Genomic DNA, 144,179 nt, shown 5'->3' on the forward strand with positions numbered 1-144,179 from the left:
TTTTAACGTTTGAAATTTAAAAGGGTTATAAGGAAATCTTATTAAATGATTGTTAGCCAGAAAACTTCAATTTCATTTCTTCCCAATAGTATATTCAGGCATTGCTATCTTCATGGGCTCTTTATGTGGGAAAAGAAGACTAGTTTTAGGACCTAGTCAGTGTTAGAGTAAGCTGATCTATTTATCTCCCCACCCTGAGGAAATTCCTACAGGGCTATCTTGCTCTGGGCTGCCTTAGTGTCTCATTCGTACCTAAAAACAAGAAGTGTCATTTCTTCCCTATTCAAGATGTCACAAAACCAATTTTCTTTTGCTAAGGATCACAGTTATTAGTCTCTGAAGGTGCTAGCACTTGAGGCCAAGTCCGAGGTGATTAAAATGCCTCAGTACTTTGAGGATTGGTGCCCTTCCATCACTTCTCATCTCCAGCTGCTTCCCTGTCTGACTCTCCTTCTGTCTCTAATTATGATCCATCATTATCCATTTTAAGGTCTGTGTAAGTCATGTGAATCAAGAAAAATTAAGAACCTTAGGAAAATGCATTTCTATAGCCATGCATTACTGATAAAGAGATGGAAACACTGATTCAACCCCATTTATGCCTCCATTTTTATAAATACACTTACTTTGCCTTTAAAATTCTTTCTGTTCTCACTAATGTTCTTACTCTTTCCCTCTCCCTCTTCTCTTTTCGCTCTCTTTTTCTCCCTCTCTCTCTCTCTTTCTGACACACACACGTATGCACACACACACATGCACATATGCATAAACATACTCACAAGTGCATGCACAAGCACACACATATGCACACATCTATTGGCCTAGATGAACTATAAAAGTATCATGCCAACTAAGGTTTTGACTTTAATGTCATTACAACCATAGCACTGCAGAGATAATTTGGCACCTGGTCATTAGCTAGATTTGTATAATATATAGCTTCCTGGATAACCCCAGCATATGCCATCTTTGTTGCACTCAATTGTACCAAAGAGGTTTACTTTATAGTTTCACTCAGTAAGATAATGGTCTCATGCATTCCAGCACTTCTAAAAAGTCTCGAATCAGAAATGTGTGGAAATGGGACACATGGAGTTATAATCCAAGCAATGTATCTGGATTTTCAGTATTTGCTTCATCCAGAATGCGGTGGAGACTGAGATAGAGAAGAGAGGAAAAAAGAATTATGACTGTGATATGCTTTTGACATTTTCACCCTGTTCTGGTGGATTTCATGATTTAAAATCATCTTTTGGAGATAGTCTACACCCACAGGTAGGTGATTCAGCCATCAGCTTTAAGGAAACGAGTACATGAATTCATTGGACTCAATTCTGCAACATGAAATGAAAGAGCAGCAGTGGTCTACATGCCAGAGACTGAAGAGCCTGGTATATTTAAGAAAAAACACCCCCAAAAGAAATAATTGGAAAGGTACAGTCATATAAAGCTACAGATAGACAAGCCATGTGCCCAAAATATGACAGCTGCTCAATTAGGATGTGTCAGGGAATAGAGTCCAGCGAAGCCTGTGCTTCTGATTACCACCAACACAACCTACATAAGAGGACTTTGGGGCCAATTGTTGAGAGGAAGTACCTTCTAGAAGCTTCTCTTCCTCTTTCTTTATTTGCTTCTTTTGTCATAGATGGACTTATTTTCATATACTCTTGGAGCCACATTAGAGGACTGAAATCTACCTTAACAGAAAGCAAATAGAATGTCCTACGTGAGATGCTCTTTTTAAGTGGCTTAAAGGGAAATAGTCATAATGTAAAACCAATAGTTACAGGAACAGAAGTAATACCCAATTTGGGTAGGTTAGCAAAAAGAAGTGACCAAGGAGACTAAATGTTAAGAAAAAAGTGTTATGAAAAGATATTAGTAATCAAGGCTTGGAAAAGGCAGATGAGCAAATATTTTAACTGAGTCCATCTGATGAGACACTAAATAAATGAATATATAAAAATTAAAAAATTATTACATCTATTCTGCATGGACTTTCTCCCTCATTGTTTTACTTAAGAGAAAGCAAATTACACTTTAAAATGGTTGCTGGCATGAACCACACTTGGTTAGCTATATGATAGGAATACTTAGCAGTATGGACTTCAGGGTAGAAGCTTCAGATAAGAAATCCTTCCCACTCCTACTTCCCAGGGTTTGCTAGGTTATGAACAGAAAAGAAAAGAAAGGAAGAAAAAAAATCTGCAATGGTTCTTGGTTTACAAACCATTAATCCATTGTTTATACTGCACCTATCCACATGATTTTTATAATTGGCAACCAAGTTAACAGAAACAGAAATGGGCAGGGAATTAGGTGGGCATGGTTACGTTTTGCAAACAGAGATAATGACTGGAAATGTCTGAGGTGATACTTCTGTTTCTGCTACCTGGGAGGTAGAAGCCTGGAAGAGACACAGTGGAAGTTAACACCCTGCTTTTATGCCAATAATCCCTGTACTTTTTGGAATTGACTCTACTTCATAAGCAGAGCATAAAATAACATCTGCTGCAGTTTTCTTTTACTTATCACTTGCAGTGATTCAGAAATCAAATATTAAAATATGAAAATCACATGGTTTTCTAATGCATTTACCTCATGTAGAGGACTGAAATAATCAGAAATAATCAGTGCTAATCCATTTCTTCAATCTAGCATTCTGACTCAGCGGTCCCATTTATTTTTTTCCCCTTCCAAACCAAAATCACACACACACATACAAATCCATTTTTACCTTGAATAACATAAACAGTAATCATCACCCACCATTATTACAGAAGATTAGCAGTACCATTAAGGGACATAATCTGCACTGTACTTTTATTCATCAAGCAGTATTTATGTGAAGAAAATTTAGATGGATAATTCCACAGTCTGGAAATTAGAAAGAATGAGCTTACTGAAACAAAGCTGCAAAACAGGTAGCAGTCTGTTTTTGTGATTACCTTCAAATACATAATCCTGAGTGGGGAGGCTTTGGGGTTGACCCCTGAAAAGAATTGCCCTTTGGGAGTTCTGCTTCTTCATGCACCACTATTGTTATGCATGGTCTGATATCCATCTGCCTCCCCTCTTGAAGCCACACATGGGGACTGGTCCCTGCCTTGCCTGAAGAGATGTAGGATCTCCTAGGTGAGTTAAAGGGATGCCTATGGTTTAAGGTCCTCCTCATTGCTGTAGGTGGTATTTGGGTTCCTTGTTTTGCTGCACTCAGTCCTTTCACTTACATAGTACTGATTCTAATCTATTTGTCTTTTGAATCACACAGGTGATGGCTAACACTATGGGAATTACTAAATTAAAGCTATGATACTACTAAGGGAGAAATTATGAAAAGACAAAAGATAATGACTGAGTAAATAACCTAGAGAATGCTTGTATTTGGAGTGTGATGAGGAAAAGAAAGACGGCAAAATGACAGAAGGAATGTTCAAAGGTGGAGACATCAAATTGTACAGTCATTAATTGATGAATCAATCACTTAACAAAAAATTTTGAGCGCATTCAATGTGCCAAGCACTGGTGTGAATGCTAGGTATACAAAAGTGAAATAAATTAGACATGCCACTATTCTCATAGAACTTAACAGGTTTTTTTTTTAAGATTGTAGTTATTTATTTGTTTGTTTGTTTGTTTGTTTGTTTGTTTATGAGAGGTAAGCGGAGGAGCTGAGGCCAGGAGACAAGCAGACTCCACATTGAGCATGGAACATGATATGGGGCTCAATCTCACGACCCTGAGATCATGGGTCATGAGTCAAACAAAGACTCAGAGGCTTAGGCAGCTGAACCACCCAGATGCCCTGGAACTTATAGTTTAGTATAGGAGACAGGCATTAATCAATAATCTGACAAATATACGTGAAGTTAGAGCTGCAGTAGTTTCTCTGAAAGAAGGGAAGGGCATTCTATAAGAGTATTTAATGGAGGCAACTGACCTAGTCAGGGAGCCCAGGGAAGACTTTTTTGGGAAACTGTAAGAAGGTAAATAGGAAAATATAGGAAGATAAACAGGAATTAACAAGGCTATGAGGAAGGGGAAAAATGTGCAGAGGGATTCCACTTACCCTGGGGCATTGGGGAAAATAGAATTATAAATGAACCTCAAGAAAGCTGTGTGTTTGGAACTCAGAAAGCAAAAGGGTGTCTGTTGGATATGAAGCTGGAGCAATGAGGGAAGGGTCAGATTGTATTTGACTGGGCCAGCCATATTAGGGATGTTGTTCTTTATTCTAAGAGCAAAGGGAAGGCATTGGTGGGTCTCATGCCTGAGTGATATAATCACATTTGTATTTTGAAACAAGGACCCTAGCCTAAGTGTAATATAAGGATGAGATTGGGAAAAGAGTGGATATGAGATTATTAATTAGGAGTCATTTCTGTAATCTCAGTATGAGATTATAAAAACTAGGATTAGATGCACAGCAGTGTATGTGAGTAGAGGAAAGTAGAATACAGAGATTTTTTAGGAGGTAAGATAAACAGATTGAGTCACGAAGTATATATAGGTTAAATGAACAGATTGGAAATGAAAGATATATAGATATAGATATGTATATTCACTTGGATACCATTCTATTGGTAAGAAACAAGAAGAGTTTTAGGAAATAGGGCATTGGCACCACTGTCCAATATTAAATAAATTAAGGAGAGAGAACTATTGAATTTTCCAGTTAAGATGTTACTAATGACTTTGAAAATAACAATTTTAGTGGATTGGTGATAGTGAAAGCCAGATTACAAGAGTTTAAAGAAAATAAAAGCAGTAAGTATAGATTCCTTTTATTTATTTATTTTTTTTTATAAATTAATTTTTATTGGTGTTCAATTTACCAACAAACACCCAGTGCTCATCCCGTCACCCATTCACCCCCACCCCCCACCCTCCTCCCCCTCCACCACCCCTAGTTCATTTCCCAGAGTTAGAAGTCTTTATGTTCTGTCTCCCTTTCTGATATTTCTCACACATTTCTTCTCCCTTCCCTTATATTCCCTTTCGCTATTATTCATATTCCCCAAATGAATGAGAACATACACTGTTTGTCCTTCTCCGGTTACTGTGGCCAAGTTCAAAAAGGGTGTTGCCTGTGTTCTCCTCTAGGATTTTGATGGAGTCTTGTCTCACATTTAAATCTTTCATCCATTTTGAGTTTATCTTTGTGTATGGTGCAAGAGAGTGGTCTAGTTTCATTCTTCTGCATGTGGATGACCAATTTTCCCAGCACCATTTATTGAAGAGACTGTCTTTCTTCCAGTGGATCGTCTTTCCTCCTTTGTCGAATATTAGTTGACCATAAAGTTCAGGGTCCATTTCTGGGTTCTCTATTCTGTTCCATTGATCTATGTGTCTGTTTGTGTGCCAGTACCACACTGTCTTGATGACCACAGCTTTGTAGCACAACCTGAAATCTGGCATTGTGATGACCCCAGATATGGTTTTCCTTTTTAAAATTCCCCTGGCTATTCGGGGTCGTTTCTGATTCCACACAAATCTTAAAATAATTTGTTCTAACTCTCTGAAGAAAGTCCATGGTATTTTGATAGGGATTGCATTAAACGTGTAAATTGCCCTGGGTAACATTGACATTTTCACAATATTAATTCTGCCAATCCATGAGCATGAAACATTTTTCCATCTCGTTGTGTCTTCGTCAAGTTCTTTCAGAAGTGTTCTATAGTTTTTAGGGTATAGATGCTTTACCTCTTTGGTTAGGTTTATTCCTAGGTATCTTATGCTTTTGGGTGCAGTTGTAAATGGGATTGACTCCTTAATTTCTCTTTCGTCAGTCTCATTGTTAGTGTATAGAAATGCCATTGATTTCTGGGCATTGATTTTGTATCCTGCCACACTACCAAATTGCTGTATGAGTTCTAGCAATCTTGGGGTGGAGGCTTTTGGGTTTTCTAAGTAGAGTATCATGTCATCGGCGAAGAGGGTGAGTTTGACTTCTTCTTTGCCAATTTGAATGCCTTTAATGTTTTTTTGTTGTCTGATTGCTGAGGCTAGGACTTCCAGTACTATGTTGAATAGCAGTGGTGAGAGTGGACATCCCTGTCTGGTTCCTGATCTTAGGGGAAAGGCTCCCAGTGCTTCCCCATTGAGAATGATATTTGCTGTGGGCTTTTCGTAGATGGCTTTTAAGATGTCGAGGAAAGTTCCCTCTATCCCTACACTCTGAAGAGTTTTGATCAGGAATGGATGCTGTATTTTGTCAAATGCTTTCTCTGCATCTAAGGAGAGGATCATATGGTTCTTGGTTTTTCTCTTGCTGATATGATGAATCACATTGATTGTTTTACGAGTGTTGAACCAGCCTTGTGTCCCGGGGATAAATCCTACTTGGTCATGGTGAATAATTTTCTTAATGTGTTGTTGGATCCTATTGGCTAGTATCTTGCTGAGAATTTTTGCATCCATGTTCATCAGGGATATTGGTCTGTAATTCTCCTTTTTGGTGGGGTCTTTGGTTTTGGAATTAAGGTGATGCTGGCCTCATAGAATGAATTTGGAAGTACTCCATCTTTTTCTAACTTTCCAAACAGCTTTAGTAGAATAGGTATGATTTCTTCTTTAAACGTTTGATAGAATTCCCCTGGGAAGCCATCTGGCCCTGGACTCTTGTGTCTTGGGAGGTTTTTGATGACTGCTTCAAGTTCCTCCCTGGTTATTGGCCTATTCAGGTTTTCTATTTCTTCCTGTTCCAGTTTTGGTAGTTTGTGGCTTTCCAGGAATGTGTCCATTTCTTCTAGATTGCCTAATTTATTGGCGTAGAGCTGTTCATAATATGTTTTTAAAATCGTTTGTATTTCCTTGGTGTTGGTAGGGATCTCTCCTTTCTCATTCATGATTTATTAATTTGAGTCTTCTCTCTCTTCTTTTTAATAAGGTTGGCTACTGGTTTATCTATCTTATTAATTCTTTCAAAGAACCAACTCCTGGTTCTATTGATCTGTTCCACAGTTCTTCTGGTCTCAATTTCGTTGAGTTCTGCTCGAATTTTAATTAACTCTCTTCTTCTGCTCGGTGTCGGGTCCATTTGCTGTTTTTTCTCTAGCTCCTCTAGGTGTAAGGTTAGCTTTTGTATTTGAGTTCTTTCCAGTTTTTGAATGGATGCTTGTATTGCGATGTATTTCTCCCTCAGCCGTGCGCGCTGCAGCCCTTAGGGAGCTCGGCGCACTCTCCCGGGGCGCAGGTGTCTGTTAGTGTCCCAGGGAGCCCGAGGGCATCCCTGCCCTCCTGGGTCCTGCTCCAACTCCCTGCGGGCCCCTTTCCGCCCGGGAAGGTTGGTGCAGCTCCTGCTTCTCCGGGACGAGGCTCTCCTGTCCTGGGGACACTCGCCCCGGTCTCAGCCCGGCTCCCGCGGGGCCCCTCCCCCTCGGAGGCCTTTTGTTTCTTTATTTCTTTTCCCCGTCTTCCTGCCTTGATAGAAGCGTGAACTCTTCTCACTGTAGCATTCCAGCTGGTCTCTCTTTACATCTCAGGCCGAATTCGTAAATTTTCAGGATGATTTGAAGGTTATCTAGGTAATTTGGTGGGGACAGGTGATTTGGGGACCCTACTCTTCCGCCATCTTGCCCCTCCTCCTAATTAATGGCTTTATATAGTATTTTTTTATGTAAAGGTTTAAAACTTTTGTAGAAAGATATATATATTCATAGCCTGTATAGTTTCTGGATTTCGTATCTTTATGATGAAGGTCTTCCCACTCTCCTTTATTATGTATACAGTCTTTTATAGTTTCTACTAAGTTATTTTCTCTTTTAAAGTCCTCTATCCATCTGAATCTTTTTTACTTATGGTGTGAGATAGGAGTCCAACTTCCTTTTCTTTCAGATGTATAGCCAATGTGTGACCATACTGAAATAAAATACCACCCTTGTCACATATTAAATTTTCATATGATCTGTGGTTTGTGTCTAGATTTTCAACTAGATCCTACTGATTTCTATTTTTACATCAAATTCCATTTTACATTAGACAATATTTATAATGTTTTTAATATTTATTAATGTAAATTCCTTTTCACAATTCTTTGCTTTTATTGACTATTTTCAGAAATTATCCTTATTAATTAAAGTACTTTTGTCAATTCCAAAGATAATTTAAAACACTAATCTGTATAAATATTTTAATTGGACTTGAAGTGCATCCATTTATCAATATTGAGAAAACTGATGCTCTTATTCTAATAATTCTTACCATCTGAGAAATAATATGCTATTTCAATTTTGTTTCTGATTTTTTATCCTTTCTGTACCTGTTTGTTATATTTATTCCTAAGTATTGTACACTTTTTGTTATAGTTTTAAGGAAATATTTTCACCATTTTCATTTCTTGATGCTTATTGCAAACTTAGAGAAAAAAACAATATTTTAAACAGTCCTGTGACACAACAAACATGAATTTTAAATAGAAACCTGATGATAGGAGCACCTGGATTATGTAGTTGGTTAAGTGTCTGACTCTTGGTTTTGGCTCAGGTCATTATCTCAGGGTCATGAGATTGAACCCCATTCAGACTCCAGGCTCTGCACAGAATCTTAAGACTCTCCTTCTACACCTTCCCAACCCCTCTCTCAAATAAATAAATAAATAAATAAATAAATAAATAAATAAATCTTAGAAAAAAGAAACCTGGTGATAATATGGAGAACAGATTTTTCAAGGAACAAAAATGAGGATAGAGAAGCCATTGAGAAGGCCACTGTTGGAGTTCAAGTGGGAGGAAATATAATGCTTGAATTAAGGTGTGGTTGTCAAGGTGATATGGATAGGGAATAAATGAATAAGACTGAGATAAAATTGGTAGAACTGGGATGTTGACTTAATAAGAACACATGGGCATGGGAGATGTTTGGATTTACTTTCATATCTCTGGCTATATACTGAGATGGCAGATAAAAGCGAATGAACAGGAGATACCTGCACTCCTATGTTCATTGTGGCAGTATTCACAACAGTCAAGATATGGAAACAACCCAAGTCTCCATGAACAGATAAATGGAATACATATATATTTATAGTATATACATACAACAGAATATTATTCAGCCTTAAAAATGAAGGAAATCCTGCCATTTGTGACAACATGGATAGGCCTAGAGGACATGATCCAGTCTCAGCAGTACAATTATTTTATGATTCCACTTATGTGAGGTATTTAGAATACTTGAATTCAGAGAAGCAGAGAATACAATAGTGGCTGCCAGGTGTTGTGGGGTGTGTGGGTGAGGAAATTGTGAGTATAAAGTTTCAGTTAAACTAGTCTCACAGACACCTCTGGGATCGCTGGGTGGCGCAGCGGTTTAGTGCCTGCCTTTGGCCCAGGGCAGGATCCTGGAGACCCAGGATCAAATCCCACGTCGGGCTCCCGGTGCATGGAGCCTGCTTCTCCCTCTGCCTGTGACTCTGCCTCTCTCTCTCTCTCTGTGTGACTATCATAAATTTAAAAAAATCAGAGTTTTTCGGGGGTTTTTGTTGTTGTTGTTGTTTGTTTGTTTTTTTTAAAGATCTACTGACTTCAAACTACCAAGAGCATTATCTTAACTTAGAAATACACTACTGTCTGCATTACAATTCTTTTATAGGAAATCTCCAGGTATGACATTTCCTGAGATATATTTGATGAAGTATGTCTCTTTGCCTTTACTTGGTAGTATGAAGCCAAGGGACCCTTTCTTGTTAAAGAGGATCGAACACAGAAACATCATCAATGCACGTTTGACCTGGCAACCTATCAGGTCAGCCTGTCACAGTCTACCTGGAGTAGCTTGGCTTGGAGCTAAATGTTCTTTCCTGCAGTATTTGACTCTTGTGGTTCACACACAATTTTGGAGAGGGGTAAGGTTTGGGGCATAGCTGAAGGATGAATAAAGTTTACGTGCATGCCCTGCTCCCATCAGACAGGAGGAAGTTATTGCATGTATAAACTAGTTTTATTTGAATTTTTCTGATTTCTATAGCTTTATCTCCTTTCCTCCCATTTAACAGTGACAGATCTATATATAACAATTTGAAAAGCAATGAGTTGGTAGACCTTAGTATCTTTTACCGGTTCCTCAGAGATTTGGACTTCATGGATGCAATTCTCTGAACAATACTAATGATCATCAAGGAAATATGTGGTCACTAAGGGGAAAGTGTTTGGCATTGAATTTCATGGCTCAGGCATTTGGAGTTAGGGTGTGTTTATGTGATCTAAACTAGGATTTAGAAAACTTAATCTAGCCTCTAAACACATTTGAATCTAGGCCATCTTCAGGCTTTCAGCTGTTCTTTCAGGATCCAAGAATTAAAGGCATATTTCTATGTTAATTAATTAAGTAGAGCTATTCCCATGAATAATTTACTCACATAATAGTTTAGATTTGCAAACAAATACCTCAAAGGTTATATGTTTATCCGGACCCTGTCCCATCCACTTAATCTGTTGGAGATAATGGTGCAAGCTAAGTTATGGCTTAAACTCTCTAGTGAAATTAACTTCAAAAATGCAGATTAATAATTTTCCTCCACATTAATAACTTTCTTCATTTAAATTAAATATCTATAGTCAAATATCTAGACATAAAGATGTTTAATAATTTTATTAATATTCTGTTATGTATCATGTAAATATATAATTAATTATTATACAATAATAACTTAAATAATTGTTATTAATATTCATCTCTACAACTTAGAAATTTATAAGGATTTTAGAAAAGCAAAAATACATGAAGCTTTTAAAATTAAATTTATATCATAAGAAATTTATGTCATTTCATAAATTTCCCTTTTTTTCCCATTATATTAAGTCCTCTAATATTTCAAGTTTAAAAGATAAAAAAATTCAAGTTGAAATCACTTTTTTATCACTCTCTTTAGTGGAATGCCTTTAGGCATTTTTTCATAATTCCAGGGAATATTTCAGGTTGACATTCTAGCATCACAAATCAGCTCTCTGAATGATCAGATTTCTGGTTGCTCTCTCTTCCATAATCAGAATTAATTAAATTAAAATTTAAAGTGTCATAGATTTATTATCCCTGTTCTTCCATGCCTACTGTGACTGCCTTTTTTAAATAATCAGACATCTTTTTCCTACCTCACTGTCTCTCATTATTTAATTGTTCAACTTTGATGAATTTTCTCCTTTGCTTTAAATGATCACTGATTAAACATCTCTAAGTGAGGACTAAATACTTAGGCTATCTACTAAATTGTTTTCCTTCTGTTTTAAAATTTTTAGTCAATGCAACAGAAATATTGACCCAAATTCTGAAAAAACAAAGCAAAATGAAACATTTATAGGCGTACAGCCCCAATTACAGCTTCTGTCACCTAGATCCTAAATCTTCATGAATTGTGCCCTTAACTGTGATGATGATGATGACTGATAATAACAAATGTGTATCTAGGACTTACTATGTGCCAGATACTGTTCTAAGTTCTTTATATATATTAACTCATTTAATCCTCACAGCCATCCTGTGAAAGCAGATACACTGCTATCCCCATTTTATAGATGAGGAAGCTAAAGCCCAAGAGGTTTAGAAAGTTAGCTAAAGCCATGACAATATTAAAGCCTGGGATAATTTCAGACTTCTTGTCTTAATTATGCCTCATTAATACAGCTGTGGAGTCTTTCTGAAGTTTTCCTGAAGGATTTGTCCACAAAAATTATTAAGATAACAATGCAGACCTTTCTGACAGTTTTGACAGGGGGACAAAGAAGGGCTTAGACTATGCACCGAGAGCAAACAATGTGAAAATACAGAGTGGCTATTTACGTTCTCTGAAATCCATCCCCTCTAGGGCATCCCTCTGTGTTGGTCTCACCCCCGTCCAGCTCGCATTTCTGTCATAATCTGCAGTTTCTGAGCTTCCCTGCAAATGTTTGTTTCTCAACTATACTGAACATTCAGGTCTCCTCAGTCTTTATCCTCCCACTAGCCTACAAAAAACATCCACGTGCTCAGCTACAGCCTGCCTTCTCCAGAATAAATTCCACATCCTCAGAAAATAATGGTATATAGTGAGGAAAATTATGTTTCTATTAGAATTTGTTTCTATGTAGTTACATAGCTTTGTAATTATCATTTTAATGGCTCATTAACTTATCTCCTGCTATGTTCTACAATTAATAAACCATTCTACTGTTGAATATTTTGGTAGTTTTTAGTGGATTTTGTTGTTGTTTGTTTCTGTTTTGTTTTATATAATACCGCAATAAACATTTTTATTCGTTTGGACTTTGCCTCTATTGAGCTATTTCTTTAGGATAAATTCCCAGAGGCAAGATTACTGGGTCAAAGGGTATGAGTATTTTTATGTTGCATTATTTTCCAAGTAGGTTTTCTATCAGGTAACATGAATGAGAACTCATATGTAAAAGTCATACTAAAACATGGTCACTATTACTACTATAACATTCCTACTATGTTGAAGGATGAAAATATTTTCCTCACATACTTGTTTCTAGTCTAAGTGCTTTGTCTACACACTTGGATCATTGCTTATATGGTGAATATTTTTATTTGTTATTTGTTTTTTTGGATTTGAACACAAGTTGGACACAAAGACCAACAATTTTTTTGTCTGCTGTACTTGATACAAGCATTTTAACTTGTTTTACTGTTTTTCACATTAGTGAAGTTTTGCATTCTAAGTACACACTTCAAATAGACTGAATTGGCCAGTCTTTTCCTATATGATTTGTTCTTTATGCTTCAAAGCTAAGAAATCCATCTCTTCGAGAGATCAGATAACAATTTTATATTCTCTTTTAAGATAATAGTTCTACGTCCATCTTTTTCATTGACTTGAATATATTTTGGAATCTGAGGTTGATATTTGGTGTTGAAATAGGTTTTGGGGGGGGAGCAAAAAAAAAAAAGAAATAGGTTTTGGTTTTTCCAAATTCTCAAAATCACTTTTTGGTCAAGGGCAAATTTTATTTTCATGACAGGAGAAACTTGAAGGGTTTGGTGATGGGAGCTGTGTGAAAACTCTGGTTTCTGGGAGGGATGGAGCAAACAGTGGTAAAAAGAAGAGGAAAGGGGGTCTGTTGGAAATAGGGAAGGCAAAGTATCTATTTTACAGTCTGAGCTTTGGTAGTGCCTGTGCTGGAATTTTCAATTAGGAATGAGCCCAAGTTACTTACTGTGGTAAGGGAAGTAGATCAAAGGGTAAAACTGCTTCAGATAGTTTAGAAAAGTAGCCTAAGGATATTTTACTCTAGTATGAAGATTTTAAACCAAAATTTGTAAGGAAAGGAAATTATTTAAGCCAGATAATTGAGCATAATCATAGGTTTAAAGAAAGGAAAATCTGAGTTTTTTCTTTTATCAACTGCAGACATAAAAAAATAGAAAAACTTTGTTAAAATTAAAATAAAATAAATCTTTGTGAAAAAAAAGAAAGAAAAAAGATCTTCAGAGTGAGTTTTCTGCTACCTTTCCCTAATGACATCTTTGAAAAAGTGTGGTCAAGTCTCATTTCTCAGCATCTGGTAGGTCACAGAGTACTAGGTCTCATGAGGGCTGTGGTTCCCTCTTAGTCCCAAGAGGAAGCCAGCTCCTGTATTCTCTGCGCAGAACCAGGAGTTAAAGGGTAACAACATTATTTTTTATATTCCCTGTATGAATGAAACCATATAATGTTTGTCCTTCTCCAATTCATACAGGGAATATAAAAAATAGTGAAAGGGATTACAGGGGAAAGGAGAGAAAATGAGTGGGAAATATCAGGGAGACAGAACATGAGAGACTCCTAACTCTGGGAAACGAACAAGGGGTAGTAGAAGGGGAGGTGGATGGGGGATTGGGGTGACTGGGTGATGGGCACTGAGGGGGACATTTGATGGGATGAGCACTGGGTGTTACACTATATGTTGGCAAATGGAACTCCAATAAAAAATATTAAAAAAATAAAAATAAAAAAAATAAAGGGTCACAACAACCAGAAGATGGTAATGATCACAGGGCAAGTAGCTCTGGATTATCCTCTTTTCTTGCACCCTCCCCTCTTTTTCTTACATTAGCATCATAAGAGTATCATGCTTGGTTTTACCTAAAGCCAGAATTTCTCTGTAAGGTAAAAATACAGGAAAGTAACTGAAGAAAAATAAGCTCTCTCTGAGAATTCAGATATTTTAAACAGCTGTTAATCCTTTAACTTCCTTTATATCCACAAATTCACAGCATATAAATGCTGAGTTAAAGCACAAATATATTCCTTTATTAGCCTGACTTCTCAGTAAAGAAGGATCCTTCTCCTATGAAGAATTCTTCTTTCAAAGAATTAGTCAGGTCTGCAGCCAGAAAGTCAAATTGACAAGTAGAGTTTTCTAGTACATAGACTACTCTCTCTGGTTGGGGCATGGGAAGGGAAACAAGGGGGATGGATAGGATAGGCATCAGAAATCTACTTCCTGGGGCACCTAGGTGGCTCAGTCAATTTAGTCTCTGACTCTTAGTTTTGGCTCAGGTCATGATCCCGATCTTGGGATCAAGCCCTTGGGATCAGCTCCATGCTGAGCAGGAGTCTGCTTCAGATTCTCTATCCCTCTGCCCCTTCCCTGCTCATGCTCCCTCCTCTCTCCTCTCTCTAAAATAAATAAATAAAACCTCTAAAAAAAAAATTCTGCTTCCCCTGTCCTCTGTACCATCACTGATGTTGAAAGAAAAGTTGTCCTTCCCCCTCCATCAAAATTAATCCCTTAATCCTGTGTCACATCTGCTCCTGAGTTTTCTCTATTGACCAGTCTGATTTTCTTATATCATCTCATACTTCTCTTTGCATTAAACACATGTTATGGGGTGGGGGAAGCAAAAAGTGATGATGATAAATAAAGAGAGAGAACTAAGATTTATTGAGTACATATTTTGGACTAAGCAGTTTGTGTACATTTCCTTCTTTCACTATCCTTCAAAACTAAAAACCTTCACATCAGTGTAATGAGATACCATTTTTAATTCATTCTGCAGATCAAAAACCTGAGACCCCAGAAGTTTACGTAACTTGGACAAGGTTACGCTGCTAATCTACTGCACTGTTGGTATTCAAAGTCAGATCTATTTCACTCCAGAGGCTGTGCTCTGTACCACTTAGTCTTGCCAAGCTGCAAATCTCCTCTGTCATAAAAAACAAAACCAAAGATTTTTGACCTGCTATCCCTTCCAGCTTCTGTCTGCTTAATGCAAATGTCTTCTGACAAGTCCCAATTACTCTACTAGCCAGCATAGGTCCCTGCCTCTTTGCCACACCTCTAGCTCTCTGTCTAAATTCTGTTAGGACCATCATCATGCAAGCCTGTCTCCATTTCTGAGTTCCACTGAAACAAAGTTTTTGAGATGGTGAGTTCAGATGCTAGACTCTTTGAATTCACATTCAGTCTTGGGCTGACTAGCCGAAGGAGCCTGGGGACGTTACTTATTCCTCTTTTGCATTTCATCCACCATAAAAAGATGAAAAGTAAAAATATGTATCTCATAAACTGAAATAATCTTAACTGTAACATAGTAAGAGTTCAATAAACATTGATTACTGTTTTTGGCTGATAAACTATAGAGCAGCGATTGTGTGATATTTGTGCTCTACTACACCTAACATGGTGTCTGATTCCTAAGAATTTAATAATAGTTTGTTATATTCATTTAATAAGATTTTGAATATATTAGTACTACTCTTTAAAAGGAATCTAGAGAATCGAGGATTGGGGGGAGGGGCAAGATGGCGGAAGAGCAGGGTCCCCAAATCACCTGTCCCCACCAAATTACCTAGATAACCTTCAAACCATCCTGAAAATCTACGAATTCGGCCTGAGATGTAAAGAGAGACCAGCTGGAACACTACAGTGAGAAGAGTTCGCGCTTCTATCAAGGTAGGAAGACGGGGAAAAAGAAATAAAGGAACAAAAGGCCTCCGAGGGGGAGGGGCCCCGCGAGGAGCCGGGCTGAGGCCGGGGCGAGTGTCCCCAGGACAGGAGACCCCGTCCCGGAGGAGCAGGAGCTGCACCAACCTTCCCGGGCGGGCGGAAAGGGGCTCGCAGGGAGTTGGAGCAGGACCCAGGAGAGCGGGGATGCCCTCGGGCTCCCGGGGACACTAACAGACACCTGCGCCCCGGGAGAGTGCTCCGAGCTCCCTAAGGGCTGCAGCGCGCAAGGCGGGACCGACCGGAGCAGCTCGGAGGGGCTCGGGCGCGGCTCCAGGGAGGGAGCTGCAGGGCGGGAGCGCGAATCCCACAGCGCAGGCCCCGGAGCACAGGGCGCCGGGACACAGCCCAGGATCCGGCCTCCCCCGGGACAGGCAGAGGCCGGGAGGGCCCAGGACAGCAAGGACGCTCCTGCCCCGAGCTGAGCACATCAGCGGCCCCGCCCCGGAGCCTCCAGGCCCTGTGGACGCCACAGAGAGCCCCGTAGTTCCTGCGGGGGCTGAATCCAGGCTTCCAGAACTGCCGTAACCACTGTGGCTGTTCCTCCTGGGGCCTCAGGGGGTAAACAACCCCCACTGAGCCCTGCAGCAGGCAGGGGCAGAGCAGCTCCCCCAAGTGCTAACACCTGAAAATCAGCACAGCAGGCCCCTCCCCCAGAAGACCAGCTAGAGGGACCAGTTCCAGGGGAAGTCAAGGGACTGTAAGTCTACAGAATCAGAAGATACTCCCCCGTTTTTTTTGTTTTTTTTCTTTCTTCTTTTCTTTTTGATTTCTGATTGCTTCCCAAACCCCCCCTTTTTTTTTCACCATTCTTTTTCTTTCTCTTTTTCTTCTCTTTTTTTTCCTTTTTTTTTGTTCTTTTTCTTTTTTCTTTTTCTCTTTTCTTTCCTTCTCTCTCTTTCTCTCCTTTTCCCAATACAACTTGTTTTTGGCCACTCTGCACTGAGCAAAATGACTAGAAGGAAAACCTCACCTCAAAAGAAAGAATCAGAAACAGCCCTCTCTCCCACAGAGTTACAAAATCTGGATTACACTTCAATGTCAGAAAGCCAATTCAGAAGCACTATTATACAGCTACTGGTGGCTCTAGTAAAAAGCATTAAGGACTCACGAGACTTCATGACTGCAGAATTTAGATCCAATCAGGCAGAAATTAAAAATCAATTGAATGGGAGGGAGGGGCAAGATGGCGGAAGAGCAGGGTCCCCAAATCGCCTGTCCCCACCAAATTACCTAGATAACCTTCAAACCATCCTGAAAATCTACGAATTCGGCCTGAGATTTAAAGAGAGACCAGCTGGAATGCTACAGTGAGAAGAGTTCGCGCTTCTATCAAGGTAGGAAGACGGGGAAAAAGAAATAAAGGAACAAAAGGCCTCCGAGGGGGAGGGGCCCCGCGAGGAGCCGGGCTGAGGCCGGGGCGAGTGTCCCCAGGACAGGAGAGCCCCGTCCCGGAGGACCAGGAGCTGCACCAACCTTCCCGGGGGAAAGGGGCCCGCAGGGAGTTGGAGCAGGACCCAGGAGAGCGGGGATGCCCTCGGGCTCCCGGGGACACTAACAGACACCTGCGCGCGCAGGAGAGTACTCCGAGCTCCCTAAGGGCTGCAGTGCGCACGGCGGGACCCGGAGCAGCTCGGAGGGGCTCAGGCGCGGCTCTGCGTGGAGGGGGCTGTGCGGCCGGGAGCAGCTCAGGGGGGCTGAAGCCGCTCCGCAGAGAGGCGGCTGCGCGACTGGGAGCGCGGATCCAACAGCGCAGGCCCCGGAGCACAGGGCGCCGGGACACAGCCCAGGATCCGGCCTCCCCCGGGACAGGCAGAGGTCGGGAGGGCCCAGGACAGCAAGGATGCTCCTGCCCTGAGCTGAGCACATCAGCGGCCCCGCCCCGGAGCCTCCAGGCCCTGCGGACGGAGAGCCGAGAGCCCCGAGGCCCGTAGTTCCTGCGGAGGCTGAATCCAGGCTTCCAGAGTTGCCATAGCAACTGCAGCTGTTCCTCCTGAGGCCTCACGGGGTAAACAACCCCCGCTGAGCCCTGCAGCAGGCAGGGGGCAGAGCAGCTCCCCCAAGTGCTAACACCTGAAAATCAGCGCAACAGGCCCCTCCCCCAGAAGACCAGCTGGACGGACCAGTTCCAGGGGAAGTCAAGGGACCTAAAGTCTACAGATTCAGAAAATACTCCCCCGTGTTTTTTTTTTTTCTTTTTTCTTTTCTTTTTGATTTCTGATTGCTTCCCCACTCCCCTTTATTTTCACCTTTCTTTCTTATTCTTTCCCTTTTTCTTCTCTTTTTTCCTTTTTCTTTTCTTTTCTTTTTTCTTTGTCTCTTTTCTTTCCTTCTCCCTCTTTCTCTCCTTTTCCCAACACAACTTGTTTTTGGCCACTCTGCACTGAGCAAAATGACTAGAAGGAAAACCTCACCTCAAAAGAAAGAATCAGAAACAGCCCTCTCTCCCACAGAGTTACAAAATCTGGATTACAATTCAATGTCAGAAAGCCAATTCAGAAGCACTATCATACAGCTACTGGTGGCTCTAGAAAAAAGCATTAGGGACTCACGAAACTTCATGACTGCAGAATTTAGATCCAATCAGGCAGAAATTAAAAATCAATTGAATGAGATGCAACCCAAACTAGAAGTCCTAACGACGAGGGTTAACGAGGTGGAAGAACGAGTGAGTGACATAGAAGACAAGTTGATGGCAAAGAGGGAAACTGAGGAAAAAAGAGACAAACAATTAAAGGACCATGAAGACAGATTAAGGGAATTAAATGACAGCCTAAGGAAGAAAAACCTACGTTTAATTGGGGTTCCCGAGGGCGCCGAAAGGGCCAGAGGGCCAGAATATGTATTTGAACAAATCCTAGCTGAAAACTTTCCCAATCTGGGAAGGGAAACAGGCATTCAGATCCAGGAAATAGAGAGGTCCCCCCCTAAAATCAATAAAAACCGTTCAACACCTCGACATCTAATAGTGAAGCTTGCAAATTCCAAAGATAAAGAGAAGATCCTTAGAGCACCAAGAGACAAGAAGTCCCTGAATTTCATGGGGAGGAATATTAGGGTAACAGCAGACCTCTCCACAGAGACGTGGCAGGCCAGAAAGGGCTGGCAGGATATATTCAGGGTCCTAAAGGAGAAGAACATGCAACCAAGAGTACTTTATCCAGCAAGGCTCTCATTCAAAATGGAAGGAGAGATAAAGAGCTTCCAAGACAGGCAGGAACTGAAAGAATATGTGACCTCCAAACCAGCTCTGCAAGAAATTTTAAGGGGGACTCTTAAAATTCCCCTTTAAGAGGAAGTTCAGTGGAACAATCCACAAAAACAAACACTGAATAGATATCATGATGACACTAAACTCATATCTGTCAATAGTAACTCTGAACGTGAACGGGCTTAATGACCCCATCAAAAGGCGCAGGGTTTCAGACTGGCTAAAAAAGCAGGACCCATCTATTTGCTGTCTACAAGAGACTCATTTTAGACAGAAGGACACCTACAACCTGAAAATAAAAGGTTGGAGAACCATTTACCATTCAAATGGTTCTCAAAAGAAGGCAGGGGTAGCCATCCTTATATCAGATAAACTAAAATTTACCCCGAAGATTGTAGTGAGAGATGAAGAGGGACACTATCTCATACTTAAAGGATCTATCCAGCAAGAGGACTTAACAATCCTCAATATACATGCCCCGAATGTGGGAGCTGCCAAATACTTAAACCAATTATTAACCAAAGTGAAGAAATACTTAGATAATAATACACTAATACTTGGTGACTTCAATCTAGCTCTTTCTACCCTCAATAGGTCTTCTAAGCACAACATCTCCAAAGAAACGAGAGCTTTAAATGATCACTGGACCAGACAGATTTCACAGATATCTACAGAACCTTACATCCAAACTCAATACACATTCCTCTCAAGTGCACATGGAACTTTCTCCAGAATAGACCACATACTGGGTCACAAATCGGGTCTGAACCGATACCAAAAGATTGGGATCGTCCCCTGCATATTCTCAGACCACAACGCCTTGAAATTAGAACTCAATCACAAGAAGAAGTATGGAAGGACATCAAACACGTGGAAGTTAAGGACCATCCTGCTAAAAGGTAAAAGGGTCAACCAGGAAATTAAGGAAGAATTAAAAAGATTCATGGAGGAGGAGGGGCAAGATGGCGGAAGAGTAGGGTCCCCAAATCACCTGTCCCCAACAAATTACCTAGATAACCTTCAAATCATCCTGAAAATCTACGAATTCGGACTGAGATTTAAAGAGAGACCAGCTGGAATGCTACAGTGAGAAGAGTTTGCGCTTCTATCAAGGTAGGAAGACGGGGAAAAAGAAATAAAGGAACAAAAGGCCTCCGAGGGGGAGGGGCCCCGCGAGGAGCCGGGCTGAGGCTGGGGCAAGTGTCCCCAGGACAGGAGAGCCCCGTCCCGGAGGACCAGGAGCTGCACCAACCTTCCCGGGCGGCAAGGGGCTCGCAGGGAGTTGGAGCAGGACCCAGGAGGGCGGGGATGTCCTCGGGCTCCCGGGGACACTAACAGACACCTGCGAGCGCAGGAGAGTACTCCGAGCTCCCTAAGGGCTGCAGCGCGCACGGCGGGACCCGGAGCAGCTCGGAGGGGCTCAGGCGCGGCTCTGCGCGGAGGGGGCTGTGCGGCCGGGAGCAGCTCAGAGGGGCTGAAGCCGCTCCGCAGAGAGGCGGCTGCGCGACTGGGAGCGCGGATCCAACAGCGCAGGCCCCGGAGCACAGGGCGCCAGGACACAGCCCAGGATCCGGCCTCCCCCGGGACAGGCAGAGGCCAGGAGGGCCCAGGACAGCAAGGACGCTCCTGCCCTGAGCTGAGCACATCAGCGGCCCCGCCCCGGAGCCTCCAGGCCCTGCAGAGGGAGAACCGAGAGCCCCGAGCCCGTAGTTCCTGCGGAGGCTGAATCCAGGCTTCCAGAGTTGCCACAGCAACTGCGGCTGTTCCTCCCTGGGTCCCACGGGGTAAACAACCCCCGCTGAGCCCTGCAGCAGGCAGGGGCAGAGCAGCTCCCCCAAGAGCTGACACCTGAAAATCAGCACAGCAGGCCCCTCCCCCAGAAGACCAGCTGGACGGACCAGTGATACTCCCCCGTGTTCCAATACAACTTGTTTTGGCCACTCTGCACTGAGCAAAATGACTAGAAGGAAAACCTCACTTCAAAAGAAAGAATCAGAAACAGCCCTCTTTCCCACAGAGTTACAAAATCTGGATTACACTTCAATGTCAGAAAGCCAATTCAGAAGCACCATTATACAGCTACTGGTGGCTCTAGAAAAAAGCATTAAGGCCTCACGAGACTTCATGACTGCAGAATTTAGATCCAATCAGGCAGAAATTAAAAATCAATTGAATGAGATGCAATCCAAACTAGAAGTCCTAACGACGAGGGTTAACGAGGTGGAAGAACGAGTGAGTGACATAGAAGACAAGTTAATGGCAAAGAGGGAAACTGAGGAAAAAAGAGATAAACAATTAAAGAACCATGAAGACAGATTAAGGGAAATGAACGACACTCTAAGGAAGAAAAACCTACGTTTAATTGGGGTTCCCGAGGGCGCCGAAAGGGACAGAGGGCCAGAATATGTATTTGAACAAATCCTAGCTGAAAACTTTCCCAATCTGGGAAGGGAAACAGGCATTCAGATCCAGGAAATAGAGAGATTCCCCCCTAAAATCAATAAAAACCGTTCAACACCTCGACATCTAATAGTGAAGCTTGCAAATTCCAAAGATAAAGAGAAGATCCTTAAAGCAGCAAGAGACAAAAAGTCCCTGACTTTCATGGGGAGGAATATTAGGGTAACAGCAGACCTCTCCACAGAGACCTGGCAGGCCAGAAAGGGCTGGCAGGATATATTCAGGGTCCTAAATGAGAAGAACATGCAACCAAGAATACTTTATCCAGAAAGGCTCTCATTCAAAATGGAAGGAGAGATAAAGAGCTTCCAAGACAGGCAGGAACTGAAAGAATATGTGACCTCCAAACCAGCTCTGCAAGAAATTTTAAGGGGGACTCTTAAAACTCCCCTTTAAGAAGAAGTTCAAGTAACTCTGAACGTGAATGGGCTTAATGACCCCATCAAAAGGCGCAGAGTTTCAGACTGGATAAAAAAACAGGACCCATCTATTTGCTGTCTACAAGAGACTCATTTTAGACAGAAGGACACCTACAACCTGAAAATAAAAGGTTGGAGAACCATTTACCATTCAAATGGTTCTCAAAATATACCCTAAAAACTACAGAACACTTCTGAAAGAAATTGAGGAAGACACAAAGAGATGGAAAAATATTCCATGCTCATGGATTGGCAGAATTAATATTGTGAAAATGTCAATGTTACCCAGGGCAATTTACACGTATAATGCAATCCCTATCAAAATACCATGGACTTTCTTCAGAGACTTAGAACAAATTATTTTAAGATTTGTGTGGAATCAGAAAAGACCCCAAACAGCCAGGGGAATTTTAAAAAAAGAAAACCATATCTGGGGGCATCACAATGCCAGATTTCAGGTTGTACTACAAAGCTGTGTTCATCAAGACAGTGTGGTACTGGCACAAAAACAGACATATAGATCAATGGAACAGAACAGAGAACCCAGAATGGACCCTGAACTTTATGCTCAACTAATATACGATAAAGGAGGAAAGACGATCCACTAGAAGAAAGACAGTCTCTTCAATAAATGGTGCTGGGAAAATTGGACATCCACATGCAGAAGAATGAAACTGGACCACTCTCATGCACCATACACAAAGATAAACTCAAAATGGATGAAAGATCTAAATGTGAGACAAGATTCCATCAAAATCCCAGAGAAGAACTCAGGCAACACCCTTTTTGAACTTGGCCACAGTAACCGGAGAAGGACAAACAGTGTATGTTCTCATTCATTTGGGGAATATGAATAATAGCGAAAGGGAATATAAGGGAAGGGAGAAGAAATGTGTGAGAAATATCAGAAAGGGAGACAGAACATAAAGACTTCTAACTCTGGGAAATGAACTAGGGGTGGTGGAGGGGGAGGAGGGTGGGGGTGGGGGTGAATGGGTGACGGGCACTGAGGGGTACACTTGACGGGATGAGCACTGGGTGTTATTCTGTATGTTGGTAAATTGAACACCAATAAAAATTAATTTATAAAAAAAAATCAATTGAATGACATGCAATCCAAACTAGAAGTCCTAACGACGAGGGTTAACGAGGTGGAAGAATGAGTGAGTGACACAGAAGACATGTTGATGGCAAAGAGGGAAACTGAGGAAAAAAGAGACAGACAATTAAAAGACCATGAAGACAGATTAAGGGAAATAAATGACAGCCTAAGGAAGAAAAACCTATGTTTAATTGGGGTTCCCGAGGGCGCCGAAAGGGACAGAGATCCAGAATATGTATTTGAACAAATCCTAGCTGAAAACTTTCCCAATCTGGGAAGGGAAACAGGCATTCAGATCCAGGAAATAGAGAGATCGCCCCCTAAAATCAATAAAAACTGTTCAACACCTCGACATTTAATAGTGAAGCTTGCATATTCCAAAGATAAAGAGAAGATCCTTAAAGCAGCAAGAGACAAGAAGTCCCTGACTTTCATGGGGAGGAGTATTAGGGTAACAGCAGACCTCTCCACAGAGACCTGGCAGACCAGAAAGGGCTGGCAGGATATATTCAGGGTCCTAAATGAGAAGAACATGCAACCAAGAATACTCTATCCAGCAAGGCTCTCATTCAAAATGGAAGGAGAGATGAAGAGCTTCCAAGACAGGCAGGAACTGAAAGAGTATGTGACCTCCAAACCAGCTCTGCAAGAAATTTTAAGGGGGACTCTTAAAATTCCCCTTTAAGAAGAAGTTCAGTGGAACAATCCACAAAAACAAACACTGAATAGATATCATGAACACAAAACTCGTATCTGTCAATAGTAACTCTGAACGTGAACGGGCTTAATGACCCCATCAAAAGGCGCAGGGTGGGATCCCTGGGTGGCGCAGCGGTTTGGCGCCTGCCTTTGGCTCAGGGCGCGATCCTGGAGACCTGGGATCGAATCCCATATCGGGCTCCTGGTGCATGGAGCCTGCTTCTCCCTCTGCCTGTGTCTCTCTCTCTCTCTCTCTCTCTCTCTGTGACTATCATAAATAAATAAATTTTTTTAAAAAAGGAAAAAAAAAGGTGCAGGGTTTGAGACTGGATAAAAAAGCAGGACCCATCTATTTGTGGTCTACAAGAGACTCATTTTAGACAAAAGGACAACTACAAACTGAAAATAAAAGGTTGGAGAACCATTTACCATTCAAATGGTTCTCAAAAGAAAGCAGGGGTAGCCATCCTTATATCAGATAAACTAAAATTTACCCCGAAGACTCTCATTGTAGTGAGAGATGAAGAGGGACACTATCTCATACTTAAAGGATCTATCCAGCAAGAGGACTTAACAATCCTCAATATATATGCCCCGAATGTGGGAGCTGCCAAATACTTAAACCAATTATTAAGCAAAGTAAAGAAATACTTAGATAATAATACACTTATATTTGGTGACTTCAATCTAGCTCTTTCTACCCTCAATAGGTCTTCTAAGCACAACATCTCCAAAGAAACGAGAGCTTTAAATGATACACTGGACCAGATGGATTTCACAGATATCTACAGAACTTTACATCCAAAGTCAACTGAATACACATTCTTCTCAAGTGCACATAGAACTTTCTCCAGAATAGACCACATACTGGGTCACAAATCGGGTCTGAACCGATACCAAAAGATTGGGATCGTCCCCTGCATATTCTCAGACCATAACGCCTTGAAATTAGAACTCAATCACAAGAAGAAGTTTGGAAGGACCTCAAACACGTGGAGGTTAAGGACCATCCTGCTAAAAGATAAAAGGGTCAACCAGGAAATTAAGGAAGAATTAAAAAGATTCATGGAAACTAATGAGAATGAAGATACAACCGTTCAAGATCTTTGGGATGCAGCAAAAGCAGTCCTGAGGGGGAAATACATCGCAATACAAGCATCCATTCAAAAACTGGAAAGAACTCAAATACAAAAGCTAACCTTAAAAGAGCTAGAGAAAATACAGGAAATGGAACCGACACCCAGCAGAAGAAGAGAGTTAATTAAAATTCGAGCAGAAGTCAACAAAATTGACACCAGATAACTGTGGAAGAGATCAATAGAACCGGGAGTTGGTTCTTTGAAAGAATTAATAAGACAGATAAACCATTAGCCAACCTTATTAAAAAGAAGAGAGAGAAGACTCAAATTAATAAAATCATGAATGAGAAAGGAGAGATCACTACCAACACCAAGGAAATACAAACGATTTTAAAAACATATTATGAACAGCTCTATGCCAATAAATTAGGCAATCTAGAAGAAATGGACGCATTCCTGGAAAGCCACAAACTACCAAAACTGGAACAGGAAGAAATAGAAAACCTGAACAGGCCAATAACCAGGGAAGAATTTGAAGCAGTCATAAAAAACCTCCCAAGTCACAAGTGTCCAGGGCCAGATGGCTTCCCAGGGGAATTCTATCAAACGTTTAAAGAAGAAATCATACCTATTCTACTAAAGCTGTTTGGAAAGATAGAAAGACATGGAGTACTTCCAAATTCATTCTGTGAGGCCAGCATCACCTTAATTCCAAAACCAGACAAAGACCCCACCAAAAAGGAGAATTACAGACCAATATCCGTGATGAACATGGATGCAAAAATTCTCAACAAGATACTAGCCAATAGGATTCAACAACACATTAAGAAAATTATTCACCATGACCAAGTAAGATTTATCCCCGGGACACAAGGCTGGTTCAACACTCGTAAAACAATCAATGTGATTCATCATATCAGCAAGAGAAAAACCAAGAACCACATGATCCTCTCATTAGATGCAGAGAAAGCATTTGACAAAATACAGCATCCATTCCTGATCAAAACTCTTCAGAGTGTAGGGATAGAGGGAACTTTCCTCGACATCTTAAAAGCCATCTACGGAAAGCCCACAGCAAATATCATTCTCAATGGGGAAGCACTGGGAGCCTTTCCCCTAAGATCAGGAACAAGACAGGGATGTCCACTCTCACCACTGCTATTCAACATAGTATTGGAAGTCCTAGCCTCAGCAATCAGACAACAAAAAGACATTAAAGGCATTCAAATTGGCAAAAAAGAAGTCAAACTCTCCCTCTTCGCCGATGACATGATACTCTACATAGAAAACCCAAAAACCTCCACCCCAAGATTGCTAGAACTCATACAACAATTTGATAGTATGGCAGGATACAAAATCAATGCACAGAAATCAGTGGCATTTCTATACACTCACAATGAGACTGAAGGAAGAGAAATTAAGGAGTCAATCCCATTTACAACTGCACCGAAAAGCATAAGATACCTAGGAATAAACCTAACCAAAGAGGTAAAGGATCTATACCCTAAAAACTATAGAACACTTCTGAAAGAAATTGACGAAGACACAAAGAGATGGAAAAATATTCCATGCTCATGGAGTAGCAGAATTAATATTGTGAGAATCTCAATATTACCCAGGGCAATGTACACGTTTAATGCAATCCCTATCAAAATACCATGGACTTCCTTCAGAGAGTTAGAGCAAATTATTTTAAGATTGGTGTGGAATCAGAAAATAGCCAGGGGAATTTTAATAAAGAAAATCATATCTGGGGGCATCACAATGCCAGATTTCAGGTTGTACTACAAAGTTGTGGTCATCAAGACAGTGTGGTACTGGCACAGAGATCAATGGAACAGAATAGAGAACCCAGAAGAAGACCCTGAACTTTATGGTCAACTAATATTCGATAAAGGAGGAAAGACTATCCACCTGAAGAAAGACAGTCCCTTCAATAAAAGGTGCTGGGAAAATTGGACATCCACATGCAGAAGAATGAATCTAGACCACTCTCTTGCAGCATACACAAAGATAAACTCAAAATGGATCAGAGATCTAAATGTGAGACATGATTCCATCAAAATCCTAGAGGAGAACACAGGCAACACCCTTTTTGAACTTGGCCACATTAACTTCTTGCAAGATACATCCACGAAAGCAAAAGAAACAAAAGCAAAAATGAACTATTGGGACTTCATCAAGATAAGAAGCTTTTGCACAGCAAAGGATACAGTCCACAAAACTCAAAGAAAACCTACAGAATGGGAGAAGATATTTGCAAATAACATATCAGATAAAGGGCTAGTTTCCATAATCTATAAAGAACTTATTAAACTCAACAGCAAAGAACAAACAATCTCCAATCATGAAATGGGCAAAAGACATGAAGAGAAATCTCACAGAGGAAGACATAGACATGGCCAACATGCACATGAGAAAATGCTCTGCATCACTTGCCATCAGGGAAATACAAATCAAAATCACAATGAGATACCACCTCACACCAGTGAGAAATGGGAAAATTAACAAGGCAGGAAACAACAAATGTTGGAGAGGATGTGGAGAAAAGGGAACCCTCTTACACTGTTGGTGGGAATGTGAACTGGTGCAGCCACTCTGGAAAACTGTGTGGAGGTTCCTCAAAGAGTTAAAAATAGACCTGCCCTACGACCCAGCAATTACACTCTTGGGGATTTACCCCAGAGATTCAGATGCAATGAAACGCCGGGACACCTGCACCCCAATGTTTATAGCAGCCATGTCCACAGTAGCCAAACTGTGGAAGGAGCCTCGGTGTCCATCGAAAGATGAATGGATAAAGAAGATGTGGTGTATGTATACAATGGAATATTTCTCAGCCATTAGAAACAACAAATACCCACCATTTGCTTCAACGTGGATGGAACTGGAGGGTATTATGCTGAGTGAAGTAAGTCAATCGGAGAAGGACAAACAGTGTATGTTCTCATTCATTTGGGGAATATGAATAATAGTGAAAGGGAATATAAGGGAAGGGAGAAGAAATGTGTGGGAAATATCAGAAAGGGAGACAGAACATAAATACTCCTAACTCTGGGAAATGAACTAGGGGTGGTGGAAGGGAAGGAGGGAAAATGGGTGACGGGCACTGAGGGGGACACTTGGCGGGATGAGCACTGGGTGTTATTCTGTATGTTGGTAAATTGAACACCAATAAAAATTAATTTATTAAAAAAAAAACTGACCCTCTCCCCAGTACCAGAAAGCTGCTAATCAAATGAGTTGACTTCTACCCTCTCACCTCCAATGGAAAGCTGATGTGAACCTCAGTGGTGCCCACACTATTGTTAAAATGCCATTTTATGCAATAAACTGTTTCTAGCGGTGGGCGCTGGCCCTGAACAGTGCTTTGCAATGTATGGAAGGAACTGCTACAGTGTGCATTTTGTATGATTTTGCAGTAAAGACCTGATCTTTTTCTCTTTTTCAGCTGTGATCTTGCTTCTGAATCCTGATGCTGCCACTGGCTGAGGGAGGCCACCAGCCATCCTGTGGCTGAATGGCCCCCCAGGCCCACCCCTGCTCTCATTAACTCCAGAGGCCTGGAGAGGGAGTGTTGGTAGTAAACATTTGCAAGCAGGGGGCGTGGGCACGCAGGGGAGAAGAGGTGCCACTAGGAGTCCTGGCCAGGGAGCCAGGGGGAGATTTCGGGGCCTTGCTGGAGGTCTCCTCACATACACTCATGCATAACAGCTGAAGCTGCTGCCTAAAATCCCACCACAGTGGCACCTTCGCTGTGCCTGTCAAAGCACAGAGCCCTGACACTGGAACATGAAGAATGTTGGGACTATTTCCCACTGGGTTTTCCAAAGCAAGAGGTGGGGCTTAGAAAAGGCTGAGCAGGGATCCCTGGGTGGCGCAGTGGTTTAGCGCCTGCCTTTGGCCCAGGGCGTGATCCTGGAGACACAGGATCGAGTCCCACATCGGGCTCCCGGTACATGGAGCTTGCTTCTCCCTCTGCCTGTGTCTCTGCCTCTCTCTCTCTCTCTCTCTCTGTGACTATCATAAATGAATAATTAAAAAGAAAAAAAGAAAAAAGAAAAGGCTGAGCAGCGCCGGAATCAGGGACCCCAGTGGCCTAGACTTGGCCACTACTTTCCTCTAAGTGCCAGGAGAAGCCCACCACTGCCCATGGTGAGGCCAGAAGAAGGAAACACACTAGTTCCAGGGAAGGCAGATTGTGGGAAAATGTGTTTGAGACAGTCTGCTCTGTCTGCAGTTCCTTGTCCTCGAAGATGCCTTTCGGCCCCTGGGGGAGTACCTTCTGCACATCCCCTGAGCCCCAGCTTCCCTCAGGGGCCTCAAGTCTCTCCAGGTCAGTAGGAAGTGGGCTCTGAGAAGACAAAAGGAACTGGGTTTGAGGCCTAGGGACAGGGAGGCCAGAGCCAGGCGACCCTGGTGCCTCATCCTCAGCAAGGTGCCTCTGAGGACATTCCTTTCTCCCTTCCCCCTCCTGCCTGAAGGAGAATGGGGGGGTTGGAGACGTCAACCCAACACCAGAGAGGACAGCTCATCTTCTCATAAAAATAATGTTCATAATAACAAATGTGTGCTCCTACAATAATGTGATACTATACTGTGCTTAGTGCATCTCATTCAATCTCGCCAACTATCCTGGGAAGTAGGTGTCACTGTCCCCAGTTTACAGGAGAGAAAATTGCAAGTGCTAGGTAGGAGTCCCTCTCCAGCAGGCTGCTCTGGGCTTACCCTACAGACTGGAGGGTGGCCCTCTTCCAGAGGAGGATCCAGGCAGCAGGGGGACAGAATCTAACAGTGGGAGGCAAATCTGGCCAGAAGTAGTCCAGGAGGCTACACCCCCACGCCCCCCCCCACGCCCCCACCTCACACTACCATCCTCGCCCTCCTGCTCACACCTCCCAGAGACAGCCAGGTGTGGCCCAGGAGGGGCGGGGGGGGGGGGGTGGCGTCTGCGCTCCCTGGGCGCTGGCCCGGCCCAGAGGGGACAGGAAGCGGGACGCCAGGGATTGTCTCTAGCCCCACAGCCCAGCCTGGGCCCCGGCCCCCGGAGGAAGTTCTGCCCAGCGCGCTCCGCTGGTGCCTCCCTCGCTGTATTGTTGAGCAGGAAACCGGGCTGCGCGGGAGCTGGGCGGTGGAGGAGGGAGCGCGGACGCCGAAACCACAGGCGCCTGCCGGGACGAGTGGAGGCGAAGCCAGTGAGCGGACACCCCGAGGGGCCGGGGCCGGGCCGGGCGGGGGGCGCTGAGCCGGGGGCCGGTGCGGGTGCGGTGCTGCAGGTGGCGGGTTCTCTCTCGCTGGCTCCCCTTCCCGGGCGCTGGGGCAGGAGCTGCGGGAGCTGCGGGACCCGCGAGCAGGGCCGCGGGGCTCGGATCCCCCCCCCCCCCGCGAGGAGCGGAGATGAAAAGGGCTGCCCTCCGTCCGGGGACAGGACGGGCCCAGGTGCAGGCCCCCCGCGCCGACCCAGGCTTGGCGCCGCTGTGGCTCTCGTCCCCAGGCCAGTGGACCCAAAGCAACTCCTGGGGACGGGTCAGTCCTGGAGTTTCAGGGATCCTCCCCGCTCCCCTGAGTTTGTTTGGGAAGGAGCCGAGTCCCGGGTCCCCTCCCCACCCAGCACGAGACCCCCGGCTCTGGTGGGCATCCCTGCCTTGGGACCTCCGCCCTGAGTCTTTCCAGGCCCGGCCAAGCTGTGCCGGGAAAGGGCCTGGGGAGGGCGGAGGTGGGCCCGAAGCGAGTAGTGCCAGCAATCGGGCTGGAGAGGGCTCTCGGTTGGCAGTTGGTGATTCAGGGTGCAAATGGCCTCACCCATAAGGGGACGCCTGGAGACGACGATCTGGGTGGAGCAGCCCCGGAACAGCCCATCCAGGCGACACAGAGGCTGGAGGCCAACAAATCCCGCAGCGGGGGCGTTGGTGGAGGGCGCAGGGTGGGAGTGTACCCACCTTGGGCTCTGATGCCAGCAGGCAGCACACCTTCAGTCGCAGCCCTGCCAGCTGCCGCCCCTCCCTCCTGCCTCCTCTTGCCCTGGGCCCGCTCCCAATGTCTCCACTGGCCCAGACACTCCTTCAGGCTCCTCCTCGCCCCTCCAGGATACACCTGCCTCGGGAATTGGGGGCAGCCTGCCGGAGCCTCCCTCTGCCTCTTTGCTCCCCTTGGCAGCCCCTGCTCCCCGAGGTTTCCCGACCCAGCCCTCAGAAGCCCCGCCCAACGAGATGGGGGCCTAACCTGCATCCCTTGCTGGCTGCGAAGGTCTATCTAGCCCATGGGCCCTCAGAGACCTGCCCTGCCAAGGTGAGCGAGTGCCAGGGGTCCAGGAGAAGGTGACGAGAAGGGGTATCCTCCCAGGGTTTGTTGGCTTTGCTCCAGGCAGTTTACTGACTGCGCCTCCAGGGCCCACTGTGCACCCCTTTCCCCATCGAGGAGAGCTTAAGAAAGTAGGGAAGGGGCACTAGGAGCCCCTAGCCCGACCCCTGCCGGCCACACCCTGTTCCTTGTGTTCCTCAGCCTCAGCAAGCCACAGGGGCTCCTACCTGCTGCCCCCGGGGAGACCCAATTGGGCAGGAGATGTGGTCAGTGTAAAGATCTGGAGGGAGCAGCCGCGGAAGAAGTCACTCATTCATCTTGTTGATGGTGAGACCTGGGCAGCTTTCCACTTAGGCTCTGACCAAGGCTGCCCCACCCAGAGCCAAGCTAAGCTGGCATGCAGAGGGGTGGGTTGCGGCCATCACTCCAGGACAGCTTTGGGGAGGACACTGCCTGGGTAGTGCATTCTCTAGCGGCCGCTCTCGTGGGGCAACGTGGAGATCACAGGGCAGGTGGGCAGGCCCTGCAGCCTCTCTCGGGAGGTTGGAGGTGGGATCTGGTTCGGGGGCGGTGCGGGCCGCTCTGGGCGGGCCAGGCTCCGGGTTCACGTTCGCCGCAGAGCAGAGCCGCTGGGGAAGAAAAGAGAAACCAAGAGAACCGGTTCCCCGGCCTTGGCAGTCCTGGTCCCTCATGCCAAGGCCCTTGGTCTACGCGAAGCAGGGACACTCCCGGGGTAGAGCGGCGCCGGGGCAGCTCCTAGAGCCCCGCGCCTCAACTCTGACCCCGAGGGCCCAGGGCCCGGGCCGGGGGCGCAGGATCCTGGAGGGAAGAGGCTCTGTGGACCCGGATATCCTGAGGGCTGGTGGCGTTAGGGCGGGGCGGGAGCGGGCTGGAGCGGGGCGGGAGCGGGGCGGGCGGGCGCGGAAGGAATGAGCTCTTTTTCCCACTTCACAGACAGGGAAACTGAGGTTCAGGCAACTTTTTGGCAAGTGTGGTGTCGACTCATCGCCGCCAGTCAACCCCATCTCTTTGAGTCACGGCTTCCTTGGCTGCAAAGTTGGACCAGTATTACCCACAAGCTGCAGTCACCGGGGAATTGAATGGAGGCTCAAATCTTATCAGCAATGCCACAGAATCAGGGTTGTCATAATCACATCAGCGACTGTGGGCATGGGAACCTTCGAGATTATTTTATCCGAGTGCCCCGTTTTGGAGATACCAAGGCCCTAAGGCACAGGAGGAATGCAGCTTCGGGACTCAACCAAGTCTTTTGTCCCCCTAGCGCGGCGCGCCTCCCGGCTGGGTGGCCCTGACCTCCGCGCCCCTCCTCCTCGTGCCCACAGGGAGACCCCGCGGCCGCGATGGCGGCGGACGTCGAGGGGGACATGTACGTGCTGGTGGAGCATCCCTTCGAGTACACCGGCAAGGACGGGCGGCGCGTCGCCATCCAGCCCAACGAGCGCTACCGCTACCGGCTGCTGCGCCGGAGCACGGAGCACTGGTGGCACGTCCGGCGCGAGCCCGGCGGCCGCCCCTTCCACCTGCCGGCGCAGTACGTGCGCGAGCTGCCGGCGCTCGGGGACCCCGCCCGGGCCCCGCAGCCCCCGAACCGCTCGCCTACGACTACCGCTTCGTGAGCGCGCCGGCGCCCGCGGGCCCCGACGGCACGCCCGCCAAGCCCCGGGGCCGCGTGAGCTCCCTGTGCGGCCCCGCGCCGCGCGGCGCCTCGACCCAGCACGGCAGCCCGGGGCCCCGCCTGCCCACCTGCCTGTGCACGCGGCCCGCGGCGCCCGTGCGGCCCGCGCAGTCCCTGGACGACCTGGCGCGCGCCGCCGCCGCGCCCCCTGCCGGCCTCCTGGGAAGCGCGGGCAGCTTCAAGGCCTGCAGCGTGGCGGGCTCCTGGGTGTGCCCGCGCCCCCTGGCGCGCCGCGACTCGGAGAACGTCTACGAGGCCGTCCTGGACGTGCGCGGCCCGGCGCGGGAGGAGCGCCCGCAGCAGGTATGGGGCGCCCGGGAGCGAGGAGGCGGGCGGGGGGCTGCGCCCGGGCTCCAGGAGCCCCGCCCCGCTCCGCTTAGCGTCCGCGGGCTCTGGACAAGCTGCCTCACGCGGAGCCTCACGTTCCTCAACCACGAAACGAGAGGGGTGCGGGCTCCCAATCACATCTGCGATTCCGAAATGCCAAAGCTCCCCGAAGCGCGAGTGTTTTCCGTAACTCAGTTGGTGGCAAAATTGGACTTGAGCCCGGGTGAAGCCGTTGGCGGTCTTTATTTCTTTATGACACGTAGTTTTCCTGCAGAAATGCAGAGGACCCGGAGTACGGTGTGCCGCCCACCCCGTGCTGGCAGGTGCGCGCCACCTCACCTGCCTAACAGCCGCACCATTCCGAGAGGCGTCGGGATCCTGGGCCTGCAGGATCTCTCCGCCTCGCCTGGCTCATAGACGCTTGGGGATCAGACGAGATAATGGATGTGAGAGTCAGGGATCTGCTTCCCTTTTTGGCTTCTTCCAACATTTCAGTCATTTCAGTTCCCCCTCTGAACACACACACGCACGCACGCACACGCTCGCACGCACACCAATTTTTTGTTTCAGGAAGAGGTCCAGTTACAGCGAGGGTTGGTACTTTTTGTTGTTTTTTGTCCTCGATGTACTTGATGTCAGCGTGGTTGCCTGGCACATGCCAGGACTGAGTCTGGGATGCCCCGCGGAAGGAGGCACCGTCCCGGTCTGGGACTTCCTGGGTCTTCCCACCACCAGGTCTGGTTACAGTGCAAAGAGCTCAGGATTTGAAGCTAGAGAGACTCGAATTTGACCCTGCTGGGTGACCTGCCAGCTGCTGAGGAATCCCTTAATTCCCCAGCCCCAGTGTCCTCCTGTGTAAAGGATTAGTGTTGTGAGCCTTCAAAGAGGTGAGGCATGGAAGCGCTTGGCACGTAGTAGGCGCTGCACGGAGGCCGACCGGGTCGCATTCAGCATCCCCTTCTGCGCCGCCTTCGCTTTGATTTCTGCAAGGAGCAGCCCGCCCCCCTGTGGCCATGGCGGGGAACAGCATTCTGCGGGAGAGGACGCGGACCCAGATTCCGCCCGGAGGGAATGGGGGTTGGGGACTGGGGGATGGATGCTGCGCCCGGCGTCCCTGGGGGCCAGGTGGCCAGCTTCTCCGGGGCAGATGGCTGGATGCCAGCGCTCCTTACCCCGGCGCCCCTCCGTTCCCAGGCAGGCCCTCGGAGGCGCATTCCGGGGCCTTTCCATATTCTCTTTCTCCTTCTTCAGGAGCAGTTACCGGGGAGTGAGGGGGTGGGGGACACGCGTGATGGCGGGGTGGTGCTCGCGCCGGGAGGAACTGGGGCGTCCGCGGAGAGACCTGGGTATTGGTAGAGACGCTCGGCCTGCTCCCCCTTCTGGCCCTAATTCCCCGTGCGATCTCAGCAAGAGGCTTGGTATCTCTGTTCCTGTTCCCCTGTGACCCTGCTTTATTCCAGTGTCGTGTGTGGGTCTCCCTGACCCCCTGTCCCCTACAAACTCCAGGGGTGCGGAGTTGGTTCTCTCCTGGGAAGGATCCCCAGTCTGCTCTTAGTGATTGAAGGCAGCCTTCTTTTTTTTTTCGTTAAGATTATTTATTTATTTATTCATGAGAGACACACAGGGGGAGAGAGAGAGAGAGAGAGAGACCCAGGCAGAGGGAGAAGCAGGCTCCGGGCAGGGAGCCCGATGCAGGACTGGATCCCGGAACTCCAGGAGCATGACCTGGGCGGAAGGCAGGTGCTCAACCGCTGAGCCACCCAGGCGTCCCGAAGGCAGAATTTAGAGAAGGGAATTTCCTGAAAGGTGAGCCTCCCTGTTTCCTTCTTAGAGGAGGCAGGAGAGGCAGCACCTACCCTTCCCCTTCATTCACTCATTGACTAAGCATGAACTGGCCTCCCACCTGCCTGCCAAGCATCTGATGAGGCACAGCGCCAGCCCTGGAGAGCTACCATCTGAGTCAGGAGCCTGGCAAGAGGGCAAATGCCTCAGACCAGCGCGGCACAGGCCATGTGGGATAGAAGGACACCCAGCGTGCCGTGGTGCCTAGGCATGGGTGCAGGTGTGAGATGTGGCACCCTTGAGGCCTTGCAGCTCCACTCCCATCCTGTGCTGCTGGGGCTCTTGTGGGGACTGGGCAGTGCCTGGCCTCATGTACTCTCACCAGCAATGTGGACTTAATCCTGCAGCTGCTGGAAGATTCTCAGCAGAGAAGAGAGTGGGGTTCAGAAATAACCCCCGTGGCTGGGACTATGAGAATAGCAGAGGACGGACCTCCATGGTCTCCCAGGCACACAGTGATGACAAGACATTTGGGAAGTCGATTCCCTGGAATCTAGTGGCCGACGGGCTGAGGAAGGTGGGAGAGAAGTCGGAATGAGTCGCAGTCTCCCAGTCGCACACCCAGCAGACAGTGGTCTGTTTATTCGGTGGCGCCAGGTCCAGACAGCAGCTGGAGAGCGGGCCTGCTGCCCAGGAGAAGGCCTGCAGCATGTGGCGGTGGAGCCGTGGGTGGGCAGGGTGCGTGGACGTGGGGCCGGGAACGCCTGAGACAGTCAGGGCCCACCACTTCCGGGTAACAGACAGAGGGAGGGAAGAGAAGCCCCAGAGGAAGGAATAGGCAACAAGGAGGAAGAACAGCAGAGTGCCTGTCCAGACACCGAGAAACGTCCAGAAGAAAGGAGAAGTGAGATAAAGGCCATTAAACATGTATCGGGAAACGGTGACTGCGAGGTCAGCAGCCACCTTATCAGGAGCTGGTCAAGGGGTTACTGAGGGCTCAAGGCAGGGGCCAGAGGGATGAGGTAAGGACCCCGGCTGAGTGTTTTCACTGTAAGGATGTATCAGAAATTCTTCACCAGTCCGCTGGTGATGGGCCCTTGAATCGTTTCCCATCTTTTGCTATTATGCGCAATCCTATAATAGATAATCTTTCACCCCACGTGCAGATAAATCAAGGATAAATCCCAGAAGTAGGATTGCTGGGTGGAAGGATAAACGATGGATATTTGTTAAATTTTGCCACATTGCTGTCCCTTTCCTGGGGGCTTATACCAATTTACATTCCCACCAACACAAATGTGAGTGTCTGATCCCCCACAGCCTTGCCAACCAAGTTTCAACAAGATGTCGTTTCCTGCTGATCCAATGGTAAAATATATGATCTTCAGATAGCTTGAATTTGCATTTCTCTTTTCAGTGAGAGTGAGCATCTTCTCATAGATTTAAGGACCGTTTGCTTTCCTTTTTCTGTTAACAACCTGGTCAGAGCCAGTGCTCATTTTTCCATTGACTTATTGGTCTTTTACTTATTGGTTATTAGAAGGTTTTGCCATACGAAGGAAAACAGCCCTCTATCTCTTACAGGAGTTGTAACGTAAGTTTCTCTTCTGACTTTGCTAATGTTATTTTCTGGCCACGCAAATTACTTAAGATGCATTTATGTGGTCAAATGCGTGGCTTTTAGAGTTTGAGTCTCTGCTTTTTTGTTTGTTTGGTTTGGTTTTGTTTTAATATTTTATTTATTTATTCATGAGAAACACACAGCGAGAGGCAAAGACAGGCAGAGGGAGAAGCAGGCTCCATGCAGGGAGAGCCCGATACAGGACTCAGTCCCAGGACCCCGGGATCACTGCCTGAGCCAAAGGCAGACGCCCAACCACTGAGCCACCCAGGTGCCCTTCAGCCTTTTTTATTTTTAATATAGAATTTTGCTTATGTTTTTCTCTTTAAGTATTTTTATGGTTTCGCTTTTTATGTCTGAATCTTTGATCTATTTGGGGGTATATCCGAGTGGACAGAGTAAGATGTCAACCACCTTTAATTATTTTTCTGGATGGCCATCCAGCTATCCTGCCACCTTTTACTGACAAACTCCTCTTCCCACCCGGGTTGGTGATTGGACTTTAGCACGTCCTGACCCTGCTGTATTAGGGTCTTGCAGCCCGGGTAGATTTGGTTGTTCTCTTTGCTCCACCTCTCTCCAGCCACTGTCCTGTCAGAGGAGTGGGGTTTATGTGTCTGCTCACTGGGGCTGGGATGAGCTTTTGAAGTATCCCCACTAGGCGGGGCCCTAGAGCAGAGGAATGGGGGTCTCTGCCAGTGGGCCAGCCAGGCTGGGCAGGCCTCTTCTAAGACACCATCAAGAATTCTCCCTGCCTGCTGCCTCCTCGGCATCCCCAGCCTGTTGGGCAGAGAGTGCCGAGCCCACCTGTTTGACTGCCTGTCAGCTCCTAGGGGTCACCCTGCTTTCCCCCTAGGATCCTATGGTGGCCTGGTCTGCCCCAGGGTCTCCTGGGTTCCAGGTTCTATCTCAGGCCCTCTACTCATCCCAACCAGCCCTGCCCAGCAGCTGGCACAGCCCCTTCCTAGAGGGTAGCGTCCAGGAGAAGAGGAGAAGCAGGACATGTTTAAGCTGCCATGTTTCCAGAATTCCTAGCACCAGAGCCGCATCATAAAGGAGAGAAATTACTACCAGGGGTAGGGGAGAGCTGGAAGGGCCTGTCTTTCTGGATAAGAAACAGTGAACACCTTGGGGTAGTAACACTGAGAATGCAGAAGAGTAAACAAGTTTAAAGGAGGTTTTTTCCCCTTTTTATTATGAAAATTTTTTTAAATATTTTATAATTTATTCATGAGAGACACACAGAGAGAGGCAGAGGGAGAAGCAAGCTCCCTATAGGGAGCCTGATGTGGGACTCGATCCCAGGACCCCAGATCATGACCTGAGCCACAAGCAGGTACTCAACCACTGAACCACCCAGGTGTCCCTATTATGAAGATTTTCAAAAATACAAAGAAGTGAATAGAATATTAAAATGAATATAATTATACCTATTACTTAGATTTAACAATTCTTGCTTGTCAAGTTCTGTCTTTTTTTTTTTGCTGATAAATAATAAATTCCAGTCTTTATCCTATCTCATCCCTAAGAAACTCAGCCTGTATGTCTTATTTTAACAAGATTTTATTTATTTATTTATTTATTTATTTATTTATTTATTTATTTATTTAAGAGAGGTTGAGTGAGTGAGAGAGAACATGAGCAAGGGGTAAGAGGCAGAAGGAGAAGTAAGCTCCCCACTGAGCAGGGAGCCCTATGCGCCCAGGGATCCCAGGATCATGACCTGGGCCAAAGGCAGACGCTTAACCAACTGAGCTTCCCAGGTGCCCCAGCCTGTATGTCTTAAAAATGTTTTTCTCGATAATCACAATACTATACCCATTATTATATCTAACAAAATTAACATTAGTTCCTTCATATCAGCTAAGATCCAGGCCATAGTCAAATGTCCCTCATTGTCCTAAAACAGATCTGGCATAGTCAGTTTGTTTGAACCAGAATCAGCTCAAGGACCATGCATCTCATTTGTCTCTTAAATCTCTCTTGCTGTTTCCCTCCCTCTTCTCCTGCCTGGACAGGGACCAGAGTGGTTGCCCCATAGGACATCTATTCTAGATTTGAATTTCTGCTTCCTTGTGGTGGCGTTCCCATGTTCCCCTAGCCCCTGTGTTACCTGGGGACTGATAAGTCTGAAAGGCTTCGGCTGGTCCCCAGGCTAGGGGACTCTAGGTCTCTACTTGAACAACCGAGATGGGGCACCTGGATGGTTCAGTGGTTGAGCGGCTGCGTTTTGCTCCGGTCATGATCCCAGAGTCCTGAGATCAAGTCCCACATTGGGCTCCCTGCAGGGAGCCTACTTCTCCCTCTGTCTCTGTCTCTGCCTCTCTCTGTGTCTCTCGTGAATAAATAAAATCTTAAATAAAAAAAAGAAAAAAACAAAAACAAGATGATGCCAAGATGGAAAGGAGGAGGGGAGGAAGGTGAACTTGGTTTTTGGGATATGCAGCTTGTAGGGTGTACCAAGGACCCCCAGGACTCCACTCAGGTTTTTGCTCCTGGAGATGGTCTTGCAGGTAGTTAAGCTAACAGATCCGGCTGGGCTTCCCCGGGACAGGACAGTGAGAAGCAAATGGGAGACCCAGTATCAAGGAGTTAAGCGGAGGAAGAGGAGCATGGCTCACAGCCCAGGAGGCACCAGAGGGTGAGGAGGGAGAGGCCTGTAAGGACTAAGTCCTGAGGAGAGTCAGACCCTCCAAGGACCACAGCTGTCATCAAAGGAGTTGTAGGACCCCCCCCCCCCGGGCAGTGAGCTGGACGTCAGACGCAGGACGGCAGACACACACACACACACACACCTTCAACAGGTGGGCTCCGGAAAGGAGGCAGGATGAGCTGGGTCCAGGAGCACACATTTTCCTTTTAAGATGGAGAGACCTGGAATTTGTTGCCATGCCAAAGGGCCAACAGCCATCAAGTGGGAGGGTTAGTTAGAGGTTTGTGGAGAGGCAGCTTCTGAGCAAGAGGCAGTGGGATCCTCAGGGGCCCATATTGGGGAGGCCCTCTTGGACGGGGGAACCTGGTCCCTGCACTGGGGAAGTGAGGAGGTGCGGTGGGTACAGGTGCAGACACATTTGGAGGGACAGGCCCCTGTCACATCTCTCTCCCTCGGTTGGCTCACGATGACAGCCTTTGCCAGCCAGCAGTTTCCTTGACAGACGGTTTCTGATTCCTCCTGGGCGTCAGCCAGCCTTATCCAGAGCACAGAGCATGTGAGTGGCAAAGGGGCTCCACCCCCCACCCCACCTACCCTGAGGAGCAGGCCAAGCACACAGTCCCATGAGGTCACCACGAGGCTGAGGGCAGAGTCCAGAGCCGAGGGCACTCAATCGAAACCCAGAACCAAAAAAACGGAAGTGTCACCCCGCTTTCTTTCCCACGTCCCTGAGTGTAGAGTGTAGGGTGTAGGAGCTCAGGGGCGGCTTGACGCCTCCACAGAAGCCAGCCCTGGGAGCGGGGAGAGAATGACAGCACCATTCTATGGATAAAGAAACAGAGGCGCAGAGATTCAAGGGGCTGCCCAGGGAGAAGCTAGGGCACCAGCTACACAAGAAGCCATTTTTCTGAATCCTGCTTCATTCTCCCCCCCCCTTTTAATCAAATGATGATGCCTCTGCTCTAAACCCCACAGAGGAACCTCACCTCGGGCTACTGTGTTCGTCTTCGCAGGCTACAGGCCGAGCAGCAAGGTGACACTGAGCCTCACCTGGGCTTCAGTACAAAACGAGGGGTCTGAGCCCCAGCCCAAACGTGTTACACCAGACTCTCTGGGGACAGCTCCAGCTCCGTTCTGAGGGGACCCCCAGTTCCCCCACTGCACATCAGTGGACTTGTGGCTCAGGGCTAGGGGTGGGTACAATGAGGCCTGGACTCCGTCCTGGAGATGGCGTGCTCAGGGAAGGGAAGGACGCCAGCTCTGCGCACCCTGCAAGGCTCCCTGAGGCAAAGATCACAACCCATCCTCCACTCTCCCTCCGCTCAGCCCTGGAGGCACTGAAGTCAGCAAAGGAGGTCCCGACCCCGTGGCAGCCCCCTGAGCCAGTCTCTGGGCTCCAGTCACTGGTTTGCAGGCATTTCTTTTGCCTCTGGCTTCAGAGAGCTGATAGGATTTTTCTGGTTGTCCCAAGCCTCCTGTGAGGGTTTTGGGGAGAAAGGGTGAGGACAGAGCAGCTGGCTTGTTCTGTCCCCTCCTCCACTTTGTGCCTCTAGAGGCCAGGCCAGGCGTGAAGATGCAGTTGAGGGAGGAGAACACCACTGGGGAGCTGCTGTGGTCACACCTCCTCTTGCTGAGGGGAAGCCTAGACTGGAAGCCTGAGGAACCAAGCTCCTTGACCAAGAAGAGCAGGCCAGAGCTGTGTGGGTTGGGCTCAGTCCCTGTGGTGGGGGGCCAGAGCCCCTGGGAGGACCCCTGGCCTGGGGGGCCCAGCTTCTTACAGGGGAGGAGCAGCACATGGGCTGCCTTTTCGGTGGTCCCAGTCTCCTGTACTGTCACTCTTGGTTCCTGCCACAGGAAGACCCTGCTCCCTAGTTCTCCAGCAGGGCAGTGCTGAGGGCTCAGGTCCCCACACCCATGTCCTCTCTCTCCTTCCCCAGCTCCTCCCTGCTGCCAGCTCAGAGTTCCCAGCTGTTCCCATCTCCTGGGCCTGGCTCCATCTCTCCTGGTGACCTATTTTGCGTGTGGCCCATGTCCCTCAGGGCGGGGGCAGTGGGATGTGTCATGTGTGTGACAAGTGGGAGGACCCCAGGCCTCTCTGCCCCCAGTGTTCCAGGCTTCTGAGTCCCACCTGGGATGGGAGGGGAGCAATAGAGAAGCTTGGAGGGCAGAGCAGGGCATGAATCCCTGGCTCGTTCTGGATGCGGTCTGCCCAAAGGTCCCACACTCCAAATCTATACCACGTCTGGCTCTCCTTGGGTGTCCCTGCGCTGGGCCCACAGTGGGTACAGGGAAGGAGTGGTCTGGGGGGCAAGGGCAGGGGAGGAAGTAAGACCAGGGCTGGGGACAGGAGGGTTACTGGAACGGAAGAGCAGGAGACAATGGGTCTGGGATCCCGGTGGAAGGTGGGGTCAGAGCCTGAAGCAGGAGCTGGGCAGGGAGAGAGAACAGGCCCAGGGGAAGCTCTTGGTTGTGGGGTTGTGGAGAGGCTAGTCCCTGTCCCCTTCACCGGGTCCTTAGAGTGTGGGCGCGCAGGCATACTTGTGCACGTATTAGACACGCAGGCGAGGGTGCATGCGTGCACCTTGGAGAGCGAAACCGGGAGGGGACAGGCTCAGGCAGTCAGGCGAGTGGACTGTGGTGTGGTCAGAATCCCTCCTGTCCTCTGTGAGGCTGCAGAACTCCAGACACTGACTCCGTCTGATGCCACAGCTGCCCAGACCCCTTCCTCTTTGAGACGTTGACCCCCACACCGGCACCCCGCACACAAGCTTCCTCTTCCCCATCGCCCTGGGCACTGAGGTTGTTGAGGGCCACTCCATGTCCTGTCTACGCCAGCCTGGGGCCCCAGCACCCAACTGCCCCCTCGGCCCTCTCCCAGCTGTCTGGCCTCCCCTCCCCCAACCTCGGTTTGGTGCCATCCTGCTCCCTGGCTGTATCTGGCCCTGGGATTCAGACCTTGCCGGTGATCAGAGTATGGAGTAGGAAGGCTGGCGCTTCCCTGGACACATAGAAACACCTAAGACCTAAGACCCCCCCCCACTTCACCCCACCCCACCCCACAGCAGGCAGCCTCTGTCTCAGGCAGCACTTCCGTAGCCCCAACAGGAAATGGGCTGGAGGCTCAGCCCCCCACCATCTCAAAGCCACTTCTTGTTTCCTTGTTGCCTTGTGCCAGCCCTGGGGTTGTGCCCCTTGGCTCCACCCCTAAAGCCTTCCCAGGGTTTCGTCCCAGCAGCTCTGAGGGGACAGGATGGTGGACAGGATTGCCAGGCTGACCAGGAGGCGGAGTCAGGCCCTGCGGGGACAGGTAGGGGGCCGTGGCATTTGGGGGCAAGCTCAGCCTCTGGTGGGGACGGCCAAGGGCCTCTGGATCAAGGTGCCACTAGTGGGCCTCTGTTCTCTGGCCCTCTCAGGAGCTGGCTGAGGGGAGCTTCGGAGCAGGACATCTCTCAGACTTCGGGGACTCCTCCCTGCTTTCCTCTTCCCTTTGCCAAGGCCTTCGCCTGCCTGGGAGGGGCTGCAGGGGGACTCTGAGAGATGATGATCAGCGCAGGGGGACAGGCAGGCCTGCCACCTGCTTGTGGGCAAGGGGAGGGCTGCGGGGCTGGGCAGCTGGATGTGGTGAGAGCCAAAGCCCCTCTTGCCGCTGAGGTAGGAGACCACTTCCCCTTTCCTACTGTTGTCCCCCGTGTCTCTGTTGTGATTGGGATCTGGGCCCCGAGAGCTGTTGGTGCCTAGTCAGGGCCCCACTGATGGGCTGTCACTGGGTGTTGCCTGGACCTCCAGGAGTCATGGGCAGGGTGGCAGGCCCTGCTCTAACCGGCACGAGCTTCCCCTTGAAGGCCAGAGGGCACAGAGGGACTGGCCCTGCCTGACTTCCAGTCTGATCCTGGCTTTCTCCTAGCACTGGAGGGGCTCTAACAGGGAGAAAGTTCTAGAGTTTGAAGGGGCCTCAGGGCCACTGCGTGTGGTCCAGCTCCCACCACAGGGCTGTAGCATCACTGACAGGGGGTTGGACTTTGCCTGCTCACGTCCAGTGAAAGCCCCTTCCTACCTCCTGAAGCAGCCTGTGTCTCTGGGGCAACCCCTCCCAGGGGCCCTGCCCTGCCCCCATTTGGCCTCTGGTCTGCAGCCTGGAGCCCCACAGTGCGATTCTGCATCTCCTCTTCCTCTGACAGCCCCCTCATGCTGAGAGCCTAAACATCCAGCTCCTAGCTCTCACCTCTACCCACTAGGGCTACTTTGTGTGAGATCCCCATCACCCTGGCCAGCCTGGGACTCCCCATGGACTCACAGGCAAGACCAGCAGCCTGCAGGTGGAAATCCGTGCTCCATAGAGCCTGGCTCCTTCCTCAGCTCATCTATGCCCCACATGACCTCCCAGCCCCTGTCCCAAGGAGGGGAGGGCACCTGCCTCAGCAGGTCCAGCTGGGGCAGGTGGGAAATGTGTCTGGTCACCCACCTTCCTCTGTCCACTGCCTCCATCCTGGTCTCCCAAAGAGACTCCTGTGTTGAACCCCCACTCCCAGGAAATCCTTGTCCAAAGCTAACTTGAGTCTCCTGTGGTGTCAGGTGTGTTTGTTTGTTTGCTGCTGAAATGTGGCTTGGAATTGGCTTTTGTCTTCAATCAGTAAGTACTTTTGGTGGATTGGCTGTGTGCTTCAGGGCATTGGGCCAGCAGCTAGAGGGCAACTGGGGTCAAGTACATCATCCTGGGTCCCCCTCTCAAAAAAAAAAAAAAAAAAAAACAGCCTTTGGGATCAGAGGAGGTAGGCAGATGAGTGGACAACTCAAGGCGGAATGCTGCCGGGCCCGAACAGAGGGATGAACTGCATGTCAGTGCGCCAGACGTCTCTCCTGAGGGAGAAGGCCTCTCCTGGAGGCTTGGAGCAGAGCACCAGCAGAGGAGCAGGATTTGGGTAGGCAGGTATGAGAGCAGAGAGTTCCAGGCTGAAGGACCCACTGGAGCAAAGGTGCAGAGATAGGAAGGTGGCTTTGTGTTTGGGGGAGGGTCCATGGGCCGGTGTGGGTGGAATATGGGATGGCTGCGGTGGACAGAGAGAAAGGAGAAGCGGGGTGGGGGGTTCCTGTCTCAGCCACACAAGTGCTTGCGGGGTGAGGGAGAGGAGTGAGGATCTGGTGTATCCAGCTCCTCCTGTTCCCTCCATGCCTGGGACCTGCCCCTGATGATCTAAAACTGTACCACTGCTTTTCTGACACTTTGTCTCCTGCTAGCAGTAACTACCACGGGCAACGTGCTGTGCTGTGCATTTCACTTCTCACCCTGCTCATCTCCCTCCCTGCTCCCTGACCATTTACCCAGGCTGCCCAGTAGGGATGTGGGTCCCTTTGTTCACTGCAGCGTTCCCCAGTGCCTAGAACAGTGCGTGCACCGGACAGGTGAATCTTTGTGGGACAAACGAGTGTGTTTTTAGGCGCCTTCCTAAGGCCCAGGGAGATGCCACCTTGACATGACCGGCTTCCCCTCTTGGGAAGTTTACAGCTTAGTGAAGGCATCACAGGCAGTTCTGTGATTAAAAAAGGCGGGGCAGGGAGGGGTGGTGATTGTACAAAATTTTGAGAAAAGTTTAAAGAAGAAAGAAAGAAAGAAAGAAAGAAAGAAAGAAAGAAAGAAAGAAAGAAAGAAAAGAAAGAAAGAAAGACCCCATCCATATAACTAAACTGCCCAGAGGAGATAACTATCTCTGTTAGCATTTTGGAGGGTTTCTAAAAACACAGATTTGAAACTATATACTGGCTCCCCATGTCGAAGTCTGCATTTCCCTTGTAGCACTAGATCTTCCTAGAAACAGTGTTAATCTTCTGGGGCTCTTCTGCTGCCTGGGGTTTAAGAGTGTCCTTATCTATCCCTCTGGCCAGCTAAGGGTGCTAGGCGGTGGTGGGCAGGCCAGAGGAATCTCAGGAAAGGTCTTGAACCTGACACCTGAGTCCTGAAGAAGGAATTGGAGTGGGCCAGGTGAAAAAAGGGGTGGGGATGGGCCTAGGCAGACTCTGAAGGAGCCAGGCCCATAAAAGATATACAGCAGGGAGGGTGGAGCCTCCAGCAGCCCCAGGCTCCTAGAGCATAAAGTTCAAGGCAGGGGGCCAGGAATGGCAGGACATAAAGAAGACAGAGAGGTGACAGGCCCCTCAGGTGCCCTGTTAAAGGTGAAGACTTTGCCCCGCAGGCCGCAGGGAGCAGTGGGGTGTTGAGCATGACCAGACGTATGTTGTGTGTGGCCGGACCCTCCAGCCCACCTGGCTTTCCTTTGGAGGGCACGAGGGGCTCATCTTTCCTAGCTCCTCCTTCCTTCCTCCCATCTGGCTTGCCTCTGTCCCTTCTCTGCAGTTGATCCTGAGGTCTGCAAAAACCACGTTCAGGAAGTTTCCGTCCCAGATCAGAGGTGGTACTGATTCCAGTCCCAGAGATTTCAGGGACAGGAAGGAAGGAGGGGTGCGGGCTGTAGAGTGCAGCAGGGCCCTGCCCCTCTGTGACCTGAATGGGGAGGAAAAGGAATGGGGCCCATTTCTCTATTCCTGCCCAACCTCTGATTGGCCCCCTGGAGTGCACAGTGAGTGCGCAGCTGGGAGAACTCCAGATATCGATGTTTTATTATTGCTAATAAATAATGTAAGTGCCCTACGCATCTGCGACATTTCATATTTGACAGTGCCCCTTCACGAATATGTCCTCGTTCTCTCTTCACTACAATTTCCAGAGCGGGCAGGGCAGACATTGTGCAGCGGCGGAACTGAAGCAGGGGCTACTCCAACTTGCCGAAGGTCGCCCAGGTGGGAAGTGGCTGGGTCGGGACTGCGTGACCCCGGAGCTGCCCCGACGGTCACGCCTCCTTCCTCCTCCCACAGGTGGTCGACCCCCCGGAGCCCGTGTACGGGAACGTAGAGAGGCAGCCCCTGCCCACTTCACCTGGCACCGCCTCGGTCCCCCGCCCCCCCGCATGGGAGAAGCACCTGGACGCGGGCAGCGGGCGCCCCTACGATTACAACCCAGACACGGGCGTGACCACCTGGGAGTCGCCCTTCGAGGCCTCTGAGGGCGCCGCCAGCCCACCACCTCTCCGGCCTCGGTGGGCAGCCGCGAGAGCCTCGAGACAGACTGGGGCCAGTACTGGGATGAGGAGAGCCGCAGGGTGTTCTTCTACAACCCGCTGACGGGCGAGGCCGTCTGGGAGGACGAGCCCGAGGACGAGCTGGAGGACATGCAGCCAGGCCTGAGCCCACTGGACCCCGGGACTGGAGGGTGAGGGGGCGGGGCCTGGCCGGGGGGCGGGGTGACTGAGGCCTCAGACCCCGCCTCCTGCCCCGCCCCCCGGGAATGAGGGTTAGGGGCGGGGCCTGGCCCGGGTGGGCGTGGTGACTCAGGCTTCAGGCCCCGCATCCTGCACCCCGCAGTCCCCAGGACTGCTACTGAGGGGCGTGGCCTGGTATGAAAGGGCGGGGCCCAGGGTCCCTACTGGCTCAGGGTCAGAGAGCCTCTGACTCCCTCTCCTGCTCCTTGCAGCCCCCTACCCCTGAAACGGACTACCCCGAGTCGCTGACCAGTTACCCCGAGGAGGACTATTCCCCCGTGGGCTCTTTGAGTGACCCTCGGCCCACCTCTCCGTTGGCCGCGCCCCCCGGCTGGTCTTGCCACGTGAGCCCCGAGGGCCAAACACTCTACACCAACCACTACACCCAAGAGCAGGTATGGGCAGCGGGCAGATGTGCCCGGACAGACCCCCGCCCCGTCCCCCCCTCCACTCTTCCACCTCGTCCTCACTAGTAGTTCCCCTTAACACCATAAGCCGCAGCTCCTGGGCCGGTAGCCTGCCCCTGACCCTCCAAACTCCTTGGGGCTGAATTGGGCTCTGGTACAGGGAAACTTTGCCTGCCTCCCATGAGGTGGGCTGAGAGTCCTTCCCACAGTGGGTGCGGTTGGAGGACCAACATGGGCACCCCTACTTCTACAACCCAGAAGACACCTCAGTTCAGTGGGAGCTGCCCCAGGTAACCAGCTGGGATAGGGAGAGCCTTGGGGAGAGAGGAGGGGATTATATATGACGTCGACTCTGTCCTCAGTTCCTGTCCCTGCCCCTCGAAGTTCCTGCAAATCCAACCAGGACAGTGAGACCCCAGCCCAGGCCAGCCCCCCTGAGGAGAAGGTAAGGGAAGGAGCTCATAGGCCCTGGCAGGACCCCTACAGAAGACACAGGGGCTTCCTGAAGGTTGTGCGGGACGGGACAGACTTGGGCATGTCTCCCCCACAGGCCCCAGCGACTAGCCTGGGCCTGGGTCTGGGTCATCCCCCACCCCCCAGGGATGCGTGACGTTGGGAACTGGGAGAAAATCTCTCCTCCGGGGCTGAGAACTGGCACCCCACCTGCACCAGCAGCAAGGAGGGTTCAGTGGTGACTCAGGCCCAGGCTGTAAGGAGTTGCTGGCTGCGGAGGAGACTAGCCTCTGCCCCCTTGTGGCCCAGCCCCTTAACTGCCTCCTCTTTCCCCTTGGCTTTCTGAGATCAAGACTCTGCACAAGGCCGGTGTGCTTCATCGCACCAAGACGGTGGACAAGGCGAAGCGGCTCCGGTAAGAGGCGGCTGCACCCAGACCACGGCAGAGTGGGCCTTAACGATGACATTTACCGAGCGCCTCCCGGCTCTTGTTAATCCTTATAGCAACTTGCTAAGAAGTCCCATGAGGACACCGAGGCACCTGGAGATAGTAACTTGCCCAGGGGCCCTTGGCTACCAAGTGTTAGAATTGAGAGTCCAGCCCTCACCCGTTGGATGGCCCAGGTTGAGCTGTGTTCTTAAGCTCTGTGCCCTGCTCCTGAGGGTGGAAGGGGGCCTCAGCTCAGGGCCAAATGCAAGCCTGGCCACCCCCACTTCCCCACCTCCACCTAGGAAGAAGCACTGGAGTGCCTCCTGGATGGTGCTGGAGGGTGGCGTCCTGACATTCTTCAAGGACTCGAAGGCCTCAGCTGCAGGCGCCCTGGTAAGGCCCAGGCTCCCAGGATAGGGACACTGCCTGCCCCCCACCCCCACCCCCATCTGCTCCTGACTGGTGCAGCTCTTTACTGGATCTGGCTTGTCAGAGGCTAGGTCTGCGATAGTGGATCATGAGTGCCAAGGGAGCCGGGCCTTGGCAGGGGGTGATGACAGTGGATTCAGCCCATGACAAGCATTTCCAGCCACCCTGGGCATGGGGAGTGGTCCTTGAGGGTGGCCACTCCAGCCTGGGAGGCAGGCAGACTGGGGACTGGGGCCCCTGCTCCCCGGGACGAGGGCTGTGCCTTTCCCTTTTCCTCTCCTGGATGGGCAGGCAGCAAAGGACCTGCGAGTCCAGGACCGCTGGGTTCCAGGAACCCTTGGATGCCCCTTCCCCATTCTGGCCCTTGAGCCAAGGGAGCCTGGTGGATTGGAGGCAGGGGCTGTGGCAGGCCTGTCTGAACTGAGGGCTCCCTGTAACTCTGCTTCCCCCAATGCTTCTCCCACAGAGGCAGCCTCCCAAGCTCTGTACCCCTGAGTACACAGTGGAGTTGAGGGGAGCCTCTCTCTCCTGGGCCCCCAACGAGAAATCTAGCAGGAAGAATGTGCTGGAGGTGAGTGGTGGGGGTTGGGAGGAGAGGGGGCTTACTGGTAGCTTGAGATCCTCACTAGGCGAGCCCCAAGAAGGGGAACCTGGGGAAAGCGGGACTGGAATTCTCAGGACTCAAAGCCAAAGTTGTGCCCACCTTGGGGATCTGTCCACAGTGTTTCTGGCATCATGGATTCTGCAGTTCCCTCTCCAGGAACCCAGCTACAATCACCAGAAGATGACCAACAATCCAGGGATGGAGGGGGCGAGACTACAAAAAATAGGAGGTGTTTTGAGTCTGTCACCATATATGCGAGTTCTTTCCTTGTGGCCTATGGGATGTGGGTCTTGTTAGCGAGGCATTTGTTGCCTTTATACTGTCTTCTTCTACTTATATTTGTTGTAATTTATATTTTTTAACCTGTATAGAATCTGTTTTGTTTTTAGGTATGGTTGAGGTAGGGGTTCTAACATTTCCCCCCTACAGAAAGATCCAGTTACTTTAAAATCTTTTATTGATGGTTCATTCTTTCTTAACAGATCTAAAATACTATTCTTTTTTTTTTGTAAGATTTTATTTATTCATGAGAACACACACAGAGAGAGACAGAGACATAGGCAGAGAGAAAAGCAGGCGCATCTCAGGGAGCCCAATGTGGGACTTGATCCCCAGACCCCGGTTCACCCTGTGAGTCAAAGGCAGATGCTCTACCACTCAGCCACCCAGGCGTCTCTAAAATACTTTTCTTTTTTTTTTTATCTATGATAGTCACAGAGAGAGAGAGAGAGAGAGAGAGAGAGAGAGAGAGAGAGAGAGGCAGAGACACAGGCAGAAGGAGAAGCAGGCCCCATGCACCGGGAGCCTGACGTGGGATTCGATCCCGGGTCTCCAGGATCGCGCCCCGGGCCAAAGGCAGGCGCCAAACCGCTGCGCCACCCAGGGATCCCTAAAATACTTTTCTTATCTGGACTCTTATCAGTCCAGTTTCCTTTCCCATATCACACTATATACTTAATTCCAATTGCTTTAAAATAACCTATATTGATGTCTGGCAGAGTTAAGCTCCTGCTCTTTGACCTCCTTTTTCATACATTTCATAGCTAGACTTGCATATCCCTTTACCATATGTCAGCTGGCCAGTTTTTATTAAAAAGAAAAAGAAAAACTATCTTGGGATTTGAATAGGATTGCATTGAGTTTGAGGAGAATTGACATCTTTGCAATATTCTAGGAAAATGGTGTCATCATATATTCATTTCTTAATGTCCTTCAGAAGAGTTTTAATGTTTTCATCTGAAAGGTCTTCCCCATTCTTTGATGTAAGTTTATTCCTAGGTACTTTTTGCCTTTTATTGATATTTTTAATTTTTTAAGGGTTTTATTTATTTATTCATGAGACACACAGAGAGAGAGGCAGAGACACAGGCAGAGGGAGAAGCAGGCTCCATGCAGGGAGCCCGATGTTGGAGTCGATCCCGGGATCCAGGAACACACCCTGGGCTGAAGGCAGGTGCTAAACCATTGAGCCACCGAGGTGTCCTTCCTTTTATTGATATTATAAATGGGACCATTCTTCCATTTGTTAATTAGTTATTTGTGGAACATAAGAAATGTACTGCATTTAGTATGTTGAGCTCTTGATTTTGTATCTAGCCATCTTACTGAATTCTCATATCACTTCCAGTAAAATTTATTTATTAATTTTTTAAATATTTTATTTATTCATGAGACACAGAGAGAGAAGAAGAGACACAGGCAGAGGGAGCATTAGGGTGCATTCAGGGACCCTGATGTGGGACTCGATCCCAGGACCCTGGGATCATGCCCAGAGCCAGAGGCAGGTGCTCAACTGCTGAGCAACCCAGGCTTCCCACTTCCAGTAAATTTAAGTTGATTCTCTTGGGCCTTTTAGGTTGTCCATAATTTCATATGCAAACATGTTTTGTTTCTTCCTTTCCAATACTCAATTTTTCCTATTGCATTGAGATGCCTGGAATCTTTAAGAGAATTTTTTCCTATTGCATTGATTAGGACCTCTTCAACATGATGAATAGTAACAGGAATAATAGGCATTCTACTCTTGTCCTAGACTTTAAAACAATGTTGCTATTTAGGTTTCTGGTAGCTACTTTTCTTTTCTTACTTCTAAGAATTTTTTTTAATTTTTATTTCTTTATGATAGTCACACACAGAGAGAGAGAGAGGCAGAGGAGGAAGCAAGCTCCATGCACGGGGAGCACGACGTGGGATTTGATCCCGGGTCTCCAGGATCGCGCCCTGGGCCAAAAGCAGGCACTAAACCGGTGTGCCACCCAGGGATCCCACTTCTAAGAATTTTTAATAGGAATTACCTGTTGGATGTCATCTAAAACAGTCAATAAAATGTATTGCCACCTGCACACAAGTTCCCAAGTTGGGACTATGGAAGAGTCAAAGGACTACTAAACAAACAGAATTCCTGCCCTCAAAAACGGCTGAATAAGACTTAAAATACAAAGGAATGACTACGGATTTGGAGGCATGGTCATTGAGATGGGTACCTGTGATATGATTTCTTCCAAAACAGATTTATTCTCATAGAGCAACACCAGTGGAAGATGAAGAAGGAGGCTCAAGGTAACTTGGCAATTATTAAAGCAGAATTTCAGAACTAGATTTTAGAACTCCTATTTCACTCCCCTTGTTTTACACCCAGGAAACTACCAAAGACAGAAAGAATATTGATTTGGTCTAATGCTTTGCCTGGATCCAGCCAAATTAGCTTCCCAGACAAATCTGAGTTAGAATGGAACTGACACAGAGCATCTACTGTCACTACTCCTTTAAAGAAAAAGGGTGGAGAGGGGTTGGGTGCACCTGTTCCTGCTGGTAGTGACCATCAGGCCTGGCTACAGAGTCTTGGGCTAAGACGGCTACTCTTCAAGGCTGATGGAAGGCAGAAAAATACGACTCCTTCCTGTAAAGTGGCAGGAAAACTTCCCTCCTCCTCCTAGTTTTTGATCCACCACTCTCCACTCCCTTTGTCCAGACTCCACAGACTGTTAACTGGGAGAGGCCTTAGGTAATAGTTTGTCTCTTCCTTTTATAATAAGGAAATGGAGAAGAAAGGGAAGGTAAATTGCCCCATGGGCATACTCCTACTGAGTGTCAGAAGATGGTCCCTTTCCAGAGGGGCACTTCTCCTCTGATTATACTGTTCTTGGGCTGCGAGCTAGATTTTATGTCACAACTCAGTACATATATACTGTCAAGACATAAGCAGGTTTTTAAAAATATTTTTTAATTTATTCATGAGAGACGCAGAGAGAGAAGCAGAGAGATAGAGTGATAAGCAGGCTCCTCTCATGGAGCCTAATGTGGAGTCGATCCCACGCACGCTCTGAGCCAAAGGCATTACTCAACTGCTGAGCCACCTGGGCGTCCCAACATAAGCAATTTCTAAGACAAACTTACTATACACTCTGACTTTTTCTATATTGTTTGTATTCAAAAATAATATTTTGTGTTTTACTGCTGGCTGTGACCTTTAAGCTGATTTCATGACTCATTCACTAATTAGCCACAGCCTGCAGTGAGAAAGTGAGTTAGGTAACTTTGTTGGTTGGACTCATGCATTTATTTGGTGTGAACAACTTGTAGGATAAAGCAGCTAGGAAAATAGAAACACCTCTCTCTCCTCCTCCCCAGCAAATGATGCCTATGAAACAAAGTCCAAAGGGGACCAAAGTAAACTGCTTCTGGAGAGAGTAAGGTGCTTCTGTGTTATACTTGCACAGTTTGTTCACTGCACGAGGGCACTCGGCCAAGGGCCCAGGTGAGCAGGATGAAAATCTTGCTTATACTCAATGCCAAGCCACATACAAAGGCCTCCCGAGAGAAATTGTGGGGCCATTATGGACAGACATGGGAAAATTCTGGAAGTCTAGCATGCATGGGATTATTTTCAGGATCCCGGGTCTGTAGTGATTTTGCTTCCTGTGATTATGGACTGAGATGTCCTAATAGGACCAGAGATACACATTGTGAGAGGCATGGGAAATGGCGTGAATCACTAACTGTCTCATATGTGTTTCCTCCAAGGCTCTTGTTTCATTCTCTGCTGCATAAGAGACGCTCTATCGAACATGAGAGTCGGGTAAATGTGAGGAAGTTAAAGTCCCATGGCTGGAGAGAGCAGGGGAAATGCAGAATTAACAATGTCCTTTCTGTTTTCTAGGAGGGCTTTTTCTGGAGAAGGCGGCCACTTTGGCATCGGGACATGTACAGACCTCTCAATGCCACACGGAAGAAAAACATGGCACAGAAGCTACAGGAAAGGGATTCTTCTGATGAGGATGAGGTTTTCAACAAGGGACCAGGGTACCTGATTGGGGACAATTTATACTTCTTTTCTAAAATGAGTTAATTATGAAAAGTTTAATTGTTCCTTTACAGAGTTAAAGGCATTCTTCTTCTTTTTTGCAGAGAGAAAGGTGATGCCCCAGCAGAGAAGCCTCAGGCTGCAGATTCAGCTGCTGAACACCTGGGTGAGGAGAGCAACAGTGAACTCCACACTGTCATCGTCCTCAAGTGACCTTGTCCTGCCTCAGGCTGTCTATAAAGCTTATTTTCATTTTCTTTTTATTAATAAATTATTTGTTATTGGTGTTCAGTTTGCCAACATATAGAATAACACCCAGTGCTCATCCCATCAAGTGCCCCCATCAGTGCCCATCACCCAGTCGCCCCCACACCTCGGCCCCCTCCGCTTCCACCACCCCTAGTTCATTTCCCAGAGTTAGGAGTCTCTTATGTTCTGTCTCCCTTTCTGATATTTCCCACTCATTTTTCTCCTTTCCCCTTATTTCCCTTTCACTATTTTTTATATTCCCCAAATGAATGAGAACATATAATGTTTGTCCTTCTCCGATTGACTTATTTCACTCAGCATAATATCCTCCAGTTCCATCCACATCGAAGCAAATCGTGGGTATTTGTCGTTTCTAATGGCTGAGTAATATTCCATTGTATACATAGACCACATCTTCTTTATCCATTCATCTTTCGATGGACATGGACACCGAGGCTCCTTCCGCACTTTGGCTATTGTGGACATTGATGCTAGAAACATCGTGGTGCAGGTGTCCTGATGTTTCATTGCATCTGTATCTTTGGGGTAAATCCCCAGCAGTGCAATTGCTGGTTCGTAGGGCGATCGATTTTTAACTCTTTGAGGATCCAGAGTGGCTGTACTGAGAAAACATAGTCCCCATTCAAAAGGGCTGCCAGAGGAAACGGTGCCCATTGGGAAACAGAGGTTCCAAAAATGTGGCCTTGTGGGGATACCTTGGTGGCTCAGTGGTTGAGCGCCTGCCTTCGTCCCAAGGCATGATCCTGGAGTCCTGGGATCGAGTCTCGCATCGGGCTCCCTGCATGAAGCCTGCTTCTCCCTCTGCCTGTGTCTCTACCTCTCTCTGTGTGTGTCTCATGAATAAATAAATAGCATCTTTTTTTAAAAAATGTGGCCTTTGGACCTCTAAACTCAAACATCCTTGGGATGCTTATTTAAAAGGCTGATCCTGAAAAATAAGCAAATTAATTTTAAAAGCTGATCCTGCACATCTCCCCTGTCGAAAACAAACCAAACCAGGCACTACTTAAAGTGGTCCAGACAGATTTCCATAGTAATAGAATATTGTAGTGGCACAGGGAAAAGGGTTCATCGTGAACGGAACTCAACTGGGGTAAGTACAGAGGTGACTGAGTATTGCACAGGGAAATTGAGGGACTAGGGAAGGGAATGAGTAGGGGCTCCATAGTCAGAAGTGAGAGATTACAACAGGCAGGAAGGGGGTTAGCCCATATGGAACCATCTGGATTTGCTAACTGGCCCTTACCAAGGCTAGACTCCTACTCTCTCACAGAAGCTGGGAAACAGGGGCCCTATCTTCAGGTGGTGGCTGGAATAAGCAGCAAATTCTTTAGACAGCCTTGAGTTCACGGGCAGGCACTTTAAGGGAGACTGGGGTCTTACTAGGGCAGTGGTCAGGAGCTGCTGAAAACTCCATTGGCCTCTGTTCAAGCCTTCACAGGCCTCAGGACCGTTGGCCCCGCCCCGCGGCTCCCCCCGCCCCGCCATTGGCTGCGCGGGCCGGGGGCGGGGCCGAGCGCCCAAGCGCGGGGATGGCGTCAGGCGCCGCCAGCGCAGTTTCCGGGTGTCGGTGGCGGAGAGGCCGGAGCGTCGGGTCAGAGGCGCAGAGGCTGCAGCGGCCAGGAGCGACCCCCGCCCCCTCCCCGCTCGCCCTGGTGAGTCCGGGGTCAGGGGGGAGGGGGGGAGGGGCGGCGGGGTCGAGATGCGAGCGGGCGGCGGGCGCCTTCCGTGGTCCCACGCCCCTGGTTGCCTTTGCGCTGTCCCGCTTCAGAACCCTTTGCCTTCCCGGTTCTAAGCCCCGCACCCTACCCCCCTCGGAGCCGAGCCTTCAGCCCGCACAGCCCCTGCTGACCGCCCCCTCCATCTTCTCCCGACGGGGACCCGGGGACCCGAGCCCAGCACGTACCCCCACCCCTCACCTCTGTGTTGTGTAAATGCAGCCACACTCTTGACCCCCTGCTAGTCCAGTTCCAACCCCGAGCGCAGACACATCCCTCCTCCGCCCTCTGAAGCGTCACACCCTCACCCCTCAACCCCTGTGGCAATCCCGGTGCTCCACGCCAACCTCCTCTGAGCCCCACCGCCATGGCTTTCCCCTTTTCCGACTCAGCTTTCTTATCCCAGTCCCCGAAGGTCTGCTCAGCCCTACCACCCCACCTCCACCCACCCTTATTCAATGCCTGCCATCCAGCGGATGCCCTGCTGAGCTCACCCCCTTCTTGATAGCTCTGATCTCAGCCCTATCCCAAGTCTTCTATGTATCTTCTTGTCCACACCGACTCAACCCCTCACTTCCCAGCCATCCTGAGAACACTTCATCTTTGCTAAACTGCGCCCGACTCTTGCCGCCCCAGTTCCTACCACCCCAACCCAATCTTCTTAAAATGAGGCCTCCATGCCCCCATCTCTTCCTCTCAGCTCTGTGTCCATTCTTCCCTTAATGCGGTCCCCATCTGATCTGAAGACTTAGTGCAGTCTCTTGCCAGCCCCACCTGCTGCCCCCCAACAGCCAATCCAGGTGCTTTTTCAGAGCCGGGTAGTTACTGAGCAGCTCGATTGGTACAGGGCCTCAGATGGTAAGTAAGTGTGGAGGAGTAGAGATCTATGTCCTGTGGTTCAAGAGGTTTTCCTGAATGTCTCCTCTCCTGTACCTGTCCTCAAGGATTGTGTTTCTAGCATTCATATTATGTTACTTGTGTTGGCTGCTGCAGTGGTACCTTGTCATCCAAATATCTGGAAGGTGAGGGATGGCTACTCATTCAGCCTGGGACAGTGGAAGCTTATCACTTCCTTTTGGACGATAATCTGTAGAAACTCAGGGGGTTGCACTATGTGGGGTTGGCTGTGGTCACAGACCCATGCCCATGAAGGTTTTCCTGGCATTTAGAGACGACCCTCACCCGGGGCTCCTCCCAGCCAGAGCTGATTGCAAGTTAGTCCCAGTACTGAACACAGGGAACACAGTACTAGACGTGATGTTACATGTTGTGAAGAGTGTAGGTGAGTGGATCCTGGGGAAGCTGATGGCTAGGTGGCTTTGGAGGTTTTTGAATTGCTTCCTCTTTTTGTAGGTGCTGGATCGTTGAGTTTTGACCATTTTGATTGCCCTTGAACTGAGAGAGCCAAGTTCCTCTAGAGTAGCTAGACATTCTTGAGGCACCCAGGCCCATTTGTTAACATTTATAATTTATAATTTCCTTGGGGTTTTGGATACACATCCCCTGTAAGTTCTGGTGACCAGGCCCCAAGGGATTGGCTGTTTGACAGTAATTGTAAAGGGCCCCAAAGAGGACCCATTGTCTTTGCTTGCCATTTATAGTCTCACTTCTTTGAAAATTGAATGCCTGTCTACCTTCACTATCCCTCCGTAAAGGTGTCTATCTTCTTCCCTTTCTTCTGCTTCCTGATCTCCCTCTCTCCTCCATCTCCCTCCTCCTTAAGCTCAACCCCCCCCAAAAAAAACCCCTCTTCTAAAAACCTAAAAACCTAAAACCCTCTTCTTCCTGTTTGAAGGGCTATGTCTGGCTTTTGTGGAAAGCAGATTCAACATATCGAAGGGAAATAAAAATGGAATCGGCAGCTTCGACTACGGCATCTTCCAGATCTACAGGCATTTCTGCTGCAAGGATTACTGGAGTCACTCAGAAAACATTTGCCACGAGGACTGTCAAGGTCTGGCCAGGGCCTCAGGGTGGGAAAGCTCTACTCACAGGACTTCTCTTCCTATTCAAAGTCTGGGAGTGTCCCCAGACGGACTGCCCATGGAGTCCAGAAATGTTTTTGCTGAGCAGAGGACTTGACAAGTGGCTGTAGTGCCCATCCACTTAGCAGATTCTTTGGTGTACAGGATCTAGAAAAGCTCTGCATAGTTAATAGCAGAGCAGGAGCAACAGCAGCAGCCAACATTTCTTGAGAGTGTGTCCTATACTAAGCACTTTACCTGCAGAGCCCATTTCACCCAGCGTTTCATGTGATGGAAACTATTATGATGCCCACTTTACAGATGAGCAAACTGAGGCTCATAGAACCAGTGCCGAATACCAGGCTGGTGGCCCTGAAGGCTCCACTCTAACCATCAAGTAATAACTTTGGCCAATGTCTGATTAAAGGCCAAGTGCAAACTGCCGACCTCAGAGCCGCTCCAGGAGGCTCCATAGTCCATGACTTGGACCTTCTCTCCTCTTTCATACTCTGATTCACATCCCTAGACTCTTCATCTGAAGAGCTTCCCTGATCAGGCAAGATTTACCTTGATCTCTATACTGCCGGTTTTGACATCTCCTTTCCCTAGAAACCCTCAAACGTGGCATGAACTACCATCTACCCTGACTAGGAAGTATGGGGGTAAACAGTTGTCCTGTCCCTCCTGCCCCCACCCCCGGCCACTCCCTGTCGCCATTGTGGGGATGTCTAAATAGGCCTCTGGGAGGGAGGCTTTGCCTAATCTGGAAATACTCAGCCCCTGGGGGGTACATGCCAGCGCAGGGGCAAGCCCAGCGAGCTGGAGCAAGCCTTGTCTGCCTCAGTCTTAGTCCTCTGTTGTCACAGGTTCTCTCTCTCTCTCTCTCTCTCTCTCTCTCTCTCTCTCTCTCTTCCTTCCAGACATACTGAGCCCCAATCTTCTCTCAGCCATCAGCTGTGCAAAAAAGATTGTGTCTGGAGCAGGGGGTATGAAGAACTGGTGGGGAGGACACTGTGGGACTAGGGTAGCAGCCAGAGCCCTGGGAAGGTTGTAGTGACAGAGAAAGGCACAGTAGGCAAGGACTAGACCCTTTTATAGCCTAGAAAAATGTGGGAGAGTGGCAGGGCTTGGAACTCTGACTTACAATACCCAGGACCTGGGTCTTTTTCTGATGTACTAAAATGATTTTAGAAGGGGGCGTTTGGGTGGCTCAGTCAGTTGAGGGTCCAACTCTTGATTTCCACTCAGGTCATGATCTCACAGTCATGGATCAAGCCCTGAGTCAGGCTCCACATTCAGCACAGTTGTGCTTGGGATTTCCCCTCTCCCTCTGATCCTCACCCGTTAGGGCTGTGTCATTCTCTCTCTCTCTCTCTCTCTCTCTCTCTCTCTCTCTCTCAAAATAAATAAATAAACAAATAAATATTTGGGCGCCTCGGTGGCTCAGTGGTTGATCATCTGCCTTCAGCTCAGGTGGTGATCCCCAGGGCCTGGGATCGAATCCCACATCAGGCAGCCTGCTTGTCCCTCTGCCCATGTCCCTGTCTCTCTCTGTGTGTCTCACATGAATAAATAAAATCTTTAAAAAAATAGATCTTTAAAAAAATAAATAAATAAAACTCTTTTGATGCAGTAACAAAGTAACTCGAGTGAGTAGAGGGAGCTGTATCCTGAGGGCACAAGGTGTCTCCCTGAGCTTACACAGGTGTGGCTAGACCTCAGGAAGGTAGTGGAAGCAGAGCTGGAAAGTGTCAGCCAGCTTTTCCTGGCAAGTTTCTGCCTCCTGGTCCATTTGCGTCACTACTTTCTTGGTAGAGAGCAGCATTCTCTCCTCCACATTTCACAGCACACAGTCTGGCTGCCCCAAGTGGATGGGCTAATGTCCTGAGCAGCAACAGAGACTGTCTAGGCTTAGTCCCTGTCCAAGTACCTGGGATAAAGAACCTGATTGGTTCAGTTTGGATGCTGATCCCTGCTTGGTTCCATCAGCTGGAGGCCTGGGAGCAATTGAGCTATACCATCACGGTTGCCACAGGGTCCCCTCTTGCTAATTGGCAGCAACATTTTCTGTAAATGTAAATGCTCCTGTCAGCATTTGTCCACGATGGTGGACATTAGGATGTTTACTTTACTTTTCTGAGCTTCAAACTGGATATATACAGAATGCAACTGGCTGTATATACAACTGGCCAGTTGACTACAACTGGCCTCCAGGCGTCTGTGAGGATGGAGGGAGTTAAGTGCCTTGCCTACTCTAGAAACACCACGCAGAAGGGACACTGATGGCTATTAGGGCTGACCTGTTCTGGAGGGAGAGTCAATGGTTGCACCTGAGATTGATTATTTTTTATTTACCTTTTAATTTATTTAGAAACTCTCAGCCTTCTACAATGGTGCTCTCATACTTCAGAGGAAGAGGAGGTTTTGAAAATGTGGAAGCATATCGGTTGGGGGAAGTAGAGGACAAAGACCACAGATAGGGGAAATTTAAGGGACGAATCAGAGGGCCAGGGGGAACAAAGCAGAGAGCTAGGAATGAAGGGGATTCTGAGCACTGCTCTAAGATCTGGGTCATGTAGGTGCAGAAGGAGCTTACTGAGTAGTAAAAACAAGAGCCAATCTGTTTTCTTTCCACAGGGTAGCATGGAGGTTGCACTGTGCAGGCCGGCCACTCTCCTACTGGATGACAGGATGTTTCTTGGGATGAGACAGGACACAGGGCTGCTGTAGAGTCATTCCAGAGCTCCTCTTCTCACTCAGGAATTCATTTCTCCTTCCTCTTGCCTCCGCTTCACGTTATTTTCTTTCCTTCCCATTTACGAATAAACCTGACCGGATCCCCCAGGAATAAATGGTTGTCTCGGGCTTCCTCCTTGTACCTGTCTGGGCCCAGGCCTCTGGTTCTGACTCTCATTTGCAAACCAAGAGGACCACAATGAAGAAGTTGTTATATTTGGATAATTATTAAAGCATTCCTTGTGCAAAGGATGTGTTGATTTATTCATTTTTAATTCTAGATATATTCCAGTACCTAACCTAAGAGTGTGGCAGGCACTAGAAGAAGGAAAATAAACCACAACTATTGTTCTTGAGGTGTTTATAAGCTACCCAGAGAAGCGGAGACATACTCAACTAATGGGTATAATAATTGAGTTGATACGTACAATGAATACAATGGATAATGAGATGGGTAATAAAATCTACAATTTTTGGTTTAAAACAGTATCAGGATCCCGGTCATTTCTCCAAAGCCAACTATTTTCAAAGTAAAAGAAGATGGGATCCCTGGGTGGCGCAGCGGTTTGGCGCCTGCCTTTGGCCCAGGGCGCGATCCTGGAGACCTGGGATCGAATCCCATGTCGGGCTCCCGGTGCATGGAGCCTGCGTCTCCCTCTGCCTGTGTCTCTGCCTCTCTCTCTCTCTCTCTCTCTCTTACTGTGTGCCTATCATGAATAATAAAAAAAAAAGTAAAAGAAGATTCCGAAGAAGATAATGGGTGGGGCTAAGGGTCTTGTATATTGAGGTGGAGAAAGAAAGTAGTGCTGGCTGGGGTCAAGAGATGGTGCCAGGTGCCAATGATTTGGGGGTGCTTTCAGAGAATGGGCTAAAATCTAGATGTTTAAGAAAATAAACGCATCTTTATTTGGGATCTGAAGGTGCTAATGTGGAGTAAAACATGCATAAGGACAATGCAAAGACAGAAAAGGGGCCCTTGGAGGAATGTCCTGCACATAGCTAACAACAGTGTTTGACTAAACTGTCCCACTTGGGCCACTGATATCCCTACTTCTGGGCCTTCACTTGTTTTCACAGACCAATAAAACATCAACAAAGTTAAGGCGGGGTTAAGATTTCCAACTTTTTATTTTAAAGCTCAAGTAAAAGCACTCATTAAAACTATCCTCTAGGGATCCCTGGTTGGCTCAGTGGTTTGGCGCCTGCCTTTGGCCTGGGGCGTGATCCTGGAGTCCGGGGATCCAGTCCCCTGTTGGGCTCCCTGCATGGGGCCTGCTTCTCGCTTCTCCCTCCTCCTGTGTCTCTGCCTCTCTCTCTCTCTCTCTCTCTCTCTCTCTCTGTGTCTATCATAAATAAATAAATAAATCTTTAAAAATAAATAAATAAATAAATAAATAACTATCCTCTATCAGCAACGCCTCATAAAACAATTTTTTAGCATGAAAAATGAAGGTCATATTTTTAGGATAATGGGATAGAGTTTGTTTTATATATATATATATATATAAATTTAGTTTACAAATAAATGAATTTTATATATATATATAGTAAACCCTGATTATATGGTCCTTTTCTTGTTTTGCCAAGGACTGGTGAAAACTTCATCAATGACCAGCTCCGGTCTGAAAACCACTGTTTAGAAACCCCAGGACATTTTTTAAAAAGATTTTAAGAATTTATTTATTCATGAGAGACACAGAGAGAGAGGCGGAGAGGTAGGCAGAGGGAGAAGCAGGCTCCCCCAGGGGAGCCCGAGGTGGGACGGATCCTGGCATCCCGGGATCACGCCCTAGCCCTAGCGGAGGGAAACCCCCAACCACTGAGCCAGCCAGGCGACCAGAGAAATCTAAATGTTTAAAGGTCAGTAGGGAACTACTAACTGCTTAGTACTCTAAATCTTCTCTGGCGGTGCCGCTGAAGCCAGTTGCTCTAAAGATGACCGCACCCTGGGATCCTGGAAGCTCACCCTTTGGACTCTACCCTAAAAATACACTGGAAGAGAGGAAGGAAACTCTAGGACTCTGGCGCGGTGGCGCTGCGGGAGGGGAAGTCGAGTTAGAGACCCGCCCAGAGTGGGGGGCCAGGGCGGGCGGGGGCGGGGCGGTCTCCCCCCACTCCCGCCGAGCCGGCCCCGCCCCCCGGACCGGCCTCTCTTGAAGAAGCGCGGGGGCACCTTGCGAGCAGTGACGGGAGGGTGGCGGAGTCGGTCTCTCGCGGTTCCCACCGAGAGTGATAAAACCTTGCTGGTGTGGGAGCTAAGTTCCGGACCCTCGGCCGAGGCCTTGCCCGCGAGCCGAGCCAGGATGGAGGGGGAGGGAGAAGGCCGCCCCCTCGGTGACCGGGAGCCCTGGAGACTGGCCCTAGCCCCTCAGGCGCTTTGTAGTCTCCGCTGAGAGGCACCCTGGTTCCAGAGGGGACCTCGGCGGCCTCTCAGCCCCAAGAGATTTTTGAGGGGCAGCGCTCCACAGCCAGCGCCTGTTGCCTTCTATGCTTTTCGAATCTTAGGGTTCCAGAGGAAAACCCGTTCGTGAAGTGAGAAGTGCTCGGGCTGCCTGTGCAGAGGGTTTAGGGAATATGAGGGAACGGGCAGTTTTGGTTTCTGGGCGTGAGATTTCATGTACGTATTTGGTGTGGGACCCCCGCAGCGCTCTCTGTTCACAGCGTTCTCCCAGTTCGGCCTTCTGTATTCGTAGGAGTCTTCCCAAACGCGGCAGTGGCCCGCCCTGGCTGCTGTGCCACCGTCAAGTTTTATTCAGCAAGGGATGCTCACAGAGCACAAAAGGCATGTCACGAGAAGCATCTGTTTCAGAATTCTCCAGTGAAGGTGGGTCCAAGTAGGAAATTCCTAACTCCGCTGGTACAAAGTGCTGAATTCTGTGATAACAGACTGGCATTCACGGAGCACTCCTGATTTACAGGATGCTTCCAGGTGCATTGCTACAGCGATCCTCTGGTTTCCTTGGGTGGCTGTGTTGGTTTTCTGTTTTTGTTTCACTTGTTTTCCTTTTTCTTAGACGAAGAAACTCGAACTCAGGATAGTTAAGTGGCTTGAAGAAACTCGAACTCAGGATAGTTAAGTGCCTTACTTAGGGTTCATGACAACAACTGGAAGCGAGAGATCAAACCCCAATTGATGTTAAATCCCCTGTCGGGGATCCTTGGGTGGCTCAGCGGTTTAGCGCCTGCCTTGGCCCAGGGCATGATCCTGGAGGCCCACATCGGGCTCACTGCATGGAGCCTGCTTCTCCCTCTGCTTGTGTCTGTTTTTCTCTCTTTGTCTCTCTCACGAATAAATAAATAAAATCCCTTTTCTAAAAAAGTAATGAATCCCGTGTCATTTTATGCTACCTCTTAAATTGGGAAATCTTCACAAGAAGAGTGTTGCTTATATTTACTATTATGTGAATTTATTTTTTTTAATTATATTTATTCATTTGAAAGAGAAGGAGACCACGAGAGGGAGAAGCTGACTCTCTGCTGAGGAGGGAGCCTGATGCAGGCAGGACTTGATCCCAAGACCCTGGGATCACAACCTGAGCCTAAGGCAGGTGCCCAACCATCTGAGCCATCCGGGCGCCCTCTTTATCTCTTTATTTATTTAACACAGAGCCTTGGGTTATTACTCCTGCTTTCCAAAATTGTTATCCAGTTTACTTATGTGTTCTTTAATACTTTGGCAACTACACATAGTTCCTGGTTGGGCTTTTTGTTGTAGTTTTTTTGCCTTTTATAAATACAGAAAAAAGAATAATGTCTTAAATCAAATAAATCAAGGAAAGGTCTAAGGCACCTGAGAACGTTTTTCAGTAGCATGAAGAAAATTGGTTGGCAAGCTTATCCAAGGTGACAGCTATCTCTCCAACTGGAGGCTCAGGGCCCTTCTGAAGCTTCCTTGTTGTCCAGAACAGCTCCTCTATGCCTCACTATTAGCCTCCCCTGCAGCTCTCAACATTTAAAAGTTTCTCTTCATTTCTCCTTCCCAGCAGGCAGCTTCAGCTAGAGAAAGTAGTTTCATTTTCTTATCATTCATTCTTTCATTCATTCGCTCAATCAACAACAGAATGTATTTGGTTCTAGGAATGAGAAAAGAATAAGAAATGGTTCCTTCAAGTACTAAAGGAGCTTATAAACTAGTGATAGAGAAGGATGCAGGAACAAAAAATGAAGAATTAATAGGGCAGCCCCGGTGGCTTAGTGGTTTAGCACCGCCCACGTGAAGCTCCCTGCGTGGAGCCTGCTTCTCCTCTCTGTGTCTCTGTCTCTCTCTGTGTCTCTAATAAATAAATAAATAATCTTTAAAAAAAAGAATTAATAGTGCTGGGACACCTAGGTGGCTCAGTGGTTGAGCTCAGGGCGTGATCCTGGGGTTGTGGGATCCAGTACTGCATTGGGCTCCCCAAGGGAACCTGCTTCTCCCTCTGCTTATGTCTCTACCTCTCTCTGTGTGTCTCTCATGACTAAATAAAACTTTAAAAAAATTAAAAAACAATAGTGCTATGACTTTATTTGCATTATTTAAATATTTATGAATATGTTAATATACTACATCCTGCCTAAAGTTGACATAGGCATTTAAGATGAAACTAGTGGATGTAAGAAATCCACCGCAGAATGTAAGTTATTTAGAGAGTTAACACTGGAGGCGTTTGCCTTCTCAAAGGAGCTATTTAATGCAAATAACCTCTAATTGTTTCGTTGCTTATTAAATTTATAGAAGTATGTATATTCCTTGTCCTAACAGGTTAGTAACTTGGGGAGAGGAGTGTTGCAGATTAAGGTCCTTTGTCCATGTTAGGTCCATCTTGTCTGCTCTTCAGGTTGTGTTCTCAGACAGGAGCTACAGGATGGGACAACAAAAACAATTTACTTCCTCTGCTCACCTACAACCCTATCATTTGCTTCTGGAGGGCTTCCTTGCTTTCATCGTCACTCTCACCACTAGAGGTGAAGGAAATCATCCAATTAATCAGAGGCCCTAGAAATGATGCAGAAAAGTACTGTAGCTTAAAAATGATAAATAACATTCATTTAGGGCTTACTATGAGCTCATTGCTTACAATGTTGTTCCCTATTTAATCTTCACAATCAGTTCATGAAATAGGTATTGATAACTGTCGGGTGTATACAAAACTAGCCTATGTGGCAGGTTGTGATATTTTTCGGTCTCTCTCTCCTGTCTTTAGGTTCATCTTGGCACCAAACATAAAGCGGTTCAACATCAGGCCCTTGCCCTAAAGAGCTCCCAATGCCAAGAATTGGCAAATTATTATTTGGTTTCAATGGATGATCAAAAAGGATCATCAAGGCAAACTTTATAGATTTTCTTTGACTAATCAGACTCACTTCAACATCGAAGTCTTGGACATTAGAGAAGAGAGAACTGGAAGTGGGGAGATGTGAGAGTCCTCTAAGTGGAAGGACCTGAACATTGGCCTGCCACCTAAAATTAATAATACTCTCAATGATTTGGGTGGCGGTGCCCATAATTTTCACCAATATTTGTAGGGTGTAGAATAAAAAACAATTGTCTATATCTAATAGTTCATTTGCAAGTCTTACTTGATTTTGAAGCTATAGGATACTTCAACTGTTAGCTAGGTTTGCTGGAGTTTAGTTTTTATTTCTAATAACAAGACATCTTGAGATCCTAGGAAGGACCTTTAATTGAAAATCCCAACAGCTTCAGGATCTTTCTGACCTTGAAGAAAGGGAAAATGAAGATACCACGGAACCCCTTCAGAAGCAGAGCCTGAAATTCTTCTGTGCATTAGAGGTGGTGTTGCCATCCTATGAGTGTAAGAGTCTTGGAGTTGGCATGGTCGAGGAGCCTTTGGATAAGCTGGAGGAAGGTCTGTTTACAGTGGAGGTAGAGGTGGAGGTAGAGTGGAGTGGAGGTAGAATCTTTCTAAAACTCATCTTTTCAGATCTTTTCAGATGATGACTTATCATCAAGTCCTTTCCCTTGCTGGGAAAGCCCTGGGTGGAGTTTTTCTGCCCTAAAATACAGGGGTTTTTTTTTGTTTGTTTTGTTTTGTTTTTTTTGTTTTTTATCATAGGCAATGCCTGAAAGAACCTTTAGCTTTAAAATTCAAAAGCTGACTTTCTGCCAAGAAGTTTAGGAAGAGGGAAGTAATATTTTTCCTATTTTTGTTTTTTTTTATTTATGATATCACACACACACACAGAGAGAGAGAGAGAGAGAGAGAGAGAGAGAGAGAGAGGCAGAAACACAGGCAGAGGGAGAAGCAGGCTCCATGCACCGGGAGCCCGACGTGGGATTCGATCCCGGGTCTCCAGGATCGCGCCCTGGGCCAAAGGCGGGCGCCAAACCGCTGCGCCACCCAGGGATCCCTATTTTTCCTATTTTTGGTTAAGAATTTGCCTTGTGCTAAAATAGTCCCAGTCCTTCAAATTCAGATCTCTTGTAGCCTTCAATTATGCCAGCAAAATTATCAACTAAAGATTTAAATAAACTCTTGTGTAAATGTTCAGTCCTTTGCCTCCTATAAAAGGGCTGCTGTGCAAAGAAACAAATATAGATTCCTAGGAAAGGTATTCCGATTGATACTGTTTTTTTCCCGGAGTTCATAGCACTTAAGCTCTGGGTTGTTTGTTTGTTTGTTTTTGAAGATTTTATTTATTTATTCATGAGACACACACACACACACACAGAGGGCAGAGACATAGGCAGAGGGAGATGCAGTCTTCATGCAAGGAGCCCAATGTGGGAGTAGATCCCGGGGACCCCAGGATCACGCCCTGGGCTGAAGGCAGACACTCAACCCCTTGCCACCCAGGTGTCCCTAGGCTTAGGGCTTTAAGGCAGGGACAGGGCTGTTAGCAAATAGGCTCCTGTGGGTGATGCTTAGGAAGAGACCAGGTCATGTGCACTAACACCAAACGTTTCTTACTGTGTGATTCCAGCCCTTGATGCACAGGAGAGTAGATTGGGTCTGTAGAGGTAGAGTTTCAACTTGTCCATTTGAAATCCGTGATGTGAGATTTGTGCCACCTTTTTGGCTTGCATCTCCCTTCTGGTACTTCAGGAACTTCTGGGAGAGATCAGGGCAGTAAGAATGTGCCCTTCCAGGATACACCTACAGCAGAGCCATTCCACCAAACTCTTGTGTTATGCCTGCCCTTAGTTGCTAAGATAATGATCTAAGAATCATGGATGCACTTTCCTTTTAAACATACAACAATAAAAATCAGTTATCATTCAGCTAGAAATTTTAAGTTCATTTGTTTTGTTTGGATTTAGGGCCATTATCATTTCTGATGAAAAGGAAAACAACCCAGAAGCTTCCTATAAAGAAGGCTATGTCTGATGCATTCCAGAAACTGTTGGTTGCGGTTTTAGGTAAGACTTGCTTGATTGTTCTTTTTTTTTTTTTTTTTGTCCTTAAAGTACTTCATGTTCCTTGAGCAAATAAACTCATTTTGAAAAGTTGGTTGGATGAAAACACTTCATATTCTTTTATTCACCAAATGCTTCCAAAGCGGCAATCTCAAATTTGTTCTTTGTTGTATGTGTGAGACAAATGACAGCAAATATTTTTGTCCCCAGTGTATAGATATACAGTGACTTGCCTCCACATAGGAAGTGTTTGACCCAATCTTCTTTCTTGATTGCTTGCCCATAACACAAAGTAGTGATATAGTGATTAGAAGCTTTGGGTATCTGTTGTCCATCTCTGTCTCTAGATTTCTTATGCAATTTTAGGTTTTATAGTCAAATTTGTAGGTATTTATTCTCTCTAGGCTGCTATTTCTTTATCTGCAAAGTAAGGTAATTCAATTTACATCATGAGGGATATTGTAAGAGTAAACGAGATGACGAATATAAAAAGGTTAGAACTATCCCTGGAACATGGTAAGCAGACAAAACATGTCAACTTCTTATCATTATTGTTTTCCTCTTGGAGAATTTATTAGATTATGTTTCTTGAATCAGTTTGGTTTCAGTTTTTGTTTCTGGCACTGACATATTGAGTAAATATGATTCTGATGTAATGATCAACCATGTTTTTGTGAATCTTGAAAGTGGTCATCCTATTGAATAGTGTTGATTGTATTCCCTATTGAGTTCTACAGTGCTGTGAATGTTACAGGCTGTGCTCAAAGGAAATTTTATTTTTTTAAATATTATTTTATTTATTTATTTATTTTCTTAGGGAGGCAGGGGAGGAGTAGAGGGAGAGGAAGAGAGAGCTAATCTTTAGCAGGCTCCAAGTCCAGCATGGACTCCAATGTGGGGCTTAGTCTCACAACCCTGAGATCATGACCTGAGCCAAAATCAAGAATCAGAGACTCAACAGACTAAGCTACCCAGGAGCCCCCTTTTTTTGTTTTTTTTTGTTTTTTTTGCCAATTTTATAATTAGTAGAGAGTCCCCAAATAGTTGCTCCCCTGCTTCAGAGCCTTGAGTGTTAAAGACTAAGAAATCCGGGCAGCCCTGGTGGCTCAGCGGTTTGGCGCCACCTTCTGCCCAGAGCCTGATCCTGGAGACCTGAGATTCAGTCCCAGGTCGGGCTCCCTGAATGGCGCCTGCTTCTCCCTCTACCTGTGTCGCTGCCTCTCTCTCTCTCTCTCTCTCTCTCTCTCTCTCTCTCTCAATCCCTCATGAGTGAATAAATAAAATCTAAAAAAAAACCTAAGAAATCTTAGCTAAGTATTAGAAGCTTTGTTTGCTTGTAAGAGTTGACCCTGACCCTGGATTGGTCACAGGTTTCCAGCTTGGGCAGCTCTTCCAGTGTAGATTGACTTCTGTGGTCATCAGTTGGAATCTCCATTAGCTGTCAACTCTGACAACCTTTAAGAACCAAACTAAACGTCTGGGTTGTTGGCCTTGCCCTAATATGCCAACCCTCGCCCTAATATGCTGTGGTATCCATATACACATTCAAAACTCCTTAGGCTAAAAAGTCTTGTAGCTCTAGTTTGCCTTAAGGGAAATTTTATTGCCTATAAGGTACATAGGCCCGTTTCTGCCAATAAAGTGTTCAGATGCATGCCCGCCCCCTCTCCAAAGTATTGTATATTGTATCTGCAAGGAGAGGAAAACTGGACTCCAGCTGGATTGAAAGCAGCAGGGAAGTGATCATCTCAAAAGGCTTCCAGAATAGAAGAATGGTGGTTGCCAGGGGCTGGGCTGTGGGTGGGATGGGGAGTTATTGTCGAATGGATACAGAATCTCAGTTTGGGCACATGAAAAGAAAAATGTTCTGGAAATGGTTGCACAACAATGTGAATGTACTTAATGCCACTGAACTATACCCTTAAAAATAGTTATTAGGAGAGACAGGGTCACGGATTTAGAAAGATACTTAATCCAGCCTCAAGATTGGTGTTGAATTAGGTAACATGTAGAAATCTCTTGAAGATACGTACATTTATGTCTGTATCTGCATATCTATCTGTATCTTTGTAGGTAGATAGATTATAGGTAAATAGAGACATGTTTTGGTGGGGGGGAAGATATGCTTTGGGGAGGAGATCTGGACAAACTGCTTTTAAATGTATTCTGGAAAAAATCTAAGGATATACAGGAATCTTTAGTATAAAAAAAAGGAAGGGTAATGAGAGAGAATAGAGCTATCAGATATTCAAGCATACGGTGCAGCATAATGATTTTTAAAGTGTGATTGGTTTATCAGTAAATGGGATGGAGGGACTTGTGGGTGGCTAGATGGGTCCAACATTGGACCTCTGATTTTGGCTTAGGTCATGATCTCAGGGTCCTAGGTCAAGCCCTGAATTGGGGGTTCCACACTTAGCAGGGAATCTGCTTGGGATTCTCTCCCTCTCCTTCTGCCCCTCCCCCTACCAGTGCCCTCACATACATTCTCTCTCTCTCTTTCTCTCTCTCTCTCTCTCTCACACACACACACACACACACACATATCTTTTTAAAAACTGAGATGGAGGAGTGCCTTGGTGGCTCAGTGAGTTAAGTGTCTGCCTTTGGTTCAGGTCATGATCCCAGGGTCCTGGAATCAAGCCCCAAAATCAGACTCCCTTGTTCAGTGGGGAGTCTGCTTTTATCTCTCCCTCTGCCCCTCCCCCCTGCTTATGTGCTCTCTCTCTCTCTCTCTCTCAAATAAAGTCTTTAAAAAATAGTTATGATAAAAACAGAAGTGTGAGATGAGAAAACTTCTAGGAAAATGCTTTTATTTTCTGCTTTTAAATTTCAAAAGAATGTCTAATGATGGGTTCTATACAGCAAATTTTATTTTTATTTTTTTATATAGCATAACACCCAGTACAGCACATTTTAGAACAAGAAAAACTCTGAATTGATCCTCTTTAACTTTATTACAGAAAGTGATAAAATAGCTGTGGAATACAGACCCTGTGAAGAGATTACAGATGCCAGAACCCAAGAGGAGCTACATGATTTAATTCAAGCACCAGGTTATTAAAGCTCAAGGGTTCCACAGCCACTATAACCATAATTTAAAGCAACTGACAGGATTTGGAAGACTATAGTTAGCTCTGTCATCTTTTGGGAAATGTGAAACTCTGAAACTCCTTTTGAGTGCAGGGAATTTCTGGGGCTTTTCTTGAAGCCTTGGCCCTTGGCTCTGACCCCTTATTTGAAATTTGGATAGCCAATTGCATCAGAGTGCTCCTAGAGTTTGGACATAGAAGAGGACACAGCCTTTTAGAGCTCCCCTCAAACAGAATCTCAGGGACTTGGGAACAGAGTAACTATGGTCTTAAGTGAGATAATGCTACAGCATTTGAAAACCTTTATGTGCATTGGGACACCTGAGTGACTCAGTGGTTGAGCATCTGCCTTGGGTTTGGGGCCTGATCCCAGGGTCCTGAGATGGAGTCCCACATCAGGCTCCTCTCAGGGCTCTGTGTGGCTCTCATGAATAAATAAAATATATATTTTTTAAAATTGTCTTTCAAATAAGGTATATTACCCAGATATCAGTATCACATAGACATCTTGTATGAAATATTTGTTGAAGAACTTTTCTGTAACCCTAACCCTAAATTAGGGATTAAGTTGACAAAGTAATTTCTAAAATAAAATGCCAATGTTCTATATATTGAATGTTAAAAAAAATAAATAAAAGGAGCAAAGAATGTGTTTCAAGTCATTAAGAACTTAATTTGGGGCTAGAATTCTGATTATTTAACTAACTCCGAAGTTGCAACATTTGTTTTGAAGGGAAGAGAGTAGAGAAAGAAAAGATGGTTACTTTCTGAAAAAGTATTTGACGTTTTGTTTGTGCAAAAATTCTTCTAATTCAATTTAAATCAAGCCAGTCAAGGAAATTTCAGACTTATCCAAGTTTACACTTTAAGATATCTAGCTTCCTGTGAAATGTGAGAGAAAGAGATTCAGTATTGATGCTATAGATTTCAGAAACCTGACTCTAACAACAGATCCATTCCTAAATAAGACCAGTTTTGGAATTAGTTCCATTTAAAACCATTACTATGTGCTAGACACTGGGAATAGGATAAAATCCGTTCTCTCCCAACAGCCCTGGTGGAGCAGCGGGTTAGTGCAGCCTGCAGCCCAGGGTGTGATCCTGGAGACCCTGGATGGAGTCCTGTGTAGGGCTCCCTGCATGGAGCCTGCTTCTCCCTCAGCCTGTGTCTCTGCCTGTCTCTCTGAATAAATAAATCCTTAAAAACAAAACAAAACAAAAACCTACGTTCTCCAGAGCTTGTGCCAGACCATAAACACGTACTAAACAGAAAGAGATTATAGAAAGGACAGTGAAGGAAGTAAACGGGGTGGTAGTTACAGTATTTCCAGAAAGTTTAACATGCTGACCTCAACATTTTAAGTGCCTTCTCCATGCGTGCACACGGGGTAGACCTCTGAGAAATGGTGGTTACTTGTTCTAGATTGACAGGTGTGTTGAGTGTAGGTGGGACGGGGAAGTTTTCCATACTAATGTAAACGGAGGGCTAGTCCCTTGGTTTCAGACTCTCATTCCCAGAATGAATTGCTCACCTCTCCCCTACCCCCATGCCCCCAAGCCCCTCCCACAGGAATTTGGAGCCATCACTGATTCAGTGGTAGGTAGCCTCCTCCTAACACAGTAGTGAATTAAAAATCAGACATGCGTATTGAGAACTTAGAGGAAATGGCAGCATTTCAGAGTAACTGTAAAGTGTGCTCCCCTCCCCACTGTCCCCGTGCTTATTCTTCACGTCAGCCTCTTTTCTTAGAAGCAGTATAGCCGGGGGGGGGGGGGGGGGTGGAGGAATGTGTCTCGGATTTAAGCTTTGAAGAGGACAAGTTCGGTCCGCCAGAATTGGACTAGCATTTTGAATCCCCCGGGACGCCAGGTCTTCTGCTTCCTTGGGAAACTGCTCCACACCCCGACCCTTACACCTCAGAGCGGCTGGAGTCTGGGTCCATGCAGACTCCAGCAGCCCAAATCCTTCCCTGTAGCTCGGCGGGAGGTAGTGGTGGCCTTTGCAGGGGAAGGGAGGCTTGGCCTGGGGATTCTGGGGAAAAGGCTTGAACGAGGGGCTTCAGGCCCCAGCCGCACCCCAGCTGTGCCAAGCTAATAAAGGTGGCGTAAATAAAGGGTGGGACGTAGGCGGGGCAGGGGCGCGCAGTTGCTAACAATGGGGGCGTCACCGGGCTCCCTGAACATTTCGGTTTCTCTGGTGAGACCAAGCGCCCCACTGGCTTGGGTCTCTGCTCCCCAGAGTCTCCGAGTATCATGCCCCGGCTTTGCTTCTTCATTTTAATACTTCTCTTTACCTGGCAACCATTGTGGTTGTTGGGCCAGGCAGCTCCCCTTCCGGAGTGGGCCCGTCGGACCTCCGGCCTTCGGAGATCCCCGGAACCCAGGTCTTCCCACTCCTCTGACCTCCTGCATGAATCGCTCCAGGCACTTACCCCCCCCGCAGGGCCGGGGGGCTTTAATAACTTGAGGTCCTCTGCTCCAGCCCAGATATCGGCCCCGCCTAAGCAGTTGACTGAGACTTTGGTTCCATTCCTGGACACGGATTCAATTGGTGAGCTGCCCCCAGAGACAGATCAGTATCTGAATAACAAGCCAACCCTGCACAAAAGGCTCTTACAAGTGGTTCCAAGGTTAGGTGATGAGAATCAGGCCATAGTTCTGCCTCCTCCACTCAAAAATAAGATGAAAACTGGAGATGAGCCAGAAGATCACCAGTCATTGGAAATACTTATTCCACCTCTGGACAGTCAGAGTTTAAACCAAAGAAAGTTTCTTGTTTCATCCCCAAACCTGGACAAAGATCTAGTTCAGCATCGAAGGCTTGCCAAAGTTCTTCTTAGAACTCCAAACCAATTTGCAAATAAAGAGCTCCTAGAACAACTGCAGGACGATTATTCAGATTCTGGTATGGATATCATATATCCTGAGGAAAACCGACCAATGGATTTCCCAGGGGGACCAGATCAACCCCCAAAGCTCCCTGAGGAGCTTGAAATTTCTTCACTCCTGCAGGAGACCCCTGCAGGACCTCTCCAGTCAACTTTAGAAGAACCTGCACCTTTTCTGCTTGGGGTGGAGGCCCAGGCCAAGCATCCAGAGTCCCCTGAAGAGACAGAAACACCTCCACTTCTTCAGGATGCTCAATCTCAGCCTCCAGAGATCCTTAAGGAAGCTGGAAATTCTGTAGGCCCACAAGAGGCCCCAGCTGAACCTTCAAGTACCCCTGAAGTCCAACAGGAAGCCTCAGCTCAACCTACAGAGGCATCTGAGGAAGTAGAACCTTCGACCCCTCAGGAGACCCCAGCTCAGCCACCAGAGGAGGAGGTACCACCTCAGGAGGTAAATGTGCCGTCTCTGAGTCAGAATGAAGCTCAGCGGCCAAAATTACACAATGTCACTGTTAAACCTGTAGATTTGGCACTTACTGTAACTGTAACTCAGCCTCCACAGCACCCCGATAAGGCTGAGCCTTCTCCAGTCCCACAGGAGTTCCCAGCTCAGCCTGTAGAGCTCCCCGAGGGGGCTGGGCCTACTCTAGTCACACAGGAGGCCCCAGAACAGGCTGTAGAGCTCCCTGAGGAGGCTGGGCCTACTCTAGTCACACAGGAGGCCCCAGCTGAACCTGCACAGCTCCCTAATGAGGCAGAATCTTCAACCCAGCAAGAGAACCCAGGTCAATCTCCAGGGGAGATAGAATCTTCTGCAACCCTGCAAGAACAAGGATCTCAGCCACCAGAGCTGTCTCTGGGGGAGGTGGAACCTATTCCAACCCAGCAGGAACACCCAGCTCAACATCTAGAGCATCATGAGGTGAGAGTTGCACCTCCAGGTCACCATCAGGTTCAACATTTAAACCTGCCCAATATCACTGTTAAACCTGCAGACGTGCAGGTTACTGTAACACCAGAACCCACTACAGAGGTGGGACCTTTGCCAGTTCAGCATGAGTCTGTCGCTCAGCCCTCTGTGCCCCTTAATGTGGAACCTTTGGCAACCCAGCATGAAGCCCCAACTCTGCCTCCACAGTCCCCTGAGGAGATTGAACTTTTGCCATTTCAACAGGAGATTCCAACTGAGTCCCCAGAGTCTCCCACACAGGAGAAACCTCCAACACAGCAGGAGACCCCTGTTCAGACCCCTGGAGAGGTTAAACCTTCCACAACCCAGCAGGACACCCTGGCTCAGGATTCACAGGCCCCTGAGGAGGGTGAATCACCTTCAACCCAGGAGGAGGCCCTGGCTCAACTTCCAGGGACTCAGGAAGAGAAGGAACCTTCTCCACCCCAGCAGGAGGCCCCTGCTGAGCTTCCACAAATCCCTGAGGAGGGTGAACCTTCCTCCATACAGGAGGAGAGCCAGGGTCATCATGCACAGACTCCTGAGAAAGCTAAACCTTCTTCAACCCAGCAGGAGGTCCCAACCCAGTATCCACAGGCCTCCGAGGAGGGAGAACCATCTCCAACTCAGGAAGAGGCTCCCACTCAATTCCCACAGATTCATGCAAAGAGTGAATCTTTAACCCAGGAGGAAAGCCAGGGTCAGCATCCACAGACCTCTGAGGAGGTTGCACCTTCTCCAATCCAACAAGAAGCCCCAGCTAATCACCCACAGGCCTCCGAGGGGATCAAACCTCCTCTAACCCAGGAGGAGTCCCCAACTCAGCACCCTCAGACCCCAGAGGTGGGTGAGCCTTCTCCAACCCAAACAGAGACCCCAGCTAAGTATCCAGAGTCCCTTGAGGACATCGAACCTGTTCCGGCCCAGTCAGAGGCCACAGTTCAACATCCAAATCCCCTAGGGGAGGTTAAACCTTCTGCAACCCACCAGGAAGCCCCACATCAGCATCTACAGACCTATGAGGAAGTTAACCCTTCTGCCACTCAGCAAGAAGCCACAGCTCAGCATCCAGAACCTTCTGGTGAGGTTGAACCTTCTCCAACCCAGCAGGAGGTCCCAGCTCACTCTCCAGAGCATCATGTAGTAACAGTTTCTCCTCTAGGTCAGAGTCAAGCTGAGCTTTTACTCTTCCCCAGCGTCACTGTTAAACCTCTGGATCTGGCACTTATCATAACTCCAGAGTCCACTAATGAAGTTGAAACTGCTCTACCCCAACAAGAGGCCTCAGCTCAGTCTGCCATGTCCCCGGAACAGTTGGAACCTTCTGCAATCCAGCAGGAGTTTCCAGAACAACATCCAGCCCCTGCTGAAAATGTTGAACCTTCTCCAGTCCAGCAGGGAGTCCCAACACAGACTGGAGATCTTCCTGAGGAAACTGAACTTTCTCCAAGCCAGCAGTGGAACTCATCTCTGCCTCAGATGCCTGTTGTAGGTGTAAAACCTTCTCCAGTCCAGCCTGAGCACCAGGCTCAGCCTCCAGAGTCCTCTACAGATATTGTAGCTCAGCCTCCAGTACATCATGAGGTGACATTCTCATCTCTAGGTCCTGGTGAAGCTCAACATCCAATGTTGCCCAATATCACAGTAAAACCTGTAGATCTGGAGGTTTTCATAACTCCGGCGCCCACTAAGTTTGAACAATCTCCAGGGCAGCAGGAGACCCCTGCTCAAGCTCCAGTTCCCCCTGAGCAGGTTGAATTTTCTCCAGCCCAGTCCAAGCTTCATTTCCAGTCTCCAGAGACCCCTGAAGATGAATTTCCTCCAGGCCAACAAGAACTCATAGTTCAGACAAAAGACCCTCCTAAGGAGGTTGAAACTTCAACCATGCAAGAGACTCCAGGTCCTCCTTTAGAGCCACCTGAGGAGTTTGTAGTTCAGCCTCCCATGTATCGGGAGATGACAGTTCCAACTCCAGGTCAGGATCAAGCTCGGCATCTATTGTTACCCAATGTAACGGTTCAGCCTTTGGACTTGGAGCTTACCATAACTCCAGAACCCACCACGAAAGTTGAACATTCTAAAACCGTGAAAAAAACTACTGCTCCTCCAAAGGACCTGGAAGTGACATTTGCACATCAAGAGCAGGTTCAAGCTCAGCATCCAATCTTGACTGAAGTCACAGTTCAGCCTTTGGACCTGGGGCGTACCATAACTCCAGAATTTACTAAGGAGATTGAACTTCCTCAACCTATGCAGGAGACTCCAATGCAGCTTCCAGAGCCACCTAAGGAGGTTACTGTAGCTCAATCTCCAGTATATCAGGAGGAGACCATTCCAACACCAGGTCGGAATCAAACTCAGTATCCATCATCACCCAATGTAACAGTTCAACCTTTGGACCTGGAGCTTACTGTAAGTCCAGAAGCCACTACAGAAGTTGAACATTCTACAGCCCTGAAAAAGACTACAGCTCCTCCAAAAGACCTGGAGGTGACATTTGCACATCTCGAGCAGGTTCTGTCTCACCGTCCAAACTTGACTAAGGTCACAGGTCAAGCTTTGGACCTGGAACTTACCATAACTCCAGAATCCACTACAGAGATTGAACCTTCTCCAGCCATGCATCTAGAGCTGCCTAAGGAACTTGTAGCTCAACCTTCCATATATCAAGAGGCAGCAGTTCCAACGTCAGCTCAGGATCAAGCTCAGCACCTGTGGTCACCAAATGTGACAACACAACCTTTGGCCCTGGAGCTTACCATAACTCTGAAACCCACTACAGAGGTTGAACAGTCTACAACTGTGCATCAGACTACAGCTCCTCCAAAGAACCTTGAGGTGACATTTCCACCATCAGAGCAGGTTCAGGTTCAGCATTCAACCTTAAATAAAGTCACAGTTAAACCTTTGGACTTGGGGCTTACCATAACTCCAGAACCTACTACAGAGATCAAACCTTCTCCAACCATGCAAGAGACCCCAACTCAACCTCCAGAGCCACCTAAGGAGGTTGTAGTTCAATATCCATTCCATCAGAAGGGGGCAGTTCCAACCCTAGGTCAGGCTCAGGCTCCGTATCCAACTTCACCCAGTGTCACAGTTCATCCTGTGGACATGGGACGTACCATAACTCCAGAACCTACTACCCAGGTTGAACGTTTTACAACCACCCAGACTACAACTCCCCCTCCAAAGGACCTTGAGATGACGCTTGCGGATCTAGAGCAGAATCAGAGTCAACATCCAAACCTGACTGAAGTCACTGTTCCACCTATGGACCTGGAAATTACTGTAACTGCAGGATCCAATATGGAAGTTGAACCTTCTCCAGCCATGCAAGAGACCCCAACTCAGCCTCCAGAGCCACCTAAGGAGGTTGTAGTTCAATATCCATTTCATCAGGAAGTGATGATTCCAACTCCAAGTAAGGGTGAAGGCCAGCATCCAGAATCACCCAGCATCACATTTCATCATGTGGGCTTGGGGCTTACCATTATTCCAGAACCTATTACAGAGGCTAAACATTCTGCAACCACGAAGAAGACTACAGCTCCTTATCCAGCGGACCTTGAGGTGACACTTGCACATTCAGAGCGTGTTCAGAGTCAACAGCCAAACCTGACTGAAGTCACTGTTCCTGTTCCTCCTATGGACTTGGAAATTACTGTAAGTCACCAACTAGAGTCATCTGAGTCGGTTCTCCCCCCAACGACTCAGCACTCAGTGGTGCATTTTCCAAAATACTTCCCAGAAAAGGCATATACAACTTTAACTGAGCAGCCAGAACAGAATGTTACCACAAACGTCAACATATGTGAGCTCTGTACCTGCAAAGATGAGATGCTGTCGTGTAGTGGTTTCAGCCCAAAGCAGAGGCTCCGCAGAGTGCCTGTGCCAGAGCCCAACATGGACAACAACACCTTTACCATCTTGTAAGAATTGCCTTTTCTCATTTGTTCCCTGCCTCCTGCTTGACACAGCAGCCTTTCTTTGAGGTCTTCCTGGGCCTTCGTCATCTCCCCAACCATGTTGACTGACTCTCTCTTTTTACCTTTTCTTTGCCAACTGTCCTTATCTTCATTTTCCTGTTTGCTGTGGTTCCCACGTCTGCACCCGTTTCCTTGTAATTGTCCTTATTCTTTATCCAGTTTTTTTAGCCCCATGATTTCATCCCTTAACCTCTACTCTCCCATCTTTATAGCAACATGTCCCTCTTTCCATCTCCTTGGTGATATACAAAAAAGTGGTTAAGAGCAGAGATTCTGGAATTAGACTGCCTGGGTTTGAATTGAGTTCTGTCACTTATTAGCTTTTGATTCAATTTCCTTATCTATAAAATGGGATAATAGTTACTGCCTTGTGGGATTATTGTGAGATTTGGTGAGTTAATACATATAAAACACGTTTTCAGTGCCTCGCATATATGTGAGTGTTAGCTATTATTTGATTCCTCAGCTATGTTTAGAACTCATCTTTGTCCCTTGGTTTTCTATATACAGCACCTATTTTGTGCCCAGCCCAGGACTCAGTACTGTGGCAGCCATGCAAGTATGGCATTGTCTTTAGAATATGAAATAAGAGGTGGGAAGAAAGGAAATAGGCATAGAAAGACAGGTGACCTATAATTAAGTACAGACTATAGGTGCTGTAAGTCACCAGAATCTGTAATCAATGGAGTGTAGGGGTCAGAGAAAGCTGCATGGATAAGCTAAAACTTCGGTTGAGATTTAGAGTGGCTATGATTTGTTAAATACAGCAAGAATAGGGAGTATAGTCTAAGCAAAGGCACAGCTGCAAGAATGATCAGGAATTAAGAATTAGCTTAGAAAAAAAAAAGAATTAGCTTAGGAGGGCAGCCCCAGTAGCTCAGCGATTTAACGCCGCGTTCAGCCCAAGGCGTGATCCTGGAGACCCGGGATTGAGTCCCACATCAGCTCCCTCCATGGAGCCTGCTTCTCCATCTGCCTGTGTCTCTGCCGCTCTCTCTCTCTCTCTCTCTCTCTCTCTCTCTCTGTCCCTGTCTCTCTCTGTCTCTCATGAATAAATAACACCTTAAAAAATGAATAGGTAAGTTGTTGCTGAGGGAAGAAGATAAGTTAAAGGTAAGATTCAGTCATATACGGAATTAGTGATTAAAACTGAACTCAGGCATTTCATAGCTTCTTTGAAATACTTGCAATTCATGGATACATTCTCATTTTTTTAATGTCACAAGCATATAGGATAAAATGTGAAAATCCCACCCAAACCCCCTACCACCCATAAGATAACTCCTGTTAACATTTTGGTGTCTGTCCTTCCCATCACTTTCCTTTGCAATTTTTCCCCTAATCATTAGGTAATACTTTTTATTGCTTGCTCAGTGATTTGTTGCTTTTCCCTATGTAACATGTCTAAGAAATCTCTCCATATTAGTTCCTCTCATTTCTAACTTCTCCTAACAGCTGGAGAGATTTCAAAAGAAGTCACTGGGCCAAAGCTTTGGTGTTCCTGGCATAGGATTTCTTTACCTTTGTTTCCTGGCATAGGATTTCTTTACCTTTGTTTTTTTTTTTTTTTTACCTTTGTTTGATACTTTTTTTGCCATTTTTCTGTTGAATTATTTTCTCATTGATTTACAGAAAGAACCATTTTAGACACATAGAGGTGATTTGGAGAAAAATACCCATATTCATAAAGTAATTAACTGGCATTATCTATCCAAGAAATTAGACAAATAGAAAGTTCCGGTTCTAAGGAGATGGCTTGTTGACACCAATGGCCCCACATTTCCTTATTAATTGTGCAAACTGGGATGCTGATAGCTATGGATATTAAGAAGCTGGTATTTTCTGCATTTGCATATTCCCCCAAGGTTGCCAATGATTCTTTTACTTATTCTGTTCATTCTTTTCCTAACTAGTCAAGGATCTGAACTGTGTTTCTCTTCACAGAAATTTCCAAGGAAACTCTATTTCTTACATTGAGGAAAATACATGGAAGGCATACCGTTGGACTGAGAAATTGTGAGTATATTTTCTCCAAATACGAATACAAAAAACTGCATCCTAAGATCCTTCTTAGTCAAGAATTTTGAAGTCAGTATCTTGGAGGAAAGGTATTTCCCCCTCCATATCCCAAATCAACCTCTATTGATGGCAATTCTATGTTTATCTTGAAAATTGAATTTGACATGCTCTCTTTAAAATTTAGCGTCAATATAAACTTATTTTCCATTATATAGGAATACATGATTATATCCTCAATATATAAAAATGAAAGAATAGATAAAGTGAACATCTTCTTTGTGTTCTGATCCCCTACCACTGAGATAGCCACTACTCCTCTGGATTTAGTATATATCCTTGCAGATCTTTTTCCATGCATTTGTCTACATACATATTTATAGACAACAAAATAGGTTTGTTGTGGGATTTTCTTACCTTGTTTTTGTTTTTACATAAATGATAACTTCCTACAACTTGATTCTTTTGCTTATGCTTATGCTTATAAATTAAGCTTTTGATTCTTTTATCTTATGTCTTAGATTTCTTTTCTTTTAGTACATAGATAGGGGGTTACCCCATTCATGTATATGCCTGTGTAATATATTCCAAAGTATGAATGTATATAGTAATTCTCCTATTGATGAATGTTTAGACTGTGTCCCATATTCTTGTCACATGCGCTCCTGTAGTGAACTGCCTCAACCATGCATCTTTGTGTATGTGCGCAGGTATTTCTGTAGAATAGATATCTAGAAATGGAATTGTTTGAATAAAGACTATGTAGATGTAAAATTTTAATTGCCCTCAAAAAAGTTGTGCCAACTTAAACTCCAACCCATAGATCATGACAGCATTCACATCCTCATACCACCCACTACTGGATATTCTCCATTTCTTGACTGATCTGATGGGTGAATAAAAGGGGTCCCATGTGAATTTGAGGTTTTCTGATTACTTGTAAATTTAAATACCTATGTTTACTGAACATTTGTATTTCTTGAGTGAATTTTCTGTCCTTTGCCAATTTTCTGTTATCTTTTTAAAAAATGATCTGTAGAAAAAGTCAATGTAGACACAAGTGTTTTTAGAAAAAAAATATTACAATCAAAGCAATTAACTGGTGTTTTATGAGAGTTTTGTGTCATATCATTAGTGAAACTTGAGCAGAGAAGTCATAAATGACTCCTGAATTAACAATAAAAGACATAGTAATCATAGCAATCTAAAAATAGGGATTATGATCCCTCTAAAGTAGATTTCACCCCTCAGTCTGATATCTTATTGGTAAGGGAGAAATGCTAGAACTAGGCATTTGTTTTTTATTTTGTGAATTTCTTAAATACTATGTGTAGTTTATATTTCTCCATGATAGTGTCTGACTGGGAGATTTTATTTCCCAAACTTATAAGAAAACTGAAAATAATTGTCACAAGAAATAAATAACGTTAGTTTTCTTTAGGGAATGGAGGGGGATGGGTGGGCTGAGGACAAGGGTAGGAGAAAAACTTGGCGTTGTGTACTATATACCTTTGGAATTTTGGGCCATGTGAATATATATTACATATTTTTTAAAAGTGCATTGAAATTAAAAAATTAATTTTTAAAAAGCATGTGTTTGGGAATTTATACACTAGAACATGAATGCGGTAAGTCCTGCAGATGTCTGGTTCAGCTTGAGGGTTATACCTTGTAAGCAGAGGTTCCTAACTATGGATCACTGCTCTCCTGGGGCAGGATTTTAACCTGTTTTTCTATATATATCTATTGGATGATATCTGCCAACAGTAGAATGAATAAAGTGTGGTATAGTCATAAAATGGAACACTATTTGTTTGAACCATAAAGCCACATAAGTAATCTCAAATTTTCTGATAGCCGCTTAAAAATTAAAAGTAAAAAGAGAGAGATGACATAAATGTTAATATATTTTGTTTAGCTCTTATAGCCAAAATATTATTTTGACATATAATTATTATACCCATTATTAGTAAGATAGTCTATGTTGTATACTGTCTTCAAAATGCCTGTGCCTGTGTCGATATCATTTCTACATGTAATCAGTATAAAAATTATTGAGAGTTTATGTTCTTTTTTCCATAGTAACTCTGAAATCACAATTTGATTGCTAGTCTTTTATCAAGAATACTTGATCTGTATTTAGATTTCATAAAAATTACAGTTAAAAAAGTAATATCACATACCTACATTGTTGCAAACATATTTAAACATTTTCTAATAACTGTTGAGTATCAGTTTTTTCATTTGTATTTTAAAGTAAATAAAATTAATTAAATTAAAAATTCAGCTCCTCAGTCACACTAGCCACTCCCAAGTATTCAGTAGCCACATGCAGCTAGACATGCAATACTAGGTATTGAAATGAACCAACCTCAGCTACATGCAACAATATAATGAATTTATAAGAAATATTGAGTGAAAGAAGCAACATAGAAAATAATACCTGTGATTCCATTTATATAAAGTTCAAGAAGCGACAAAACTAAATTATGTTGTTTATGGCTGACATATGATAGGCAAAACTACATTTAAAAAAGCAAGGAAAAAAATAAAAAAGCAAGGAAATTAGAGGTCCCTGGGTGGTTCAGTCAGTTAAGTGTCCAACTCTTGACTGGGCTCAGGTCATGATCTCAGGGTCATGGGATAGGGCTCCACACTCAGCCAGGAGTCTGCTGGAGATTCTTTCTCTCCCTCTGCCCCTCTCCCATCAATTAATCTTTTTTAAAAATTAAAAAAGGCAAAGAAATTATTAAAGTCAGGATAATGGTTACTTCTGGGGAATCAGAGAGGGTTGTGATTGGAAGGGGCACACTGAAGCCTTCTGGGATGCTGGCAGGGGTTTTTCTTGATACAAGTGGTATTTCATGGGTATTTGCTTTATAATTATTAAACTGAATATGTTATGTACACTTGATGTGCATTTTTTTAGTTCTCAAAAACTTTTTTTTTTTTGGTTGGGGAAAAAAAAATCAAATGACTTTACCTATAGTGCTGTATGGGGCTTCCAACATAGAATTTAGAAAAAGAGAGGAGGAAATGTCAGTTCTGCCAGTATTATTGTCATCTAAACCAGGGTTCTAGCAGAGACTTTGTGATCCAGAGAGTAGGCATTAAATATGCATTTTGGTTCAAATAGTGGATGGATGCATGTGTGTGTGTGTGTGTGTGTGTGTGTGTGTGTGTGTGTGAGAGAGAGAGAGAGAGAGAGAGAGAGAGAGAAGAACAAAAAAGGATTTGAGTGGAAACAGCACAGAGCTCAGTACTCCTAAATTAAAGAAGAATTAGTATATTTAGGTGGCACCATTACACAGGTTTCCCTCCCAGATGGGAGTTAGTCCTGTGTAGTAAATAGTTGTAGTTGTTTTGCATTTTGATGCAGAAATAACCTTTTCATTTTTCAGAATTCTCAGTGAAAATTACTTGAGTGAATTACATAAGGACTCATTTGAAGGCCTGCTATCCCTACAGTATTTGTAAGTTAATTAATCACTTATTATGTGTTTTTAGTTATATTATCTGTAAAATAAATATGGGGTTCAAATTAGATAATCACTACAATTTCTTCTAACAATAAAATTCCATCTCTAGCATTAAATATCTCATATGCATTTTCAGTTTTTTAATTCTATAGACAAGATAAAGATAGAAAAAGACCCTTCAGTTATAGAGCAAAAGGAGTAATTAGGTCTGAGCAATTATGGATGCACATATTAACCTGTTTTGTAAGTGTTCATATACCGTGTGCTTACATTTATACTTAGTTTATGGCTCATGGATCAAATCATGCTCAGGTTTGTCTTTACACAGCCTATGAGTTAAGAATGATTTTTACATTCTTAAAGGGCTTTAAAAGAGAAAAGAAGAGAAAGAGAAGAATATATGACAGAGACCATATATGGCCTGCAAAGCCCAAAATGTTTACTATCTGGCCTTTACAGAAAAGGTTTGAAAAAGTTGGTTTAGTAAAATGAGAGGAATTAAAATTAACCTCAAATTGTCACCTACAGGACAAGATAATATAGAACACTTACATTATTTTCAATGCCATTAACCCAGAATGTTTTTAATAATTTAATCTAAATTAAACATTTAAATATTAAATATTTAAGCAGGTGAATTATGTAAGCAGTATTATCAAGTACCTATTAAGTTACCAAGAGAGCAGATTAAGGATTTCAGTGGGAATTCTAGCACCAGTATTAAAAATAGATGTTTAAAATGATGGTTAAGGGGTACCTGGCTGGCTCAGTTGATAGAGCAAGTGACTTTGGATCTTGAGGTTGTGGGTTTGAAACCCACATTGGGTATAGAGATTACTTAAGGAAATAAAATCTTTAAAGTAAAATAAAATGATGGTTAAGTGGTATGGTTAGAAATGTTTACATTAAGCAAACATATCAGAAATGCCCCTAATTTCAATAATTATAAAATAAAATCTCCCCAGCCTTATTGTCAAGGAGGAAATGCTTCTTTAGTATTTCTAGGTATACATACAGAGATACCATGTTCTTTGCTATAAAGGTTCAATTTTTATCTTTGTCTGTGGCATCCAGAGCTGTGTAAGTCATTAATCCCTATTAATGATGCTCTTGAGCAAATAGAGTCTTCTTGCAAATGTAGAAGGTTTAAGGATAGTGGGTAAAAAAGAGCATGATATGACACTAAGAATAGTCCTTTAAGTTGTCAAACCTTCCAAGTCTTAGGGGACAGCCACTCTTGTATTGGTTTTCTTGGCTGCTTCTGCCATCTGGACTCTATAAACTTTACAGACACTGTTTGGAGAAAATCAAATGAGATAAACTGCTCAAAGGATTAGGCACTTCGTTACTACTACCATGAAATACTTTGTAAGCCAATTATTTTATGTTAGCTGAAGTGTTCTCATTCATTTAAAAAAAAAAGGTCAATCCAAAGCTAATATGACAGGCACTATGCCCAGTATCATAGGCACTCAGATGATTAAGACAGGCTTCCTACCCCTGTAGGAACTCATGATCTCACAAGGAAAATAGAAGCTCAAACCACAATGCATAAAGCACTAAGTGGATGACAAAGTGCTGAAGAGGTGCAGAAGAGGGAGCCATAAAGTCATAAAACCACATTTCTTTTTACACAGTCATTTTGTTTCTGCTATTCACTAGCCAGCTCTTTATATTTATTTTATAAATATTTGAGTTTGTTTCATGTCCATGTGTCAATTTTATTTTTTTAATAATAAATTATTTTTTATTGGTGTTCAATTTACCAACATGCAGAATAACACCCAGTGCTCATCCCGTCAAGTGTCCCCCTCAGTGCCCGTCACCCACTCATCCCCACCCCCGCCCTCCTCCCCTTCCACCACCCCTAGTTCGTTTCCCAGAGTCAGGAGTCTTTATGTTCTGTCTCCCTTTCTGATATTTCCCACACATTTCTTCTCCCTTCCCTTATATTCCCTTTCACTATTATTCATATTCCCCAAATGAATGAGAACATACACTATTTGTCCTTCTCCGATTGACTTACTTCACTCAGCATAATACCCTCCAGTTCCATCCACGTTGAAGCAAATGGTGGGTATTTGTCGTTTCTAATGGCTGAGAAATATTCCATTGTATACATACACCACATCTTCTTGATCCATTCATCTTTCGATGGACACCGAGGCTCCTTCCACACTTTGGCTATTGTGGACATGGCTGCTATAAACATCGGGGTGCAGGTGTCCCAGCGTTTCATTGCATCTGAATCTCTGGGGTAAATCCCCAACAGTGCAATTGCTGGGTCATAGGGCAGGTCTATTTTTAACTCTTTGAGGAACCTCCACACAGTCTTCCAGAGTGGCTGCACCAGTTCACATTCCCACCAACAGTGTAAGAGGGTTCCCTTTTCTCCGCATCCTCTCCAACATTTGTTGTTTCCTGCCTTGTTAATTTCCCCCATTCTCACTGGTGTGAGGTGGTATCTCATTGTGGTTTTGATTTGTATTTCCCTGATGGCCAGTGATGCAGAGCATTTTCTCATGTGCGTGTTGGCCATGTCTATGTCTTCCTCTGTGAGATTTCTTTTTTTTAATTTATTTATTTATGATAGTCAGAGAGAGAGAGAGAGAGAGAGAGAGAGAGGCAGAGACATAGGCAGAGGGAGAAGCAGGCTCCATGCACCGGGAACCCGATATGGGATTCGATCCCGGATCTCCAGGATCGCGCCCTGAGCCAAAGGCAGGCACCAAACCGCTGCGCCACCCAGGGATCCCCCTCTGTGAGATTTCTGTTCATGTCTTTTGCCCATTTCATGATTGGATAGTTTGTTTCTTTGATGCAAATGACGTATCAGATAAAGGGCTAGTTTCCAAGATCTATAAAGAACTTATTAAACTCAACACCAAAGAAACATGTGTCAGTTTTAAACATGGTAGACAATGCAGATGAACACAACTAGTCCATACTTTCAAGCATTTTATGCTCAGAGGGAAAAGGATGCAAAAATAACTATATTAAAAATAAATTGGAATGCCTGGCTGGCTGAGTTGGTAGAGCATGTGGCTCTTGATCTCAGGGTCATGAGTTCAAGCCCTAGTTTGGGCGTGAAGCCTACTTTAAATTTTTTTTCAAAAGAAGAAGAAGAAATGGATATGGGCAATGAGAGGTATAAATTGGTTTTGGAATACAGATGAGGGAGAAAAGACTTCACATTGGATCAGGGAAGCTATTAGAGCAATGCTGTTTCAACAGGACCTTGAAGAGCTATTGGGTATCATCAGAAAGACATTGTAGGGAGAATAAGCTTACAAAGGAGACTGGGAGAAAGGCAAAATACAGGAAAAATATCTTGAGTACCTGTAGAGTAGGAGATTAGAGCTAGTCTTCTAGGATTTTGAAGGCCGTGGATTAACATGCCACACTACTGGATTATCACAGCAGTGCTCCGGGACAAGCTTTAAACTGCAATAGAAAAATAAATAAATAAATAAACTGCAACAGAGTCACTTGGAGGGCTTGTCAGAAAATAAGCTCCACCTCCACAGTTACTGATTCCATTAGTCTATAGAGTAAGGCTGAGAATTTGCATCTTGAGTAAGTGCCCAAGTGATTCTGGCATTTGAGAACCACTTGTGGAGAATTAGTCTGGTGACTGTGTGCAGGATGGATTAGAAAGGGAAAGACTAGAGATGGCAATGCCAGTCTGAAGAGTAGGTGGAAAATGAGGGACTAAGCTGGGATCAATGGAAGTATGAGGGTCAAGTATTATCAAGAATGTGTGTTTTCAAATAAAGATCCAGTACTATGTGGTGTTTTTTGTTGTCTCACCACTTGCAACTGAAGCAATTAATAAATTCATGGAATATTAAGGCAAATGTACAACCAAAAATGAATTTCTATTAACATGATGGTATGATTCTGAGTTAGTTTAAATTTATGTATTGATTAGAGGGGTAACTTCCTTTCAATTTAAATGAAAGGATATCTTTTATTTTTTCTGGTATTGAATTGGCCTAGAAAAATAGAACTAAACCAAGAAGGTGTTCCAAAATGAGAATATCCCTTTTAATATTAGAAATTATAATTATAGGGGTGCCCGATTGGTGCAGTTGGCTGAGCATCTGACTCTTGGTTTTGGCTCAGGTCACAATCTCTGGATCCTGAAATGGAGCCCCCTGTTGGGCTCTGCACTCAGTGAGGAGTCTGCTTGGGATTCTCTCTCCCTCTCCCTCTGCTCCTCCCACTTGCGCATGTGCACGCACACACACTCTCTAATAAATAAATATTTTTTAAAAAGAAATTATAGGGGCAGCCCGAGTGGCTCACCAGTTTAGTGCCACCTTCAGCCCGGGGTGTGATCCTGGAGACCCTGGATCCAGTCCCATGTCAGGCTCCCTGCATGGAGCTGCTTCTCCCTCTGCCTGTGTCTCTGCCTTTCATTCTCTCTGTGTGTCTATATGAATAAACAAATAAAATCTTTTAAAAAATAAAGAAAGAAATTCTATGTGGAGGTCAAAACTTTGAGCTCATAATCTAGAAATTGATGAGGCCTCAAATGTCCTCTAATCAATTCTTCTGCTCTCAGGAAAGATTACTTCCAGAATCTATCAAGAGCTGTAGTTACTTGTTTCATTTATGAAAATGAGACTCTTTTAAGAGAGATGAGGAGAGCTGGGGGCTCTGGAAGGTTCAAATAACAAATCCTTAAGTTCAGAGTTTAGGCAAAGGCTACTTATTCAATACTATCAGCCTACTAATTAGGTATCTAATAGCTAATTGAGGCAATATTTTCCTTTTACTTTTCCTAGAGATTTATCCTGCAATAAGATACAATCTATTGAAAGACGTACATTTGAACCACTACCTTTTTTGAAGTTTATGTAAGTTACAAATATAATTTCATTATATTTGGAATTTTTGTTAAACTTAAGTGTAAACCTCTTTGTTACAATCATTTTGAAATATGATTGTAATTTTATTAGTAGAAAGCTACTAAAATTATGTAGCGAATCTTTTTTGTCTGTAGCAAAGATTAGTGTAAGAATTATTATACAGATCAGACTGAATCATTCTAGAGCAGTGGTTCTCAACTAGGGTGATTTTGCACCCAGGTGACATTTGGAAGTGTCTGGAGACATTTTTGGTTGTCAGACTGTAGATGTGCTACTGGCATCTAGTGGGCAGAGGCCAGAGATGCTGCTAAACACCCTATAATGCACAGGACAGCCCCTCCTAACAAAGAGGATCCAACCACAAATGTCAATAGTGCTGATGTGAAATATTTTTCTAGAGAAATAAAGATTACCTAACGCAAGTATTTACTGAGCACTTACTGATTTGTATCTAATGCAACACATGTAGAAACATGAAAATATAAATCTTTCATGCAAATTTTTTTAATTTAAATTTTTAAAAAAATTTTAAAAAGCATATCTTCCATAGTGAGATAGTTTCAGGATATGGAGAGGGTATTGAGATTATGTTTCATCCTATATAAATTGGAATCACTGCCAAAGGATAAATGTTCTGAAAGAAAATCTTTTTTTCTTCTTCTTTTGCTTGTGTCTTTTTTTGTAGAAATCTTGGTTGCAATTTACTCACAGAAGTGAGCTTTGGAACATTTCAGGCCTGGCATGGAATGCAGTTTTTGCATAAGCTGTAAGTGAAATAGAAAATGAATACATGTAAAAAATAAGCAGACAAACAATATGTAAAAACATCAAACATTTATTGGTTCAGTGGATGTAACAAGCCCAGTATGAACTCTGAAAAGTATGTCTTAAAATCCATTCTTTTTTTTTTTCAAATGAGGAAACTAAGGTACAAAGAGGCCAAGAGGCTTGTCTATCTCATAAATGGCACTCTCAGCTTTCCCTGTCCTCAGCTTTGGTATGAGCAATAAAAGGCCCCAAGCAAATAACACCCAAATCAACATTATCCTGGGAATCCATGACAATGATGCTTCACCAATAGGGGCATGGTCCTTGAAATTCCACCTTTGAATTTAACTTTGAAAATTCCTGCTAATGTGCAAAGTACCTAACTGCTTCAATGCGTGCAAAATAAAGCTTCAAAGAAGTAAGTGTAGGGGAATTCTCCAGGGAGCAAAAGTGTGGGTGCTTCCTCAGCCATCAGCTTCTTTTAAATGGTAAAGCAGAAAGAACTGCTGAGAACCTGCCACAGGGCACTTCTCTCACCAGTTACCCAGAACATTATTTTTCAAAAAATGTATACCTCTGAGTAAATCATCTGGGGGCCATAAGAACCTTTGAGGTATGGTAAAAGATATTGTTTGTGTTAAGTTGTGTGAAAAATGTTCATGAAATACATTGCTGTAGCATAATTCCATGTGGCTATTTCCTGAATCTTCTTCAATAAGAAGTGTGTCATTCCCTTTCGGCTGGAAAATTCTGTGATTTCCTGGTGATATAAACAAATCATAGTGGGGGATGTTCAATGGCCTGAGGGGGATTTTAGACTCAAGGTGAAGATCTTCCTCTAAACCTGACTTTGGAAAAGATTATCTTACCTGTCTTGTAGTTCAGAAATATTATTTCACACAGTTTATTTTAGGATAGATGAAGGTGTTGAGGGCATGTCTGGAGCTAGAGGGACAGTTCCTGCAGATGCCTATCTGTTGAAGGCTCCTCTCTCCTCCCATTAATTTGCTGATGCCTAACTTGGAAACAGAATACAGAGGGTCAGTTTTTTGCTTGCCAACACCCCGGAGAAAAGGCTCATTGGGTTTCTGCACCAAGAGGTTTTGGTGCATCAATATAGTGCCTTAAACTCACCATCTTTATTTCTAAGCATGCTCTCACACCAAGAGTCTATTAGAAGAATCTGAATTTCCAAAAAGAAAGAAAGAAAGAAAGAAAGAAGAAAGAAAAGAAAAGAAAGAAAAGAAAGAAAGAATCTGACTTTCATTATAGTTATATGGGCAACACAGGAAAGACTATGGAGGAATCAGTTGATAAAAATCAATGAATTCATTGAAAAACATTCAGTGAGTGCCATGTCCAATACATGTCAACACTGTACTAAGTACTGGGGGTACAAAGAATAAGACAGGGACTGTCCCCAAGAAACTTTCATACTGGAAGGAGAAAGATGTTGACGGGAAAACACACGGGAGCCGTACTGGCATCCATGCAGCAGGGTAACAAGGTAGGGGGTTGACAAAGTGGGGAACAGGTTGTGAGATAGAAAAGACTCTTAATGGATGAGGCAACAGCTTGTTTGTGTTGAGTTTCTGTGTGCATCTTAAATAACAGATAAAGGTAATTAAAGAACCAGAGCTAGCCAGTATTGATAATATATTAATACTCATGTCATGGGACTTGAATAGAGCTTCGAAAACTAATTCACAGTTCCTTCTGAAAGATTATCACAATACAGTAAGTGTGTACTGGGGGTTAGGCTCCTTTTTTGTTTGGGGCCAAATTTTTCTAATAGACAAAGCTAGTCTGCTTTAGGAAATCTCTGCCATAGTGAAATATAAACTTCATTGCATTTCTTTCCAAAGGCAAGTTGCCAAGGGAAGATGCCACCCTTTGAATTAGTCATGTTACCTGTGTGACATGTTACCAAGGTGTTTGTAAGTTGAAACAATATTTTCTCTGGCATTAAAGAAGTCTGTAAAATTTATAGGCCCTTGCTGAGGTGGATTTATTTTGAACTGACCAAAGCTTGAACTTCAGGGCACCTCACTTCCATAGGCTCCTTCCAAGGTCTTGAGAGGAGTCCTAGCAATTTTTATACTCATAATGTTGCATGTTTTTATTAGACAGGATTTCCCAAAGTAGATGAGGTTCAGGCCCCACAAGACCTTGATTCACCCTGGGTTTCAGGTAATTATAACTCAGTAAGCTTCTTGAATGAACCCTCTAAGTTATTGATAAATACCGAGTGAACAAGTTAGCAGTGTGGTAAAGTCTATTTTGAATCTGAAATCCACCTCAAAGACATGCCAAGAGCTTATTAATAAGGTACCACCTTTGGGGGTTTTTGTTTTATTTGGCTTTAATAAGGTACCACTTTTTGAATGGTAGTAATAATCATCTCTTTCAGATAAAATCAGGAATGAAATAGATTATGGAAAACCAGCAGTGGTTGATAATCCAAAATGTTAAGTATACTTTTTTCTTTTCTGACTTTAAAGTGCTTCTTCTTCATTCACCTACACAGGTCCAGACTGATGGATTGTTTTTAAAAATTCTTTTAGTCACTTCATTGGTTCTAACAATACAAGTTCCATGATTTTAGAAACTGAAGGACTCTACAATGTGGAAGGGCTATATCTTATGCAAGTAGAGTACATTGACATGCTGGCTTGTCTGTGGTACATCAGTGTTGTGCTAAGAACATAAGCACTAAGAGAGAATAAGGTGATTCTAAGCTTTGTCCCTATTGAATTATTTACCCCATTGGTATGAGAATACCAATGAGGCAGGTGTGGCCATACTACGAAGGCAATTTGAGCTGCAGTCACAGAGACACCCCAATGCTTCCCCAGTCATCCAGCATTGGTTTCCTTTAGATAGCTGTGTGCACACACAAGTTTATACACTTCAGGGTATTGTCATCACTTTTTGGTATGTACTGAAAATCCTGGCAGCTTCTTCTTCAGATTCAGAAAGGCATAAACATTAAGGGTGAAAATAATAACTTGGTCTGTCCTTTGGGAGGACTCAGGGTGGCTGTTTTATTATTTTCTATTTGTAATAGTTCAAAAGGTTTGAGACAGTCATACCCAGCAACCACTATACTTTCCTTCTCCCAACTGCATCTTATTCTTCCCATGCATGTTATTAACGTATCTTCTTTCTCTCGGAACCATAGCAGTTCCTCTTCTGCCCCATAATATTTCTTTAATACCTACCTCTATTAGGTGCTTACTGTGTTCCAGGCACTATACTAAGGACTTTTATGTATTGTACAAGCAAGATAGTGTGACCAAAACTCTTGGATAGTGCCTGGCACATGGAAAATACTCAATACATGCTCCCTGACACTGTATCTCATTTTCGTTTTTCCAACAGCTCTTGTGATGTAGATATTGTTATCCCCACTTTGGGGACAAGGAAATTGAAACACAGAGACATTGGGTAACTTGCCTAGGTTCACATTGTTGATAAGTGGCAAAACCACTTACAAGATTTGCAAGTAATAGAGCTCTGCTTTCCCTTGTACTAGGAGCTGAATGATGACTATTTGGCTTTTGGTGCATTGTCTCTTGGAGTTGGTTTCTAACTGGAATAAGAGCTTTAGAGCAGAGAACTCCTTTTCCCTATGACAATCCCATGCTTCTGGAGCACCTGGCCATGCCACCTATGGGTATCCCCAGGCTTTCTGCTCACTGCCCCAGGGCAAATGTAACACCATTACTACTAGGCACCTACTCTATGCTCAGCCTAATGCAAGATGCTTTGCATATGGTCTTTCATTTAATCCTCAAATCGCCTTATGAGGTAAATGGTACTAAGTAAGACTCAGAGATGTTTGTTATTCAAGTCACTTCACCAGGAAGTGACAGCCAGAATTCAAGCCTAGGTCTGCCTGGTTCCAAGAGCCCTTGCTGCTTCTGCTGTTCCTCACTGCCAGGAACTCTTCTTTAAAACTATTCTCAGAACTTTGATTAAGATATAGGCTTACCATTTCAGATTCTTTAGATTTGGCCCCTCCCCTACCCCTGAGAAAGGATTTATGTGATAAAGTTAGTTAGAAGTCTTGTATTGAGGAGCTTCACGTGGGGAGTCCAATTCTCGTGGCTCATGGACATATGTAGATGAATAAAAGAAAGGGGTTACTCCATCCCCAAGTACTTCAAACATACTGGAACAGGGTCTAGGTCACTCTACTTATTTCTTTGACTGTCTTCTTTCCAGGAGCCAGTTTTCCCTGCCTTTCTTGGGATTCTAGGATAGATAGTTTGGGGTTTGTCCTATTTTAAATTTATTTTCACTGCCTACTTTGGATAGTTTTTCAGCTAAAGCTGTTAGGATTTCAGTACATTCAGGACAGTGAAGACCTGCTTCAGTCCTCAATTCTTCTGTCTCCTTAGTTAATAGAAAGGAAACATAGTCCATCTGTCTGGACCCATATAGAAGAATTTGGAGAAAAAAAATAAAAACAGGTAAGACGTGTTCCCTTATATTGTGAGCTACCTTTAATCCGTCTCATTGTTCTACAGCAAAAAGCTTTTGCAAAAATGCTTGAGTTTTCCTCTTCAAATAAGGTATAGTTTTCAAAAAAAATCATTTAGAATAATATCTCTTCAACTTTGATGACAAGACAGCTTTTAAAGCTAATAAAAACTATTGTTTTATTTTACTTCCATAAAGATAACCCTGTGAATGTCAAAAAGCCAGTGGACTAGGGGTCAGCACATTTTTATCTGCAAAAATGAAGGAATTGAACTGAAAGGAAAATGGTCTCTAGTGTGATGTCCTCAGTGAATCTAAACCACTCATATTGTGGTTTGTAGAAAAGCAGTTGCTATGGAGTACTCCATCTGTAAACTTTTGGGTCAGTTCTCATTCTGTCCTTCCTCCAGGCACAGCCTTCATGAGGAAAAGATAGCACTAAAGACAGGAGGAGGAACAAGGATAATTTAGAATGGCCCCATATTTTGTTTTCACTAGTGATAAATGCAGGATGTTAACCTCAGTAGGACAAGGGCTGTCTGGTTAAGAGGAAACACTGAGCTGGTGGGTACAAGACCATGGGTGAACACCCAGGAAAGAGTGGACGGTTAGAGAACTGAGACAATTTGGGGAAAGGATAACAAACTGTTAAAACAAATTGTTTTGGCTACATAATGGTTTATAGTCATTGTTTTAAAACGCGTGGAGGGAAGGATGCAGAGGTGGAGGAGCTCACTTGCACATAGCCCATCAGTGAGCTTATAGATTTTAATGCCAATTGTTTTTTAAAAGCAAAGGATAGGGCAGCCCTGGTGGCTCAGGGGTTTAGCACTGCCTTCAGCCCAGGGCGTGATCCTGGAGACCCGGGATTGAGTCCCACATCGGGCTCCCTGCATGAAGTCTGCTTCTCCCTCTGCCTCTGTCTCTGCCTCTCTCTCTCTCCCTATGTGTGTGTGTCTCTCACGAATAAATAAATAAAATATTTTTAAAAATAAAATAAAAATAAAAGCAAAGGACATTCAACGTCTCAAAGTTGAGGAACTGTGCTTAACCAGACATGTGACACTCATATCCTTCCTCTTCATTATCTTGCTGAATAATAACTAGCATTACAAATCCAATACATTAATGGTACTGAAAAAAATCTAGAAGAATGGGAATAGGAAGAATAGGGGAGTTTCCAAGGCAAGAACAAAAATGTATGGCTCCCCCCACCAAAAATTATGTCTCCCAACCTCACTAACACTGGCTCCCTCTGACCTCAGTTGTAGAAGAGTCCCAGTCTTTACTCTTCTTTTCTCCACCTACCAACATATTTGGTGTTCTACCACCCAGTGCTCTATTTATCACATCACAGTTCTTTATTTTTTTTAAATTTTTATTTATTTATGATAGTCACACACACACACACACAGAGAGAGAGAGAGAGAGAGAGAGGCAGAGACACCGGCAGAGGGAGAAGCAGGCTCCATGCACCGGGAGCCCGACGTGGGATTCGATCCCGGATCTCCAGGATCGCACCCTAGGCCAAAGGCAGGCACTAAACCGCTGCGCCACCCAGGGATCCCCAGTTCTTTATTTTTAATTGAGATATAATCCACATAATAGACTATGCAACATTGTAAAGTATACAGTCCAGTGGTATACTTTGATAGACAACAGTCACCCTAATTCCAGGACAGTTTCATCACCCCCCAAAATAAATACCGTACCCATCAGCTGTGACCACCCCCTTCTTCCCTCCTCCAGGCAACAACTAATTCCCCTTCTGTATCCTAGATTTGCCTCTTCTGGACATTTCATACAAATGTGTGTCTAGCTTCTTTCACATAACGTGTTAGCTTCAAAGTTTTTCCATGTCGTAGCATACATACCAGCACTTCATTCTTTTTGAAGGCTGTATAATATTCCCTTACATAGACACATCACCTTTGTTCATCTGTTCCTCAGTTATTGGACATTCCAGTGGTTTCCACTTTTGACTATTATTAATAATGCTATGAGTATTCACATACATGGTTTTGTGTGGACATATGTTTTTAATTCTCTTGGATACATACCTAGGAGTGGAATTGCTGAGTCACCTAGTAACTCTATGTCTAACCCTTTTGAGGAACTGCCAAACTGTGCTCCACACATAACTATGCCATTTTATGTTCTCACCAATGTATGAAGATTCCAGTTTCCCCATAATCTTGCTACCACTTATCATTCTCCATCTGATTACAGCCATCTTAGGGAGTATAAAGTAGTATCTTATTATAGCTTTGATTTGTATTTCCCTAATGACTTAAGACACTGAACATCTTTTCATGTGCTTATTGGCCATTTGTGTATTTTCTTTGGAGAAATGTCTCTTTAAATGCTTTGCCCATTTAAAAGTTCAATTATTAGTCTTTTTATTGAGTTGTAAGAGTTCTTTATGTGTTCTGGATATTCTGGATACTAGACTTTTATCAGACATATGATTTGCAAATATTTCTCCCATTCTGTGAGTTGTCTTTTACTTTCTTGATAATGTCCTTTGAAGCACAAAAATCTGTTTAATTTTTTATAAAGTCCAATTTGTCTATTTTAATCCTTTTATTATTTGTGCTTTTGGTGTCATGTCTAAGAGACTCTTGCCTAATCCAAGGTCATAAAGATTTCTAAGAGTTTTTATAGCTTGGGCACTTCCATTTAGGTTAATCCATTTTGAGTTAACTTTTTATATATAGAATGAAGTGTAGGAATCCTTATTTTGTATATGAATATATAGTTGTCCCAGCGCCATTCGAAAAGACCAGCCTTCCCACATTGAATTGCTTTGGCACTCTTGTTGAAAATCAGTAAACTATAAATGTGAGGATTTATTCTTGTACTGTCAGTTCTGTTCCATTGGTTTATATGTCTATCCTTTTTGTTTTTGATCTTCACACTCAGTTTATTCACTTTTAATTTACAGAACATCAGAGATTTACATTTCTTTCCAGTGTTAGCATTTTTATTTTTATTTTTTTTAAATAATAAATTTATTTTTATTGGTGTTCAATTTGCCAGCATACAGAATAACACCCAGTGCTCATCCCGTCAAGTGCCCCACTCAGTGCCCATCACCCATTCACCTCCACCCCCCGCCCTCTTCGCCTTCCACCAACCCTAGTTTGTTTCCCAGAGTTAGGAGTCTTCATGTTCTGTCTCCCTTTCTGATATTTCCTACCCATTTCTTCTCCCTTCCCTTCTATTCCCTTTCACTATTATTTATATTCCCCAAATGAATGAGACCATATAATGTTTGTCATTCTCCGATTGTATATGTCTATCCTTATGCCAGTGCCACACTATGATTACTGTAGCTTTGAATTGGGTTTTGAAAGCAGAGCACGTGAATCTTCCCACTTTTTTGTTCTTTATCTAGATTTTTTTTTGGCTATTCTGGGTCCCTTGAATTGATATAAGAATTTTAGAATTAGCCTGGAAAGAAGTCAGCTGTGATCTTGATAAGGGTTGTGCTGAAGCCATAGTTCAGTTTGGGGCATACTGCCATTTTAACAATATTTTCTTCTGGTCCATGACCATGGCATTTTTTCCATTTATTTCAATCTTCTTTAATTTCAACAATGTTTTGTAGTTTTCAGTGTATGGGTCTTATACTTTTTGGTTAATTTTTTCCTAAGTATTTTATTCTTTTTAATTTTGTTATACATGGAATTTTTTTCTTAAAATCATTTTGGATTCCTCATTGTTAATACATAGAAATACAGCTAACTTTTATATATTGATCTTGTATCCTGCAACCTTGCTGAACCCATTTGTTAGTGCTAAGGTTTTTTTCTACATTCCTAGGAATATGTCTTGTGGTCTTCTAGTTTCCCAGGAATATGTTGGAGCATTTCACACTCTTGTGGATATCTCATTTCTCAGCCTTTTCTTTTAAACTTTTAGATTAGGGTTTTTGTTTTTTTTTTTTTTGTCCCAACTGTTATCCATTGCCTTACACAGCTGCCAGTTTAAAACATTTACCTGTAATTGTTTTTAAAAATGCTCCTTGGGATATCTGGGTGACTCAGAGGTTGGGTGTCTGCCTTCCTCTCTAGGCGTGATCCTGGAGTTCTGGGATCCAGTCTCACATCCAGCTCCCATAGGGAGCCCACTTCTCCCTCTGCCTATGTCTCTGCCTCTCTCTGTCTCCCTTTGCCTGTGTCTCTGCCTCTGTGTGTGTGTGTCTTTTTCATGTAAATAATAAATATATATATATATATATATATATATATATATATATATTTTAAATGCCCGTTGAGAAGAAGAGGCTTCTAGCATTGTGCAGTTCTCAATGAGGTCAAGGACAAGCTTCTCAATTGAGGTTTTCCAGGAAACTCTGTAGACAGGTAAAACAATGACAGTTCTTTGGGAAGGAGGCTTTAAGGAACTCCAGCTCCATTTTGCTCCCCTGGGATGTGGGCTATTTTTCAAGGCTACCATCAGGATACAGAGCAGAGGTCTAGAACAAGTTAAAACAACAGATCTCACTGTTCTTATAGAATTAATACATTTTCCCTTAATTAATGCTCTCTGGGTTGCTGTAGGCCCATTGGTTAAATTTTCCAAAATGATGAAAACATTGATTCTATGTTTGCCAGTTTTTGTCATTGTCGTTGCTTTTATGGAGGGATGAATTTTCAAATGTCCTCACTCTCCCATTTTCACTGATTCACCTATAACATGGTTTAAAATACCTAAAGTCTCAATGACCATCAGCTAATTAAATACTTCATCATGGGAGTCGATTAGAGAAAAGGAATAAAAATAGAAAATGTAATTCTCAGAGGAGCTCTCCCAGATGGAGAGATGAAGTTCAACATGAATACAGTTTCTATATTTAGTGCTCTCAAAGTTTATGGTAACCGCTGTTTTATAAATCCCCTTTTCTTCATGTGAGTTAAACACAGGCTTTGGAGTCAGAACTCAGTTCAAATTCCAGCTCTGCTTCTGACTGGCTTGACAACCTCGGACAAATTATGTAACCTCTCTGTACCTCAGTTTCCTCATTTGTAAAATGAGGTGATGATAGTATCTATCACATAAGGTTATTATAAGGATTAAATGTGAAATGCTGATCACAGATGCCTTACAGCCCAATAATAGTATTGGTTATGAAGATTATCTTTCTAATACTTGGTAAAAGTATAGTTAATGATTCTTGAGTAGAGTCAACCTCAAGGCAGATTGTCTTTTCTTTTCTTCCTATTTCTTTTACCTTTTTTGTTTTAAAGAGTTGGGAAGAAGGTCTGTTAAGCATTTTGGAATAAAAGCTTGTGTCAAAAAATGACAAGATGTCCTTTATTCAACAAACATTAAATAGTCAATAACAAGCACTATACTATGTCAGGCACAGGGACAACATGACAATCAAGTATGGTCTCTGCCCTCCAGGAGCCGAGAATCCAGGAGACTGATAAGGAAACGGGTGATACATGCCATGACAAAGGCTGTAATGCAAGAATACACACAGGCTATGTGGTGGGAATATAGCTTTCACTGGCTGCTCATAGATTTAGCCCTTCTTGTTTGGCTCCAAAACTGAAGAATTGGTTATCCTTTTTGTCTTTAACTGGGTGGTTTAAACTGTAGGATTTTTAAACTTTCTAGAGATAAAAGAAAAGCACTTTGAATTATGGAGGACACTAGAAATAGTATTTCCTACAGAAATTACTTCCTACTGGTATAGTCACTTCTGAGGTTTTCAACCTGAAATGTTCTTTGGCATATTTTTTCTTTGCCATCCACTTAAAATTTTTTTTTCTCTCTTTCTCTTCCCACTTTACCATTCAGAGACCTGGGTAGTGCCCAAAGGAAGAATGTTTTACAGATTCTAAGGGTGATTTATAGGCAAAGGCAGAAAATGATTGCTTTTAAACTTCAAGTTCCATACCAAAAAAATGAACATAAATTTTCATGGTAGTTACTTAAAATGCAGATAATTTTAATTCCATTGCATTTTTCAGAATTCTCAGTCGTAACCCTCTGACAACTGTTGAAGATTCATATCTTTTTAAATTGCCAGCATTAAAATATTTGTAAGTATTACAACAATCTCATGGCTCATGAGATGATTTCTGCTCTTTTTTTTACTTTTGTCAAAGATTAAATCTTTTGCATTTTGAATAAAAAGTCATAATTTAAATTTTAGCTGGGTTATTGCAGTAAGAATTATTGGCAAAGAAAGAATGTATATGGACAAGACAGCCTGTAGTAGAAGAGAGCAGTATTGAAGAACACATAGAGATATGGAACATGCAGGTGTATATGGAAATATTTACCACATATGTAGAAATATCATTTATCTCAAAAAGCAAACTGGAATAAGGTATACCTTATTTAAAACAAAAGACTAATCAAGAAAGGTGGATGCAACTTAGAATGAGTAGAAAAAGGGTAAAAAGAGATTGTACTGTTTAGCACCAAGGTGATTATGTTCGTGATGCACATAAATTTTAATTTCTTCAATAAGAATGCTCTGAAATTATCTTCCATAGCAAGTAAACTCTTGAGCTAGCTTGACAGAGAAGCCAGAATTTAAATAATCACATACTATTAAGTACCTTTTTGTACTTGGTGTGGAATTTTAGTCTTCGGTATCATGCATGTTTGGGCGTTCTCTTTCAGAGACATGGGAACAACACAGGTGTCACTTTCAACAATTGAGAGCATTCTCATGATGTCCCTAGAATTGGAAAAACTGTAAGTTGATTTTTCTTATGTTTATTATCACTTCGTTGTGTATTTAGTTTTGTTTTATTTTTAAGTCAGATTTATTGAGGCATAATTTTCAGTTAATATGTACTGTTTTTAAGTATGCAGTTTTTAATGAGCTTTGGCAAATATATAGTTGTGTAACCACCACCACGTTTGAGATACAGAACATTTCTGTTTGTAGTTAATCCCCTGTTCCCACTATCAGCCCCTGACAGGCATCAACCTGATTTTTGTCCCTATAGTATTTTTTCCACCATGTCTTTTCTTTTAAGATTTTATTTATTTATTCATGAGAGACAAAGAGAGAGAGAGAGTGAGAGGTCAGAGGGAGAAACAGGCTCCATACAAGGATTCTGAGGTGGGACTTGATCGCGGGACTCCGGGATCACTCCCTGAGTCAAAGGCAGATGCTCAACTGCTGAGTCACCCAGGCGCCCCATCCACCGTGTCTTATGAATGAAATCATACAGTATGCAGGTCTTGTGTGACTGGCTCCTTTGACTCAGCATAATCCTTTTGAGATTCATCCATGTGATTGCATCAACCCGTAATTCACTCCTTTTTATTACTGAGTAGTGTTACAGATGTGTGGATATATCAGTTTGTTTATGCATTCATCACTTAATGGACATTTGAGTTGTTCTGATTTTCCTCTTGGCTATGATGAATAAAGCTGCTAAAAGCAGTCACGTGCAGGCCTTTGTGTGAGCATATGCTTTCATTTTGGGGGAGGTGAAATACTTAATGGTAGGATTACTACATCATGTGCTAAGTGTATATTTAACTTTTTAAGAAACTGCTTCCTAGGGGTGCATGGGGGGGGTGTTAGTCAGTTAAGTGTCCAATTGTTGATTGCTGATTTTGGCTTAGGTCATAATCTCAGGGTTGTGAGATCAAGCCCCCAGTGGGGCTCCATGCTGAACGTGGAGCATGCTTAAGATTCTTTCTCTCCCTTTCTCTCTGCCCCTCCTCCCCACCCCACTCATACACATGTGCTTGCTCTCTCTCTCTCTCTCTCTCAAAAAAAACAAAACAAAAACAAAAACAAAAACAAAACACCTGCTTACCTCTTTTCTAAAGTGGATGTAGGGCAGCCCAGGTGGCTCAGCAGTTTAGCGCCACCTTTGGCCCAGGGTGTGATCCTGGAGACCCAGGATCCAGTCCCATGTCGGGCTCCCGTGCATGGAGCCTGCTTCTCCCTCTACCTGTGTCTCTGCCTCTCTCTCCCTCTCTCAGTGTCTCTCATAATAAATGAATAAAATCTTTAAAAAAATAAAGTGGACATACCATTTTGCATTCCAACCAGCAGTGTATGACATCTTTACTTTATATTTCAGTTAAAAAAATTTTAGACTTTGTACCTTTAATTTGCATTTCTCTAATAGCTCATGATGTTGAGTGTCTATTCATGTACCAATATCTTTTTAAATAATGTGTCTATTCAAATCTCTTTTCCTTTTCCTTTTATTTTTTTCTTAAAGATTTATTTATCTCAGACACACACACAGAGAGAGAGAGAGAGAGAGAGTGAGAGAGAGAGAGAGAGAGAGACCAAATGTGGTGGGGGGTGGGGGGTAAAGGCAGTCAGAGAGGGAGAGAGGGAATCTCGGATTCCTCACCAAGCTTGGAGCCTGATTTGGGGCTCAATCCCACAACCCTGAGACCATAACCTGAGCCAAAATCAAGAGTCAGACATGCAGCCAACTGAGCCACCCTGGTGCCTCCAAATCCATCGTTCAGTTGGATACATACTATTGAGTTTTAAGAGTATATTACATATTCTGGAAAAAGTCTTTTCTCTCAGGTGTTTAGCAAATTTCTCCCAGGCTGTGGCTTGTCTTCATTCTGTTCTATCTCTGAAGACCAGAATTTTTAATTTTTAAATTTTGATGAACTCACCTATTTCACCCATCACTCCACCCCTTGTCCCCTCTGGGGACAACTATAGTTTGTTCCCTATAATAAATGTCTGTTTCTTGACTCTCTCTCTCTCTCCTTTGCTCATTTTTTTTGTTTGTTTCTTAAATTCCACATATAAGTGAAATCACCTGGTATTTGTCTTTCACTGGCTGACTTTCTTTGCTTAGCATTATACTCTAATGTTGTTGCAGGTGGCAGGATTTCATTCTTTTTATGGCTGAATAATATCCCATTGTTTATATATACCACATATTTTTTATCCATCCATCTATCAATAGACTGGTAGGTTGTTTTCCATAACTTGGCTATTGTAAGTAATGCTACATAGAGGTGCATGTATCCCTTTGAATTAGTGTTTTTGTATTTTTTGGTTAAATACCCAGAAGTGCAATTACTGGATCATAGGGTAGTTTTATTTTTAATTTTTTGAGGAACCTCCATACCATTTTCCTCAGTGGCTGTACCAGTTTGCATTCCCGCCAGCAGTGCATAACTTCTTATGTCTCCATATCCTCACTAAAATTTGTTGTTTCTTGTGTTTTTTATTTAAGCCATTCTGACAGGTGTGAATTGATATCTCATTATGGTTTGTATTTGCATTTCCCTGATGATACTGAGCATTTTTTCATGTGTCTGTTGGCCGTATGCATGTTTTCTTTTTTTTTAAGATTTTATTTATTTATTTGAGAGAGAGAAAGAACATGAGCAGGAGGAGGGGCAGAGGAAGAGGGAGAGAGAGAGAATCCCAAGCAGATTCCCCTCTGAGTACCTAGCCTTACCCAGGGCTCGATCCCAGGACCCTGAGATCATGACCTAAGCTGAAGGCAGACACTTAACCAACTGAGCCACTCAGGCACCCCTGTGCATCTTCTTTGGAGAAATGTCTGTCTTCCAATCAGTTTTTAAGTGGATTATTTGGGGGGTTTTGGTGTTGATCTGTAGACATTCTTTATACATTTTGGATACTAAACGTATATTGAATATGTCACTTGCAAATATCTTCTCCTATTTGATAGGTAGTCTTTATTTTTTTGTTGTTGTTTCCTTTACTATACAGAAACTTCATATATTGTTTGATATGGTGAAACATTGTTTAGAATTTTGCATCTGTGTTCATGAGAGATATTGGTCTATTGTTTTCTTTTCTTGTACTGTCTTCTCCTACTTATGATAAGGGAAAACCTGGCCTTAAAAATGAGTTGGGGGATCCCTGGGTGGCACAGTGGTTTGGCGCCTGTCTTTGGCCCGGGGCGCGATCCTGGAGACCCGGGATCGAATCCCACGTCAGGCTCCCGGTGCATGGAGCCTGCTTCTCCCTCTGACTGTGTCTCTGCCTCTCTCTCTCTCTCTCTCTCTCTCTCTCTCTGTGACTGACATAAAAAAAAATGAGTTGGGAAATATTCTTTTCTCTTCAACTTTCTGATAGAGTTTGTGTAGAATTGGCATTATTTCTTCCTTAAATGTTTGGTAGAATCACTCATGAAGCCCTGTGGATTTGAAGCTTTCTTTGTGAGAAAGTTGTATATTACACACTCTATTTCTTTAATAGTGATATTTAAGTTACATATTTATTTTTGAGTAGTTTACATCTTTTATGATCTGTTCATTTCACCTTGAATTGATTGACAAATTATTTTATAATATTCCCTTCTTATCCTTTTAATATCTGTAGGGATGCCTGGGTGGCTCAGTGGTTGAGCATCTCCCTTTGGCTCAGCTCATGACCCCGGGATTCTGGGATTGAATCCCACATGAGGCTCCCTGCAGGGAGCCTGCTTCTCCCTCTGCCTCTGCCTCTGTCTCTCTCTGTGTCTCTCATGAATAAATAAAAATAAAATCTTTAAAAAAAAAAGAAAAGAAACAAGGGACATGTCACCCCCTGTTTCTTTCTTTTTTTTAAAGATTTTACTTATTCATGAGAGACACAAACAGAGAGAGAGAGGGGGGAGACAGAGGCAGAGACACAGGCAGAGGCAGAAGCAGTCTCCATGCTGGGAGCCTGATGTGGGACTTGATCCCGGGACTCCAGGATCAGGCTTTGGGCCGATGGCAGGCACTAAACCACTGAGCCACCCAGGGATCCCTGACCCCTCTCATTTCTGATACTGATAATTTATGTCTTCTCTTCTCTTGTCTTGTCTTAATCAGTCTGCCTAGAGGTTTATCAGTTTTACTTATCTTCTCCAAAAACCGTCTTTTGGGGCACCTGTGTGGCTCAGTGGTTGAGCATCTGCCTTTGGCTCAGGTCATGATCCTGGGGTCCTAGAATCGAGTCCCTCATCAAGCTCCCCACAGGGAGCCTGCCTCTCCCTCTGCCCATGTCTCTGCCCCTTTCTCTGTGTCTCTCATGAATAAATAAATACAGTCTTTAAAAATAAATAAATAAAAACTGTCTTTTCATTTCACTGGCCTCTCTATTTTTGTTTTCTGTTTTCTTTATTTGTGCCTTGATCTCTATTATGCTATTTCTTCTCCTTATTCAATGATTAATTTTCTTTTCTTTTTTTAGTTTCTTAAAAGTGGATACTGGGGAAGCTGAACACCGCATTAGCAACATCCCATATGTTGGCATGGTTTCAGTTTTAGTACGAAATAGTTCTTAATTTCCCTTTTGATTTCTTTGACTGGCAGGGTTACTTAGAAGTATGTTGTTTAGTTTCTAAATAATTTGGAGATTTTTCAAATCTGTTAATTTCTAATTTAATTCCATTGTAGTCACAGAACATATGTTGAGTGACTGAAATCCTTTTAAATTTATTGAGGCTTGTTTTATACCCATGAATTCTGGTATTAGATGAGCCTATGATCTATTTTGGTAACTATTATGTATCTACTTGAAAAAAATGAGTACTCTGATTTTGGGTGGAGCATTCTATAATGTCAGTTAGGTCAAGTATGTAGATAGTGTTATTCAAGTCTGCTATATCTTTACTGATTTTCTATATATTTTTCTGTCAATTATTTAGAAAGCGATATTGAAATCTCCCACTATAATTGTGTATTTATTTGTCTCTCTTTGCCATTCTCCTTCATATATTTTGAAGTTCTGTTATCAGATGCATAAATTTTTAGGTTATGTCTTTTTTATTAGTTGATATTCCTATAATGATGGAATAACCTCCTTTATCCTTGGTGATATTTTTTTTACTTTGAAATGGACTTTATCTTACAGTAATGTAGCCACCCAAGGTTTCTTTTGATTACTGTTAGCATAGCACAATTTTTTCTATACTTTTAACCTACTTGTATCTTTCTATTGAAGATGATTCTTATAGACAGCATATAGTTGGCTTTTGCTTTTTTATATTTTAATTAGGGTGATTATACCATTGCACCTAATGTAATTATTAACATGACTACATTTAAAGCTACTCAACTCTCTATGTGTCCCATCTGTTCTTTGTTTTGCTCTTTTTTTCTTTTTCTTCCTACTTTTGGATGACTGAGTACACTTTTAAATTAAATAATTAAATTAAATTAAATAATTAAATTTTATTTGTTAGCTAGTTAATTACAACTCAGGTTTTGTTAGTTTAGTAGTAGTTTAATGGTTTGTAGTGTTCATCTTTAACTTTTCACAGTCTATCTTCAAATAATATATGATTTCATGATTGGTATAAGAACCTTACAATATATAGTGTACTTCATTTCTCCCTTACTGGCCTTTGTGCTAATGTCTTCATACATTTTCCTTTTACTTCTAAACAGCACACTATATTATTTTTTTGTTTAAACAATAAGTTAACTCCTTTAGGAAGTATAGTTGATGTAATATTAAATTAGTTTCAGATGTACAACATAGTGATTGAACAATTAATACCACAATAAGTGTATTATGGTATTATTAACTATATTCCCTACATTGTACTTTTCATCTGGAGACTTACTTTATAACTAGAAGTTTGTACTTCTTATGTCTTTTCACTCATTTTGACCATATTCACTCATTTTGACCATACCCCCGCCCTCTACTTTAACAGCCACCAGTTTGTTCTCCATATTCATGAATCTGTTTCTCTCTTCTTTTTGTTGTCATTTTTCATTTGTTTAAGATTCTACATATAAGTGAAATCATATTGTATTCGGATATTTAAATAGTAAGAAAAACCTTATGTATTTACCTTTGGAGTTACCAGTTCTAATGTTCTTCTTTCTTTTGTATGGATCCACATTTCTATCTGCTATCATTTTCCTTCTGCTTGAAAATACTTTCTTTAGCTTTTCTACAGTGTAAATCTACTAATGATGAGTTCTTTCAGCTTTTGTATGTCTCAGTCTTTTGTTTTGCTTTTATTTTTGAAAGATCTGGATATAGAATTCTAGTTTGATAGTTGTTGGTCCCCTCTCCTCTTCACTGCTTTAAAGATGTTGCTTTACTGAGTTACATTAATTCCAACAAGAAATATGTTATCATTGTTATCTCTATTTCCCTATATGTTGTGTGGAGGTTTTTCCTTTGGCTTATTTTTAACATTTTCTCTTTACTGATGGCTTGAGAAGTTCGATTATGATGTGCTTTGGCATAGTTTTGTCCATATTTCTTGTGCTTAGAGTTCATTGATCTTCTTGGATTTGTGGGTTTATTAGGGTTACCTGTTTGGACAATTTGGGGGCTATTATTTTTCAAATTATATTTCTTCTCCCTTGTAGACTCTACATATGCATATATTAGGCCACTTGAAGTTGTTGTATAACTCACTAAGTAGAGACATGGGTTTCTTAGTCTGGGATTGTTTTGTTTTGTTTTGTTTTTAGATTTTATTTATTTGACAGAGAGAGAGAGAGCACAAGCAGGGGGAGCAGAGGAGAGGGAGAAGTAGGCTCTCTGCTGAGGAGGGAAACTGATGTGGAGCTCGATCTTGGGACCCTGGGATCGTGACCTGAGCCGAAGGCAGACATTTAACTGATTGAGCCACCCTGGTGCCTCATCAGTCTGGTTTTCTTTAACATATGAAATATTGTTATAACTTTTTTAATAAAGATTTTGTAATTTATTTAAGAGAGAGAAAGAAGAGAGCACACGTGGGTGGGGCAGAGGGAGAGAGAATCTCAAGCAGACTTACAGTGATCTAGGAGCCCAGTGAGGGGCTTGATCTTGTGAGCCTGAGATCATAACCTGAGTTGAAACCAAGAGTCAGATGCTTAACCAACAGTGGCACCCAGGCAGCCCAGTTATAGTAACTTTTTAAACATCCTTGTCTGCTAGTTGTAACACCTGTGTAGATTATGGGTTAGTTTTGATTGATTGCTTTCTATCCTTAATATGGGCCATATTTTAGACTTACTCAGACTCTTCTCAGAAGTCTACCCTCTTCCTGTATGCTCTTAACCCAAAGTGAGACTTTTGGGTCAGAAGGAGATACTTCTGAACTAAACTACTGATCAATGTCACCCAGTTTTTATCTCTGTCTGATTCTAGGCATATCATAACCCCTACCATCCTTACCTATTGGTTGAGCACCTCTGTCCTTCTCTTTATTTACAATATTCATGAGCAACAATTGGCCAACTGGTCCCTACCCAACCCTACCCAACCATCATATGCCTCAAGAATTCCTTTTTGCATAGCCCTGTGAAGACCTTGGCCTGAATCTTCTACTCAAGTAACCCCTTTACCACTAATATAATTCTCTGTGTTTCCATTTATAGGATACTACCTAGCCGTATGTCCTGTTGTCTCTGCCAATTCAAAAATAATATTGAGGTTGTTTGCAAGACAGTCAAGCTGCATTGTGACGGTGAATGTTTGACAAATGCCACACGTTGTGGTGAGTTTGAATTGCCTCATGATATATATATATATATATATATATATATATATATATATATAATTTATATTTAAAGATTTTATTTATGAGAGAGAGAGAGAGAGAGAGAGAGAGAGAGAGAGAGAGGCAGAGGGAGAAGCAGGTTCCATACAGGGAGCCTGATGTGGGACTTGATCCCAGGACTCCAGGATCACGCCCTAGCCTGAAGGCAGGTGCTAAACCGCTGAGCCAACCAGGAATCACCTCATGATATATTTTAAATTTTTAAATTTTATTTATGTTTTAATTTTTATTTTTAATCAACAATGATAAATTTTTAACTAATGATGTCACTGCATTATTTTTATTCACTCAGAATTAAAACCCCTAAATTTCTTTTTTTTCCCAAAGATTTGAGAGAGATGTGAGTCGAAGGAGGGGCAGAGGGAGAGAATGTCAAACAGATTCCCCACTGACTGTGGAGCCCAATGCAGGGCTCAATCCCATGACCTTGAAATCATGACCTGAGCTGAAACCAAGAGTTGTATGCTTAACCCACTGAGCCACTCAGGCACCCTTCAAATCCCTAAATTTATAAGAACTATTGCTTTGTTATAAGTCAGATTCTCAGTTACATTATTAAATTAATTACTCCCAAATGAAAACATATGCATCATAATTTGTAAACTGATTTCATATGTATCAGATCTCAGGTCCCCATTGTCTTATATGACAGGTGGAGATATATTTTTGTTTATTCTGTTTGTTTTTACAAGTTATTAAGAGTAAAAGTGATGCTGATTTATAGATAAAGTTTATTCAGAGCCTGAGAGTTTCTGTTCCCTAACCAGAAACTGCTGCCTTCTTATGGATAGAGAGCACTCTTCTATTCTTGGACTGTCCAACTCGGAACTTGTTCTGAATCCTCAGCTTTTCTACCCAAAAACACTCAGACACTTTTAAGTATTTTTCTGTATACTATGTTTTATTGGCACTAACTTCATGACTTCCAAAATGTGCTTCTGCACCCAGATAGCTTGAATATGGTTCCCTATCAATGACCTAGGGTACATTATAAATAACACTTTGCTACCTCTGTAAATACAATGTTGCTTATTTTTCAAAACAATTTTTTACTAATTACTCCCTTATCTCTTAGAGGTGGGCAGAATAGGCATGTTTAACCTCCTTTCACAGGTGAGGAAAAATGAGATCACAGGTGAGGAAAAAAAAAAAAACAGAGTTAAGTACTGTTGCCTAGCACTCAAGTGTCCCGTTTAGGGCTCTCTACAAGCCCGTTGCTCTTCCTTTCTTGTGACCTTTATTACCTCTTCCTCTGACTCTCATCAACACCGCTGAAAATACTTCTAATTCTTCTGGAAATGAAACTCGGTTGGATAATACTGTGCATGTACACAAGGCATTGCTGACTTTCATGTAGTGGGAAGCTCTGGACGGTACCCTAATAAATAAAGCTAGAAATATTAGAAATGAAAGTGAAGTATATTTCTTCACATTCTGACAAAAAATTTCTTTATCCCTTCTGCATTTTAAAACCTCAAGTATTATTCCATTGATTTATCAAACATTCCACATTGGCATATCTCTCATACCTGGAAAATCTCTTAGCCTACACTCGTTCCCTGCCCAATTTAAGCAAAGAGCCAGGGTGGACTTAGTGCTTTTTTTCTGTCTGGAGCTTATGTTTTGTGTGAGCTGCAATATATGGGAGCAGGGGCCAAGCATAGTAATTGATGGGTAGATGGAGAGGGCATGTCCAGATGAGGCCCTACTAGCAGTGGGTGTTTTCATGGGCATCTGTGATAGTAGCAAGAAAACAAGCACACTGAAGAGACAGAAGGAGGAAACCCCCTGCTCCCACTGCATCTGAAGCAGTACAGGACAGGGTATATGAATACCAGGAGTCACAGTAGATTTGCAGACAGTTTAGCTCAGTGTCTTCCAGACTTGGCTTTTCTTAAGTACTAGATAATTGGCCCTTGGAGACCAAGGGTTATGGAATAATCCTAAATGTAGTTATTCACGTTGTGGAAGGTTCTGAAGAAAGAGCCATTTAAAAAACTACCCTTTTCTCCTTTTGTTGTTGCCAATATAGGTTCAAGTTTGAGTTTGTGTCCTTGATAATGGTACTCAGATATTTGGTGGTTCTTAATTTTTATGACTGGGATGTATGACTGCAGACTGACAAAAAGCTGTGCTATCAGCCTTTCATTATCAAAACTAGTTTCTTCTTTTTCTGACAGATGAAAAAGTATCTATAATGAATGTAGAAGGATCATTCATGAAGGTATTAAAAGCCCGGAAGAAGAGTACCAGTACTGAGCTGACAATTGAGCCAGAGAAGGCATCCTCAGACAAAAATGGCATCGGTCTGTCAGCTTTTATGAATGAGCAGCTAGACTTTAATGATGAAAGTGATGTTATTAGTGCGCTGAATTACATATTACCTTATTTCTCAGAGGGAAATGTAGAAGATGTAGAATCAACATTACTACCATTCATTAAAACTCTGTTTTCAAATGTTCAAGATGGAGACAAGTCTGTGGGTTACTTGACAAACAACACAAAGAGCCCTTCTCTTGAACCTGGACCCAACAATTCAACTTACAAAAATAAACTGAGGAAACTCTCTTTCCTGGAAAATTTGTTAGATGCAGAAATTCAAGAAAAAATTGATGAGGTAAAAAAGAAAGAAAAAACTGCCGTGCTTATACCTCCCGGGCTTTTAGGTCCCAAATTTAAACGCCAAATCTTTCCAAAGAAATTGGAAACTGCCCAAGGACAGGAAAAGAGCCTTCCCAAGGCTAAGAATGTACGGAAGAGGCGGTTTAGAAAAAACAGGGTTCTCAAGGGCCCCAAGGACCTACAGAAAAGGCACTACAAGGAAGTGGATGTTCAGAGCACCCAAGAGAAACAGAGTGCCCAGTCATTTGTGAAGAACATGGCCAAAGAAAGAAGGCTCAGTAGACCATCCCCAAGGGAGCTGGAGGAGCTTCGCATGGCCCAGAGGCCCAGGAAATTAGTGGGAAACTCCGTCCACACAGAGCCTTCATTCATAAAGGAGCACGAGGCAGCAGCCTCTTCTTTCCCGAAGCAATACATAATGGGCAGGCCTTCTGCCTCCACTGCTCCAAAATCCATACCTAAGGTGAGAAACCAATCAAAAGACTTAACCTACCCCATTGCTGTTTTAGAAGATGCGAATGCTAGAGTCAGGGAAATGGAGGCTTCCAGACCAGTCTCACATTCTGGGAAAAAGTATATTTTCCATAAAATTCGCTCACGTATAGTCCAAAGAACACCCAAGACCAAACAAAGTAAAAAGTTCAGAAAGAAAAACTCACTCTCGAATATACTGATGCCTGCACAGAGGCCTCCATTGCCTGCAGTCAGGAGCCTCATAGATTCCCCTTCACAGGAGGCTATTTCATCTTCAGAAAAACGGACTCAGGAAAATCCTTTTCCGGAATTATTTACTCTTTCAGAACCTTCTAAAGAAAACACTACTGTAGAAAACACTACTGCACAGAATGTTTCTGAAGAGATTATTTCTCCAGGAAGCACTACTGTATCAGAACAAACTCCCCCTGAATTCACAAACCGTAGGAATCTTTCCACTACATATTCTACTACCACCAGAGACAACTTTGTTCAGACTGTTAAACAAACCAATGAAACACAATGGGAATACCACAACTTGGTCCCTGACTTGCCCCCAAAGCCCACAGGCTTCAGTGTTGCAAAGCTCTCATCCGCAGGTGATCTATTTGAAATTCAGCTAAACCAGCAGCTACGGTCCCTCATCCCGAATAATGACGTGAGAAGGCTCATTTCTCATGTTATCCGGACTTTGAAAATGGACTGCTCTGAGACCAATGTGCAACTGGCCTGTGCCAAGCTTATCTCCAGAACAGGCCTCCTGATGAAGCTTCTCAGCGAGCAGCAGGAAGTAAAGGTGTCCAAGGCAGAGTGGGATACAGACCAATGGAAGACAGAGAACTATATCAATGAGAGCACAGAAGCCCAGAGTGAACAGAAAGGGCAGGAGTCAAGTGAGGTGAGGATAACTCCTGAACCATGGGGTCTGAACTTTTAGTCAGTTTAGGACATGCAATTAAAGCACCCACGCACAAGGACCAGGGCCTCCCAGTCTGGGTCTTGTCTTAGCCATTAATGTTGGCTGAGACAGTGATCTGCCACTTTGCTCCTTTAGAGAATGGTGCCACTATTCCCAGGTAGATGAGAAGAGGACTTAACATACAAGATAAATATATTATCGAAGAAAGGGCTAATGATAAAATTATATAACACATTAGATTTGGTATATTTCTTTTTTAAGATTTCTTTTTTTAATTTTTATTTATTTACGATAGTCACACACAGAGAGAGAGGCAGAGACACAGGCAGAGGGAGAAGCAGGCTCCATGCACCTGGAGCCCGATGTGGGATTCGATCCCGGGTCTCCAGGATCGCGCCCTGGGCCAAAGGCAGGCGCCAAACCGCTGCACCACCCAGGGATCCCAGATTTGGTATATTTCTTAAGAACCTATAAGCCACTCCTCTGAAAGAATGAAGTTTTAGAGTAGCTTAAGAATAGTTAGCTTTCATCCTGTTTCTTTGATTTCGAAAAAATTGTTGTTTTTTGTTTTTTTTTTTTTTTTTTTTAGCTCACAAAAGAAGTTCCAGGTTATGGCTATAACAACAAACTCATCTTGGCAATATCTGTGACTGTAGTAGTAATGATTTTGATTATAGTTTTCTGTCTCATTGAGGTAAGAACAACCATTAATTCAGATTTCCAGAAAATCTTTTGTCTTTATAATAGATTCAGAATTTACAAACTTAAAATCAAAGCCACTTTCGCACTTACTACTACTTGGTATTCCTCTTTTGTCTGACAGACTGACATGTACCTCGTTCTTTTATTGCAAAGTATATTCTGGGGATTTTTATTTTATTTTATTTTTTTAAAGAGAAGCAATTCTTTTTTTTAAGATTTTATTTATTCATGAGAGACACAGAGGCACAGGCAGAGGGAGAAGCAGGCTCCATGCAAGGAGCCTGATGTGGGACTTGATCCTGGGTTCCCAGGATCACACCCTGGGCTACAGGCAGTGCTAAACCACTGCGCCACTGGGGCTGCCCTATTCTGGGGATTTTTAAAGGAACTTTCCATTGCCAGGAGATTTATGGATTATAAACAAGGCAACAAGCCATTAGACTGTTTTGGGACATTAGGTTTAAGAAGGCCAAGTTAACATGAGAGTAACATTTCTTCAACTCAAAATTCTATTGGTTAGATGTACTCACCAGTCACTTTCAGACTACCACTGATTTCTTTCCTTGGTTGAAATGATGAGAGATAGTATCCACCCTCATGGAGCTATATCAGGCATCCAGGAAAAAAGGACATGGCTTAAAGATAAAAAAAAATATCCTCTTGTTGATTAATTAGATTTACTCAGCAGCTTTTTCCACACACTGAATTATGTGAATAGTTTTGGTTAAAATACTGTAGCTAAAATCCTGCATCAGGCTACTCCAAAGCATGTCATGTCTATAGTCACCTGTTCCTGGAGGTTGCCTGTTTACCTTTTCTTCAATTCCATAATGACTTCACACTGGTTTATGCCAAGCATAGGAAGAAGAATATTCCATATCCAATTTCATGCCCACAACCCTGGGAGGACAATATTACCATCCCTCTTTCATACATAAAAGGGGATCAGCTTAAGGCTCCAGTGGCAAAACCCAAAGCAGAACCCAGTTTTACTTAACTGCAAATCCTGTGCTCTTATTCCACTGTTCTGTCTCCTTAAAGATGAAAACACTGGCCAGCATTTGAAACACTGAAATTCAGTGAAAGCCACTGAAAGGATTAATATATTTAATATGAAAAGAGTTTTATCAGTCACCAGAAGATGACCAACAATCCAAGGGTGAAAGGGGTGAGACTACAAGAAATGGGAGATGTTTTGAGTCTGTCACCGTATATGCGAGTTCTTTCCTTGTGGCCTATGGGATGTGGGTCTTGTTAGCGAGGCCTTTGTTGCCTTTATACTGTCTTCTTCTATACTTATATTTGTTATAATTTATATTTTTCAACCTGTATAGAATCTGTTTTGTTTTTAGGCATGGTTGAGGTAGGGGATCTAACATTTTCCCCCTACAGAAAGATCCAGTTACTTTAAAATCTTTTATTGAATGGTTCATTCTTTCTTAACAGATCTAAAATACTATTCTTTTTTTTTGTAAGATTTTATTTATTCATGAGACACACACGCACAGAGACAGAGACACAGGCAGAGAGAAAAGCAGGCTCGTCTCAGGGAGCCCAATGTGGGACTTGATCCCCAGACCCGGCTTCACCCTGTGAGTCAAAGGCAGATGCTCTACCACTCAGTCACCCAGGCGTCTCTAAAATACTTTTCTTATCTGGACTCTTATCAGTCCAGTTTCCTTTCCCATATCACACTATATACTTAATTCCAAATGCTTTATAATAACCTATTTTGATGTCTGTTAGAGTTAAGCTCATGCTCTTTGACCTCCTTTTTCATACATTTCATAGCTAGACTTGCATATCCCTTTACCAAATGTCAGCTGGCCAGTTTTTATTTTAAAAAAAGAAAAACTATCTTGGGATTTGAATAGGATTGCTTTGAGTTTGAGGAGAATTGACATCTTTGCAATATTCTAGGAACATGGTATCATCATGTATTCATTTCTTAAAGTCCTTCAGAAGAGTTTTAATGTTTTCATCTCAAAGGTCTTCCCCATTCTTTGCTGTAAGTTTATTCCTAGGTACTTTATGTCTTTTATTGATATTTTTTAATCTTTTTAAGATTTTATTTATTTATTCATGAGACACACACACAGAGGGGCAGAGACACAGGCAGAGGGAGAAGCAGGCTCCATGCAGGGAGCCTGATGTGGGAGTCGATCCCGGGACTCCAGGATCACACCCTAGGCGGAAGGCAGGTGCTAAACCATTGAGCCACCGAGGTGTCCTTCCTTTTATTGATATTATAAATCGAACCATTCTTCCATTTGTTAATTAGTTATTTGTGGAACGTAAGAAAGCTATTGCATTTTGCATGTTGAGCTCCTGATTTTTTATTTAGCCACCTTACTGAATTCTCATAGCACTTACAGTAAAATGTATTTTTCTATTTTTTAAAGATTTTATTTATTCATGAGAGACTCAGAGAGAGAAGCAGAGACACAGGCAGAGGAAGAAGCAGGGCCCATTCAGGGACCCTGATGTGGGATTTGATCCCAGGACCCTGGGATCATGACCTGAGCCAGAGGCAGGCGCTCAACTGCTGAGATACCCAGGCATCCCACTACAGTAAAATTTAAGTTGACTCTCTTGGGCCTTTGAGGTTGTCCATAATTTCATATGCAAATATGTTTTGTTGCTTCCTTTCCAATACTTAATTTTTCCTATTGCATTGAGATGCCTGGAATCTTTAAAAGAAGTTTTTTCCTATTTCATTGATTAGGACCTCTTCAACGTGATGAATAGTAACAGGAATAATAGGCATTCTACTCTTGTCCTTGACTTTAAAACAATGTTGCTATTTACATTTCTGGTAGATACTTTTCTTTTCTTACTTCTAAGAAGTTTTATTAGGAATTACCTGTTAGATGTCATCTAAGACAGTCAATAAAATGTATTGCCAGCTGCACACAAGATCCCAAGTTGGGACTATGGAAGAGTCAAAGGACTACTAAACAAATAGAATTCCTGCCCTCAAAAAAGGTTGAATAAGACTTAAAATACAACGGAATGACTACAGATTTGGAGGCATGGTCATTGAGATGGGTACCTGTGATATGTTTTCTTCCAAAACAGATTTATTCTCATAGAGCAGCACCAGTGGAAGACGAAGAAGGAGGCTCAAGGTAAACTGGCAATTATTAAAGCAGAATTTCAGAACTAGATTTTAGAACTCCTATTTCACTCCCCTTGTTTTACACCCAGGAAACTACCAAAGGCAGAAAGAATATTGATTTGGTCTAATGCTTTGCCTGGATCCAGCCAAATTAGCTTCCCAGACAAATCTGAGTTAGAATGGAAGTAACGCAGAGCATCTACTGTCACTACTCCTTTAAAGAAAAAGGGTGGAGAGGGGTTGGATGCACCTGTTCCTGCTGGTAGTGACCATCAGGCCTGGCTACAGAGTCTTGGTCTAAGAGGGCTAGTCTTCAAGGCTGATGGAAGGCAGAAAAATAGGACTCCTCCCTGTAAAGTGGCAGGAAAACTTCCCTCCTCCTCCTAGTTTTTGATCCACCACTCTCCATTCCCTTTGTCCAGACTCCACAGACTGTTAACTGGGAGAGGCCTTAGGTAATAGTTTGTCTCTTCCCTTTATAATAAGGAAATGGAGAAGAAAGGGAAGGTAAATTGCCCCATGGGCATACTGCTACTGAGTGTCAGAAGATGGTTCCTTTCCAGAGGGGCACTTCTCCTCTGATTATACTGTTCTTGGGCTGCGAGCTACATTTTATGTCACAACTCAGTACATACATACTGCCAAGACATAAGCAGGTTTTTAAAAATATTTTTTAATTTATTCATGAGAGACGCAGAGAGAGAAGCAGAGAGATAGAGGGATAAGCAGGCTCCTCTCATGGAGCCTAATGTGGAGTTGATCCCCAGACCAGGACCACACACGCCCTGAGCCAAAGGCATTAATTACTCAACTGCTGAGCCACCTGGGCGTGCCAACATGAGCAGTTTCTAAGACAAACTTACTATACACTCTGATTTTTCTATATTGTTTGTATTCAAAAATAATAATTTCTGTTTTAGTGCTGGCTGTGACCTTTTCACCCACTCATTAGCCACAGCCTGCAGTGAGAAAGTCAGTGAGTTAGGTAACTTTGTTGGTTGGACTCGTGCAATTATTTGGTGTGAATGAACTGTAGGATAAAGCAGCTAGGAAAATAGAAACACCCCTCTCTCTTCCTCCCCAGCAAATGATGCCTATGAGACAAAGCCCAAAGGGGACCAAAGTAAACTGCTTCTGGAGAGAGTAAGGTGCTTCTGTGTTATACTTGCACAGTTTGTTCACTTCACGAGGGCACTCGGCCAAGGGCCCAGGTGAGCAGGATGAAAATCTTGCTTATACTCAATGCCAAGCCACATACAAAGGCCTCCCCAGAGAAATTGTGGGGCCATTATGGACAGACATGGGAAAATTCTGGAAGTCTAGCATGCATGGGATTATTTTCAGGATCCCGGGTCTGTAGTGATTTTGCTTCCTGTGATTATGGACTGAGATGTCCTAATAGGACCAGAGATACACATTGTGAGAGGCATGGGAAATGGCATGAATCACTAATTGTCTGCATATGTGTTTCCTCCAAGGCTCTTCTTTCATTCTCTGCTGCATAAGAGATGTTCAATCCAACGTGAGAGTCAGGTAAATCTGAGGAAGATAAAGTCCCATGGCTGGAGAGAGCAGGGGAAATGCAGAATTAACAATGTCCTTTCTGTTTTCTAGGAGGGCTTTTTCTGGAGAAGGCGGCCACTTTGGCTTCGGGACATGTACAGACCTCTCAATGCCACACGGAAGAAAAACATGGCACAGAAGCTACACGACAGGGATTCTTCTGATGAGGATGAGATTTTCAACAAGGAACCAGGGTACCTGATTGGGGACAATTTATACTTCTTTTCTAAAATGAGTTAATTATGAAAAGTTTAATTGTTCCTTTACAGAGTTAAAGGCATTCTTCTTCTTATCTGCAGAGAGAAAGGTGATGCCCCAGCAGAGAAGCCTCAGGCTGCACATTCAGCTGCTGAAGACCTGGGTGAGGAGAGCGACAGTGAACTCCGCACCGTCATCGTCCTCAAGTGACCTTGTCCTGCCTCAGGCTGTCTATAAAGTTTATTTTCTTTTTATTTTTATTAAAAAATTTATTTTTTATTGGTGTTCAATTTGCCAACATATAGAATAACACCCAGTGTTCATCCCATCAAGTGCCCCCATCAGTGCCCGTCACCCAGTCACCCCCACACCCAGCCCACCTCGCATTCTACCACCCCTAGTTTGTTTCCCAGAGTTAGGAGTCTCTTATGTTCTGTCTCCCTTTCTGATATTTCCCACTCATCTTTTTCTCCTTTCCCGTTTATTCCCTTTCATTATTTTTTGTATTCCCCAAATGAATGAGACCATATAATGTTTGTCCTTCCGATTGACTTATTTCATTCAGCATAATACCCTCCAGTTCCATCCACGTCGAAGCAAATGGTGGGTATTTGTCGTTTCTAATGGCTGAGGAATATTCCATTGTATACATAGACCACCTCTTCTTTATCCAGCTCCCCCTCCTCAACTATTAACCATACTGAATGCTCTCAGCCTCATCTAGTCTAAAACCGAGAAGTGGTTCTCACTCCCGGAGAGATTATTACCAGAGAAGCAGCCCCCACACACTCAGGGCCACATCTCCACCAGCCATTTTTTACGGGTCACAGAACCCCTGGCCCAGGTCAGTGGAGCTTGCTTCCAAGAGCTGCCCTGTTCCCAGGCCAGCCCTATAAATACTCCCAAAGTCCCCCTGGACCTGCAGTTAGTAGTACCTCTGCCGCCGGGCACTGTCCCCACACTCAGGCCCTACGCTCCCCGCTGGACCAAAGCCTGCAGGTGAGAAGTGACCAAAGCAGACATCCCCCCTCCCACACACTTTGGACCTTTTGTTCGGAGTCCACCTGCAAAAGAAATGTCAACTCTACCGAGGAAAGCAAACACACAAGTACCTGGCTAGATGAGAATAACCAGATCCTGGAGCTTCGTGCCTCAGGGGCTGATGGGCAGGTACAGGAGAAAGTCCCGAGGAGGAGGGAGCGGGGAGCTAAAGACGCCCTGCTGGCATAAGATATGGTCAAAACACGTACACTTTTTTTCCTCAGAGCCCCCGGGCTGGAAGCACCACCAGCGCCCATGCCCTCAGGGAGGCAAAAATAGCGTAGACGTCACTAGTCTGCTTTTACGAGTGGGAACCTACCCCTCAGGAGGCCAACGTTACACGGATGGCGCTGAGCCAGGCGAGATGAGGAACCCAGAAGCCAGGATCTAGTCTGAGCAGACACTGCTAGAGGCGGGTGTTAGGCCAAGCTCCTCGTACGTCGGTGACCTCGCTTAGTGGCCTCACCTCTTCAGGCGGATCTCCCTCGCCCGTTAGCAGAGTCGCGAGCCTCCCATCGTGACCTTAGGTGAGAGCAGAGCCGGCTGCTTAGTTCCCTGAGCCACCCAGGTGCCCCCATCTATACACTTCTGATGTTCCATCACCTTTGCTTTCGCGGGACAAACTGAACTTAGCCCTGGTCTACTGTCTTCTTCTATGTACTGTTGGATTTGCTGTGAGAATTCCTGGTTCAGCATTATCGCCCCTCTGTTCATGAGGATGACGGGCACGTTAGTTTTCTCGTACTTTTGTTCTTGGTCCTATTTCAACGGAAAGTTTAAACTAACCACAGAATGAGTTGGGGGATATTCCCTCTCTGGGCTATGGGTGAATTTGTATGATTTGAGACAACTTGTCTTGAAAGTTCTGTGGAACTCACTAATAAAACTTCCTAGCTGGGAAAAAAAAAAAGAAGGAAAGAAAGGAAAGAAAAAAGAAAGAAAGAAAGAAGAAAGAAAGAAAGAAAGAAAGAAAAGAAAGAAAGAAAGAAAGAAAGAAAGAAAGAAAGAAAGAAAGAAAGAAAGAAAGAAAGAAAGAAAGAAAGAAAGAAAAAGAAAGAAAAAAGAGCCTCACCTCTTCAGGCGGATCTCCCTCGCGCGTTAGTGGAGTCCCCAGCCTCCCAGATCGCTCACCCGCTGGCTTCAGGACCGTTGGCCCCGCCCCGCGGCTCCTCCCGCCCCGCCATTGGCTGCGCGGGCCGGGGGCGGGGCCGAGCGCCCAAGCGCGGGGATGGCGTCAGGCGCCGCCAGCGCAGTTTCCGGGTGTCGGTGGCGGAGAGGCCGGAGCGTCCGGTCAGAGGCGCAGAGGCTGCAGCGGCCAGGAGCGACCCCCGCCCCCTCCCCGCTCGCTCTGGTGAGTCCGGGGTCAGGGGGGAGGGGGGGAGGGGCGGCGGGGTCGAGATGCGAGCGGGCGGCGGGCGCCTTCCGTGGTCCCACGCCCCTGGTTGCCTTTGCGCTGTCCCGCTTCAGAACCCTTTGCCTTCCCGGTTCTAAGCCCCGCACCCTACCCCCCTCGGAGCCGAGCCTTCAGCCCGCACAGCCCCTGCTGACCGCCCCCTCCATCTTCTCCCGACGGGGACCCGGGGACCCGAGCCCAGCACGTACCCCCACCCCTCACCTCTGGTGTTGCGTAAATGCAGCCACACTCTTGACCCCCTGCTAGTCCAGTTCCAACCCTGAGCGCAGACACATCCCTCCTCCGCCCTCTGAAGCGTCACACCCTCACCCCTCAACCCCTGTGGCAATCCCGGTTTAGGATTGCCAAAACTTTGAAAACACGGGTCTATAATATGAAGTTAGAGATTTAAAGATTTATAGTGGATTTATTTTTTTAACCTTCTCATTCCCCTTTTATTTTCATTGTCATTATTTTTTTTATTGTTCGATATTTTAAAAGCTTTATTGGAGTATCATTAAGAGACAAATAAGTAGGGATGCCTGGGTGGCTCAGTAGTTGAGCATTTGCCTTCGGCACAGGGCATGATCCCGGAGTCCTGGGATTGAGTCCCCCATCGGGCTTCCCGCAGGGATCCCGCTTCTCCCTCTGCCTATGTCTCTACCTTTCTCTGTGTGTCTCTCAAGAATAAATAAATAAAGTCTTAAAAAAGAGAAAAAAATAAGTATACCTTTTTATTGTGTATAATTTAATTCATTTGAACATATTTAAACACTTGTGATACCAGCACCACAGCCAAGGTAAAAGCCATATCCAACACCTCCTAGAATTTCTTTGTGTCCATGTGTGTGATAGGAACACTTAATATGAGATCTATCCTCTGAACAAATTTTGAAGTGCACAATACCATATCATTAATGTAGGTACTATATTGTATAGCAGACCTGTGAGACTAGTTTAACTGAAACTTTATACTCACAATTTCCTCACCCACACACCCCACAAACCTGGCACCCACTATTGTATTCTCTGCTTCTCTGAATTCAAGTATTCTAAATACCTCACATAAGTGGAATCATACAATAATTGTACTGCTGAGACTGGATCATGTCCTCCAGGCCTATCCATGTTGTCACAAATGGCAGGATTTCCTTCATTTTTAAGGCTGAATAATATTCTGTTGTATGTATATACTATAAATATATATGTATTCCATTTATCTGTTCATGGAGACTTGGGTTGTTTCCATATCTTGACTGTTGTGAATACTGCTACAATGAACACAGGAGTGCAGGTATCTCCTGTTCATTCACTTTTATCTGCCATCTCAGTATATAGCCAGAGATATGAAAGTAAATCCAAACATCTCCCATGCCCATGTGTTCTTATTAAGTCAACATCCCAGTTCTACCAATTTTATCTCAGTCTTATTCATTTATTCCCTATCCACATCACCTTGACAACCACACCTTATTTCAAGCATTATATTTCCTCCCACTTGAACTCCAACAGTGGCCTTCTAAATGGCTTCTCTATCCTCATTTTTGTTCCTTGAAAAATCTGTTCTCCATATTATCACCAGGTTTCTTTTTTCTAAGATTTATTTATTTATTTATTTGAGAGAGGGGTTGGGAAGGTGTAGAATGAGAGTCTTAAGATTCTGTGCAGAGCCTGGAGTCTGATATGGGGTTCAATCTCATGACCCTGAGATAATGACCTGAGCCAAAACCAAGAGTCAGACACTTAACCAACTACATCATCCAGGTGCTCCTATCATCAGGTTTCTATTTAAAATTCATGTTTGTTGTGTCACAGGACTGTTTAAAATATTGTTTTTTTCTCTAAGTTTGCAATAAGCATCAAGAAATGAAAATGGTGAAAATATTTCCTTAAAACTATAGCAAAAAAGTGTACAATACTTAGGAATAAATATAACAAACAGGTACAGAAAGGATAAAAAATCAGAAACAAAATTGAAATAGCATATTATTTCTCAGATGGTAAGAATTATTAGAATAAAAGCATCAGTTTTCTCAATATTGATAAATGAATGCACTTCAAGTCCAATTAAAATATTTATACAGATTAGTGTTTTAAATTATCTTTTGAATTGACAAAAGTACTTAAATTAATAAGGATAATTTCTGAAAATAGTCAATAAAAGCAAAGAATTGTGAAAAGGAATTTACATTAATAAATATTAAAAACATTATAAATATTGTCTAATGTAAAATGGAATTTGATGTAAAAATAGAAATCAGTAGGATCTAGTTGAAAATCTAGACACAAACCACAGATCATATGAAACAGACTTAGAACAAATTATTTTAAGATTTGTGTGGAATCAGAAAAGACCCCGAATAGCCAGGGGCATTTTAAAAAAGAAAACCATAGCTGGGGGCATCACAATGCCAGATTTCAGGTTGTACTACAAAGCTGTGGTCATCAAGACAGTGTGGTACTGGCACAAAAACAGACACATAGATCAATGGAACAGAATAGAGAACCCAGATGTGGACCCTGAACTTTATGGTCAACTAATATTCGATAAAGGAGGAAAGACGATCCACTGGAAGAAAGCCAGTCTCTTCAATAAATGGTGCTGGGAAAATTGGACATCCACATGAAGAAGAATGAAACTAGACCACTCTCTTGCACCATACACAAAGATAAACTCAAAATGGATGAAAGATCTAAATGTGAGACAAGATTCCATCAAAATCCTAGAGGAGAACTCAGGCAACACCCTTTTTGAACTTGGCCACAGTAACTTCTTGCAAGATACATCCATGAAGGCAAAAGAAACAAAAGCAAAAATGAACTATTGGGACTTCATCAAGATAAGAAGCTTTTGCACAGCAAAGGATACAGTCCACAAAACTAAAAGACAACCTACAGAAAGGGAGAAGATATTTGCAAATGACCTATCAGATAAAGGGCTAGTTTCCAAAATCTATAAAGAACTTATTAAACTCAACACCAAAGAAACAAACAATCCAATCATGAAATGGGCAAAAGACATGAAGAGAAATCTCACAGAGGAAGACATAGACATGGCCAACACGCACATGAGAAAATGCTCTGCATCACTTGCCATCAGGGAAATACAAATCAAAACCACAATGAGATAGCACCTCACACCAGTGAGAATGGGCAAAATTAACAAGGCAGGAAACAACAAATGTTGGAGAGGATGTGGAGAAAAGGGAACCCTCTTACACTGTTGGTGGGAATGTGAACTGGTGCAGCCACTCTGGAAAACTGTGTGGAGGTTCCTCAAAGAGTTAAAAATAGACCTGCCCTACGACCCAGCAATTACACTCTTGGGGATTTACCCCAGAGATTCAGATGCAATGAAATGCCGGGACACCTGCACCCCGATGTTTATAGCAGCAATGTCCACAATAAGCAAACTGTGGAAGGAGCCTTGGTGTCCGTTGAAAGATGAATGGATAAAAAAGATGCGGTTTATGTATACAATGGAATATTTCTCAGCCATTAGAAATGACAAATACCCACCATTTGCTTCAACGTGGATGGAACTGGAGGGTATTATGCTGAGTGAACTAAATCAATCGGAGAAGGACAAACAGTGCATGTTCTCATTCATTTGGGGAATATAAATATTAGTGAAAGGGAATATAAGGGGAGGGAGAGGAAATGTATGGGAAATATCAGAAAGGGAGACAGAACATAAAGACTCCTAACTCTGGGAAACGAACTAGGGGTGGAGGAAGGGGAGGAGGAAGGGGGGTGGGGGTGAGTGGGTGACGGGCACTGAGGGGGACACTTGACGGGATGAGCACTGGGTGTTATTCTGTATGTTGGTAAATTGAACACCAATAAAAAATAATTTATATAAAAAAAGAAAATTATATGACATTAAATATTTGGGGTGATATCTTTCTGAAAGACTTCCAGAATTACTGAAGACAAAAAAAAAAAAAAAAACACTAATGCATTTGAGAAAGTGGAAAAGTTTGGCTGGAGGGGAAGAACTCTGCTGTCCTGATCTGCAGCTTGGCTGGATACTAAGATGCCTGTGGACATGAAGAGCCAGGGGTCTTTTGGCAATGAAGAGAACTATGACCCAAATTATGAGAAAGAAGAGGATGAGGACCTGGGCGGGCACAGCCGACTATTACATGGGAGTAGCCAGCAATGGGGAGCAGCACGGGGCCAACGCCTTTGATCCTGATGAGTACCAATTCACTTCTTGACCTATAAAGAGTTTGAGGGTACTCTCAAAGAGCCCATAACTAGCTTAGCCTCTGTCATAAAGGCCACTGAGATGCTCACTGCCATTAGCACATCTTCTCTATGGCACTGGTATCTCATTTAGTTGCTAAACTTATATTAGTTAATTTCCACGGTCAAGTAGCAGAGATACTGGACAGATACAAGTCTAATTCTCCTCAGTTGCTCATTGAGGCTCAAGTTCAGCCCCACCCCTCAAAACACGTCCCTACAGCCCACCCCCATCCCAACACTACGTAGTGCGTATGCAGTTTGTGCAGAAGGAAAACGTACTTTCTCTGGCTTATCAGCACCAGTTTTGTCACAGCTTCTGGGAGCAGCACCATTCAGTACTTGGATGGCATGGGTGTAAATGTCTCTTGCATGGCTCAGGACTGTCCACTCCAAACACCAGAGAGCTTTGTGTTTCCATTGCTGCCTGATGAAGAATTGAGAGACAAACACAGGGACTACCTCTTTAGGGACTACATGGAAAATCATTACCAGATCCAGCTGTGTTCTGATGCAGATTGCCCCCCTGATTATTCAGGTATAGAAGCCCAGTGCTAAGTACAGTGCAATCGGTGCAATGAGGTCTTCTATTTCAACTATTGTCAGATTTATCACACCCTCCCAGACTATGCCATAATCTGGAAATGGCTCACGAAATGTGCTGGTAACTCTGAAATAGCCGACTCCATTACTGCTCATGCTAAAGACTGTCCCAAGTGCAGCATCGTCACCAAGAACAAAGGCTGCAGTCACATGCAATGCTCCAAGTGTAAACACGACTTCAGCCAGATATGTCTAGGAGACTGGAAGACCCATGGCAGTAAGTACTATGAGTGCAGTTGGTACAAGTAGAACTTTGATATTGTTGACCAGAACAAGCAAGCCCAGGCCAGGGAGGACCTCATGAAGTACTTGTTCTACTTTGAGAGGTGGGAAAACCACAAGACCTTGCAGCTGGAGGTGTAGATATTTCAGCGGATTCATGAAAAGATTCAGGAAAGAGTCAAGAATTATCTGGGTACCTGGAATGACTTGCAGTACCTACAGAGTACTGTCAAGCTCTTGACCAAGTGCTGATACACCCTGCAGTACACTTACCCTTATGAGGACTACACAGACCCAGGAAGAAGCTGTTGGAATACCAGCAGGTTCAGCTGGAGGCTGAAATTGAAAACCTGTCATGGAAAGTGGAGTGTGCAGACAGCTACGACAGTGGGGACTTAGTGATCCAGATGCACATAGCAGAACAGTGGAGGAAGACTGCTGAAGGATTTCCATGACACCTAATTCTTGGAAGATGGACATACTGGAGTGAGGAGAATGTGACTACAAGGTATCCTGGGTGAACGTTAATGACTCTGGGCAACAGCCATGGCCCCACTCTGGAGACTCTGACCATACACCACTTGGTCAATTTCTATGTTCTTCTCATCTTTTCACTTTTTGTTTCTACCGGTGTAGAGGCCATGTTGAATTGGCCTCTTTTTAGGACTTTTTTTTTAAATTTATTTATTTATGATAGTCAGAGAGAGAGAGAGGCAGAGACACAGGCAGAGGGAGAAGCAGGCTCCATGCACCGGGAGCCCGATGTGGGACTCGATCCCGGGTCTCCAAGATCGCGCCCTGGGCCAAAGGCAGGCGCCAAACCGCTGCGCCACCCAGGGATCTCCTCTTTTTAGGACTTTTAATTCTCACTGGATGGTTGTTGGGAGGAAGGGAAAGTGTTTTTTTTTTTAATGACTATTAATAGTATTAGGCTTTTACAGCTTTGTAATTTTCAAAGGTTGTATAATTATTAAAAAATGCAGATCACAGAATTACATAGAACCTTTTAAAAATAAATTGGCTTTGGTGTGTTTCAAAAACACTTTGTATAGACTTTAATGACATTTGCTGAAATGAGCTGAATTCACATTGCTATTAACGCACACATATATATTTTAGACAATATTGAATTTAAAAACACTTAACAGCCATCTTCAGATTGAGGGATTACTTATTTGTCAGGAGAAGGATATTGAGTCCCCCAGAGAAATATAAACTCAGAAGTCTGTTTTCTGTGCTGCCCAATATGGTGTTTTCTGCAATTTCTTCTAGAGCTGTACAAATCTTAGTCAGTAGACTTAGTTTAATTTTAAGTAGTTTAAATTTGTATATAATAGAGCAGCTTCTCTAGACAATTCAACTGTTAGCACAAATTTTCCCAGGAATCAGAGGTTAAAAAGAATTATCTCATGGACACTGTATATTCTACTTTGTTAATTAAATTTCTTATAAGTCCTCCTTAACTCCTCTCTATCATTGTGAATGACATTTACTTAATTTTATTGTATTCCTAAATAAATACAACCTGACTTAATTCTTATTTGTCTCTCCTGGAATCCTTTGGTTAGCTTCTCACTATTGGGAATCAAAATAGTTGCAATTATACCTATTGAATAATTACTTTGTATTTATACCTGTTGTATACTCAATGGCCACACTACCCTGTCTTAGTGTTTGCCTACGAAAACAAATATGCTCCCTGAATCCAGACCTTTAACAGATATGCCCACTAGAGTTCCCTCATTTAAGATAAAAGCATCAGGATTACCCTGAGATTTGCTGTGATAAAGTCTCCTCAATTCCCCGTTAATTAATGTAGATTATTCCACTGTTAATGAGAAGGTACCTAGGAGAGTTGGAACTGAAGTGAATGTTCAGGCCTAGAAGTTCCCTCATCATTAAAATAACACAGCTGCACTGACTACACACTTCTTTGTGCTCAGCATCCTCAAATTATAGTTTATTCTGTTGGATACACTGCATTTCTCTAACCCCATCCACATTTAGCCTAAATCTAAGAGCAGTTATTTCATATCTAACCAGATCCTAACAGATGAAAGTAAATAGAGGCCAAGAAGAAGAAAAATATCATCAGCTGAAGAAAGTGTGTGTGTGTGTGTGTGTGTGTGTGTGTGTGTGAGAGAGAGAGAGAGAGAGAGAGAGATTTCAGGTTAATTCAAAACTGTTTATCAGGAATAATCATAAGACTGTTTAAAGCATGATAATCTTGCGTGCTCAGCAATCATGTGTTTTGCTCAGCAATCACTTATCTAGAGTATGTACTGTATCACTGCAATAGGTATTGTTATGGATGCAAAATATATTAACTGAGTTGTAAAGTAAGTCCACAACCGCATAGCCAATTTGGTCTCTAAAAGAGTGGCATATTTGCCTCTTGGTTGACAGTGGCATTGGAGATAAAAGTGGAAGCTCAGGGTCATGCCATTGGTCCTTGGGTAACTGATTAGTAAATAACCACAGACTGCTTCATGGGATGAGGGCAATGATTAGAAGAGATCACCTTCTTATAATTCTGTTAGTATGCTACTATTAGCTTTTCCCCCTTGTCTGACCCTCCAAGTAGAATATCCAAGAATTATACAGCATATCATCAATATGCCTTTTTTGATACCCTTTTAATGAATCTCCTTGTTCTAACTAATGGTTTTGCATTTTAGTTTTAAAATGGTGAGTATGCTAATTTGTGTAAAAGGTTAGTACCTTTTGCCGCTGGGTCTTCTTGCATCTTGGAAGAGCAAATTTTGTCTGCCTCATGGGCATACACATTGCTAAATCTCAAGGTGAATTATATTTTTTGTTTTAACTGGGACATGTAGCCCAAATCTTTGTGTCTTTTTTTTTCCATGTGGATTAAATTCTTGTGTGTGTGTGTGTGTGTGTGTGTGTTTTAAATTTCTTCCACTCTCAGAACTAACGGGTGTATCTGCTAGGGGCTCCATATTTTGGGCTAGTTTCAACTGTGGTTACATAGCCTGGATGAAATAAAAAAAATGTGAAGATCCAGGAAAGTTAGCTTTAGCTAAAACCCAAAGAGGCCATTTTCAGGCCCAAAACTTTCATATCAAATGTAAACCCAAACATTAGAGGTTATAGGGCCAAATCATAATAGGGAAATACTGGAGAGAATGCCAGACGATGTCCTGTCTTGCAACTCCTAGTGATTTAATCAGACTGTCTTCTTATCATTTATGATGATAAATTGTTGTGAAGCTCTGCCCTGGGTAAACCCAATGTTTGAAGCAATAATAAGTTTTACCAAATTCAATTAGTCCAGAGTTTAGGATCTCTTTCTGTGGTTACAGCTCTCCTCTTGTACATTGGTATTCTAATAAGTCATTGAAGACCATGAATTCAACTCTTACATCACACTTCACCTACAGTATGTCCTCTACTTTGCCCATGTAATTGCCTAGTTTCCCTTCAGATAGACAACTTGTCCCTAAGAATTTGAAGGCAATTTTTGTTGAAGACTAGTTTTATGAGATAAACATAATTTTCAGCTATGGAAAAATAAAGTTTAGGAGATATAGAAAGATGATCTTCCATCTCTGGTTCTGTTCTGGACACTGTCACTGTGGTTTGAAATAGATAATTGAGGGAATCATCCTTAGTTTGTTACTTTGGGTATCCATCAGCCAAAGATTAAGTTTTGCTAATCCTAGATCTTCTGTCAGTCAGGTTCAAAAAAATACCAGTTGGATACTATTATTTTTTCAAACAGTCTTAGATATGTAATTTAATTGTATAAATAGTATAATACATGATTCTATCTTCTAAGAAGCTTGTAAACATGTTTCTGTTGAAAAAAAATTTAAAAATGAAAGAAAGACAAACATACTATATAAATACTATACTAGATTTTATGGGGGTAAACAAGTATTACATGCTGTAGGATAAAGGAAATTAATGTTTTCTAGAGAAATCGGGGGAGATGACTTGGATGAGTTCTTGGTCATAATTGATCTTAAAAGGTATGTCCAATAACAAAAAATATACTAAAGTAAATTAGCATTCTACATACATTAGCAAAAGGGTTGACATGATGTTCTCTTTATTTTAAATCTCTAAACTAGTATTTCTTCAGATAAATTTTTAAAAACAATCTGAAGGCAATGATATTCTCTGTCATTTGATGATGAATGAGATGCTTCTTGACTTCCCTTTCCTATCCAAAATAGAACTACACATAAGTATAAGTCCAGGTAACTCATGCATAAATGGACCTAAAACAGATAATAAACAGAATGTTGTAGATCATGAAGTAGCCAAAGTAGAAATGATAGGAGAGACTAGACTCTAAGAGTTTATAGGAAACAGCCTTATCCTCACTCAGTTTCATGGTACAATCACAGGGATACTCCGGAGTAGTAACAGTCAGCTAAGAAGGTGTGCAAGAGCAATTATCTTTAGATTCTTACCTCATTTTCTGAATTTATACAACTTGTTTTGAGAACAGCAAATAAAGAAACAATGACAGAAAAACTGAGGATGGTTCTGAAATTTACAAATGTACTTCATTAGGAGGAAATTACCATTCTGACACAGACTGGTGTGGGATAAAGAAGAACTGTCTACAGAAGATGAAGGAAAGAGATAGTCAAAACAAAACCAGGGCAGAAACTACTCCTGGCTAAACAATCATTATTTGGAGAGAAATGACTGGAGTTCAATTCTAAAACCAAAATGAATATATTAACTTTGTAGTTTTATAACTTAAATTTTAATAACACAATGCAACAAGGTATTGAGAATATAGGTCATTCAGCATGGTAGCCATTCTTTTTTTTTAAAGTGCACAGTTTGATGTTCTGGTATATCTATACCATATACATTATGAAATGATAACCACAATCAGGCTACTTAACATCTCCATCACCTCGCAGAGTTACTATATTTTTTACATCATTTTCTTTTTATTTTGGTTTGTGGTGAGAACACTAAAGATCTATCCTTTTAGCAAATTTCAAGTATGTGTTAGAGTACTGCTAACTATACTTGCCATGATATGTATTATACCCCCAGAACTTATTCATCTTGAATAACAGAAACTCTGTGCCCTTGGACCAATATCTCCCCATGTACTCTTTACCCCATCCCCTGGCAACCACCATTCTACTCCCTACTTCTATGAGTTGGACTATATTTTCCACATAAGTGGGATCATGCAGTATTTGTCTTTCTGTGTCTGGCTTATTTCTCTTAGCATAATGCTCACTAGGTTCATCCATATTGTCACAGTTGGAAGGATTTCCTACTTCCTCATCTGTCGATAGACATTTAAATTTTTTCCATATCTTGGCTATTGTGAATAGTGCTGCAACACAAATGGGGGTGCAGACATCTCTCTGATACAAATACCATTTCCTTCAGATATATACCCAGAAGGAGGTATTGTCGATTCATATATTGTAGATTAATTGATTAATTTATCGGTTATTTATTTATTTATTGCTTTTTAAAAAATTCCAGTTAACATACAGTGCAATATTAGCTTCAGGTATAGATCTAGCGATTCATCACATACATACAACACCCAATGTTCATCACAAGTGCCCTCCTTAATATCCATCACCTACTTAACCCATTCTCTTGTTCACTTCCCCTCCAGCAACCCTCATTTGTTCTCTATAGTTAAGAACCTGTTTTATGGTTTGCTTCTCTCTTTTTCCCACCTATGTTCACCTATGTTGTTTCTTAAATTCCACATATGAGTGAAATCATATGGTATTTGTATTTCTCTGACTTATTTTGCTTAGCATAATACTCTCTAGCTCCATCTATGTTACTGTAAATGGCAAGATTTCATTCCTTTTTTATGCCTGGGTAATATTCCATTATGTGTGTGTGTGTGTGTGTGTGTGTGTACATACATGATATATATATCAGGCATATATATATATCAGGCATATATATATATATATATATATATATATATATATATATATCATCTTCTTTATCCATTCATTGGTTGATGTACATTTGGGCTCTTTCCATAATTTGTCTATTGTTGATAATGCTGCTATAAATATTGGGGTGCATGTATCCCTTCATTTTTATATCCTTTGGGTAAAAACCTAGTAGTGAGAATGCTGGATGGTAAGGTAGTTCTATTTTTGACTTTTTGAGGACACTTCATACTGTTTTCCAGAATAGCTGTACCAGTTTCCATGCCCCATTGAAAGGAGAATTCCCCTTTCTCCACATCCTTTCCAATGCCTGCTATTCCCTGTATTGTTAATTTTAACCATTCTGAAAGGTGTGAGATGATATCACTTGTAGTTTTGATTTATATTTCCCCAAGGATGAGTGATTCTGAGCACCTTTTCATGTGTCTGTCAACTGGATGTCTTCTTTGGAAAAATATCTATTCATGTCTTCTGCCCATTTGTTAACTGGATTATTTGTTTTTGGGGTATTGAGTTTTAGAATTTCTCTATAGATTATAGATAATAAGTCTATCAAATGCTTCATTTACAAATATTTTCTCCCATTCTGAATGTTGCCTTTTAGGTTTTGTTGTTTCCTTCACTGTGCAGATTTTTATATTGATTAAGTCCCAAAGTTTGCTTTTGCTTTTGTTTCCCTTGCCCCAGGAGACCTATCTAGTAAGAAGTTGCTATGGCTAATGTCAAAGCAGTTTCTGTCTGTGTTCTCCTCTAGGATTTTGATGGTTTCCTAACTCAAATTTAGGTCTTTCTTCCATTTTTAATTTATTTTTGTGTATGATGTAAGAGGCCATATACGAAAAACCCACAGCTAATACCCTCAATGGGGAAAAACTGAGAGCTTTTCCTCTACTGTCAGGAACAAGATAGGAATGTCCACTCTCACTACTGTTATTTAACTCAGTACTGGAAGGTGCCTCAGCAATCAGACAACAAAAAGAAATAAAAAGCATCCAAACAGGCAAGGAAGAAGCCAAACTTTTACTATTTGCAGATGACATGATACTCTAGGTAGAAAACCTGAAAGACCACCGAAAAATTGTTAGAACTTACACATGAATTCAGTAAAATCCCAGGATACAAAATCAACGTACGGAAAACTTCTGCATTTCTATACACCAATAGTGAAGCAGCAGAAAGAGAAATCAAGGAGCCCATTCCGTTTACAACTATGCCAAAAACCATGATACCTAGTAATATTCCTAACTAAAGAGGTAAAATATCTGTACTCTGAAAACCATAAAACACTATGAAAGAAATGAAAGAGGACACAAAGGAAGGGAAAAACATTCCATGTTCATGAATTAGAAGAAAAATATCGTCAAAATGTCTATACTAGCCAAAGCAATCTACACGTTTAATGCAATCCCTATCAAAATACCAGTGACATTTTTCACAGAGCTAGAACAAACAATCCTAAAATTTGCATGTAATGACAAAACACCCTGAATAACTAAAGCCATCTTTAAAAAGAAAAGCAAAGCTGGAGACATCACAATTCTGGACTTCAAGTTATATTACAAAACTACAGTGATCAATACAGTATGGTATTGTCTGGCACAATGTTTTTGTGTCTGGCACAAAAACAGACACAGAGAAGAATGGAACAGCATAGAGAACCCAGAAATGGACCCACACTATATGGTCAACTAATACTCAACAAAGCAGGAAAAAATATCCAATGGAACAAAAGATGGTCTCTTCAACAAATGGTGTTGGGAAAACTGGACAGCAAGAAAATAACTGGTAGTTCTATTTTTAAAGAACTTCTATACTGTTTTCCGTAATGCCTATACCAACATTCCCACAAATGGTGCACAAAGTTTTCTTTTCTCCACATCCTCAACACTTATTATATCTTGTTTTCTTGATTATAGACATTCTTGCTTTTCAAAGATTTATTTATTACTTTGAGAGAGAGAGAGAGAGAGAGAGAAGAGATGGAGGGGTAGAGGGAGAGAGAGAATCTCAGACATACTCCCTACTGAGCACAGAGCCCCTACCCGCGGGGCTTAATTTCATGACCCTGAGATCATGACCTAAGCTGAAATCAAGAGTCCAACACTTAACTCACCAAGTGACCCAGATGCCCTGGTAATAGACATCCTGACAGGTGTGATATCTCTTTGTGATTAATGATATTGTCTTTTTTAGCAAAATGCTGTTCAGGTCTTTCTCCCATTTTTAATCAGATTATTTGTTTTTGTTTGTTTTTGCTATTGAGTTGTATGTGTTCTTTATTATTTTGGCTATTAACCTATTATCAGACATATGGTTTGCAAATGTTTTCTCTCATTCCATGGGTTGCCTTTTCACTCTGTTGATTGTTCCCCACTGCTGTGCAGAAGATTTTCAGTTTGATGTAATCCCACTTGTCTATTTTTGCTTGTTATTTATGCTTTTGATGTCTCTCAAAAATCATCGCCAACACCAACGTCAAGAAGCTGTTCCCTTGTGTTTTCTTCTAGTAATTTTATGGTTTCAAGAATTACATTTAAATGTTTAACCTACTTTGAGTCAATTTTTCTATATGATGGGAAATAAGGGTCCAAATTCATTCTTTCACTTATGGAGATAGAGCTTTCTTTACATCATTTATTGAGGAGGCTGTCTTTTCCTCATTTTGTGTACTTGAAAACCTTGTCAATGATTTGTCGACTATAAATGCATGGGCTTATTTCTTACACAGTTCTCAAGACATTCCTTTTTAACTGCTCTTAAAGAGGAGTATTTGAAACTGGTAAACATAGTGAACAATTCCTGAAATTATTTTAATACTAATAATGGTCAGAAAGATTAAAAAAAGAAAAACTTTCATAGATTTATACCTAAACAAAGTTTATCAATTGTAGCTATTCCACACATTATCTAAATTAATTTTATGAAAAACATACCAAAAACTATTTTTTAACTTTTTTTAAACTGTCAGGTGAAATCTGCAAAGCTCAAATGCTATTGCTTTTCTTAGAAAAATTCTATAAATTTTTGTAGTTTCAACTGATGTCAAAAGCACTGAATACCCCAGAGGAGCCTTTTAAAATAATATTTTCCTTCCAATTTTTAATTCCTGAAGGATTTTTGTGTTTTGTTCATATAGTCATTGATACTTCTGAGTGTAAAAAACATTCCTAACAGTGACTAGAGTTGAAAATAGATTTGTTTTTACTGTTATTCTAATTTATGTGCCTTTGAAATCAAAGTATTTAATTTTTCCAATTTATTATTTTTTTCTATTACTAATTATCAAGCACAATTTCAAGATGTATGAAAGGAATGTTGAAGAATATTTTTCATAGTTTACATTCCTCAGATGGTTTAAAAATACATAATTCATGAGTAGGACTTTTGAAAATTAATCAATTACATTTAATATATAAATTCAACAACCAAACTAGATCAATGTACCTGTATTTAAGGTAGGCTATTTGGCCTGAAATTTTCTTTAAAAATCATGTGCCTGACCATTTGGATTTCTCCATTACAGGATCAGTAATCTTTTGCAGGAAAAAAATGAATCATGAAATTTAATGGCAGGTCATCAAAAATGTATTAAAAATAAATAATAATTTCTCAGGCTTTCCTGAGAAAAAGGCCATTTGAATTCAACCCAAATTTTCACATTTAGAAGAAAAATAGGAAAAAAGGGAATAATACTTTTATTATAAACAGTCTAATTGATGTCCTACTTTGAGTATATTGGAATTTTTTAGAATTTTGATATTCTCACTCATTCATCTCTCAGGTATTAAATGATTATTGAATGCCTCCTGTGAACAAAACATCATGAATATGTACATGTTCTTTAACTCTTAGAGTAACAGTTCACAGCAGTGAGTTAGGTAAGAACTGTTCTTGTTTTTAATGTGGAACTCTATTTATTATTCACCCCTGTCAAACATGAATAATATTTACCCTATGGAGTATTATAAGTAAATATTCCTTGATTTTGGAAGTCTAAATTCTGATAGGCAGTGCAGAAAATGAAGAAATGTATAGCTTCACTTCATTATATACTATATAGAAATGTGCATAAGCATTATCTTGATAGAGGAATGAGAGTTGGAGTGATGGTATTCAACACAGTTTCCTGTGTGCTTTAAATTGCAACATAAGGGAAATAAATATTGCACACAATTCTTTCGGGAAAAAAGATAAGGAAACTTGATTCCATAATACAGCACTTTTCTTGAAGCTAAATTTAAAAGACCTAAGGTAGACAAAAAGGGAGAGATGTGTAGGGAATATAAACGAAGCAAACCTGGTTTTACAAAACGATATGTAAGAGAGAAGGTACGGTGCCATGTCCACAGATTCAAGCTAAGGAGCATCTTTGTACATTTCTGCCTTTCTTATTTTTCAAGAGAAAGGGTTACATGCCAGAAACCTGACAATAAAAGAAGTGTTTGAAAATACAGTGCTTTTATCTTGAATATAACATCTAAGAGAAATGGAAAGTCTGCATTTTTTTATCTGTACAAAAGCAAATTCAAAAGATTATTACTTTTTATCCTCTTGGTGATATTGCCATAGGCTTTAATTAAATAGTTCTCCCCACACACCTACCCTTTAAATTTATGACCGAGGATGCTTTAGGAAAGAAGGAAAGTTGAACAGTCCACTGGACAGGTCATGCTTTTAAAGTTCTGTTGGCTCTTATTTATAAAGTGTTAAAAATGAACATCTGGAGAGGGAGCCTAATCCATTTAAACCCTGTAATGCTCACTACAAGGAAAAAGGGGAACCCAAACCCAGCCATGATTGGCATAAGCATCACTATACCTCAGAGCATAAAATCACATTAAATATCATCTTTCCTTTACATCACAGCCTACAAACTTTAGGTTATCTCTACTATGAGACTTTAAAAACAAAACACTACTTGGTGAGAACACAAGTGGCTCACTAAAAAAAGTACAGTCTCCTTCAAGGATAGAGAGAGCCCACCAGTCTGGATTATTTCAGCCTTTTGTCCATATCTGAGGTCTTTGAAAACATTCAGTCTTAAAGGAGTCAAATTGCTCTCAAGTGTGTTTTCTCTTCACCTAGACATGGTTTGTAATTTGGAGTGTTTAAAGCTTTGAATGGAGGATTCTCCTACCATTCCCCCCCTTCAATTCTGGTCACAATTATGCTATAAGAAGTGCTTTTATAACTAGACACCTCTGTGATTGAGACTTTTGTGGAATGGAGTTATTAGCAAGACGGTCAGTGAGGCTGAGTGTGTGTGTGTGTGTGTGTGTGTGTTTGTGTGTGTGTGAGTGTGTGTATATTTGGGTTTGCTGCTGGAGATTCTCTTTTTAGCAAAGTTATCTAATAAGTCTAATATATATCATGTTTATTAGAATCAGTGTTTCACTCCATGACATTTGCAGTTCATCCTGTCTTCAGGCATTTCCTGTCATCTTAGTGTGACTTCTACATAATCACACTTGTGTGAATGATGGCTAACAATTATTGATGATTTGCTGAATAGAAAGTATTTTAAGTACTTTACCTTATTATCTCACTTAAGACTGATTAATAGCCCATGAGTTGAATACTTTTATTTGTATGCCAATTTTAATGGATGAGGAAACTGAAGCCTAGAAAAGTTCAATGATATTCCCTGGGTTGCAAAACTTGTAATCAGGTGAAGCCAATATTTAATCCCGGCTATGGTTTTAGCTACTATAACATCCTGTTCTAGATTCCTTCTGTATTTAATATTCGTGTCTTCAGCGATGTTCTCTGATTAGTACTTGTGTCTCTTTCTTCCTTTCTTCTTCCCTCCCTTCCTTCTTTTCTTCCTTCCTTCCTCTCTCCCTTTCTCCTTCCCTTCCTCCCTTCTTTCCTTTCTTTCCTCCATAAATATATAAATATTTATTTATATGCATGTGTATGTTAATATAGTATTAATTGGTAAAAATTCTCCCTGGGAATAGAAAAATTCTTTAGGTGTATATGGAGTTAGTTTATAGGCATATACAATACCTGGAAATGAGAAATCTGTTTTTCATTAGACAAGAGAAAGAATTTTTAATTACCTTGGATTTTTTTGAGATAGAAGGGAAGGGGGGAAGGCAGCATGGGGGGAGGTGAGCCAGCGAGACTGTGCACTATTCAAGTCCTACAATGTGAATGCCACCTCAGGTTCCCTCCCAAATTGGTGCTCAATAACATTCTACAAAAATCTCAAAGCAATCTGATTTCTAGGGGAAACTGATGAAGGATTTCACCAATGCTTCCAAGGTTCTGTTCTACTTGCACCCAGGTACAAGAGGACTTGGAGTGAGCCAGAGAAATGAGACATTATGTCTTTATTTATTTTTTAAAGATTTTATTTATTCATGAGAGACAGCGAGAGAGATCGAGAGAGAGAGAGAGAGAGAGAGGCAGAGACACAGGCAGGGGTAAAGGCAGGCTCCCTGTTGGGAGCCTGATGAAGGACATGGCAGGGATCCCTTGGTGGCACAGCGGTTTGGTGCTTGCCTTTGGCCCAGGGCGCGATCCTGGAGACCCAGGATCGAATCCCACGTCAGGCTCCCAGTGCATGGAGCCTGCTTCTCCCTCTGCCTATGTCTCTGCCTCTCTGTCTCTCTCTGTATGACTATCATAAATAAATTTTAAAAAAATTAAAAAAAAAGGACATGGCAGATGCCCAACCATGAGCCACTCAGGCATCCCTCCATAAGGCTTTGGTGGATTGTGGAATGTTACAAATGTTTCTGTTTGGTCATATGACATGGTATAAACCTAATGCTTCCCAAATTTTAAGATATTTCCCATGTTGGCAAAGGTGACTAGTGTCTTACAGTTTTGAGAAAAATCTTCATCCCCATATACATTGTAGCTCATCCTGGATTACAGGGCCAGGAAATGCACATATTCTGATTGGTGGCAAACTCTTTAAGATTTTGAGATAATTAACACTGTTTAGCTTTTTTCTTTTCATTTTTTTAAAGATTTTACTCATTCATTGAAGAGACAGCAAGCAAGAGATGGGGAGGGGCAAGGGGAGAAGGAGAAGCAAGCTCCCAGCTGAGCAGGGACACCCCCACCCCCACCCCCACAGGATCATGACCTGAGCCTAAGGCAGATGTTTAACCAACTGAGCTACCCAGGTACCCCTGTTTAGCTTTTTTTCCTAAGAGTAGGTTACTACCATTACATCTATTGAGTTTTTAGGATGCAGTAGGCTAAGAATCCATTAGTAACCCTTGTAAATCTTTGATATATTTAAGCCTTTGCCAGTGTTGGGATTCTTTACTAGAAAAGATTTCTCTCCATGGCAAGCTTAGTATTGAAAGAGCAAATATCAGCTTTCTTTATGGTGACTATCTAGGTTCTCAATCTATAGTTAGAAATAAAGAGCATATTGTTTTAGATATTTAGAGGTAAACTAATCAGTGCACAGTGTGAAAATGCAGTAAGAAATGAATCCCATCAATATTTTTTACAAAAGAAACAAAAGTTAGGATCTCACACAAGCTTTCTCTAAAGCGATTACACTTGAGAGCTAGGTAATACTGCCAGCACAGCACTTTTTGATGGTTTATGGGAATTCTCTACAATCTTAAATTCTTTCAACTTAAATTGCACTTCAAAGTTTCATTCATGTCCAGTAAAATTGATATAATTAAGTTTTCAACAGGGAATGAATTATTCATTAAAGCAGATAATGGTGTTAGGGCTCAACCAAGGAGCTATAACATTAGCATAAAGAATTCCCTATGCCACATTAATTGTTGAAATTGAAAATATACAATACAAAAGATATTGAGTCAGAGATCTTTTTTGTTAAATTAAATAAACTCAAGTCTTTTATGGTAACCTTCATATCAGATTTTTAATCAAGTTACCTGGGGTTTTATAAACCATTTGATTTTACTTATTAATGATATTAGTGCAAGAAATACACTTCTATGCAGACATAATGATAGCTTGAAGTCGTTTATGTTTTTTTTGGGGGGGTGGGGTGGGGGTCTTCTGCAAATTCCACAAATGGATTATTTGGAGAAAAAAATAACCTGTGTGTATATGTATAATTTCATTTATTTTCTCCCTGAAACATGCTGATTTTGTAAGTGGTGGCTTACAAATGCTTTGATTGAATTTTATATTTATATTATATTGAATTTATATATTTTATATCAGGAAGCTGATATGGGACTTGATCACAGAGTCCTGGGATCACATCCTGAACCAAAGGCAGACATTCAACTGATAAGCCACCCAGGCATCCCTTCAGTCTAATTTTTTAAAAGATGTTTTCATATTTATGTCCAACAATGGGTTTAGCTTATATTTTTTTCATATTTAGAAGTTTTGATGTGAAGATTTTTCTGGCCTAATAAGGCTAAGATTTATTGTAAAGTTGAAATGATTTCTACTTTAAATGAAATAATTCCTTAGTGGAACTAGCTGGAACAAGAGTTCCCCTTATAAGGAGGTTTTCAATCACAAATTAAATTTATTTAGTAGCTGTATTGATTATTCATATTTTCTGTTTCTTTTTATGTCAGTTTTGGTAAGTTGAATTTTCACTTCATCTACCTTAAAATTTTACTGGCATAATACTGTATCTTTTATATTCTTTCTATTTTTATACCATCTATAATGATATCTCCTATATAAAATTATTTTTTATTTTTGTATACTTTTTGGTTCTTAGCTTTGTAAAACAATTGAGTTATAATTAACATACAGCATTATATTAGTTTCAGGGGTCTAATGTAATGATCCAACATTTCTATACATTATTCAGTGCTTATTACAATAAATATGCTCTTAATCCCCTTTATTTCACACATCCCTTGACTCACCTCCCCTCTAGCAACCACCAGTTTGTTCTCTATATTTAAAAGTTCTTTTTTTTTGTTTAATTTTTCTTTGTTCATTTGGTTTTTTTTAAATTGCACACATGAGTGGAATCACATGATATTTGTCTTTATCTGACTTATTTCACTTAGCATTATATCCTCCAAGTTCATCAGTGTCATTGTAAATGGCAAGATCTCATTCTTTTTATGGCTGAGTAATATTCTATTGCATATATATATACCACATCTTCTTTATCCATTTATGTATTGGTGGACACTCTTATACAACTCATCATCAAAAAGCAAATAATCTGATTGAAGTGGGTAGAGGACCTGCATAGGCTCTTTTTTTTCCCCAAAGAAGACATACTAATGGCCAAAAGATAATGAAAAGATGCTCATCATTATTAATCATCAGGGAAATGCAAATCAAAATCACAATGATATATCACCTAACACCTCTCAGAATGGCTAGAGTTGAAAGACGAAGAATAACAAGTGCTGGCAAGGATGTGGAGGAAAAGGAACTTGCATGCACTGTTGGTGGGAATGCAAACTGGTACAACCACTTTGGAAAACAGTATGGAGGTTCCTTGAAAAATTAAACGTAGAATTGCCACAAGATGCAGCAACTCTACTGCCAAATATTTACCCAAAGAAAATTAAAACACTAAATCAAAAGGAAAAATGTACCCCTGTCCTTATTGCAACATTATTTACAATAGACGAGGCACAGAAATAACCTAAGTGTCCTTGTTATTTCAAGTCCTTGCTACTGAGTATTGTGGCTTCTATATATAAAAGCATATTTTTTTCTCTACTATGTGTTCTATAATTTTAGTTCATTCTTCAACTTTTCTTGCTTCGCACCATTTTAGGATGTCCTTGGAAAATTATTTAACAAAGAACATTCATTTTAGTAAACTATTAAAGGTCTCTCTGTCTGTGTAAAATAGTGCAGTCTGAAACACTAGAGTCTTAATAAGTAAAACTCAATAAAATACATATAGTTTCTAATCCAACTATGTGTTCTAATTCCAAAGTTTTCCCAAATAAGGAAAAGTCCATTTTTTTAACAGACTCAGATTCAATAAGCTATGATAGTATATCACAGATTAGGTGGCTCAGAAAGTAAGACTCTTGATATAGAGATTATTATCCTGGAGGTTTACTAGACAATGAGTGTTCTTGTGATCAACACCAATGCAAAAGAAGAGAAGGAAAGGGCATATGGAAAGATTCAGTTACGATTTAATCTCAGTAGATGCTTCAGCTGTGTGAATCTCTAAAGGTGGAATGACCTTCATGTTTGTCTTGAGTTGAAATGGAAAGATTGAGCCTATCTATCCCCATATTATTCAGTCAGGGTCACTTTTGGGGAGTGTGAAGCCCTTGACAAATATTTTTGTGAGGCCCTGGTCTATATAAACCTTTTAAAACCATTTGTTTTTAAAAATGGTTTACAAAATTCATAAGCCCAGATGATATATACTGCTTTCTTGATGAAGATTTAGAATAACAGAGATGAGTTACTTACATATTTGATTATTGTCTAATTGGTGAAGAACCTTCAAAGTGTCCAGGCTCTAAATCTTCCTGTTGAGTTCCAAGAATTCTCTTTTTATCTTTTTTGCCAAATGTGTCATTCATGCATACTTTCTTATTCTCCACCCTATCCACTTTGAGAAAAAGGTAGCAACACTGTTATTACTCACAATGTCATGGCATTTTGGAGTCTGGATTGAAGCAATATAAATCTTGTTTCTGTAGTACCCTAATATCATTTATTTAATGATGGCTATATCATTACTATGATGCTGTGTCACCCATTATGCTATTTATGAATACTGGCTTCCAGTGACTCTTTCATAAATTGTTATTGTGCTTCATTGCTGATGAATATAATTGTAAGTCTTACCCAGGGCACACCAGAAAACCTGAATGGCAATTCATTCTATGTTAATGTTATATTTACTGCTCAGAATTTTATAACATAGATACAGAACAGAGTAACTTCTAATCTTGTCTTCTCTTGAACTATTTAGGACATAATCCTTCTGTACCTAGAATGTGAAGTCTTTCAGAGTTAATTGCGTGTTTTATACACAATGGAAGAATAGGTGAGGAGCCTGTAAGATAAGCAAGGGGAACATTCACTCTCCGGTAAGGAATATTCATCCTTCATCTGATACAATTTAAAACTGACATAAGAAAACCTGAGGCAAGGAGTGCCTCAGTGGCTTAGTCCATTGGTTAAGCATCTGACTCTTGGTTTCAGCTCAGGTCATGATGTCAGGGCTGTGAGATCCAGCCCCATGTCTGGCTCTGTGCTCAGCAGGGAGTCTGCTTAAGATTCTCTCTTTCTCTCCCTCTGCCCCTCCCACTCATTCTCTCTCACACAAATAAATAAATCCTAAAGAAAACTTGAGGCAAGAGGAAGACATTGTTTGGAAGGACCCCTTGGTATTGTTGATCAATGATATTGAAAGCATCTGAATTGGGCAGCTCAGGTGGCTCAGCGATTTAGCACCGCCTTCAGCCCAGGGCCTGATCTTGGAGACCCAGGATCGAGTCCCACGTCAGACTCCCTGCATGGAGTCTGCTTCTCCCCTTGCCTGTGTCTCTGCGCCCCCCTCATGAATAAATTAATAAAATCTTTTAAAAAAAAGAAAGCATTTGAAGGAGATAGTTGTGGCCAAATCTGATGGACTGCACAACTTGTGACATTGAGCTTGTGGAGGAGCTAAAGGACCATCCTGGGTATTAGCAGTAGGAGATTCACAGGGTAAAAGACACCTCTTGGGTACAGAGAAGTGTTGTACAACCAAGAACAGGTAAAAGTCAACAAGGGCCTACAGGGCAGTTCAAATTCAAGAATTGATGGCAAACTGTTGGGAACCCAAAGTCCTAAACTTATTCTGTGTCCAATGTGAAAGTCACTCCAGATCAGCATCCTAGCCCTATTCTGGTGACCAAATCTCTCATGATACCATGAAAGAAATTCTTTTCCAGCCACCTGCTTGTGATAGAAGCTATCCTTGTGGGACCTAATGATCCATAGATATAAGTCCTGGAACTTCTTTGAATAACAGGTCAACCCTGTACAGGACTAGGATGGACTGATATAAGACTTATGAGTACCCTAAATAGGAAAAGCTGGGCCTGGATTTGCATCGATCCACATCTAGCTCTAAGATAATAGAGTTCCCCCAGATGGCACAGTTGGCCTCAGTTGGTCACAGGCACTGGAGGACTTAGAATATTTGGAGGAAGGTACTACAAAAGACGAGAGCTCCTGAGCCTCCTAAGCCACAGTGATGATGATAGAGGTCCCACTTTCTTGGGATTAAGGGAAGTATAGATCTTAGTCATTTGAGCAGTAGCCCTGGGAAAAGGACCTAATCTTAGGAGAGGTGATTCTCTGCATCTAAAATAACCACCACAGCATAAAGGGCTGATAGCAGAAGGGTTTCCTCTGGCAGCATTTCCTCTCAGCAGACAAGGTAATAAACTTCATTCCAGAAGGGGGAATCTGGGTCATATATCACAGCTCCTACCACCGAGAACTATTTAAAAACAAACAATGTCCAGAGTTGTTTCATATGTCTTTGCAATTGTAATCTCTTACAATCTCTTATAATCTCTTATTATAAGAGGTATGAACTTATAATAAATAAGGAATATTTCTGAACATTTTTACTGCATATTTTTAATAACCTTAGACTAATTACACTAAAAGCAAATTTAATTTGAAAAGAAATAAAACGTAAAATCAAATCAATGGAGTAAATGGTGATCGTAAAGTGCTGCTTGCAGGTATTTGGGAATGAGACAATCCTACCTTTTAATATCATAGAGACTTTAGCCAATTGGCAATAAATTATTGGAAGTAAAGTGTATTTTCTTCATACACATGTCAAACTTACTGAATTCCGTAAGAAAACAAAACTTCTACTCAGCTATCAAAAAGGAATAAATCTTGCCATTTGCAAAGATGTGGATGGAGCTAGAGCATATTATGCTAAATTAAATAA

General features: G+C 43.3%; 2 protein-coding genes and 2 pseudogenes across 2 annotated transcripts; all 4 read left to right on the top strand.

Annotated features, from left to right (window-relative positions):
* Positions 1-29,948: 29,948 nt before the first annotated feature.
* Positions 29,949-54,245, top strand: LOC129514733 (rho GTPase-activating protein 27-like). Its single transcript, XM_055333458.1, is given in 14 exon segments — positions 29,949-30,088; positions 31,050-31,181; positions 32,537-32,792; positions 32,795-33,192; positions 46,140-46,332; positions 46,335-46,523; positions 46,784-46,977; positions 47,199-47,286; positions 47,352-47,434; positions 47,790-47,857; positions 48,175-48,265; positions 48,768-48,872; positions 53,065-53,207; positions 53,313-54,245. Coding segments are annotated over 12 exon segments (1,899 nt in total). The 5' UTR covers positions 29,949-30,088; positions 31,050-31,181; positions 32,537-32,554; the 3' UTR covers positions 53,422-54,245.
* Positions 54,246-60,325: 6,080 nt separating this feature from the next.
* LOC129514734 (RAD52 motif-containing protein 1-like) lies at positions 60,326-70,823 on the top strand (annotated as a pseudogene).
* Positions 70,824-72,597: 1,774 nt separating this feature from the next.
* On the top strand, positions 72,598-118,086 carry LOC129514735 (leucine-rich repeat-containing protein 37A3-like). Its single transcript, XM_055333459.1, has 16 exons — positions 72,598-76,827; positions 76,993-77,177; positions 77,661-78,113; positions 80,115-80,186; positions 83,588-83,659; positions 88,456-88,527; positions 89,225-89,305; positions 99,777-99,848; positions 100,438-100,512; positions 108,097-108,215; positions 110,459-110,736; positions 111,007-112,272; positions 112,883-112,987; positions 116,074-116,123; positions 117,592-117,646; positions 117,728-118,086. Exons 1-16 carry the CDS (start codon positions 72,598-72,600, stop codon positions 117,914-117,916), a joined length of 7,374 nt encoding a protein of 2,457 aa, XP_055189434.1. The 3' UTR covers positions 117,917-118,086.
* A 6,156-nt stretch (positions 118,087-124,242) lies between these two features.
* LOC129514732 (E3 ubiquitin-protein ligase ARIH2-like) lies at positions 124,243-125,843 on the top strand (annotated as a pseudogene).
* Positions 125,844-144,179: the final 18,336 nt, after the last annotated feature.

The sequence above is a fragment of the Nyctereutes procyonoides genome, unplaced genomic scaffold (genome assembly GCF_905146905.1).
Source record: "Nyctereutes procyonoides isolate TBG_1078 unplaced genomic scaffold, NYPRO_anot_genome, whole genome shotgun sequence".
Taxonomy (NCBI): Eukaryota; Metazoa; Chordata; class Mammalia; order Carnivora; family Canidae; genus Nyctereutes; species Nyctereutes procyonoides.

Coding starts and splice junctions, on each gene's coding strand:
- LOC129514735 (XM_055333459.1), top strand. CDS start 72,598: ATGCCCCGGCTTTGCTTCTTCATTTTAATACTTCTCTTTACCTGGCAA. Junction 88,528..89,224: donor CTACCTTTTTTGAAGTTTAT/GTAAGTTACAAA, acceptor CTTTTTTTGTAG/AAATCTTGGTTGCAATTTAC. Junction 99,849..100,437: donor TTGCCAGCATTAAAATATTT/GTAAGTATTACA, acceptor GTTCTCTTTCAG/AGACATGGGAACAACACAGG.